Consider the following 114,581-nt stretch of genomic DNA (forward strand, 5'->3'; position numbering starts at 1 on the left):
GATTAATTTGGGTGTCTATCTCTCAGGATATGTCTATTCAAGAGTCTTATTATCTTAGCTTGAGACCCGCAATTCTCCATGAGCTAATACTGGCCTTGAGGCCTGTTACTTTTCAGATTGGCCGGTGAGAATGAGATTATTCCCAACAAAACTCATGTGGTCCTTTATCATGTAATCTTTTGCATCATATAGTCTCTCAAGAGTTAGCATAGCAAGACAACAAATCGCTCGTTTGGTAACCAAATTATAACAAAATTTATCGGGACTATAAAATATCCAAATATAAATTAATATGAATTAAGTTAAAAATACTTAGGGACAGACCTTGTGGGCCAGGGCCCCCCCTATCCCAGGTCCGTCCCTAATTTTGTATTCCCATGATTCATAACCTATTGCCTTTACCATGTGGCAAAGCTGGAGTTGATCTTATAAGGATCAAAATTTAGTCTTTAGTCTTACTCCCTTGAGCTGTTTTTGAAGACTGACTCTAAAAAGCAGACATCCATGGAGACAAAATGCTTCTTATACAGCAATGAGAAAGAGAAACATGGGCAAACTCACACATGTTAAAAATAATCAACATATTTATTTAATCTAACATGCGCAGCGGAAAACGAATAAAACAGGATTCAGGCTTACCTCTAGCCATATTTGCTCAAGCTATTCCACGATCCATCTGAAGAATAAGAAAAGATTATTTGAGGGATCTTCTAACCTATGCCTATTGCTTGATGGCTGTACTGATGGTGTACACATGCACTCTATTTATAGGCTAGGTTAGGGACCCTCAAATGGTAAACACCGAATTGTTTCCTTCCATCAAAGAAACAATATTGTTAATTGATTTTTAAAATCAATTAACCGATTCCATATTTACGGTAATCTAAATTAATAGAAATAATCATAATACCGTATATGTTTATTAAAAAATAATAAACATAGCAAACACCGTAAATGTGATATAAAGGCCACAACAAAAAAATGAATATTACATTCTCCCACTTGGACTTTATAACACATAACCATATGGTATTAGGTTCTTTAGTTTTGGCCAATCCTTTTATGGAATCCTCCAACTCAGTTAAGAAATGTTTCACACGAATCATGGCGGTAAAACCATTATAAAAGTAGGTCGTCCCTTCCATGTATCACAATGTAAAACACTCCTTACATGAGTACCTTATGGATAATCAAGCTTTATGAATGAACTTCCTATAAGTCATTCGGGTCCAACTTTATTTATCCTCATGGATAAAATAATAAATGTGCACAAAATCTTTATTATAATAACTTTATGTCTATAGACCAAAAAGAGACAAACCAATTTAACCAAGCAAAAAAATGAATTAATGAGTCTCATATATTCCGCATGACTTTATTCTTTCTTTACCGGTAAACTTTAAGTCATGGGATCCGGAATCATTAATTCAGTACTTATATGCTCAATAGACCCTTTATGTCTCTTAATGTTATCTCTCGTACTGAGATACTTAATGTCAATTTACTTCTGCTTCTACTCTTTATTCTTATAAAAGAAGATTATAGTAGAATTACCGCAGAGTATCTTTATGGTCTAACTGTAAAATCGACAATATTGAGACTTTCAACAAAATGTCTCAACCATCATGCCTGTGTACTAAATTCATAGCACGCTAAAATTTTAGCTTTCTTGGTAGACGTAGCAACCATAGTCTGCATACTGCATCTTTAAGATATATCTCTCAATAAAAAGATATATACCCTAAATAGACTTTCTACTATCTACACAATCAGCAAAACTCAAATCTGAACAACTAACCACCTTCAAATGGAAAGTGTATCATTAGGTTAAGTTGTACTTCTTGGTTCCTTGCATATACCGCAAGACTTTATTTGCAGCACTTTATTGACCCAATATTCTTATTGTCAGTCATATGGTTATGCATAATGCAGATGCTTAAAGAAAAAAAACTTTTCATCTGCCCTTATTCCAATACCTTTTGGGACATTAATCTGTATTTAATTAGTCCCTCTTAATTGCTACTGAAGGTGCAAATCCTTCATTATAAATTTTTCCTAAACTTTTTCAATGTAGGCCTTCCGAGACAATGTTAATATTCTTTATGTCTCTGTGAATCTCTATGTCAAAAGACATAAGAGGTTTCACCCAAATCCTTCATTTCAAAGTTTTTTGTGAAATGAACTTTATGTAGCAAATCTAAATCACCACTTGCAAAAATAATATCTACATATAGGACTAGAAAGATTACTGTACTCCCACTGACCTTAAGGTATATATACTAATTAACAAGGTTTTTTCAATAAACAATAAAACAATTACCCTGTAAAAAGTATATCACCGATGAGAGATCTATCACAGCCCATAAATAGAATTATTTAATTTGCAAGTATTTTGACTGTTATTTATAAAAACCTTTTGATTGTTTCATTTAAACCTCATCTTTAAGATCCCCATTCAGAAAGGTTGTTTTCGCATCGATTTGATGCAGCTCTAGATCAAAATGGATCAAAATGAGCTACTAATGCTATGATTATCTTGATGAACCATTCTTAGACACTGGAGAGAATGTTTCATGATAATCAATGCCTTCCTTTATGAGTAAAACCATTGGCTACGAGTCTAGCTTGACCTTTTAGCCATGGACTTATCTCTTACTTCATGGCACTGAATCTCAACGTGGAGTTTTCTTCACTCATAGCATGTGAAAACAAATTTGGATCATCTTTATGTCCAATGTCAGCATCAGACTCTGGGAGGTATACAACATAATTACTAAGAATTGTTGATCTCCTTATTCTATAGAATTTTTCTAAATTCTACTTCCTCTGCATTTTGCAATGGTAGAATAGACTTTTGAACCTGTTCTGTATGAGTTGGTTGTTCTAAAAATGATTGTGGCTCAGAATAATCAATCTGATTTTTCCTGAATACAATCATTCATTCATCCTCTATGAGGAGGAGACTTAGCCAACTCTAGTGCTTCCTCAAATTCCAATTTATGTGAATGAGCACTCCCATTAGGTTCTGCATCCTCTAGAAATTTTATAATCAACAACCCTAGGATTATATGAAGGATAATAAAACATTAAAACCCTTTAAAGTTTACTAGATAGCTTATAAAAGATCCGTTGGTTGTCCTTGAATCTAATTTCCTTAGGCGAGGATTATAAATCCTCTCTTTAGCAAGGCAACCCCATATGTGTAAATAATGTAAACTAAGCTTCAATCTATTTCATACTTTAAAAGGTGTCATAAGGACAACCTTAGATGAAATCCTGTTTAACATATACACAACGGTCTTCAAAGCTTTACTCTATAGCAGATTAGTATTATTAATCATTTCCCCTACCTTAATACTCTATGCCTATATTAGATCTTATGATCTTCATATTGTTTCTCTTCTTCTTCCTTATAGATATTGAAAGCATTCAATACCCTAGCTTTAATATTTAGAAGATAGAGATACATAAACTTTATATGGTCATCACTAAAAGAGATAAAAATATCTCTGACCATTTAAGCAATGAGTATGGAAAGGTTAACACCTTTTAATGTACATGATCTCAAGAATTTTTAAAAGGCTCTCTTTGGCACCTCTAATGGTCTTGTTGGTATGCTTTCCCTTATGCAATCCACACAAGTACCAAAGTCAGTAAATTACCGACTTTTATTTTCTGTACAGAGATATATTTCAATCTCCAAAGCCATAACAAGAGCATTTTTAAATTCTCTAAGACTCTACTTTACGTCAACATCAGTATGCAGAAACAAACAAATAATTTTGTTTTAAAAAGTTGGGATGTAGGTCAATTTTAAATAGACTTTCAATAAACCCCAAACCAATATTCCACCCCAAAAAATAAAAAAAATTTCAAGTTTAAAATAAAATTGAAATTTTTAACAAACCAAACTAGAAAATAAATTTCTAAAATATTATGGAATATAAATCATTTTTGAGGTCAAAATTATAACTGAATTTTAAAATTAACCTATAGATCCCAACAAGCTCAAATTATAAACACGTGTTATTCATTTTAAAAAGACTCTGCATTTGTGTTGACAACGTGGATTGTTAAACCATAATCAATTCACAATATATTTGAATGAGTCACTAAAAGAGATTCACGACATACTAGATATATGAGATTATCTTTATTTTAAGTTATTTCTTATACTTCATGCAATCTTTCTTTATATGCCCTTAATTTTCCTTATTTCATGAGAAATAGGTATCTTGATTGCCATAATACTTTATTGGCACCTTATTCTCATGCTTTAAGTATTGGACATGATTGCATTTATTGGTCCTTCCTTTGACATGAGTAATCATGTGAACACTTTATAAATTCTCTCATATCCTTGAACACACATGGTTAGAAGTTTATTTACTAACCATTTATCCTTACGTGTGTTACAAGATAAAATTCTACACTTAGAAGAGAGAATTCAAAAATTGAAATAGACCAATAATGACTTAAAAAATCTCAATCTTTAAGGACTTAGGCTAAGCTATAATATCCTTCATTCCCATAATGAGATTATAAACACTTTAGAAACTGTAAAAGGTTTGTCTTTAAAGCTTTTTCTATTAGAGTTTTGGCCAAGTTTTGTTTGAACATACTAAATGTTCATAAACAACCTTTATAAAATTTTGGCTCTAAAACATTCAGGATTAAATTCCTGATGACTTTAGTGACATAAAATTTCATGAACATCTAACTTAAGTGATTAAATCACTCCCACCGTTCATACTTAATAATCTCACGTGGCGTACTTAATTCCACGGGAGTAGGTGGTTTGTCCACACGGAGCACCAAAATTTTTAACACCCTAAATGAAAAAGCATATTAATATTTTTCAGTCAGAAAAATATTACCATAATGTATTGGAATATGAAACTAGCAAGGTAGAGTAATATGAATAGCTGCAATAACCCAAAAATAAAATAAATACTTTAATGCTATGAATTAACTTTATTTTAAATTAGCCAATGCCAATTTAAATAGTAAATTTCAACCTACCTGTGGGCAAAGGTTGCATCGCGCATGAAATTTACTCTTTATTAATAAGACTAAAGCAAATTTAAATATTAACAAATAAAATTCTCCGTACCTGTGGGCAACCGAAAGAAATTTTACTTTTAATACTAAATTTGTTATCTTATTCTAATTAAGTCATAAAAATAAAAACTTCCCTGTGGGGATAAGTAATTAAATTTATGAATTAATTACAAGACGATGTTAATTTTTCTATATGAAGTTCACGTGTACGATCTTTATGCGATTATTATAAAATCGAGATGTTGTGGCTCTCCCAAAATCATAATAATCATGCTGTAATTCATGAACATCTAATACATCTTTATGAGGTTCATGCGTGTAATCCTGATGTAATTATCATTTAAATTTGGGATGCTGTGACTCCCCAAAATCATAATGATAATTACGTGTGTGTGTAATCTTGATGCAATTGTCATTCAAAATTGGGATGCTGTGGCTCTCCCAAAATTATCATGATAATTGCTACTTCATTAACATCTAACAACTTTATAGATGCCCCCTTAATAGCCCCAGGAATATAACAAACCAATACCTAAATGGGGTAAACAACATTTTTCAAGGTGCAAGCAGATGAGCTCCCAGGAAAGTGAGGGGGGTCACACCGGACACACTTAAATCCCAAGACTTTCCTTGCCAGAACTTTCCCCGACATTGCATTCTTAGATATTACTGTAAACACACCAGTATATATGGTATTGTTAATTATTCTTAGGTCTAGGCATCAAGCAATTTATATTTAAACAATATAAATTCAACAATTAAAAATATATTCCTCAATTCATGTATTAAATAAACAATAATTTTAATACACAGTACTGTAAATAATAAAGGGAATAAAACCTTAATGTGAAAGCATAAAACCAGGCTTAGCTCAATGGTTTGAAGCTTGTCACTTTATGGACATGAAGGTCCCAAGTTCGAACCCCATATGAGCCAAATCTTTTATTTTATTTAAATGCTACTGTAATGGGCTGCTATATTGGGTTGGGTTTCTGGGTCACAAGACTCCAAATGGGCTACTGTATTTGGGCAATTGGGTCAACCCACTTAATCGGGTCAGGCCTCTGGGTCTATGTATAGTGCTGGCCCAAACTAGGTCAGCCCACTTAAATGGCCCAAAACTGCATGGGTTTTAAAAAACCCTACCCGAAAAATATATCAAACCCAAAAACTTTAATGGGTCGAAACCCTACCCAGTCACCAACCAACCCGACCCGTAATGTTCCAGATGGGTTGAAAACCCTAAAAATGGAACCCTAGCCGCCACCCCTTTATGAAAATACCCATATCAAGATTACAACAACTCAAAATTAGGCAGTATATCACAATACACAGAATAATGATAAAACAAAAAGTAGTTATATCAAATTTATGGGTTTTCACAAACAGTACGTGAACAACAAATATTCACAAATTAATCGCTAATACGTTTCTATCATGTCACAAAAGACGAAATATTGCTCAAACAAAGTGAACAATACCAAATAGAATATACTTGATTCAATATTGATAACCAATAAAAAATACTTGATTCAATATTGATAACGCATAGTAAAATTATACGCTAAGCAAAATAGCACAGAGGATGGCTCTGATACCACATGTTAGAAATAATCAACATATTTATTTAATCTAACATGCGCAGCGGAAAACGAATAAAACAGGATTCAGGCTTACCTCTAGCCATATTTGCTCAAGCTATTCCACGATCCATCTGAAGAACAAGAAAAGATTATTTGAGGGATCTTCTAACCTATGCCTATTGCTTGATGGCTGTACTGATGGTGTACATAGGCACTCTATTTATAGGCTAGGTTAGGGACCCTCAAATGGTAAACACCGAATTGTTTCCTTCCATCAAAGAAACAATATTGTTAATTGATTTTTAAAATCAATTAACCGATTCCATATTTACGGTAATCTAAATTAATAGAAATAATCATAATACCGTATATGTTTATTAAAAAATAATAAACATAGCAAACACCGTAAATGTGATATAAAGGCCACAACAAAAAAATGAATATTACAACACATCCATCTGGGTTAAATACTTAAGGAACCTGAAGGCAACCAAGAGAAGTTTGAGCAAGGAGTCCTGAAGGGTGATTGGTGGCTCAATAAGATAGATGGAAATGAAGATAGCAGGCCACAATAAGCTCACAGGACATCAACAACAAACATGACTGCTCCTGCAACTTCAAGAATTTGAGAATGTAAATTTCTAATCTAGAAATGTGAGATTGAAGAATGATCACTAGATACTGTTGTTAATCAGATGTTTATAATTCTGTACTTAGATTATGAGAAATATGACAAACTATTGGAAATGGAAAGAGAATCAAATTCTGTACAAGTACTGACTGCCATAAGAGTTAGAATATGGCACTCCTTCCATTACTGTGAGAGGCATTAAGAAGTTCTAAATCCCCTGGAGGGAGAAGCAAGATACTGTAGTTGAAGTACCACTACTGCAAAGGTCTCCCAAGTTTGTAAACACTTGGAACACTAAATGTGTCTGTCAAGTTTTAGGCATACAGAATAAAGGCACGAAAGATCTTTAGCTGTAGTAACACCAATGATCTCATGAATCACTGCCACTAATTAATGAACAAGACAAATTATATGGTAGGACTCTCACCAGAAAATTTTCAAACTTTTGTCATTCATATGCAATGGTTAACCTGCCCTTCCTAATAAAATACTAGGAGGGCCTCATTGTTTGAAGCAATAGCTGGGAATGCAAATTCCTCAGCAGAAAACCATTGATAAGGAAGCTATCCACCTAACATTAGGAAATGGTTTATCTCAACTGTAGGTGCAAATTGAAGTGTAGACTCAACGAACAGACGCATACAAGGAGTTAAAAATAGTCAGAGACTTTCTCGATACTTAAATTAAGAAAGGTAAATGATGAACTGAGAAAGAGAGGTGAATGTTCCTAGAAATAATGCAATTGGGGTCTAAATCTTATTTATATTTCTTTCCTAGTTTTTATAGAATAAATTAAGAACTGAATTGGAAACAAATCGGGTACTACAATTTTTACTGTGAGCCCCTAAAAACTCAGGAAGGGGGTTTACATGAATGCCACATAACACAGCATAGCATGGATGAAAGAATTAAGCAACAAAATTTGACAGGTTGATTTTATTGTTTGGTGGCTGATGTGATAAGTGTCACATGGATTATTACATTAGTTTATAAAGAAAATTATAATAAAATCTATAAGTACCCTAGCACAAGTCAACTGATTTTTTTTTTTTTTTAAAAAAATAAATAAATAAAAGAGGAAGTGAGGAACCCTGGCCTAATTCTGACTGGATGGGCAGCAAAAGTAAAATAAATTATTAGACAAAGCTGCCAAACAAATTAGGTGAAAGTATAAAGCATGCAGTTCTTAGCATAAAATTAAATAAACAAAATATTTTCAAGTGTTTTATATTAAATGGAGTAGGTTATGAAAGACCTAGAATCTTTGTTAAAATATTATTAGTACGAATAAATCTTTTACTAAATCTCAAACTTATCCTAGGAAGGTTAAACCAATCCTGCTGTCATCCCTATTTAATATGATAATCCAATCATTCTATTATCCAAAAAGGCAAAAAAATCAAAGCTCCAACTAAATCCAAGTGAGCAAAATTAAGAATAAAGTTCTCCAACCAAAGACAAAAAGTTATATATATATATATAAAGAAAAAAAAAAAAAAAGTGATGGATGCTATTTGTTGATACAAGGACCAAGCATCAAGGCCTAGTTTTCAATGCAATAACCTCGCGGGAGAGTTAAAGGTCAGAGTGGCACAACGATGGTGATAGAAAATCACCTCCGAAGTTAGTAGAAGATTTGAGAAATAAGGTAGGAAGAATTTCAATATAGGTAAATCAATAACGAAAGAGTGAGCAAGTTGAAAAAAAAAAAAAAGGTACATACCTAGCTCGTTCGTCTTCCTCACCTTTTATAGGGTTTAATTGTCATGAGTTAGTAAACGAGCCATCTAAAGCAAGTGTCGTCGCCAGGAGATCATCTATTATGGCCACCGGCTTTATTTTCTTTTGTGATTGCCCTTTTTTTGAGAAACGGTCATTAACGGCTATCTTTCTTTTGAGAAATACTAGGTTTTTTAAGACATTTTTAAAAAATTTGATTTCAAATTGATGTATCATTCTCCTGTCACCTTACGCTTTTATTTATTAAAACAATAAATTTGAAACCAAATTTTTGAAAAAAAAAAAAAATGGGATACCTAACATTTCTCCTTTTTCATGGTTTGTTGACACAGTTACTTGCCTTTTTCGTGATTTCATTAATTTCTTTAATTTTTGTTTTTTTAAGTATTAATGTCTTTAATTAATTTGTACCTTATTTGGGGCAGCACTCTCTACCTTCTCTTGGTGGGCTTGAATCATTAAGGGGGTAGGGTATATTCTCATGTGGCTGTCCTTTTGTGAGACTGGGTCCCATTGCCAAGATCGACTGATCGAGCTTCAGGCCCACCGTCCGTTTTGACTGGGCCAGTCATTACATTATTATTCCTATATTCTCCTTGGTTGTCTTCAAACATAATTTTTCTATATTATTTATTTATTTTTATATAGATCTTTCTATATTCGTTCTTATTTGTTAGATTTCTTTCCTATTTTCTTTTCGCACAATACATGAGCAATGCTAAAAGGAAGATTCATGTCTTTTTTTTTTTTCTTTTTTCTTTTTTTTGTATATATATATTCTCAAAATTAACGTACTTTTTAAAAATTAATATTGGATCAGAGTCTTCAATTCAAATTTTATCTCCATAATTCACTTATTACTTCAATTGAAATATTTCACGTAATGAAATAAAAAAATAATACTTTACGACTTATGTACAACTCGTGTACAATTTTATTTTATTTTTTTAAATTAACAATTTGATATGTTTTCCTACATGTGGATCTTACGAATAATTCTACATGTACATTAAGTGTCCATCAAGTGTCTATAAAAAAATGATGTGTCTTTTAAAATCACCATTAGACGTGTGATTGATCAAATGATGATTTTGATCAAATGGTAATTTTAAAAGTCACCTCATTTTTTGAGGGACATTTGATGGACACTTAATGTACTCCTAGAATTACTCGAATCCTAGATAAAAGAAATGATTTTTGCACATCTCTTGTACATCATTTTTCAAAATCAACTGTTTGATTTGTAGGACCGACAATGATCCACATGTAGGTCTCGCAGATCAAATGGTTGATTTAGAAAAGTGATGTACAAAAGGTGTACAAGTGATGTGCATGTAACATATTTTTCCATCAAGTGTCTATAAAAAAATGATGTGTCTTTTAAAATCACCATTAGACGTGTGATTGATCAAATGATGATTTTGATCAAATGGTAATTTTAAAAGTCACCTCATTTTTTGAGGGACATTTGATGGACACTTAATGTACTCCTAGAATTACTCGAATCCTAGATAAAAGAAATGATTTTTGCACATCTCTTGTACATCATTTTTCAAAATCAACTGTTTGATTTGTAGGACCGACAATGATCCACATGTAGGTCCCACAAATCAAATGGTTGATTTAGAAAAGTGATGTACAAAAAGTGTACAAGTGATGTGCATGTAACATATTTTTCCCACATATCAAATTGTTGATTAAAAAAATAATAAAAATTCTTAGAGCTGTACATAAGTTATAAACGTATCATATTTCAATAATACGTTTACAATTTTTATACACCATCTTTTCAAACTAACTGTTAGATCTATTTTTTTTACATGTGAGTCTTGCATATCTAACAGTTTATTTTTTTAAAAAAAAAATAAAAAAAAAATGTTGAAATTGTACAAATATTATAAATGTATCATATCTTTTCACGTAATAAGTCTTATTAATTCACTTTTTATTTCAATATAAATATTTTACATGCCGAGTGGTTTAGGTCTACACATAAACTAGTATTAATGATTTTTTAAATAATTATAAATTTATCATTTTTTATTAACTTAAATTTGTTTTTTTTTTGTTTTTTCCTATTTCTTGGGAAAAAGAAAAAAAGACCTCTTTGTCAGTCGACAGGTGGCAAGTGGAACAGTTGCAACCATACGATCGTAAAGAAGATTTTGAAGTGGACACATAACCTAAGGTCCTAAATGACAGGCTAACAGCAACCTTTTTTACCGCTGAAGCCAAATGGTCTCATCCAATGAAGTCGTCCCTAATTTATTGGCCAAAGGGCCACGTAACCAAAAAAACGTACGAGATACTCTCTCTGGCAGCCCCACGTGTCGTGCAAATACGGGCCGACCAAAGTAAAGTGAATTTGGACTCTGGTGCTCGTACCGAAACCTTTTTTCTCGAGTCTCCCAAACCGCCCCACGTGTCCCAAAAACACATAACTGAACTGCTGGCCACCACTCTGTCCCTCCCCTAAGGCCGCGTTTGCTTCAATCATTTTGATTTCGGTGGGGGGTTATTTTTTGGAAAGGAATAGGAAATAACGTGGAAAACATGTTTGTTCATACGGAAATTATAATATAAAAAAAATGGTCCTTATGTTTGTTTATATTTATATTTTTTTGTCTTTCATTTTCTTTTATCAAGAAAATATATTATCTAATATTCTTGCTCATTAAGGTTAGGTTTATTAACGGTCTATTTGGATTTGTGATTTTAAAAAATAAGATTTAAAATAACAATTTTAAATGAGCGATTTTAAAAAGTAATTTTTAAAGCGCAATTAAGCGTTTGATAAAATTACAATTTTACCTTTAAAATTACAAATTAACCTTTAAAATTTATGCGTTTTCAAAAAAGCATCATCTTACATGGGATTTGAAAAGACAAATTTTCTACGTTTTCAAATCACAATTTTTAAAAATGCTGTTCCCAAACGATTTATGTTATGCGATTTGATTTAAAATTGCACTTACTGTCTATGAAATCGCAATCTCAAACGCACCTTAACTCATATTCACATAGGCGCAATGATACATAAGACAATTTAGAGCAAATTAGGTAAGACTATATAACTAACGATTTTTTGAATCGTTACAAATGTTATTAAGAGTTTGTTTGGCTTTGCAATTTAAAAAAAAATAACAATTTCAAAAAGTACGATTTAAAAACGCTACTCAAAACACAAAAACGATTTTCACATTCATAATACATCAACATACTTTTTTTTAAATAAAAAATAAAAAAACATAATTTAAAACACATTAACAATCACTTTTCACCTTTTTGAATAATGACATTTGGTCCCATTTTAACTTTCAAAAAAAAAAAAAAAAAAAAAACTTCAAACTATTTCATTTTATCTAATTTTTAACTTTTTTTTTTATAAGGTCAAAAAGTGGGGATTGAAAAAGGAAATCAAACATGCCTTACGTTTCCCACACTGCTTAGAATTGAAACACACCCATCGATCCCCTCTCTCTCTCATCTATATATCTCTCTCTCTCTCTCATAGTTAAGGCCAATATTGAAGATCCATTGAAGAAGCAAAGGCAGCCTCTTATCATCACCCCCCAAAGCAAGTCTTCTCGGTACTTTAACTCGTGTCTGACTCACGAGACGCAGAGCCAAAGCACATACAAAACAACTGATCACAAGACTCACAAGAAAGCAGAGGCTCCTGCCTAATCCCACTGAAAAAAAAAAGGGAGAAAAATCACCGAATTATGGAGACTCCAACGAAGAAGAAAAGCGTAGAGCACGGACAGGTTATGGACGGTTCGGATATAATGGAGTTGGTTGGGAACGAGGCGGTGTTTAGCAACTTCGTGGACCATAAGTTCCAGGAGCTCGATAGGGATAGAGATGGTAAGCTCTCTGTGAAGGAACTTCAGCCTGCTGTTGCTGATATCGGTGCTGCTTTGGGTTTGCCTGCTCAGGGCACTTCTCCTGATTCCGATCACATTTATTCTGAGGTTTGTCTCTCATTTCTCTTACTCCGGTCTTTTTCATTCTTTTACTCGAGAGTCATCACTATTCACTAGTAAAAAGATAAAATAAGCTAAACACTGTTTTTTACTTGCATTTTGTCGCGATTACATGACAGTTATATAGCAGTTTAAGCAGAGTAATCTTCATGATTTTGCTTTTGCTTTTGCTTCTTCTGCTAAAAGGTTTAGTCTTTTAACACCATTGTTGTTAGGTGGAGATGCTAAATTAATTAGAACTCAAAAGTAAACAAGAAGGATTAATTTAATTATGCCTCTGGCCCTCTAGACTCTAGTTTTGGCAAAGGCTTTGCACTCTTTTGTGCACGTACACTCATAGAGAAGCTGCAAATAAAAGTTTCCATTATTAATTTGAGCAAATTGAGAAAGGAAGCATGGGGTCTCTTGTTCTTTTCTTTTTATCTTTTGTGCTTTGAAATAAAAAAAAATAGGTAGTGGGTTGGTTGTGGCCCTTAAGAAAACAATCATGAGGTAGGGTTCCTCACCCCTTATAATAATAGAGTTGGGTATTGTTTGCGATAATGATTGAAATTATATTTTTATTTTATAACTATTTTACAATGATGTTATGAAAATACTTACCAATCAATATTAGATTAATCTTTATTAAAAAATAAATAAAAATAAAGATTAGTTGGAATTGGCACGTTAATTACTATTATACATAGTTTTAAACATTAGTCATTGTTAAATATTATTTAATCCTTGAAATAGAAGGTGAACAGCTAAAAAAGTTTGACCATGTTAATTAGATATCACTTATTCTAAAATTATAAAAAAAAAAAAAAAACAAAAAATAGTTCATTAATAATCAATCAACCGAAGCCATTTCATTTCATTTTTCTAAAATTTTATTTTGTTTTATCTAATTGTCTATATGTTCTCATGTCAAAATAATTTAGCAACATATTCATCATGTGGTGTTATATAAATGTTAATTATGTGGCAACATATACACCACATTCTCACTAAATAAAACAAAATAAAAATTTAAACATAAAATGATTCTTAAAAAGTTTGAGAATCCTATTCCTGAAAAATAAACATATTTATCACTCGTGTTTATCTACAAGCTGGCGGTGATATTTGTCAGCTTTTTTGTGATAAAGTTGATGCCTTTTGTTTTTAGTCTTTTGAAAATTATTTTTGTTAGAGATAATTAATAAAAAAAGTAAAGTTCTTGTTGTCTCGGGAAAGAAAGGGATGAGAACTCCAAACCACCTTGCGCAGAAGATAAGGTTTCACGAATTAATGCTTTTGACTTTTAGAGCTCTTGATTAGGTTTTGATAGTATTCTATTTAAGTTCAACCACGCACTCCATTATCCTCAATAAATTAAAGAGTTATTATTATTATTATTATTCCGTTTGTGTTCATCCTTCCATCTCCGTCTTTGAGTTTGTGTTTTAGGGATTACGGATTAGGGATCGTCTATAATTATTTGTTCAAATTTAAGAAAATTTAGGTAAGAGATTGTGAGAGATCACTTCTGAAACTCACTTGATCAAATAAAAATTGGGTTGTTTAACCATTTATTCAGTCAGGTAGATTCATAAATAGTCTCTCAGAATCACCTGCCTGAAATATCTCAAATTCGGACAAATAATTATAGACTATCACACACTCTTATATCTCTAGCCGCCGGCACCGCCAAAAAAGAAAAAAGAAAAAGAGAGAGAAATGTTTTGTACCAAACACATCTTTAAAAAAGAATACGTTTTATTGGTGAACTAAGTTTCAAGAGGGTGATGAATGAACTTGCCTTCTTGGGGCAATCCACATATATATATATATGCTGGGAAAACAATTTTCAACGTTTCCATATATAGATAGCTCGAGAAACATCCAGCCTATGATTCAATTTTGTCGGTCTAATGTGGGACTTTGCTTTTCAGTTGGGCTTCTCTTTTCCATCTTCCTTTTGTTCTTTTTCTATCGTTTTCTGTGAGGAATCTTGTGCCGCATGCTGTTGAAAATTACACCTTTTCTTAGACTATACTATTACATTAATATGTAAATAATGTTTATTAATCATTTTTAAAGGGTGTTTGTTGTTTTTTTTATTATTTAAAAAATTATTTTGATGTGGCATAAAAACAAAAATAGGTTTGCGTTTTAGAATATTTGTTAATGTTTTGAGTAATACCATATACTAAACCCGGCCCCATCATCCCGCCTAATTTTATTGGACTGATGTGACAGTGCCCATCAGTCTTTAGATCAACTATTATTAAAAAAAAAGAAGTAAATAAATAAAATAAAATCTAAGTGCTTCAAACACTAACAGTTCAAACCTAGTGAAGCTCATGATTAAGTATTCAAAATAGAGGTGGCCTTGTTATTTTTGCATCTGCTGTGAACAACCTTGTATATGTTATTCAGGTCTTGAATGAATTCACACATGGCAAACAAGAAACAGTGAACAAGACTGAGTTCAAAGAGGTTCTTTCGGACATTCTGTTAGGCATGGCTGCTGGGTTGAAGCGAGATCCTGTTGTGATTCTCCGGATTGATGGAGAAGACCTGCTTGAATTTATCACGGGACCAACTTTTGAAGCAGATATTTTGTCCACATTTTCGCAGATAGACTCAAATGATGGATCATCCCTCCGTGACTATATAATTAAGGCTTTGGAAAAACTTAGCGTGGATCAAGGGATGCCCCCTTCTTCGGATTCTTGGGTAATTGATTCTTTCGCAATCGGTCTGACGTGACATACCGTTAATTAATTATCCATTTTCTAGGTTCTTTTTTTCTTGTGCAGGTTATGGAGAACATTGTGCAGCCAGTATTGCAATCCTGTCCTATCCATGATTCGGACAAGCCGGTCTCTCAAGAAACATTCTTGTTGGAGTTCAAGAAAGTAGCTGAGTGTGTAGCTCAACATCTCAAAGAGCAGCCTGTGATTGTTGCCCACACTGAAAACACCTTTGATGGAAGTGGCGTTAAGAGATTATTATCCAACAAGTTTGAATTAGACAAGGTTTGTTTATACCATGTATAAACAATTTTCCAATATTGTTTTGACATAAAATTCCTAATGGGAACTGCATAATTCAATCTATTGTGTAATGCAGATATTCAATACAGCTCTAGAGAGTGTGCCAAAGGATCGTACAGGAAAATTGTCCAAGGATTATCTGCGAGTGGCGCTGGATTCTGTTGCCCCATCGGCTGGTCTACCTCCAGTTGGTGCTGTTGAAGAGGTATATATATGCTGCTATCTCACAGCTAGCTTACACTTATCTTCAGTTCCCAAATGACCATTGAATTTCAAACTGCTTAAACTTTTGAAATAAGCAGTGATTTAACATAATATGAGAACAGATGTCGTGAGTTTGTAATGATGTATTTAGTGTTAAAATATACAGATAGACAAGATTGTACGGGATGTGTTTAAGATGATGGACGCAGATGCCGTGAAGATGGTTAAAGAAGACGAGTTCAAGAAAGTATTGTCTGGAATCCTGGGGAGTATCATGTTGCAACTAGAGAGCAACCCCATTTCAGTTTCTACAAATTCAGTCGTGCACCAGCCCGCTGCCTCTTCTTCTACACTTTTGCAGCCATCCTCCGAGTAATACAGCACGGCTGTCTATATATATATATATATATATATATATATATATGAAGGCTCAAAAGAAGAACAATAGAATTTTGTTAGGATAATGATTACTAGCATAATTAAGTTTGTGTATTGTGCCGTTTAATGGAGTATATATAAAAGATACCCCTTTTACCGTTAGGTTGTGTAATGATTATTACTAGCTACCAAGAATTAGTTGTCAGTAGAGATATCCATCCCTACTTTCATTATGCTAATCGATTGGTTTATCTCAGCTTTATATATAACATATAGATAATTCATGTTATTTTATTTATTTTTTTGTTAAAATATTAATTAAAATTTTAAAATAAATGATAATTTAGAGAAGATGGCTGTTCATTTATTGTACGGAGATGAACAAAAGATGGAAACCAAACATTTGTGGCAAGCTCAACTAACCATTTTTTTTTTTTTGGTTCATTTTTATTTTAGTAATGCTACATATTACATCTTCATCTCTCGTTTGATCGGAGGTGGGTTCGGCCACCCCAGACCAACCAGTCAGAGGGTGGCCGACCTTGGGGGAGGTTCGACCAACCCAGATCGGCCAGTCTAGGCTAGTCGAACCCACCCCATGGCCCCTTGGGGGTAGGGGTGGGCGCGGGCCGAATTTACATATTTTCTACAACTCGCCCCGCAATGAACGGGTTTAAAAATCGGGATCCACAACCCGCATAGTGAATGATCAATCTGCTGGGCCTCAGGTAGCACGGATCGAGGGTGGGTTCTGCGAGTTCGAATATTCTGTTTTTTGTTTAAAAAAAAAAAAAGAAGCTTTCTAGGCCCAAAACCAGGTGGGCTGTGGGCATATTTGAATCAATTCTATTTTATCACCCTAAAGGCCTAAGCCATTCCACAGAAATGGTATGTGGTCCACTGGTCTATCCTCATCAAAGAGCGAAGATGAGGCAAGCAAAAATCATCTTCATCCCAACTCCAGAATTGGTCACCTGGTGTTGGCTAGGGGTGTGTACGGGGCGTGGTGGGGCGGATTTCCGCTATTTTTGCCCCTGCCCCGCAACCATGTGGGTGTAGAAAATCTCACCCGTAACCGCAAATTCGCTCATTGTATCCGCAGGGTTGTGGGGGGGCGCAAGGTGGTTTCTGTGGGTGTGGGTTTTGCAGGTTTTGCAAATTCAGAGTATATCTACATATCATAGTAGATCTGATGGGGTGGGCTTGAAGAGAAATGAAGAAAAAAGTGAGGGGTGGCTTAACTTCCATGGGCGTCCGCTTTCTCAACGTTGTCACCATCAAGTTGCGCGAGGAAGACGCCTTCCCCAGTTCCTAAAAACGAGTACCATACTAGAGAGTAGAGGATAACTCAAATACTTGAAGAGAAGAGTCTGGTGAGGGGAAAAAGAGGGGAAAAAACTAGAAAGAAAGAAGAGGGGGGAGAAGAGAGGGGAAGAACTGAAGAAGAGAAAAGAGTGCGGCAGAAAGAAGAAAGGGGAAGAATTGAAAAGTGAAGAAAAGAGAGCGGCGCAGAGAGAGGGGTGTTAGGGTTTTTTTTTTTGTTCTTAATTTAGGGGTGCGGGGCGGGGTGGGTATCCGGGATTTTTTAAAACCTCAACCCGCCCCACCCCGCATAGATTTCTCAAATTAAGACCCTAACCCGCCAAAAAAAAAAAAACTGAAAACCTGGTCCTCTGCGGGGCGGGGCGAGTGCTGCGGGTTTTGCACACCCCTAATGTTGGCCCTTGAATTCGCAAAGCGCGTAATTGATCGTGATGATCGACTTTTTATCACAATCCTTTCCATGAAGTTCCCTTTTACTCCTCTTGCAGATGCATACACCAGATCACTCACTGCCTCACAAGCTCGAATCCAACTCATAGAACTCCCCCAAGTAGATCCACCTCCAGCAAAGTTATTGAACTCGGTTAAAGGCTATATGATAAGTCTTGAATTATTCGATTCAAGACCCCTTAATTTACATTTGTTAGACCTAGTTCGTATTGTATATATAACGTTTTGTTGTAGTTTTTGTGTTTTATCTTATTTTCAGGTCTTAGTTGAAATCTAATTCAAAACTCTTGAATTAGACCTGGAAATACATCAAGGGCATTTTGGTCACTTCCAGAGCTCGAGGTAGATCCTGAGAAGATGAAGAATCGTCCAAGGCATTTCGATCGATCGATTATTTGTACAGCAATAATTCGATCGATCTACTCTTCGATCGATCGACATATTTTCGATCGATCGAATTCGCCGACTTCCAGAAAATCAGATATTTTCAGATCTTTGCATTCTTTATGCAATTCAAATCATAAGTTGGATTTTGTGGACAGAAATGGACGCCGACCAGCTCTGTTTGTGTGGCTAGGATTAGCTCTTGATGTTCTTTTGTAAATCCAATTCTCTATATATATGAGATTAGGGTTTTAGGTTAGAGGATGCATCTTTTGGGGTTTGTTTGGATTTTCTCAGGTGTATCACTTTAATTCTTCATGTTTTAGTTTACTTTGATGCACGTTTTATAGGCTTAATTCCATAGAACAATTTCCTTTCCTTAATTTCAAGTTCTAGCTTAGCTTGTTCTTCATTTCCTTCCTCTTTTGTAATCCGAATTTCTTTAAGTTTAATATAGTTGATTTCAATTCATTTCTCCTTTGTTCCTTTACTGTTTTCATTCATTTCCATGCTTAGATTAGTTTAAATTCATGTCTAGCTAATTTAGTCTTAGGGTTTGATCCAAATCCAATCCAAAAACCATGAAGTGTTCTTGAGGTTTTTAGGGTTCTCTTTAGATGTTTGATGATTGCTAAGGGCTAGAGGATATCAAAACCCATGCTAAAAGGTTTTGGTATCAAGATTCCAATCAAACTTATTCATGAAAAAGAGTTTAACTTGTCTATGAGTTTTTCTTGAAGTCTTGAGTAAAATCAACATTCTTGGAAACAAGAATGATGTCTTTTTCAATGGTGCTAGTTGACATGATGTATGATTTCTCATTAGAGTCACCTTATAGGGTATGCTAGGGAACACCAATCATTTCACCCCTTTGGTAGTCTAATTGTCTTTCAATTGTAGTTTAACTTTATGTGGAATGATTTGGTGTGAAACTAGATATTTTGTCATTGTGGCCTAGTAGGGTTTTCATGTATTGTGTATACTCATTAGGATGTGTTATAAAGTAGTAAGCTAGGGAACATTAGTCACTCCACACCTTAGGTAGAGTAAATGTCTTTTCAATTATAGTTTAGTCTTTATGTGGAGTTGATTAATGTAAACCTAGGTGCTTTATGATTCCGTCGTAACTAGAGTGTTTTCACGTCGAGGTCGTCGCAATGGTTGACGCCCATTACGCGCTCATATCAAGCATGTTAAGAAGATCCATATAGACTTTAAGCATTGTATAGGTTGAGGATTGGATATGATCAACACCCTAAGTTTTCTTTTAAGTCAATTTAATTTCCCGCTTTCATTTCCTTCACTTTATCGTTGTAGCTTCAATTCTACAACTTTTGTTTTTACTTTTGTTGGTAAATTAAGTTAGATACGCTCTTTTCATATCCTATTACGCAAAACAACCAATAATTTCTCTGTGGTTCGATCACCCTTACTATAGTACAATCGATACGTACTATTGCGAGTGGTAAACTTATAAATTTAAAATCCACGTGTAGCCGGTTGATCCCGAGCTATCACCACTATATATCTGTTTTCATAGAAAGCAACATACCCAATGTCAAACGTTGTCTCACAAAGATTGTATCCTCCAACTTAAACTCAGGCTCAGCCCGAGTTGCTGTGTTGGTTCTTGATTTTTTCTGCTTGTCCATGACAGATGTTGGCAGGGAATTGGGTCTCCTTGATAGGATCAAAGGGAAATAGGGAATCTAACAAGAGAAATTAGAAAATAGACCAGAAAATAAGAGAAAATAGAGAAGCTAATGACCACTTCGAGGGGATCAGGCCTCCAATATTTGCTTTAAGCAAAGGTAATATTTTCCTTAATGATTTAGCCATATGGCATCTACATCTTATTATAGGCAAAAAAAATAAGCTAAATAGGAAAATAGGAAATCTGAAAATAAATCATAATAAAGAGAAACGTAATTCGCAAGAAATAGTCTTTAAAAGGAAATTAACGTAGTGACCAAGGGATAGATTTGGAGAAGGTTCTCGAGAATCCTATCATTCCCTCACCCTTGAAGGCAACCTTGCCCTCAAGGTTGGGTACCAATGAAAAGGCCTTGCAGGTCTTCTTCAAAATGCATTCCATGCTGTGGCTACTAGCAGTAGTGACGTTGTTAACTTGTTTTCCCTGAATTATCACTATTTTCCCGTTCAAGGTAAACTTCTTGCTTAGCTTGGAAAAATTCCACAGTACATCACCAAGAGTTCTCAACCATTCAATGCCTAGGACCACCTTGCAAACCCCAAGCGGTAATAAGTACAAATCCGCTCGCAGCTCCAGATCTTGAACTGCCAACTTAACATTTAAGCACTTACTTTTGCACGTCAAGGTACCCCCAATCCACCAGTGTGACTTCAAATGGCTCGCAATCCTCCATTGGCATGGAGAATTTTTGTGCAATACTGTCATCAAGGAAATTATTAGTGCTACCGGTGTCAATCAATATTGTAACTTCTTGGCGCTTAAGGAAACCATTAACTTGCATGGTTTGTGGGTTTGAGTAGCCAGCCAAGGCATGTACAGTGTAAGTCACCTTGTCATCGTCTCCACCAATAGGCTCATCGTCTTCTTGTGCAGCCTTGCTACTGTCCATTTCTTGCGCCATTTTTTTCACCCTCAGCTCGATCATCAATAGTTTTCCTTGTTTGCACATGTGCCCTATATGCCACTTCTCATCACAATGCCAGCAAAGCCCTCTGGCTGTTTTTTCTTTAAGTTCTTCTTGGGTCAAACAGAGAGTCTTCTGGGTTGGTGTTGAAGAAGAGCCATCCTCATTAGTGGCTGGTCTATTGAAAGTCCGAGTTGTTCGGTGTGTTTCGTCACTAAGCTTTTCTTCTTGTACCCTAGCAAATGAAAATGCAGCTACTATGGTCCATGGTCGGTAAGTCTTAACTTCTCTCCTGATATCTGGTCTAAGACCCTCCACGAAGGTACCGATCAGTTGTCTCTCAGACCAATCGCGAGAACGGTTGGCTAAGCACTCGAATCGGCTCTGGTATTCACTGACTGAAGAGGTTTGTCGGATCTTAGCTAGTTCACCATTGACATCCTCAAATGCGGAAGGGCCGAATCGCACAAGAAGTCCTTCAACAAATGTTGCCCAAGTGGGCAGCCCATGACTCGCCTCGAACCAATCATACCATTGAACAGCTTCGCCCTCAAGATGGATGGATGCAATGTCAACCCTTGAAGCTTCAGGCGTTCCATGGAAACGAAAAAATCGCTCCGCTCTCGACACTAGACCGGAAGGATCGTCTTCATCCCATTTAGGAAAGTCCAACTTCTGCGCGGAAGGCTATGGTTTTGATTGTGATGATGTGCTGCAGGTGGGGTTCGAGGTGGGGATGGTCCTGCACTGCACTCCTCTTGAATGATTTGGGTGATAAGTTCCTTCAACTGCTTTAAAAACCCCGAGTCGAATTGTGTCTCCCCTGAAGTCTGTTCCTTGCCTGGCTAAGTGCTACCAATGGCCATTGAATAAGCTGTTAAATCAGAAATTCCTAACACTCGCTTTTGGTTGCGTGTATAGGGCAGATAACTCTCTCTTTTTTTTTTTCTTTTTTTTTTTTGCCCTTACAAGGAATAAGCTAACTTAGGGATAACAAAAAACCTGAACAGGAATTAATATAGACTAATAGCCAAACAGTGTAATAACACAAGCCTTAAAACCAGAATAAGAATATCCTTGTAATGGAATTAGAACACACCTAGACTGGCTTAGTCCGTAGCCCAAACACACCCTTTCTTCTTCAATATGAATGTCCAACCTGTATTTTCACGATTATAATTTATACCCAACAGCAGCCATGGGTTCTCAAGCACGGACAACACCAACCAGCAGCCACAGTTGCTCCAAAAACGATTTTGCAACCAACGGAACGCCCAGAAACAACCTGGCTCTGATACCATATGATAGGATTCAAGGGATTCTAACAAGAGAAATTAGAAAATAGACAAGAAAATAAGAGAAAATAGAGAAGATAATGACCACTTCGAGGGGATCAGGCCTCCAATATTGATCACTTCAAGGGGATCAAGCCTCTAATATTTGCTTTAAGTAAAGTAATATTTTCCTTGATGATATAGCCATACAGCATCTACATTTATTATAGGCAAAAAAAATAAGCTAATTATGGAAATAGAAAATAAATCATAATAAAGAAAAACGTAATTCGCAAGAAATAGTTCCTAAAAGGAAATTAACGTAGTGAACAAGGGGAAGATTCGGAGAAGGTTCTCGAGAATCCTATCACTCCCTTCTTATTTATTCTTAACCTCTAATGCAGGATTTCTTGGTCTCATGCTCTACCTTGATCTTCGGATGGATGGGGATGCGCCGACTCTGGTTTAAGGGTTTCATGAGAAAATTTTGTTGTGAGCCTTAGGGTTTTTTTTTTTTGGGAAAATCTGAATCTTTGATGGTATGTGAGTATAAAGGGAATGCAGGGCGGGACTGCGGGTGGGAAAAAAGTTAATACCGCAACCCGCCCCAAAAATCAAGGATTACCATATGCAGGGTTCGTGATTTTCAACCGCATGCCTTATATCGGTTCTTGACGGGGCGGGGCGGACCGGGTCGATTTCACGGGTACGGGCGGGTTTTGCCCACCCTTACTTGGGGGTGGTTCGGCCACCCCCAAAAGGCTAAATGATTTTTGTTTTTTTTTTTTTTTTTTTTTAGGGTTGGCCTTTGGGGGTAGCCGAACCCACCCTCCAATGCACTTCGGGGTGGTTTGGCTACCGCCTGGTTGGCCATAAATGGGTGGCTCGAGTCACCCCTTAGCCAAAATGGGGGGTGGACGGCCACCCCCAATATTTTCTTCCAAAATATATATTTTTTTTTCATTTTTTTTAATGTAATTTTTAATAATTTCTTCGTCCTATGTGGCAGTAAAAATATGGGTTTCATTTGTGATACACTGCCACATAAGATTCAGGACAAGTGTCAGCATTTTATGGGGGTGACCTGGATGACCGTTAACAAAATGGACAGAGGACAGACGGAAGTATGAACTGGGTTTTTTTTTATTAAAGACAAGTACCACTCGTGACACTATTTGAAACCAAGACGACTTTTTTCATTTCAGGCGTAGCTACTAGTGCATGTGAGGTATTTAACCAAAAAATAAAAAATAAAGAAAATTAAATGGCTGATGTAGCACAAGTAGGATGAGAGCGTAATATGTAACATTACTCTTTTAATTTTTTTTTTTTTTTTTTTTAACAATCATTGATTTAAAGGTTAGTTCGAACTGTCATGTCAGCATTGTGGGATAAAATTGTAATTTTTAATATTAATCGGTGATTTAACATGGCCATAAAATAGAGGTCGTGGAGATAAAAGTATGGTTGTTAGCATGGGCAAAAAAAAAACATAAAAATAAATAAATTGGGTGGGCAAAACTAAAGAATTAAAAAAAAAAAAAAAAAAAAAAAAAAAAAAAACTAGGGGTAATTTTTTTTTTTTTTTTTTTTGGGGGGGAAAAACCTTGAGCCTTGCTGCCCGGGAGGGGGGGGGGTGCTCAAGGTGGTTCCGCCCTTGGTCGTTAGCGTTAGTTGGTGATTTAACATGGTCTTAAAGTAGATGTCCTAAATTCGAATCATATCTTTGAAATTTACTTCCCTCCCATTTTAATTAAATTTATCATGTTTCAATTTCATATAGATAATCTCATATGTTTTTTTTTTTTTTTTTTTTTCGTTAGAATGTTAATTAAATTTTTAGATAAATGATAATTTAGAGAAGAGAGCTATCCATTTCTTGTACGGAGATGGACAAAATATGGAAACTAATGTAGCATTGCCCATCGGCCCTTAAAACAACCCATTGTTAATAAAAAATAATAATATCAAAGTCTAATGGGCAATGTTACATCAACCAAATGGGATAAGAGTGTAGTATGTAATATTACTCTTTTATTTTTTATTTTTTTTTAAAAAACACTGATTTAAAGGTTAGTTAAGACTGTCACGTAAGTATTATGGAATAAAAATATGGTTTCTAACATTAGTCAGTAATTTAACATGGTCTTAAAATAGTGTCTCTAAAATTAACCTTTCATTTTAATTATATTGCAACACCAGCATTGTTGATAGCTGTGAGATAAAAAAATTTAGTTTTTAGAATCAATCCGTGATTTAACATGGTCTTAAAGTAGAGATTCTGAATTCGAATCTTGTCTTTAAAATTTACATCTCTTTCATTTTAATTAAATATGTTTAGTAATTTAATGGTTTAACACTTTCAATTTCATAAAAGGTGCAAGAGAATTAAAATATAAAGTAATACATGTGCTTTCTTTCTTTTCTTTTTTTCTTTTTTTAATGCAAATATAGGAAAAGGGTTACAAGGGATCAACGACCAACAAACAGAGCCCATACGGAAAAGGCAGCAAAGACACAAACTCAAACAGTAAACAAAAGGCAATGGTTTCATCTATAATTCAAAAAGAACCATAAACAAGCCGGGACTTTCCTGCCTTCAAGAGCCACACACGGTGGTTTGAAATGGCGAAAAGACTCAATGAAGAGCCCTAACCAGTAAAGGCAACATCTACCGAGAAATGGTTGTTTCTGGAGAAACACTGTAAAAAACCAGAGACAATCCGTTGAGGAAGAAAGAAACCTGGTTACAAAAGTTTTCACTAACAGATCAGACTTCGAATGAGTTGGGAGACAGTGATCCAAACCACAAAATAAAAATAGCAAAACACCAACAAAAGTGGGGACAAACACCAAAAATACAACAAAAAAATAACAAAACACCAAAAACAGTGACAACAGCAATGAGTGAGATACACGCACAAACAAGTGAGATCCACGCGCTGACGCATGATGGCTAGTTCACATATTCTTAAGCTCGAGTCTTGAGCCAAGAGAAAACCGAATTCCATTGAACTACAAGTTCAACACTTTAAACGAAAACCACGTGATACTTTTTTGTTGAAGATATATAATTGGGTATTCTTCATCTACCCATAACCAATTAACCATTATCCCCCCTTGGGTAAGGTAGCAGAGAAACCATGATAAAGAATGCAAGCAAAAAAGGGTCCCAGCCAGAACACCCAATGCCCATGCCACAGCTGGCCTTGCTGCAGCAGCGCCGGGCCCAAACACCTTGCAGGGTTTATGCCGGCACCAGCGTAGCCAGGCTTTCCGGTCACCACAATCGACACATAAACTGCTATTGCAATGGACGCTGCTATGACAACACAAGTCATGGGGATTCCAAGTTCTTTTCTCCTTTTACTGTCGAAGGCCACTGTCATACCTGTTAAAATATAAAATAAAGGATTAAATTTATTTCTTTTTATTAAGCTTAACAAGTGAAACGTCTTGAGTTCGAACATTGATCACGTCATTCACATTATATTTTAATTAAATATTTTACGTATTGAGCCTCACCAATTACGAAGAGTTTGAACCCGCACGTGAGAATGAAGTGTTAGAATATAAATGAAATGAAAAATTAACGTTACTTACCCTTATTCTTTAATCAATTTTGCAATCATACTCTCGATCTCTAAAAAGTTGCAATCTCGTATAGTTATTTTTCAAAAGTTTGCAATGATGCTAAAATTCCAAAAATGCTTCTGTTTTTTTTTAAAAAAAAAAAAAAAAAAAAAATTGACATTTGAAACCCGGCTGACCCATGGGCCACGGCCAAGTTGGGTCAAGTTTTTTTTTTAAAAAAATATATATATTAGTTATTTAATTAAGGGAATCTTGTAATTTTATAAATATTACAAAGGTACATATGATTGACATTTATTTTATTTACCGTTTGAATTAATCCTAAATCATATTAGGAAGGGAGTGATAGTGCAAACTTTTTAAAAATTAATTAGACCTAACATTGTAACTTTTTAAAAATTAATATTAGGATTGCAAAAATAATAAAAAAAATTGAAAATATGAGTTAATTTTTTTTGGGTTAAATACCTTATTAGTACATGAGTTTTGTCAACTTTATTTTTTGGTACCTGAGTTTCAATTTGCATCACAGATGATATTTCAGTTTTTTTTAAAAAAGTCCAAATTGGTACCTCAGTCAAGTTTTTCGTCCAAAAACTAACGGCTTGCCACGTCATTGCTACTTAGCACCACTAGGAACACAACACTTGTTCCTTGCGACATGTCAGCACCCATATAATTGTCAAATCACTCAAATACTTGCACATCACATACTCACGTCATTTACAAATTTTGGGAGAAAATGGCAATGATGTGAGTGCTGACATATCGCAAGGGACATGTGTCATGTTCCTAATGGTGTTAAGTGACAGTGGCGTAGCAAGCCGTTAGTTTTTGAACGGAAAATTTGACTGAAGTACCAATTCGATCTTTTTACAAAATTGAGGTACCATCTGTAATGCAAATTGAAACTCAGATACTAAATAATAAAATTGTCAAAACTCGAGCACCAATAAAATATTTAACTTTTTTTTTTAATAAATTAAATAATTAAATTCGTACCGATCAAGAGCACCAAAAAGGTGCACACAAACTCCAACACCAGCGCGGTACCCTGACTTATCCCGTCCCCGTTTTCGTTGATGGCGCAGCCGCCTAAGGAATACTTGGCTACTGCGTCGTGGCTCATCACGCTCTTTATCAAGATAAAGCCGATTATGGAGCCGACGCATTGGCCCAAGATGTAGACGGAAGCCCGGACAGGAGTTATGACGCCTTTGAGCGCGGCAATGAATGATATTAATGGGTTCACATGGCAGCCGGAAAGAGGTAATATTGCCAAGAGGAAGAAGAAAGCAATGATGAAGACCACAAAAGGGACGAGCAGCTGGGGATCGTGATCGTGGGATTCGAAGCATGAGATGATGGCAATTATGAGTGTGAACATGAAGAAGGTGGTTGTCACTGTCTCTGTTACTGCTGCCCTCCATAACTGAAACAATAAATATTGTACATAAAATGATGACAAAAAACTTCATTTAGGTCTCGTTTGGTTCGCGTAATAACCATATAGAATGAAATGATTATTCTATAAAAATAATAGTCATTATTTTGTTTAGTAGTGGTCTTTTCATTGAAATAACTATTCCCTTACGAAGAGGAATAGCTATTCATTTCCTATTCATCTATACAATTAGAAAAATAGCTATTCTTAAAAAAATAAACTACATTTTTTAGAAAGAAAAAAAAAAAACACTAATTATTTTCTATTTTCTCTCAATTTTTTTTTCCCCTTTGATCTTTCATTACTTTTGCAATTATATCTATAAACTTTAATAAGTTTCAATTTATTGTATCCATATTTTAAATTTTTTTTTAAAATACTTATGTCTGAATATTTGAAAACTATATATATATATATATATATATATATATATATATATATATATATATAAAACAGGGGTATTTTAAGAAATTTGATAAGATTTAATGGAAAATCTTAACGGGGGGGTGAAATTGAAATATATATATATATATGTACTAAATTGACACTTTTTAAAGTTTGAGAGTATGATTACAAGAGTGATAAAAGATTCGGAGTGTTAATTGAAACTTTATGTATAATGAAAGGAGACTTAAGGACTGTATGGTAAACAGGTGCACATATATTGATAGATAAATCAAGCTTATAAGGTACCTCAGAGGAGTTAATTTCATGGGCACCAATGTAGGCAAGAAAAGTTGTCCTTGGGGTGTTTTTTCCTCCTACTTTCTCATGTGATGTTGAGAAATCTGAATGATCACCTTCATGGCCATTACGGGATACAACAATATCCATGGCTTCAATATTAGTCCTACACGTACAAGGAAAAGGTAAGAAAATTTTCATTTGGAAAAAAAAGAAGTGCATAAAACATAAATTTAAATCTCATGTAATAAGGTTGTCATATTGAATGGAGTAGTCTACAATGGTACCTTAATTATGTGAAAATGTACAATAATAATAAAGAAGTGGGTTGAAGCTTCGACAATGCTCAAAAAAAAAAAAAAGAAAAAAAAAAAAAACAAAGGAGATAAAAAGAAAGGATTTGGCTTTGGTGCTATAAAAAAACTATAACATGTGTACAGTAGTTTCACTCAATGGTCTTAGATTTAATTCCAAATTTTCATGAGAAAAAGAGAAAAAGTAAAATTAAATCTAGATTATTGAGTGAAACTACAACATGTTCATATTCAGCTCATCCTTCAGAACCATATCACATCGCAGATATGATGAAATGGGATGAATTGAGACGGTATTCTATAAATAAGTAATTTTCTTGAATATATTAACTATTTCTTTATTTTCCGATCGATCGCCCGGAAGGAACAAAAGAAACATTTTATTCTTTCTTCAACAATTTATAATCTCTAGTAGACCTTTCAGTAGGATTCAAACCCAGATGAAATAGCTCGACGCCAGGATGATAAAAATAAAAAGCTTAATGTACACCTCTCATTTTTATTACTTTCAATATGAAAAAGAAAAAGAAAATAAAAAATGAAAAGGTGGTCATGCATTGAGATTCATGTGCAATACGAAGTAATGTTTAAGAAAAGTAAAACTGAATCTAGATTATTGAGTGAAAACTACAGCACACATACCCTAATTTTTTTAGGGCACAACCAAATCCAAAAAGAAAATGGAAACCTAAAAGAAAGTGAGTTGGAGCTAGCTTCAACTATGCAAAAACACACACACACGTACACAATAATCACCATATATAGTGAAAAAAACATAAAAACAAAATGGAAACCTAAAAGGAGCTTACAGTGTATAGGAAGCAATATGGATCTTCAGGAGCTTGGTTGCATGCAGTAAGTGGCATATACGATCTAAGCTACGTATATACATGCATTTATATATAGTCTTCGATCAGGCTTCAATTCTAATTAGTTTCTTCTAATCTAGCTAGCTAGTAGAGAAGGATCTTTCTTTCTTGGAGAGGAATCTAGCTATCTCATTGAAACTTTTTGAATTTTGTTTCATCTCCTATATATTAATTGGACGTGTCTCCTTCGGCAATACAGAGTGCTTAGCATATAAATTCTTTTTTTTTTTTTTTTTTTATCCTTTTCACCCTTTCGAGCTTTTGTTCTATTTAACCCCTTCATATTTCAATTATTTAATTACTTTCACTCCTATTAATTAGCAAAAAAATCAAAGTACATGAAATTTTTTCCAAAAGCCACCAAACTTTGTCAAAAGTCACCGTAACCTTGTCAAAAGATCATAATATATATATATATATGCATGTATGTATCGTTATTATTTCAATAGGTCGGATCCATGTCTACAAGTTTTAATTAATTAGCGGAGAAAATACAATTTACTCTTCCAAAGTTTGGTCACTAGCTTTTTCACTTTTGTCTTCGATGTTTAAAAAGTTGCAATGTGCTACAACAGAACATTTAAAATTCTCTATGTGACCAATTCGTTAGTGATTTCCATCTTTTTTTTTAAATTTCCTGTAACGGCCATGTAATAATTAACCTACATAATAAAATAAAATAGAGATCAAGAAAGCTAGTAGTGGAGAAATAATAGAGATAAATAATGCAGGAAATTGAGAGGATTTGACCATAGAAACCTACATCCCCACCTTGTATCAAGCCCAAGGGACAATATTTTTACTTAATAATTTAATACCAAACACAATGTATACATAAATAAATTTCTATATATATATATATATATATATATATATTTGCAGTAATACAAGTGATTTTGACTTGATAAATTGAGAGGACGATTACAGCACATTAACTTTTATTTACTTTTTATATCATATTAATTATTTTTTATTACTATTCAAATAAAAAACTGTACTCCAAAATAAAACTTTTTTACTTTCCCATAAAAATTTCAAACTTTTTTTTAATTTATATCACATTAATATTTCTCACTACTATTCAAATAAAAATTTCACTACAAAACCAGTTACCAAACCGTTGGGAATAAATCCCACTCAAAATCTGGAACAGAACCATACTCCAAGTCAAATTGGGGCTAAGAGTCATAATTCGGATCTAATTAGGACTCATTGAAGAATCTTGTTAACAGTCCTACTCCAAGTTGGTTCGGGATATAGGACTACACATCCAAATCAAATTCCTAACAACTTATAGGTCAAGTTGGACAATTTCTTTAATTATCTTTCATTGAATTTACATATTTTAAAATTACTGCATAATTTCTTCATTGTCGTTGTTAGCCTTGTAAAATAAGGCTTCTTTTTTTTCTTTTTCTTTTTCACTTTTTTTTCCTGACAAAGGCAGGCTAGGCAGCTTTGTACTTTTGACAAGTATTGAAAGTAATTTTAATTTTACAGCATCTTTTATACTCAGGTCTAGATCAGGTCGGCAAGTATTACTTTTGACAATTGACAATTGACAATTTGACATGTTTTAATTTTGGCATTTTTTTTTTCCCTTTTACCTTTTCATAAATAAAAAAATTGGTAATTTGATTTACTCACTTCAAGAGTTCAAGGACCTGCCTGGTTTTGTATAGCTTAGAGACCTGGTGCATTTAAATATAGGACCAGATTGGATGTCTCGATGGCTTCAAAGGTGGTGCAACTACTTCTAAAGGTTCGGTTAGGATGACTTACAAAAATCAATTTTTATTCACAACAAAAAAAATATTAATATAAAATAATTTTACAAATTGATTGGAGAAATAAACATCTTTCTTAACTTCTTTGTAATATCCTTGGTTTTTTCAATATACTTAGTCAGAATTGGGCAGTTTTAAAACCATAATCTTAATTTGAACTGAAATTCTAAAGCAAAATATTTGATTCAGCCGGCCTATTTTGAATTGGATAATCACCCATGGTTCACATTTGCAGAGGCTCAAAACAAGACATGCATTCCAGGAAGGCAGCCTTCAATGAATGTCAAGAGGCCCAAACGTCCAACTGGGCAAAACGCAAAATTCAGACAAAAGGAGCCTCAAACACCAAGTCTATATGAGAAAATAAATTAACCTTAAATTGAAGAGCTGAAGAAGATGAATTCCACAGTATTATTATGTGCCCATTATTTAAACAAAAACGAAGTTTTTATATATTTATTCATTTTTTTTTTTACTCGAGAAGAAACGAGTTACAATTAGAGGTCAATCCCACCTCAATTTTGTCAATTCCGGTGGTGCACGAGCCTCTAACATCATTATTCTACAAATCGCGCGAAGATTGGGATCCCCTATAATTGATGAAGCCTGATTGGCAGGGGACGTTTTACTGTCCCCTGCCCGTCTCTTTTTGATAAAAAAATGTTTTTTTCAATTAAAACAGCCGGTTGGGAAACGGTAAAACTGTCCCCCAACAAGCATTTCCCATAATTGACTACTCCCCACGAAGAGGAGAGCATGTGGACTCCCCCTCTCTGTGAGAGCCGTCCGAATTATTACGTACAATTAGAACAACCAATTGCAAGACCTAGATTCTTGTTCAATCCAGTAGACCTAAAGTTTTCAATGAAGATAAGTTGGACTGCATGCCATATGTCATGCCAAACGGTCCTTAGGCAAGTTGGTAGAGTAAACCTTATAAACAATGCAAGCTAAAAAGGGGCCAACCCAGAAAACCCAATGGCCATGCCACAATATCCCTCCTTCCCACAACGCTGGGCCCAAGCACCTTGCAGGGTTCAAGCCTACACCAGCATAACCAGCATATATGCCCAGTAACCGTTATCGACACAAACACTGCCAGTGCCATGGCCCCTGCCACCACCGCACACACCATGGCTAAGCCAAGTTCCTTGCACCTTTTCTTGTCAAATGCCACGGTCACACCAACAAAGAGCACCACAAACGTGCAAAAAAATTCCAAAACCAACGCAGTCTGTCGGCTTATTGCAGATGTTGCTCCATTGCTGTCAATTGTGCATCCGCCTAAGTAATACTTGTGCGCTGTTTGGTGGTCCATCACGTGTTTTGTTATAAAAAAAACCCATTATTGAGCCAAGACACTGCGCCAAGACATAGATGGAATCACGAGCAAGAGTTATGACACCCTCGAGGCAAGCTATGCATGATAAGATCGGGCTCATGTGGCCACCGGATAAAGGAACTGTCATCATGAGGAATAAGAAGACTATAATGAAGACAACAAGCGGGACAAGAAGCTTGGGATCGACCTCTTGCGAGTCCAAGCATGCAATGATGGAAGAGGTGAGAGTGAACACGAGGAAGGCAGTTGCTACTAACTCTGTGAGTGCTGCCCTCCACATCTGAAAGAAAATATTGCATGTCAAGCAATTTAGTATTGGCATAACATAATTTACAGATTAGTATCGATCCCGTAACGAAAAAGTGACAGTTCCAACTAACCATTGGATTAGTCATTTGTTAAAAAAATTAAAAATTAAGGGTTCGTTAGGATTGTTACATCAGCATTATTTTGTTAAATTATAACTTAATTAAAAAACTTCACCCCATGTGTGGTTCAAACTACCCCTTAACAAGTGGAGTCCAACACGTATAATATTTTTGAACACAAAAACAAAAGAAGCTAATTACCTCTGGGGAGAGATATTAATGGGCACCTATGGAAACAAGAAATCTTGTTCCGATTGGTGCTTCTTCACATTTCTCAATTGATCTTGGAAATTCGTGATCATCCGCTTGTACGGGGATAGCCAAATCAAAAACAGATGATTTTGGAAATTCCTGATCGGCTTGTCTGGGTATAGCCATATCCATGAATGACCTTGGTTAGCTATAGATGGAGGAAGAGTGATCGAAGAGATGAGATATATATAGAGCTATCAATTCAAAAATCTTCCATCGAAACTTATAGAAGAGAATGGGAGAATACTGCCAACGACAAACTTGGCTGCTTCCACCCATGTTTTTGGAAGTGGCCATGATGTTTGTGGCGTTACCTAGAAGACAGTGTGAATGCTTGCATGCATATTCAATTCATTCTACATAAACAAGGATATATACATGTCTCTAGCTCTTAGAATACTTTCATAGTATATATATATGATCAAACAAATTAATCACCTGGCACTCACCGAAAGTGAGGCCAATCTCTACACTGCTGCACCTTGATACCGTAAACAATACAACAATGTTAAAAGGGATAATTATTAATTAAATTGATCTTTGAGGTTTATGCTAATTGCTTGTATCAAATCGATCTTTAGGATATAAAAATTATACCTTAATGCTTCTTGCGGTATAACCTCTTGTATCAAATTGAACCATTAATTTGTTCACTTTGTTGATTTTTTAGGGAAACTTTGTCACATGGGTGTATGTCTATTTCATCGTCATTATCCTCCCGTCATATAGGATAATCGTTGAATTATTTGTTCCCCGTGGCCACCCCTCTCATAGGAGATAGAACCACTATTACAATCCTCTCTTAATTTGGGAAAATAAAATTCTATTGGGGTAGTAATTATTTTATAAACCGTTCTTTTTATTTCCTTGTTAGTCATTGTTTCCAAGTTAAGTAGTATAAGTAACTTTTAATCATATTAGGTACGTAGGTAATATTAAATATGTATTTTTATAAGGGTATTTTCATAAGAGCCGCTTGATTGATGACTCAGCGCTAATTTTCTTTAGGGACATTGTAATAGCTCATCTATTTAAAGGTTGTTATGTTACGAATAAAAGAAGAAAAGAATTAATCTAAATCAACCTTGTGTTGTCAGGTCCAATTATCTCGCTACGGACTTAGGTTTGTAACAACCACCCCGTTGTTAGGACTAGGGTTGGCCGCAAGCCATGCATCCCCTCTCTGGTGTCTTTACTGTAGAGGGGTGGCCCCTCTTTCGGTGTTTCTCTCGAGCCTCATCCCTCCGCAAGAGGGAGACATTAAATGGGGGCCACCCTCTTTGGAGAGATGGTCGCAAGCCATCCCTTCAATGTTCAACTCATTGAGTAGCGTACATAACGAGTAAAGTTCAACATCAATGACAGTTGCATACATTAAAACATTCAAGCAAGTCAGCCCACAAATGCCTTGATCGCATGGGTGGCTCGAGCTTTAGGCGACTTAGGCGGTTGCTTAAGGCCCCCAATTGAATAAGGCTCATAATTAATAATTATACAATAAAATTATTTTTTTAAAAAAAATAATAATAAGACACAAAAAAACATTTTAATTAAAGCTCTAATATGGTAAAAAGTTAATAAAATATTATTTAATTAAGGCCCGCACTTAATAATTGTACAATAGAGATTATTTCCGAAACAAATTTTAAGACTCTAATATGGTAAAAATTTAATAAGTGGTTTCTAACTAAGGCCATCGATCATGATAAAAGTAATTATAAATTGAAAGTCTCATTATTCACATACAAGAAAAAAAAAAAAAAAAAAAAAAAAAAAAAAAAAAAAAATCCATAAATTCTTGAAAAGTTCAACTTATTTACTCTATTTAAAAGCTCCATCTTTACATTCATGAAATTAGTTCAACGCGCATAATTTTTTCTCCAACGTTTATTTCAATTGAATGTTTAGAAAAATATGAAAAGTCTTCAAAGTACATAAATTCTCATTGTTTGCATTGTGCATAATAATTAGAACTAAACCTTCGGTGAGTCTTCAATGTCCAACATTTTTTTCCGCATCATGTTCCCTCTCCAGCACCTAGAGAGGGAGAGGGTTGTGCCACCCCAACATAGGAGATGATTATGAACCACCCCTTGTTAGGACTAAGGAGTGGCCGCAAGCCATATATGCAGCCCCTCTCCATTGTCTCTACCTAAGAGGGGTGGCCTCCCTTCCGATGTCTTCCTCAGGTTTCTCCCGACTCCTTTGCGATAGAGACGTTGGGCTTGTTTGGTAAGGGAGAGAAAATTCTTCCTCCCCCTCTTCACTTCTGCAAAAAACAATCAACTTCAAAACTATCTATGTAGTGTACTGTTTTGGGATTTTAGGGATTTGATAGAAATTTAGCAAGGAAAAGGAAGAAGAGGATGAAGAGCAGTACTGAATTTCATTAAAAGAAAGATAGTGAGCATTTGAGAGGCTCTATCTACTGAGTACAAACGTTAATGGCTGAATTCATTTTTCTACCTCACCCTACCTCATCTCAGCTATTAATAGAAGTTCCATTCTGTTTGATACCCTAACAGAATGGCCAGCTCGATATTCCTCCCAACGATGGAATAATATCCTAACAACTTCTCCTACAACGCAACTTTTAAAAGGATAAAATGCAAAATTTAAAGATAAGGATAAAACGACAAGCAACAAGTATTAAACGCAGGACTTCTGAAGCCTTTCTACCATGTCAACCCTAGAAAAGAGCCCAAGTAGCCGTACTACTCTCCTTCCCCAACTTAGCAATCCCTAATCCAAGTTCCTTCCAATTGCGCACATAACAAACCTCCCTCCTTAGAGCACCTTGCCTACAAGGTGCAGATATTGGGCCTGAAGTTTCCAAGCCTTCTCCCACGTATCCTCTTCAGCAACAGCCCCTTTCCAACGGACAAAAAGCTCGGTAAGAGGGCATCCCCGATTCGAAATCACTCGTTTATCCAAAATGGATTCTGGTTCGGGGTGGATCTCACCATTAACATCAACCGGTGGAAGGGTGGGAAGCGGAATTGTATGCTACCTGAGCTTCTTCTTCAAGCATGACACATGGAACACGGGATGGATTCGAGCTGCTGCTGGCAAATCCAGCTTGTAGGCAACGGAACCAATCTTCTGCAAGACCTAGAAGGGACCAAAAAACTGTGGGGAGAGCTTCAAATTCTTCCGAGAAGCAACCGATTTGTGGTGGTAAGGCTGGAGACGAAGGTACACCCAATCCCCTTCCTGAAACACCCGTTCAGTTATGTTCTTGTCAGCCTGTAATTTCATTCGATTTTGAGCTTTGTGGAGATGTTCTTTTAAGAGGTTAATGATGACATTGCGGTTTTGTAGTTAGGTGTTAACTGCTAAATTGGCAGAAGTACCAGGAACATAGAAGAGTAAGGAAGGTGGGAGATACCCATACACGGCTTCAAAGGGTGTGAGGCTAGTGGAAGAATGGTGGTTGGTGTTATACCACCATTCAGCCATTGGCAGCCAAGTGCTCCAGTTCTTAGGTTTAGAAGCTGTGTAACACCTCAAGTAGGTCTCCACGCATTTGTTCAAAGCCCTGATTTGCCCATCGGATTGAAGGTGGTAGGCGGAGCTGAAGGCAAGAGAAATGCCTTGGAGCTTGAAAAGCTCCTGCCAAAAGGAACTGGTAAACACTGGGTCACGATCCGAAACAATAGTAGTTGGCATGCCATGAAGTTTTAAGATATTAGCTAGGAAAACCTGAGCAACTTTAGAGGTTGTAAATGGATGAGCAAGGGCAATGAAGTGCCCATATTTGGTAAATCGATCCACAACCACCAATATGACCAAAGACCCATGAGACAAAAGCAAACCCTCGATAAAATCCATCGAGATATCGGACCATACGCAACTAGGAATAGGGAGGGGCTGCAAGAGGCCCCTTTAGAGTCTGTAAATGGATGAGCAAGGGCAATGAAGTGCCCATATTTGGTAAATCGATCCACAACCACCAATATGACTGAAGACCCATGAGACAAAAGCAAACCCTCGATAAAATCCATCTAGATATTGGACCATACGCGACTAGGAATAGGGAGGGGCTGCAAGAGGCCCAGTGGGTGAATGGTCTCAGGTTTGCTAACCTGACAAACCTCACATTCTTGCACAAAGCTGCGGATGTCCTGCCGCATGCCACGCCGGTAAAAATCGACCTTAGCACAGTGGACCGTCTTGTGGAAACCAGAATGTCCAGCGGTAGGGTTAGAATGAACAAATGCCAACAACTGAAGCTGAAATGGGGACTTCCACACTACCCACAAACGACCTTTTTTTAACAACAGACCCTGCTGCAAGGAAAATCCATGAGAATTAGGAATGCCTTGCTGGAGACCGAGCAAAATGGACTGTGTCTCGGGGTCCTGTGCATAATAAGCCTAGAGATCAGCTACCCAGGTAGGGGTGGGAAAGGAAATGAGGGACAAGGAGAGAGCCACAATGGCAGGACCAGCTTCAAATTTTTTGGATAAAGCGTCAGCTACGCGATTCTCTTAGCCCTTCTTATATTCAATGATGAAATCATATCCAAGGAGCTTCGAAATCCAACGCTGCTGAGAAATAGTAGCAACCTTTTGCTCCAAAAGGAATTTAAGAGACTGCTGGTCAGTTTTAACTGTGAATGGTTGGCCAAGGAGACATGGCCTCCATTTTTGGACTGCGGAAACTAGAGACAACAGCTCTTTCTAATATGTTGAAAGCAACAAGGCACGACCCTTCAAAGCTTGGCTAAAGAAAGCGATGGGGCGCCCTTCCTACATCAAGACGGCCCCAAGCCCATTACCACACGCATCACACTCAATAGTGAACCGCTTAGCGAAATCGGGAAGCCACAAAACTAGTGGATTAGTCACGGCCTCCTTGAGGCACAGGAAGGCCTTGGTGGCAGAAGTGGTCCAGCAAAAAGCATTTTTACGTAACAGGGCAGTGAGAGGGGCTGCAATGGAACCGTTGTCTTTGATAAATTTCCGGTGAGACCCAAAAATCCCCTGAGGGCTTTAATGTTATTAGGAAGAGGCCACTGGGTCATAGAGTCTATTTTAGCAGGATCTGCCCGCACCCCTTGACTAGAGATGAGATGGCCGAGATAATCAATTTCAGAGACGCCAAAGCGGCATTTGGACTCCTTTGCATAAAGCTGATTAGAGCGGAGAATATCCAAAACCTGCCGTAAATGGTCCACATGCTCAGAAAGACTGCTGCTATAGACCAGGATGTCGTCGAAGAAGACCAGGACAAATCGACGAAGAAAAGGCTTAAAGAGGTCATTCATAAGCCCCTGAAAGGTGGAAGGGGAGTTCGTTAACCCAAAGGGCATTACGAGAAACTCGTAGTGACCCTCATGCGTCCGAAAAGCGGTCTTCAGCACATCCTCAGGACGAACCCTGATCTAATGATAGCCGGTGCGCAAGTCCAGCTTAGAAAAAATCCGAGCTCCAAATAATTCGTCAAGTAGTTCATCAATTCCAGGAATGGGATACTTGTCCTTCACAGTAGCCTGATTGAGTGCACAATAATCAACACTTAACCGCCAACTGTCGTCCTCCTTCCGGACAAGCAAAATCGGAGACGAGAAGGGGCTAAGGCTGGGTTGGATAACCCCCTCTATTTCTATCTTCTGGAAATATGGGAACAGTAAGGACGGATAGTCACAGGCGTAGAATCAGTAAGGAGGATCTGATGATCACGGGATCATGGCGGAGGAAGTCCCTGAGGTGCAGTAAAAATTGACCCAAAATCAGCCAAGAGAGCTTGAAGTGGCTGCGGAAGAGAGGCCCGAGTGGGAGCCTATAAGGTGAGAGAAAAAGAAGAGGGCCTTTCGGACCAGATATGCAGCAAAAACCCTCTGTTACAGGAAGGAGAAGACCAAAGAAAATGAGCACCATCCTCTAAAGTAAACCCAGAGGGAGCTAAACCCTTCAAGATGACGTGCTGGCTACCCTGACCAAACTCGATGGTCATTAAGGTAAAGTCCCAAAGGACGGGATCTAAGGGACTTCCTCCGCAACCAGGCCACACCCAAAACCATGTCACAACCGGCCAAGGGAATAAGATAGAAATTGGTGATAAATGAATGGCCCCGGAGCTTGAGGGAAACCGAATGACAGAGACCCTCACTCGCAACAGTAGCACCGTTAGCCACACAGACCTTCAAGGTGACCCCCACATCAATAGGTAAGTGGGCCCGACGTAAGACAGCTGGATCCAAGAAATTATGGGTGCTTCCGAAATCCAATAGAATGACAACCCGTTGATTCTGGAGGGTGCCCACTAACCGCATAGTATTCGGACTAACAGAGCCAACAATAGCATGAAAAGAGATTTCAAGATCCAAGGCCTCAGTGACAATGGGGTCCACCGTAGGTTCACCCCCATCCAGTGAATCTTCATAAAAAACCTCCTCCAACGTCTCCTCAGAAAAAGAGTCACACCCATGCATGAGGAACAGTTTCGGGGACTTACACTTATGGGCAGGATTCCACTTCTCGTCGCAATTATAGCACAATCCCTTGTCACGCCGCTCCTTCATTTGAGCAAGGGATAACTTTTGGATCGGAACTGCTGAAGTACTCCGTGAGGCAGCCACCGAAGATGCAGAAGTTGACGAAGAACTACCAGAAGAACTCCATGGCAACTGCTTGTTGGATGAGTAGGAAGAGTACTGACGAACCGAACGGCGTGTACTCGTCAGGTATTCCTCTTGGAGCTTGGCGAGCCCAAAGGCGGCCACCAACATACGAGGACTCAGCATGCGAAGAGGAAGGCGAACCTCATCCTTTAAACCGCTGAGAAAGCAACTCAGACGATTACGGTCAGAAAGACCGCGAAAGCGGTTGGACAGGGCCTTAAACTGGGTTGTATACTCTGCCACCATCGACGTCTGATGCAATTGCATGAGTGACTCCATTGGGTCATCATAATCGAGACCGAAACGTGTAAGCAAGGCTTGGAAGAAAGCTTCCCATGTAGGAAACTGGCTGGCCTCGTCAGCGGCTTGGAACCAGACCAACGCCTCGCCCTCCATGTGAAAGGACGCCATCCGAAGACGTTGATGCTGTGGAGTTTGGTAGTAGTCGAAAAATTGGTTGACCTTATAGGACCAACCGAATGGGTTATCACTGTCAAAACGAGGAAAATCCAAGCGTAAGGTTCTGGTCTGTATACGACGGTCATCACGAAGGAACTCCAGATCGTCCTCATCACGAGGAAAACACCTAGCATCCCGATCCTCCGGCCTCTCCAACTCATGCTGACGCCGATCATCCCAACCCACCACGAGGGGCGGCAAAACTGGAGGAGCTTGGTTAGCTAGTAGCGTACGAAGCATGTCAGTAACCTCCCCAAGCTGAAGCTGGACATTATCGTTAGTCAGATGCTGTTGGGTAATAGCATCTTGACATTCCTTGATGGAATCCGAGAGTTGATGCATACGAGTCCCTTCAGCCATAGGACCCAACAAGAGAAGAGAGAGAGAAAAAAAAATTGGGACAGAGAAAAGCAGCAAGAAGGGAAGAACCGAACGGCTCTGATACCAAATGTAGTGTACTGTTTTGGAATTTTAGGGATTTGATAGAAATTTAGCAAGGAAAAGGAAGAAGATGATGAAGAGAAGTACTGAAATTCATTAAAAAAAAAAGATAGTAAGCATTCGAGAGGCTTTATCTCCTGAGTACAAACGTTAATGGCTGAATTCATTTTTCTACCTCACCCTACCTCATCTCACTATTAATAGAAGTTCCATTCTGTTTGATACCCTAACAGAATGGCCAGCTCGATATTCCTCCCAACGATGGAATAATATCCTAACAACTTCCCCTACGGTGCAACTTTTAAAAGGATAAAATGCAGAATTTAAAGATAAGGATAAAACGACAAGTAACAAGTATTAAATGCGGGACTTCTAGAAGCCTTTCTACCACGTTAGCCCTAGAAAAGAGCCCAAGTAGCCGTACTACTCTCCTTCCCCAACTTAGCAATCCCTAATCCAGGTTCCTTCCAATTGCGCACATAACTATCTAACTTTATGTTACATTAAGAATTTTTTATTACTATTTAAATTAAAAAAATTCACTACAATACAAATTTTTTTCACTTTTCCATAAAAAAATATTTTTACTTTATATCATATTTATCACTTCTTAATACTATCCTCAACTCACACTCCCTTACCAAACAAGGCTATTGAGTGGGAGCCACCCACTGGGAGATGGCTGCGAGCTAGCCATCACCTCAACTTTCCTCCTCTTTTTTATTTATTTCCTTTTTTTTTCCCATTTTTTTTCTTTATGTTTCTCTTTTTTTTTTCTTTTTTCTTTTTCTTTTTGAAACTATGTAAAATTACAAGATTGTCCATCTTTGCATATAGTACTCCAGCTCATGTGAGAAGTACATGTAATGGATACAAGTCAATATTATAAGTTGGTTTATAGAAAATTTCTTACTAGTTTGTAGGAAATTTCTGTCTTTTTTTACCATGTAAAGAACTATATGCTAGTTAATAACCTATTTGCTCTTTTGACATTTTTGTTCTTTTTATATTCAATAAAACAGCTTGTTTCAGTGGCCTTTGAAAACTACGTAGAGCTCCTAATAAAAAGTCAGAGAACATTGACCCTGACATGCAAGCAAGCAAGGTGATCATGGTCAATAGTCGTTGGGTGCAAGAAGTGCTTAAAAAAATGAGGTTCATGTCTCTTCTTCACCAGATGTCACAATGGGGCTTCCTTCTTTGTGGAATATTTTGAACCAATTTGATTTGCAAGTATAAACCCTAGAAATCAATTTAATTAGTAATTTTTCCTAATTAATATTAAACTCGATCTCCTAGTATTTTCTATGCAAGTCAAAACTTATATGGGGTAATTGATTTTTCATTAGAAAACGTAAACACATCACAATCACAATTCACAGGCTGATGCTGAGTTATTACATCATGGCATGGCAACAGAGTTACCATTTTTCACTTCTTGTGAACAGGGTCTGAAGCAAAGGGAGCCTTCAAAATGTTCAGGAAATCATGTTTATACCCATGGGCATGGAAATGCTGACGTGGAATTATCTTAGTGTAGAGATAAAATGCCACAGAAGCAATTGTCGGCCCGGCCCAAAAAACCCAATGCCCATTCCATAGGTGGCCCCCTCTAACAATTGCCGGGCCCAAGCACCTTGCCGGGTTCATTCCGACCCCAGCATAGCCCTTGGCTCCTGTCACAGTCGTTGACACAAACACAAGGAGGCCCACTACTATTCCAATGATGGAGAAAATGATGAGTCGGCCCAGAGCTCTTGCTTGACGATGATCGAAAGCTATCCATATTGAAGCAAAAAGAAGCACAAATGTACATATGATCTCCAGCCAGAGGGCTTGGCTTGTCCCAAGTCCGATGGAAATCGGCCCTTTTGGTCCCGGTGCAATGACGGTGAGAGTGCAGCCTCCAAGGGAAAATATATCTTCAATGGTACTGTTTACCACGGCTTTGAGTGCTAGTGCACCCACCACAGCACCAGCACATTGTGCGAAAATATATATGACGGCCCGCGAAAGGGAAATGAGGCCGACAAGCGCAGCCGCTAAGGTGATGGCAGGGTTCATGTGGCCGCCGGAAACCGGATTGACGGCAAGGAGGAGAATTGCGGTTGTGATAGCGATAAGTAGTGACATTATAAGTTTTGGTGATTCAGTTTTGGTTTCAAAAGAGGATATGACTATGGTGTCAAGGGCAAAAACAAATATTGCCGTACCAATTAGCTCTGCCAAAGATGCTCGCCACACCTGTGATTCATCATTAAATTGGTAAGATTATCCCTTTTGTGACTGAAAAAATGGCAATTTATAAATTCAATTTCAAACCACATGGATTTATTTGTTAGAAGGTCAAACTACATGGATCAATTTAACAATTTTTCTCTTAAAATAATGTAAAATGCCTAGCTTAACCCTAATTATATTATTATACGACTTTTATAAACATTTTATTTGATCCAAAAGTCTAAATCTAGCTTTGTTCCTTATTCTTTGTGCATATTTGATTTTGATTTTTTTTTGCCCTTTAAAACTGACTTTCAGTCAAACATATATCATGAGGATGGGATTGTCTATTTATGTTATATATATTGACAAAATTTTCAAACATTGACTAATGTTAAAGAACATAAGGGAGATCTATGTAATTAATATAGGGGTATGTTACCACTCTTTTATCATGAGTTATTAATAATAAAAAAAGATCTTCAATCAATAAATCTAAGGGCCTATTCTAATTATTGTGACAATTCTCCTTCCCCCTCCTCCGGAATAAGATCCTCTCAATTTAATTCATGATTTAGATTTTGTTTTTTTATTACATCTAACAGTGTAGATTGACAACGTTAAAATATTTAACTAACGTGACAAGATATACACTATTATATTTGTGAAATCTAATCGAAATCATGAAACGGTTCGTGGCCTTTCCACGAAAAAATAAATAAATAAACAAATAAATGTGTTCTTTTAAGTGCAATCATACTAACATCCAAGGAGAAGAACTCCTCCAAGCCCAACATCTCAGTGAGTTTACTAGGATTGGGCTTCCCTTCCTCAAATCTACGTTGATCTGGCCTGCATGCAGTTAGATAATATCAGCCTGAGTTAATTAATTTAGAAAATCAGAAGGAATTCATGAAGAAAATGTGGGTACTTGCATTGGCGTTAAGGGGACAGGTTGAACTCTACTTCCAACGTAGAAGCTTTCTTCATCCTCCGCTGCTATAGCCACATTCTCAGCCATCTCCGATCAGCTGCCGCCAACTACTTCTAGCTTTAGCTCTATCTCTTGCTTTCACTTTGTATTCATCTATATATATAATAATAATAATAATAATAATAAGCTTTGAAATGAAGGAGTTGGTGCATGGTATTAACTCCTATCACAATTGTCAACTTTATTTATTTCTAACTACTTTTCTTGAACTACATTATCGGCTACTGCTTCCTACAAAGACCAATTCCCATGCTTTTCAAAGCTCAAAAGATTTTGATGAAATAATAATATTATATATCACACAAATATTTCTTAAATCTTTTATAAAGTTATAAGGTTTAATAGTCATTAGATTTCTTTTAGTAATGTTACAAACTATATTTTTATTCCACAATTATCTTATAACGTTGACGTGACAGTCCCGATTAACTTTTAAATCAATCATTAATAGTTATAAAAAAAAAATGATGATCCATTCAATTCTTGGATTTTTTATGTGTACTGTCACATCATTAGCCAGTGAGATAGGGTATAGTATATAACATTACTTATAAAAAAAAAAAAAAAAAAAAAAAAAAAAAAAAAAAAAAGAAAAGAAAAAAAAAAGTTATAAATGCTAGTTGAAAGTGTCATGTTAGTATTGTAGGATAATTGTAAGATTAAAATGTTATTTTTAACATTACTCATCTTTTTTTTTTTTAACAAAAGCTTATCCAAGAGCTATTAAATCTCATCACGTCAGCTTTATAGGATATTTGTGTGATACGTAGCATTACTCTTTATAAAAACCAAAAACCGTTTAACCCTTTTTACTTTTATGTCATCTTTGTTATTAAGCGAAACCCGTCCTAAATTCAAATGTTCTATAGTGAAAAAAGGGGTAAACCAAGAGTCCATTTAGATTTGCTGTTTCAAAAACTTGCGATTTTAAAATTAGTAATTTAAAAATGCGATTTTTAAACATGTAGTTAAGCATTTGATAAAATCGAGATTCAGTCTTTAAAATCGTGCGTTTTTAAAAACGTGCCCCCTTGTTTATTCAAAATCATACTTTTAACCTGAAAAATCGTAAGGCGAATCACATGGCACTAAAATAACGGTTGGTATAATGTTACAGTACACTCTGAATAAACTGCTTACCCAAAAGGGCAGTATTTAATGTCAAGTGTGAATACAGGTATGGTGGTGCCACTTGATCAAACTACACAATCTAGATGAAGGGCTTAATTGTCCCCATAGGTTGGGGAGTATAATAAATAGGTGGGTAGTCCATCAATGTCAAGCAACTAACTTATACAATATCTTCTCATCATAAATAATAATAATAATAAAAAAACCCCTAGCTTAATTATCTGATACACACAGTATGGAGGGGGGGGGTCTATCAAAGAGGGGGTAGCCACTGGACCACAAGGGTAGCATTTAAATAGGGAATAGGGCATGTTGCAATCACCATGACCCAGTTATTATAGATGGTTTAAATAGGGCATGTTGCGAAAGCTGCACCATCATGTACTAGATTTTTTTTTTAATATATTTTTTGGAGAGAGAAAGAGAGTGTGTCAAAAGCTCTAGAATTAGGTAAGATCACACAATCTCTTGTGGATCTAAAGTTGTCTCCAAGCTGATTTTTGGATACAGATTTCCTGTAGGTAAGGTTACAAGGACTCTCTCACGTTTATTGTAATTCGGGCAAAAATTATTAAGAATTCGAATCAGAATTTTGGATTGAGTGGTATCGATCTTAATGTGTTATATTATGGTTTTACTAAAAGAGTACTCTTTAACATGTCAAATTCCTTAACAAGTACCATTAAAACCGATAATCGTGTGCGGTATGATAGATTGGCACAGACACACAGTTTATAATGCAGAAACAAACAAGAGTATCTGAAATTGGGACAAAGGTACATGGCACAAGCAAATTTATGTAACACAGTGATCCTGGAGACGGCTCATAAGATTTATGAAAAGCTTCCGGTTGAGTGTGAGTGTAATAATGTGACGATGGACAAACATGCGAGGAAGATATCAATATTTATTCATCAAAAGAAAAATAAATAAATTCGTTTGCCAAGAATTACATGTTACGGTTGCAAACTTGGAGTTGGGTACTGCCGGATTAAGCTCTTTGTTCCTGAGACATCAAATGGAAACATATATAGGTCTGAGTAGTCCTTAGATTGTATATCTCTTTTGTTAAAAATGGGATAAATGACCACCCTTCCTTCAATTGATGGGAGTTGTTGGGCGGCTACCCCCTCCTACAATAGAGGGGATGGTCACGCAACCATCTCTACCCACAACAAAGGGGTGGCAGTACAATCACTCCTCCTAGAATAGATGGCGTGGTTGCCCCCTCCAAAAATTAGATAATAATAGTCACACGAACTCTTCCTACAATAGAGAGGATGGTTGTGCAAGCATTCTGCATCTGCCACCAAGCATGTTAACTTTCTTTTGTATATCGTGTCATAATTTTTTTATTTTTTTTAAAGTAATTCTAGAATGGTGCGTTTTAATTTAACATGGGGTAAATTTGTCACGAAAAAATGCATCAATGTCATGTACAGCATTTTTCGTCAATACTAACAACCAAAATTCAACCCAAGAGGTAAGTCGGAATATTTTTAGTTCGTATATAGTTTGTAGGTTTGAGTTACAATGACACGTAGTTTAGAGGTCAAAATACAAATGAGATGTAAATAAAGTACATGTTAGATCCAAAATGATCCAACATCCGCACGTTGAACTAGGCCTTCTTCTTGAACCTATAAAAGAGGAAGAAGGGTTGTCAGCAGGCCACCGGTCCTCTGACCGTAGACACTCCAACGCCCAAGTTAATGTTTTTGAGCTAAAAGGAAAGGGTGAAAGAGCTTCTTCTGATAGAAGGAGCCCCTCTTGAGATTGTAGAGAAAATGTAATTAGGTTCAAATTAGTTACATGGGGAATGAGAGGGGGAGGGAACCTTAAAGGTCCTTTTGGGCACCTCTTTGGCCTTTGCAACAGCAGTCTTCTGTTTGGGCTTGGATTAGGCCATCAGGCCTCTTTTGGGCCTTAGTAACAATAGATTTTGCATTTGACTAGGTCCGGGGGAATTCCTGACCCAACAGTATTATTTATGGATGATAAGTTCCAGAAAAACATGCCTTGGAATGCCTGACATACAGATAACAGCAGCTACAGTTTCACGTTTCTTTTGAGCTTAACGTACATTTTATCTTATTTATCTATTTGGTTTGAGGAAAAATGTACGTGCCGCCCTTTTATATCATATGCTGTGCTTACTAAAGGAGATGTCGAATAAAACGACAACGACCATCCAAATATGTTCTGTTTCTAAGCATGCAGGGGCCATCGTAGAATCTTCTTACCGTGGCCTTCCATATGGTCATCATGTATAGAGAATTATTTTCTTACTGGGTGTCCATAAAACTAGTCATTTGGATTTGTCTGTTCATATCCAGTTGATAGTCCCAATGATTCTTGTTTGGTCCGAGGGTGGCAAAGATGGATTAGCTGCCATTCTGTTTCTCTAGAATAATTCTTCTTGTTAATAAAGTCAAATGAAGACCTTCCTCGTCTCAATCTACTATAAGAACTTCTGTCCATCTCTGCCAGCTTATCTCCAGAGGATATGGCACCACTTCCTTCCCGTGTATTGACTTTTGCAGTACTGCCGTCAATCATATTAGTTGCTCTATGCAGTTTAGCAGGCACCATAACTTTTCCTCTGTTTCTTCTGTGACTTCAGTTTCTTGGAGAGAATTTGTTCTTGCTAAATCGAATGGTGTTTTCTCTGCTTTGCAGATTGCTATGATCCATTGGATCCAAATGGAAACATTACCGTTACTTTCGACATTCACCAATACACAAGTGATGGCTATGTGGTTAGTACTCTGTTTCTGCTAAAACTCTCTAATTAGTTCTACTGTCTTTAACCCTCACCAGTACTATATATGCATGTTTCAGACTATAGAGTATAGAAGATTGAAACAAGAACAAATAGGATATTCTCGGCTCTGTGTTCCATACCCTGAGATTTTCTTTTAAATATACACCCATAATTTTATATTTCCTGACTTGGAAAGAAAAATAAATGAAATCAAGAAGCTTATTCCACACCTTTAGTGTACGACTCCTTACTGTATTAATAAACTAAAGAAAAGAAAATATGGAACTGAACTTTATATGTATGTGGTGATTTAACTGTATACAAGCCATGCCTATTTATAGTTGAATCAAACTATACAAGGAAATAAATTAGCATCTGATTCGGTCTATGAATGGCAAGTGATCACAGCAGAATCATATTCTAATATCAGGCTATGTGAATAGTTTCTAATTAGATTTACGATTTAAAAACGTGCGAATTGGTTAAGTGTTTGGTAAAATTACAATTTGATCTTTAAAATCCTAGTTTTAACTTTAAAAACGTAAATTTTTCTACGTTTTCAAATCGTAATATTTTAAAAATACACTATCAAACGATACATTTTTTGTGATTCGGTTTAAAATTACACTTTTTGTCTACAAAATCGCAATGCCAAACGCACTCCAGAGAAATTATTGGGATTGAAATTATTTTAAGGATGTCTACATGCTATGTTCATGCGTTAGAATCTAATAGTATGATAGTTGTTTGCAGGCAAGAATTACTATCCAAAATTATTATCAGTATCGCCATGTGGACAAACCAGGGTGGACTCTAGGGTGGACATGGGCCAAAGATGAAGTGATATGGTCAATGAGTGGTGCCTTTGCCACCCAGCAAGGAAATTGCTCAGCCTTCAAAACACAAGCACACTCCTGCGTGAAAGACCCTGTCATACTTGATCTCATGCCAGATGCCTTACCAGAAAACAGGTCAGAAGACTGCTGCCGTGGTGGTCTTCTTTCTGCCTGGGCTATCAACCCTTCCAAGTCATTCTCTTCCTTTGAAATTACAGTTGGAAACTTGGGGGCGAATTCTTCTTGGTCCGCGCCTCAAAATCTTACTTTAATGGCACCAGGTCCTGGTTACACTTGTGGCCAAGTTTTGGACACTGATCCCACAGTTTCTTCAGATATCGATGGTAGAAGACATGTTCAGGTTTACAGTGAGTAGTTTATGCCAAATGTAACACTATTTAACTGCAAACAAGAACATGAACACAACCATCACTTAGATGTCACTGTTATAATATAGATTAAATAACTAAAATCAACTATTTCGTATCAGCTTAAGCTTTTAAGATAAGTGGTGATTTAACGGCCACAATTTAACCTGGTTTTCTGATCTTACTAATCTGACATGAGGCTTATGGTATTATGTTAATCTTAGACTATCTAATGAAAGATCATAGTAATGATCACATAGGTTAAAAATAACATTAATTAAGCATAATGAAATTTTCAAATCAGGTTGGTTTATATTACAGAGTTGAAACATAATGATTTTCAGAGAAAACTTGAAAGGTTGGTCACTATATGCATGTTGCTTTTGAAGTGAAATGATCAAATTCTTGGTCTATCCGAAATTTTGAACTTCCTGAGTTTTAATAGAGCCTCATGTTGTTTTATGCACAGAAAAATTGAATCTTACATTACTAGAACAAGCAATATAATTCTTTTTGGTGAATCGGAAGTCTTGTCCTCGTTAGAATTCATTAGTTTTCAGGATGATTGAATAGGAATTGCTTTCATTATGGACCAAATTGTATTATATCACTTAATCTTTTGCAGGAACGTGGAGCTCAACATGCACTTACTCGAGCTTTTTGGCTAACAAAACACCAATGTGCTGTGCATCACTGTCGGCATTTTACAGTCCCACCATCACATCATGCCCCAAGTGTAGCTGTGGATGCAGAGAGGCAGACAAAACATCAGGTCCATGCATAAGGTGCGTTTTTATTTGTTGGGGCGCAACGGTGTCGCTCTGTTCACGTGGATAGTTCTTAGAACATGCCTTGCGGGGTGTGATTTCGAATGCCATAAAAGACTTTGGCTTCCTTCACTATACATTAATTAATTTTCAGATGAGATGGTCAAAGTCCGATCCAACATTATTGTTAAATGTTGTGCAAGTTTACATGCCACTTATCTCTCCCTACATTGCTCTCTCTGCAGTACCAGTGACAATTACCTCTCATCGGAAATTACTAATAATCCTGACCTAGTCCAATGCACTGATCACATGTGCCCGGCTGGAGTTCATTGGCATATTAAGAACATTTACATGAATCAGTGGAGGGTAAAACTGACAATCTCTAACTACAACTATCAAAGAAACTTCTTGGACTGGAATGTCCTGGTTCAGCATCCTGGTTTCAGCCAACCTGCAACAGTATACAGCTTCAACAGTACAATGCTTCCCACTGATGGGTTTGGAGGTACTTGCTGCATAGCTATTTTTGGTGCTTTAACGTAATATCAGTGCAAAGATCATGAATTCAAACCATGTCTTTGTAATTTCCCTCTCATTTCCATTAAATATTTCATGTCCCATTTCAATTAACATTTCCTGTCAATTTAAGCTTATGGGGGAAAGCGGTGACTTAACAGTCTTTCATCCTATCATGAGAAGTTTTCTGGATTCAGTTGGAACCCCTGCAATTTGTCAATATAGTGTGACAAAGGTTGTACCTAATTGTATCATAGGTTGAAATTTTTTGGAGCTGTCTGCACTAAATCATGATGTTGAGTTGCAATATTTTGTCCCAAGCCAGGGAAATGGAGAGTTTCACAAGGTCATAAGCCTAGAATGACCCCAACAAATTTCTAGCAAGAAGATGGCTTCAGACTTAAACTTTAGATATGCTTGCTTTATACTATTCTTTTCATTACAAGTATAGATATGGTGTATGTCTAGCTAAGTCACGGGAAACTCTTGCAGATGAGGTTGCTCTCTTGTGGGGGATAGAGTACTACAACACTGAACTGTTGAATGCTGATGGGGATCAACTGGGTTCAGTGACCACAGAGATACTTCTGAACAAGGATGCAGACTCATTTACATTAAGGAACGGATGGGCTTTCCCTCGAAGAATATATTTCAATGGTGAGAATTGTAAAATGGCTGTCCCAGACACTTTCCCAATGCTACCAAATGGTAGCTCCAGTTTAAGATCGACTTACTGCCAAATCCTTTTAGTATTTTTGGCTCTCATAACACTGTTGTTACTTGGTTTTGATCAGTAAACTACCCACACTATTCACTTGCCCTCTTGATTTTTACTACCAAATTGTTGATGATATGTACTTCCATGTTATGCAAAAGCTGTGAATAATTTTAGAGTGAATAGATGGAGACAGATCATGCTATTTGTTGGCCTGTCCCTTGGATACTTCAACTTGGATGGATATTACAATTTAAAACTGTAGTGGATGCTGATCCAATGGTATACCGCTTGGAACCTAGCATATGCTATGGCACCTTTCCGTGAGTTGGGTCCCTCATTCTTGTCGGAGGGAAAAGAAAGAAAAAATATATGGGTCTGCTGCATGCTAAAATAATTAATGAGAGGCATACAAAATTGGAATTACTTAGGGGTGCAAATACGGATATGGATGCGGTTACTTGCAATATACGCATATGCATTCGCATTATATAATTACTATCCGCATTCGCGCGGTTTTGTAGTTATTAAATGCATATATTATCCGCTATCCGCAAATGAGATATTGGGCGTTTTGGATAACTATTTAAATTTATTTGTAAGATTAAATAATGCAGTTATTACTATATGCAAACTTAAATAAATTAATCTTTAACTTGTTACACAATTCGCGATTATCAATTATAAAGGGTCATTCTCTCTTAAAGTAATTGAGATTTTGATTACAAAAAATAAATAAATAAATGCAATGATATATGACTTTGAGATGATTGTGAAAAAAACCTAACATAATTTAAATGTCTTAAACTTACAAAATCCAAAATGACGTCGTTTTAGTGAATTTAATTAAATATATATAAAATATATATTATATATAAAGGGAATCGGCATCTGTATATACGTATATTGATTTTTACTAACCGCATCCGTATCTACATGTGTAGATAACAATTAGGGGCATATGCATGTGGTTACTATCCGCCTACATTTTCACCCCTATATATATATACACACACAAGAAGATCCAAACAGTCTGAAACAATCTAATCACCATCCTTAAGCTAGTAATAGTGTGGGGTTATTTTCACCTACCACTCCGGCTTTAGGACAATGGTCTCATATATTCCTTGTTCGTGAGTACCAACTCATGGTATAGAACCCATCTCGTCGGGCGGAGCTGTGCTAGCCCTGAGCTGGAGTACTGTATGTGAACAGTTTGTGGATGTTTGACAGTCCGATAGGATCCGGTCTTTGGCAACCTTGCAGAATGTGGGAAAACCCCAAATGTTATAGCTTTTTTTAGGAATTAATGTAAAATCGGTTTGTTGACCTAAATTAGAAATTACTTTTTGTTGTATAAAAAATAATTTAGAAGTCCTTAGGTTAGACCAAAATAACAATTTAGTCCAAATTCTATCAAAACATTTGACGAATTTTATTAATGTGCCAAGTCAATACCAATAGAATGATAACACGTGTAACTCTTAATAAAAAAAATTATAATTTGTTAAAAATTATAAACTTAAAAATTTATCTATTGCTTGCACTCCTCTTTATTTTATTTTAATTCAATCACACAAACTATCATTACTAAGACAAAACTTGAATATCTAGAAAAAAATAAAAAAATAAAAATCCTTCATATTGACATGTTTCTTCATAAGAGAAGGCGATTCCTTCACTAGCCTATCAGCTACTTCATTTGTCTCTCTCTTGACATACATCACCCTCTAACTCTACAGACTATTCATTATAAGTCTGGCATCCTCGATCAAATAGTCATATCTACACTAGTTATTGCTTTTTTAGGCCATGCCTACACAACCGGGAGGACATTCCCTTTTTTTTTTTTTTCTTTTTTTTTTTTCAATAATGAGATAAGGGTTACAGGAAAAAAAATATAAACGAAACGGGGTGACTCCCCAACAACAAAACCCAAATGAAAAAGGCAATACAAATATGAGAAGAAATAGTAGGCAATGGATTCAAAAATGATTCAGGCCTTTCTACGGGCTGCACAAGACAATAAATAAAGGCAAAATGGCTCGGTTAAAAACTTCAAGCGGTAAAGGCAATTTCTTAGCAAATACAGCATCTCTTAGCGCCAATGTGGCTTCAGCAACAATCGGATCTATTGTAATGTCTTGGAGCACATTGCTTATTAACACTTCTATCTCATGTTAGGAAAATTATAAGTAGCCAACATAGAGTGAGTTGTTTATAAAAATAGTTATAAGTATGAAGTCTCACATTACTTATTTACGATGTAAAACTGGACTTTATAATGAATTTTAGAAAAATTCCAAATTAATCAGTCTTTTTTAAGTGATCACGCAGATATGACTAATACGTCTCTTATATTTACACAACCTAGAGAGCATTTCCTTTTAGTTTCACCTTTTTACAGTCTAACATCGCGAAAACCTTTCCCCTCGTAATCTTAGTTTACGATTCTCTCAAATTATTTATTTCAATTTAAAAGAATTCGAACAAATAATTGGAGAAAACTCTAACCTTTAATCTCCCGCGGCCCATTTTCTAACTCAATCCAGACCTTTCATTTTGAATGAAGGGCTGAAGATTGGAAACTGAAGAGACCTCGATCCTCTAAATATCTAGATCATAGTCAAAGTCTTCAACCAATCCCTTATCATCCTTTTTCACCCAGATAACCTCAAATTTTAATGTGTGCTCAAACTTCAAAGAGGATATCATGTCTCTGCTTCCTAGGCCCATTGTCCCCATGAAACATTTTGAAACCTGCGGCACGCGCACATGGTATATTTTGCTCCAGAATATGTTTGGACCCCACTTTTCGTGAGTTGGGTCGCTTCTTGTCGGAGGTAGGTTTATCCTAGGAAATTTATTTTAGAATAATACTATAAACTTCATTTTAATTACAAAATTATTTCATAATATTAATGACAAAAATTGATATATGATATTATGAAAAAAAAAAAAAAAAAAAAAAAAAAGAGAAAAGAAATTCACTGATACTTTGGTCCTACGCAGAAACAATCGAGCGGGTAATACGGAGTCGAAGGTTTTGAGCCTGATCTCTGGGCATTGCATCGCTTTCAACCTGTCAGCTCTTTATTGGCCGCAGCGCAAACAAAACTAACGAACTAGTAAAAAATTCTCCAATTTTCTCTCCTTACGTTTTCAAGAAAATTGGACCAAGCACGTATTCCGGAGAGATACAGGAACGGCGGTCATGGCTCCTGACGGCGACAAATCGGACGACGCCGTCGTTCAAAACCGGCCCATTTCCACCATCGTCATCATCATCGGTACTCAATATTCTCTCTTTTCATAAATAGGCGTATATGTGTGTGTGTGTGTGTGTGTGTATGAATTATTTGGGATTTGGTTGTTTCTGGGTGTGTTTTTAATGTTGATTTTGGAGCACCAGCTATGCAGACGGAGGCGCTTCCTTTGGTGAACAAGTTCCAGCTTACAGAGGACCTCGACTCAGTGTGAGTTTGTCGCTTCTCTCTGTTTTTTATTTTTATTTTTATTTTATGTAAGTAATTTTTTACCCCAAGGGTAGGGGGAAGGGGGAAGGGGATGAGTTTGTCGTTTCTCTCTGTGTTTTGAATGTTTGTATATTTATTTGGTTTGGATTTCAGGGCAGACTCACTGATTAGTGTTTAAGATCACAAATTCGAGATTTTTTCGTTGCCTTAATCCACAAAGCTATTGAATGCGTTTCCAATAATGGGTTATTGTAGAAGAAAGAAAGGAAGAACAAGAAAAGAAATAGACATTTTATTTTTTGGTTTATTTCTAACGTAATGGACTTTCTTTTTACTAGCTCAATTCAATCCATTGATTGTGGATTTGGGATGTAGTTAGCATTTGCTGAAAGCAATTTCTGTGTCTATCAAGGTGGATCAAAGTAAGATTGACATGCTTAGTGGGTTTCAGTAGTTGGTGTTGATAATATCTTAACTTTTAGCTTTGTTTTAATTTGTGTAAATGGTGTGTTTTGTGGACAATCGGTCGTTATTATTGGGTACTTTGTCCAGTAGAGCTTTAAATTCTTCTGGTGTCCAACATGAGTGCGATATATCTTGATTATTGGGGTTTATGTTTGATTGTCAATGTGTAATGGTGCAGGTTTCCAAAAGGGGTTCCTTGGATCCGGTATCATGGTGTTTACAAGGATCTTAACATCAATTTGATCTGGCCAGGAAAAGATTTAGCTCTAGGTAAGTACATGATTCTTCTGTGTGTCTCTCTCTACAGGTGTTTATGTGTCTGTTTTTTACATTATGTTTTCTTAACTTTTTTTTGAAAAGAAATGATCATCTGTTATGGCTATTTTGTAAATATGGCTTCAATGATTTTTCACCTCCTCTTGCCAATGAGCTTTAGCTCAAATGGTGCTTCCTCCCTTTATTGCAAGGTGGAGGGTGAGGTTATGGATTCAAGTCCTATCGGGCGTGTGTAACTTACCACTAAAAAAGAAAATGATTTTTCATCACCTCTTACAAATTATTCTACCAAGACATAGGGAAAAGGCCTAACTTAATGACTGGACACTAAATCCTTATGGAACTACTGTCTCTTACCTTGTTACCCTTAATACACTGACATTTGTAACCAATGTATAATAAAAATAAAATTCAGATTTAAGCTGTTGTGTAGGACTATTTGTTTTTACTTGGCACAAGCTATACAATATTTACTCTTCAAAAATATTGCTATGCTTTGGGTAGATTAGTTTAGTTTAGATTCATGTGGGTGGGGTAGCCCTTGTTAAGAGAGCCACCTACTTTCAGTCTGGTCCATTTACTCACAAATATTCAAAACTTAAGCTCCTCTGATGCAACTGTATCTCTTCTGGTAACTGATGCAACTGAATCCCAGTTGAATTAGCCCACCTAATTGACCCAATTCAGCTTGCCTAGGAAGTGTGCTTAGTTCAAGTCTCTCTTACATGGGCACCTTTATGGTGTGAAGTGCCCATTGTTGACTTGTGACATTAACATGGATCCGGAGTTTTGGTCCACCAAACTAACTTATGGAAGCGGCTGTATTCATTCATTTTTCTGGTACTGATCCTTAAAACCATAAACCTCTTCTTGTCAGGGGTTGATAGTGTAGGCACAGTGTCGGCATCTCTTGTTACCTATGCATCGATCCAAGCATTAAAGCCAGACCTAATAATAAATGCGGGCACTGCCGGTGCCTTTAAGGTATGCTTTTTGTGCCAAGATTATTTTGATTGCTTTTTTTCTTTCTTTCTTTCTTTCTTTCTTTCTTGTTTCTAGGTCTGAAATCATCTTCGGGTAATATACTTTTATTTACTTGTTTTTTTGCTTTAAGTGATTGTCTTGCTACACGGAAAGTTCACTTTTGTGTTCATTGTTTAAAGGTTGGTTGTTACACTTCCTACTATTGAAGAGGGGCGTTCTCCATGGGAAAATGCACTAAATGTTATAAGCCTTCTTTATTTCATTTCACAAATCATGATATCACAAATGGACTGTTGTGGAAATGGGACACACAACACACATGTTTGTGTATGAAGCATGAAATATTTGTGTTTCTGTTTGAATTTATAAATAATTCTTGGATTCTCAGGCTAAAGGTGCAGGCGTTGGTGATGTGTTTCTTGCATCTGATTGTGCTTTCCATGACAGAAGAATACCTATACCTGTAAGTTTACCTTAATTTATCATATTTGTTCTTCTCGTGTTTAGTAGGGAAACAAACAGTGGCTTACATGTTTATCAATCCATATGCTATAGTACTATTACTTGATGATCTTATTCTAGTCATTTGCTTGGCACGTAACTGGTCAGTTTATTCCATTGATTTGCTTGACATGTAATCTAATTAAGCACTTTTTTTCTTTCTGTGAATACTTACTTTTGCACTTAAGTTTAATTTGCCTTAAATGTATTCTGCAGGTTTTTGATCTGTATGGCGTTGGTTTACGCCAGGCCTTCTCAACTCCCAATCTTGTTAAGGAGCTTAACCTAAAGGTGATTACCATCTAGTGAAATGCTTAGACTTGTTATTGAACATCTCAAACCCTTCATTACTTGCTTGACGGCTAGTTGGTTACAGTCATCCTGAATTACACATATGTTTTCATTATAAAAAGTTAAACTATGATCCGGGACAAGTGAAAAGAAGTAACTAAAAATAAAAATAAACAGTCATGCCTATGGGGAGGGGTTTGGTTTATCCTATGGAATAAGCCAAGGGGACCAAGCTATTGATTATATATGCACACACACGCCCACGCGCATGAAATGGGTTGTTTAAACCTGACATAATTATTCGTGAAAATAAGGTAAGAGATTCAATAGATTGTGTTGTTAGATTATTGTTACTTGAAAAGTATATGAATACTGCTTGTGGCATTGGCCAACAGGTAGACTTGTCTTGAAGTTGATTTTGTTATTCCTAACATGTTAGCACTTAGCACTAATCTAAAGATCCAAATTATGCATCTGTTTAACTATTAGTCATATATATGTGTAATGTCTTCAAGAAAAATTGATCAATTATTCCTAGAACTGATGCCAATACACTGTTTTCTGAATACGTGGCTCCAAGACTATTGCCTACCTTTCAGATGGTTGCTCTTTCAACCTCTGTTTATGGACTTGCCTTGCTCTGTTTATTATGTCTCTTGGGTTACTTGGACTTGTTGCACTCTTAATATTAGTCTTGGAGTTCAGTGGAAGCAATATGTGGAGAAAGTTCATACTTTATCCCCCTAAAGAGTGTCTTCTTTGAAAACAAACGCACTGTGTAAGGAGAAGTTGTCTTGACAACTCATTTTTTTATATGTTCTTCCAGAATTACCCTTTAGTACTAATGCTTTAACCTTTTAAAGAAAAATAACCATTTGAAGTGAGGAATAAAGAGGAGGACAAATTATTTTTAGAGGTTTAACAATTTGAGAAAAAAAAAAAAGAGAAGGTTTTTCTACAAATAAAACTTATAACTAAGACCATTGTGGAACATGAGTAATTGTTTTATGTGGTGTTTGGAAGCTATGGATCTGTAATTTTTGGCAGTAAAGAGATTTTGGAAGGGGGATACATGATTTTCTTTTTCCAAACATTATAATATCTTTATGTTCACGAGCTTAAAGTTACTAATGTAACATCCCATAAATAAGTCCCACATTGAGTGGGTAGGTTGTGAAAGTGTTGCATGAATGTTAAGTTCCACATTGGTTCTTTACTAGATAAGACTGGGATTTATAAGTGGTTTCAAAAGCTTCAATTATAACATTGACTAATCCTTTTGAAGTAAACCGCAGGTGTGGTTAGCGCTTTCCTTAGGTCATGACAACTGATGTGCATGTTCTCTCTCATGTTTACAAATAAGCTTAAAAAGGGAGAAAAAAAAAATGTACCTAATGTCTTAGTGCATAAAGTCATTTATGATTTCCTTTTTTTTTTTTTTTGGGGGGGGGGGGGGGGGGGGTGTGATGTGGAATACTTCAGCCTTTAATTTTATTTAGGTTTTTTAATTCGGTGTATTAATTTATGTTTTATTTTATGATTTATTTATTTTGGTAATTCAATAAATGGGCGTTGCTTTAGGCTATGTTAGGCAAGAAAATAAAACTATGTTAGGTAAGTAATAAATGGGCGTTGCCCTAGGGTTTTTAGTCGAGGTCTATTCAAACATGTTTTGTAGTCCAATGAAAGGCACTTTTGAGATGGAATAAAACTGTTGACAAATTGGGCGTTGCCCCCCCCCCCCCCCCCCCCCCTTTTTTCTTCTCTCTCTCTCTTCCTTCTTTCTAAGGCTTTCTTTCTCTCTTTGTAGGCTTTTTCTGGATTCTTCTCTCTCTAGTTTCTCTTCCGAACTTCTTCCCCTCTTTCTTTGGCTTCATTCTCTTCTCTCTCCCAGCTTCTCCCCCTCTTTCTCAAAGCTTTCTAAACTGTTGGCAAATTAGGCGTTGCCCCCCCCCCCCCCCCCCCCTTTTTCTTCTCTCTCTCTCTTCCTTCTTTCTAAGGCTTTCTTTTCTCTCTTTCTAGGCTTTTTCTGGCTTCTTCTCTCTCTGGTTTCTCTTCCGAACTTCTTCCCCTCTTTCTTTGGCTTCATTCTCTTCTCTCTCCCGGCTTCTCCCCCTCTTTCTCAAAGCTTTCTTCTCAAAGTGCTTTCGTCCTACATCGCCGGGAGGGGGGGGGGGGGGGCAAGACATTTGTGTATATTGCTTAGTTGGTAATCTTTAACTTGAAAACAATGAATTTCTCCTGCGTAGAATGTTTATATTAGGTTTGAGCTGGAACCGTTATGCCTTTAGAAATGCACTACCAAGGTGCACATTCACCTTAACATCTACAACCAATGAGGTCATTGATTTTGTTGCATGGATGCTCCACAACCAAGTGTGTCTGCGTGTTTGTGTGCGTCTATATGTGTGTGTATTCATGTGCATATGCTTGCATATATAGTTTATGCTAGAGATTCTCATTATAATCTAAAATGATGGTTTGTTTTTCATATTGTTTTATCTTGATAAGACATAAGATCTTTACCGTCTACAAACCCCTTTCTGCATGTTTCAGGTTGGGAAGTTGTCTACCGGTGATTCTCTAGATATGTCCTCACAAGATGAAGCATCAATTACTGCGAATGAAGCTACAATTAAAGACATGGAGGTAACCTTTTAGAATTGTCATTCTGAATGATCTTGTTGGTAAATTAGGTGAGATATCCTTACTCACCCATGCAGAGTTTGATGTTCATTAACTTTTCCTCGATAGAATAGATACTTTGGCCTTATTGCATGATGATATGACTGATGTTATAAAAGGCACTAATTAGATGCATGATAATCTCTGGACTGTGATATTCAAGAAACTTGAATTTCCGTGTTAGGCGTAGGATCAATGGTTCCAGGTTCTTGTATCCTACACTATTCTCTTTTGTGGTTTTGGAGGCAATAGGTCAGGGAATTACTTGTTGCGTTGCCCCCTCCTTTCATGCTTGGAATACAAAACATCCAAATCCTTGTGCCCTGCTATAATTGCCAAGTAGCATATGCCCAACACATGGATGTCAAGCAAGTTTTCAAACACCATTAGGGGATAGACCCTAGAATTGAAGTCCTTCCAAACCTTAAGGAATTGCATAGACTAAAATAACAGTTCACGTAAATTCAATCCCCATTAGCTTGTGTGTCTCTGTGTATGTGTCTGTCTGCCTCTTAGACGGCATTATTTTGTTATCCTTGTGGGCATTGCCACTGAACATATGCCCATCAGATTTCTTACTTCGTTGTATTAGTTGCTATCTCTGTGGAGCACATGTTTGGTCGAGGAGTGGCTTAGGAGGGAAACTACTTAAATTGTCAAAGAAAATGATTTCATGCTCCCGTTTGTGTACTTTTGGGCTCTTTAGACTTAAGAATTTCCTTTGGAATAACTATCATCTTCAATGACTGTTGGCAGTGATTGTGTTTATTTTGCTGCCTAACATGATTTAAATAGAACTACACATGGAAAAGAAAAAGGGAACCTTTTGATTCTTAATCCTTGCATGTGCTTACAAAACCATCAAGTCCTTTTTCATTAGGCTTTAGGTAATTTTTCTGATGCATGAGGGGTGATTTTTAAGGTCATTAAGAGTGTGCGAGCTAGACATGCTTGTTGGCAGCATGGATGATACAAGACAAATTGCATGGAACTTTTTCTTTTTCTTAATTTTTATGGGACCTGTCATTATGACAATCAGAGTACTAAGGTGTTTTTGCTTTGATTTTTGGGTTTTCAGGGAGCCGCTGTTGCCTATGTAGCCGATCTTCTGAAAGTTCCTGCGATATTTGTAAAAGCTGTGACTGATATAGTGGATGGTGAGAAACCAACTGCAGAGGAATTCTTGCAGAATTTGGCAGCTGTGACTGCTGCACTTGATCAGGCAGTCACTCAAGTAATTGATTTTATCAATGGAAAATGCCTCTCAGAACTTTGATACCAGCTATCCTCAGTTCTTGATCTCTCTGGAGCTATATGTAACACTACATCGAAGACGCCAGTTCATAACATACCAGATTTGATCAGAAATGTGTGATTTTAAATGCAAAAAAGCAATAGGTCATAGTGTTAGTAGGCATATGTTTGAGATTTTTAATTACCTGATGACAATTTGATGAGTTTCAATTGTTTGTACATTCACGTATTCCAACTGAATTGCATTGCTTGTGTATTCTATAAAGCAGTGTTTACACCTAATCCTTGTCTAATTGGTGCTTTTCCTGTGCATTTGTAGTTAAGAGACTGTTCATGCAATAAGGAAATGATTTTGGGAAAATGAAGTTTAATTTTATATCACAAATAACAATGGTTTTAGCCACGAGTCTGTTATGGGCCCATGATGTGAGCATAGGGTTTGGTATTGTGCACAAATTCGCAGGTCACTTCCTTCAATCCTAGGGACCCATGGTCTGAGACTATATATATATATATATATATATATATTTGAGGTTTGAGCCTGAAGTTAGAAAAGAGATTTATGGAATTTTCTTCTTGGGCTAAACAGATTTTGGATTCAAAATTCTTCAGTTATACCTATTCTCGTAGGGCTCACTTGTCACTTGTGTATGTCAGTTTGAGGTAGGTTTAACAATTTTTTGATATGACTTATGAACTCGATACAAAATTAGAGGATTAGAATTGAAGGGTTGGACGGTTTAATTAAATGAGTCGGATTAAGATTAACTTATATAATCTTATATTAATGTCTCGACACGATTCAAACTTGACAAGTGATATTTAAGGCTTGTAATTTTTAACATGACTCGTGAACTCGACACAAACTCAACATGAAATTAGTATGTTAGGGTTGAGGGGTCTGACCTATTTAATTAAATGGGTCGAATTATGATTGTCCTATATAGTTTTATACTCAAATCTCGACATGATTCAAACCCGACACGCGATCACCAATTATCACCCGTAGTTTGAGGTAAACAGGCTGCTAATGGTGCTGAAGTTGTGCATGCCAAGCCCTACACCAAACCTCTACCAACACCTCTAAACATGACCTACATGAATGCCTTGCCCCTCAACTAATCGATTACTCAAATGTATAAGTAGTGGCATACTTCATGTCTTGCCCTTTTCTGAAATTGTGATTAACAGTTATCATCATATATAAAAATGGTTCTGTGGTATGTTAACGAATTGGTCTTCTTTGAATTTGTTTAGATGCTTTAATCATGCAGTTCAACTGTATATATTTGGGTAGTCCGGTGCTTGCTTCACTGCAAGGTAAAGGGTTTCTCTTACAACCATTTCTGCTACCATATTTATCAACATCTCCTTTGGAGGAGCCAAGGAAGACATGGAAATTGAGGGTGTTATTGCACAAGAAGGTTCCACAAAGGTGGCCAGCCCCGGCAAAGCTACAATCTTGGCTCTTGGCAAGGCCTTCCCCCACCAGCTTGTTATGCAGGATTATCTCGTTGATGGGTATTTCAGAGACACCAACTGTGATGATCCAGTCCTCAAACAGAAGCTTACTCGACTCTGTAACACCAATAACTTTACTCTTTTTATTTGTTGTCATTGTGTAGTATAAATGTGTAGTAAAAGACAAGTCCATTTGGATTTGTGGTTTCAAAACTTGTGATTTAAAAAGTCGCGATTTCAAAATGTGCGATTTGAAAACACTACTTTTGATAACGCAGTTATGCATTTGATAAAATCTCTAATTTGGCCTTTAAAAAATCATGGGTTTTTTTATAAACCACCTCTTACCTCTGATTTGAAAACGTAGAAAAATTTGTGTTTTAAAACCACAACTTTTTAAAAACACAAGCTCAAACGATACATTTTTTTTTTCACGATTTTGTTTTAAATCACAAAGTCAAACAGACTCTTAATATATATGATCTTCGTTATAAAAAGCATACCCAATTGAATGATCATGGCCAGCCTAATCACAAAACCTTATACTACTTCATAAATAATGCCATGCATATGCATAATATAGCATACCACCGAGTGTCAAAAATGTGTATAGCTTTCCTCTGGGGAAAAAATTATTGAAGATCCTCCTGCGCAAAAATAAGCGATGAAAATTGTCTCCAATGAAATATAACTGGAATTCTCTCCCAATCTTGCAATTTCCACTGTTTATTTTTGCACAAAAAATCTCGTGATTTTTTCACTAGAGGCAAGCCAAACTCGTCAAAAATAGCTCATCAGCTATCCTAATTGTCATTATATTTCTTTATGGCAATTTACAGGCAAGACAACGACAGTTAAAACAAGGTATGTAGTCATGTCAGAAGAGATCCTGAAGAAGTACCCGGAGCTTGCTGTTGAAGGCTCACCCACTGTAAAGCAAAGGCTAGATATATGTAATAACGCTGTGACACGGATGGCTATTGAAGCTTCACAAGCTTGCATCAAGAATTGGGGCAGGCTTGTTTCAGATATAACCCACTTAGTCTATGTCTCATCAAGTGAAGCTCGGCTACCTGGTGGCGACCTTTTTCTAGCAAAAGGGCTTGGACTCAATCCCGAGACTCAAAGGGTCTTGCTCTACTTCATGGGCTGCTCCGGAGGTGTTTCCGGCCTACGCGTTGCAAAAGACATTGCTGAGAACAATCCTGGGAGCCGAATTTTGCTTGCAACTTCTGAAACTACTATTATTGGGTACTGTTAAATCACCATTTATTTCAAAAATTTGATAGAAAATAATTAATTTAATTGCTTAATTAATATTCTAACAGGTACAAACCGCCAAGTGTAGAGAGACCATATGATCTAGTTGGTGTTGCACTATTTGGGGATGGTGCTGGGGCCATGATAATTGGCTCAGACCCGATTTTAGGCAAAGAACAGCCTCTCTTTGAGCTGCATACAGCAATCCAGAACTTCCTGCCCAACACCGAGAAGACTATCGACGGAAGGTTGACGGAGGAGGGGATTGGCTTCACGCTAGCAAGGGAACTTCCCCAGATAATTGAAGATAACATTGAAGGATTCTGTAAGAAGTTAATTGTTGGATTTCCTGACAAGGACTACAATAAGATGTTTTGGGCAGTCCATCCAGGTGGGCCGGCAATCTTGAATCGGATCGAAAAGCGACTCGAGTTGTCACCGGAGAAGCTAAATGCAAGTAGAAGAGCTCTTATGGATTATGGTAATGCTAGCAGTAACACCATTGTGTATGTGCTGGAGTACATGATAGAAGAGAGCCTGGTGATTAAGAAGGAAAACAAAGGAGACAGTGAATGGGGCATGATTCTAGCTTTTGGACCTGGGATCACCTTTGAGGGAATTCTAGCAAGGAACCTCACTGTCTAACAATACAAAATTTATTGGTTTGTTTTATCCGGCTGATTAAGGTCTGTTAATGTAGTTTCTTACTAAAATCTAAAACTAGAAGCTCCTATTGGAATAATACCCTAAAAAGAAATGAAATTAATCCTCAAGTTTGGCTTTCATAAGAAATTTCTTTGAGATTTGCAAGGAGTTGTAGCTCAAACAACAATTCCCTTAGAAAGCTTGATGCAGTGGATTTGGTCAGGGGGATTCAAAAATCGTATGATCTAAGGGTGTAATACTATTTATAGTAGTGGTTCTTATATATCGTATTAACATTCAAAAGATGGTCAAAAGAAAAAATTTCTATTTGACAGGACTTCTTCCTATACTTCAGAATTTCATTGGCCCCAAAAATGATACATTAGAAAAATCTTTTGGCTCTTCCAAACCCACCCCCCCTATTACCAATAAGCACTTTTGTAAAGGGCAAAGATTGAAGTTGTAGGGATGAGAGTAGACAACAAGAGATACTATGTCACCCAGTGGAGGAAAAAGTGACAAAAGAAAGAGAGATTGATGCCAAATGGGTTGATGTTGTAAAAGTTTATGCCATTTAGAGTCTTGGAGGAGACAATTCGTGTTCTCGTATCAAATTCGTATCGCGTCGAAACTTAAATATAAAACTATATAAGTCAATCCTAACTCGACCCATTTAATTAAAAGATAACACCAACTCTAACTCGCTAATTTTCTGTTGAATTCGTGTCGAATTCGCGAATCGTATCCAAAATTGTCAGCTTAGCCTTGACAAAGCACAGTAACACCAGGTTCAGCATCAGCAACTAAGCATTCATTATATAGCTTGAACACATAATTGGAAGTGGGAACTGCCACTCTGACAAACTCCATATGAGCAAGATATTAAAATTGACACAGAAACATAAATCAACAATGAAAATCATGTTTAGTATATAAATATCAAAGCTTTCTGCATCCCCCATCTTTACAAACAACCCACTTGACTAAATAGTCATGACAGAGGGAGAGCAAAAAGCAGAACTAAATTTTGGATAATCAGCCAGATTGTCTGGTTAAGTTAAATTTTTGGATGGCACTGCACTCACTGAACATGGACCAAGAGGAGGATCCCCTGTCACACCACTCCAGAGGGAAGACGGAGGACAAGCTGGCCACCAAAAACACTGCAAAACAGAGATAAAAGTTTACGAGATTAATAATTTGGGAGAATAATCTTTTAACGTAAAGCATCGCATGCGATCATTTGGGGGAGAAATGAATAAAGAGAAGTAAACAAACCAACCTTTTGACATAATAGTAACAGAAATCTGCTAAGATGAAAGTCTGGACAATTTCTGAGATAAGAACCATAGAAGGCCATAATCCATAACCCAGGGCAACCAGCAAGTGTCCACGACTATCTAAAACCTGTTGAAAGCAATAGAAACAAAGCATGGCAGATTATAAATCCAATTACAGCCGGCACAATTTGACACCTTTATTAAATCCTCTCCAACAAATAAAGTTTTTCTTTGTAGACATTGATTAATAAGAGAATGGCCAATGTTAACCATATAGCCTTGTAATAGTGCTATAGCTTGGTGCTCTAATACAGGAATTCTTGGAAGAATAACGGTATTTTGTTGGCCCACTATATCATAATAAATAGTTCACCAAATGTCTATGTATGTGTTTGTGTGTGTGTGTGTGTGTTTGTGTCTCATTGAAAATCACCAAAGAATACTTCTAACAAACCCCCCCATCACATTGCAATACATTCAACTTTGCAAGATCAAACCTGGAGAACCCAATGGGCACAGCTCAAGAACCTCGCCACGCCTAGAGCAAATACATAGTGAGCAGTGAATGGTTCAACAATCTGAAAGAACAAAAATAAGATATTACATTATAGAGGAAAGCTTAAAGCTATAATATCTGTTCCTATGAAAAAATCTCATAAAAACTTGTACCTTTGTATTCTGCATTACCCGCAACTGGGGTAGTACTGAAACAGCTTCCAGATATACACAGAATGCCCATAAGATCCTGTTCACTACATGGTGAGAAGTTGATGGGTGAATAAACAAAGCTAACGCAGCACAGGGTACCGCCTGCATCCAAATTAAAAAAACAAGGATATTACTTTTAGAAGAAGAAAAACAAAAAAACATACGTAGTGTTCCAGAAACGTGCATCAAGTTAGGCATGAAGGAAGGTAAATTTTCAACTGACCCAACTTGCTTCTCTCGAGTCCCAAGGAAGCAATATTTTAATTTATTTCAATTGAAGACAAATTGCTTATTGAAGTACAAAAAGGATGAAAAAAGAAGAGCTTTCAGAGTTGTGCCATCAGCACATAGCACTGAATAAATAAAGCAAACTGCATAAAACAGATATAATCATGCTCCGTTGTACAACTCTTGAACATCAACAAAAAGCACAACCAAAAAACAGGGTGAATTCTACACGAAGAGAATTTAACAGCAGGATGTAAATGAACCAACACCACTTGGTTCCATTTCAAGCAATGACCTTGTAAAAACTAGAAAAAAATAGTCTATGAGAAGGATTTTGGGCCTTCCCCAGGCCTTTTCTCAAATCCCTGGTTGGGCAGCATCAATTAGCATAGAACACAAATCCAGCATAACATGGAAAACAAAACAGAAGGGCCACTTCTCACTGAATTTTTTTTCATCATATCTATTATATCGAAACTTCTTGGGACTCAAATGGCAGTCCAGAATTTAAAATGTGAATTCAAAAAAGCTGCAGTAGTGCATGGTAAATCACACATGCTATTAACAAAATTGATATTGCCAGCCAAAAAAAGAAATAAAAAGGACGGAGTTCTTGACAGCTCAGAAAGCTCAAGAGAAACCCAAAAAGTACTTTTCCCCCTTCTTTCAGTGCCTCCAGTACAAGCACTACCAAGGACTATATGAGGCATAATAATAAAAATATTTATTCAAGCATAAGCAGAATATTTAAAGAATTCAAGGAGGATGGAATGAATTCCAGAAAAAATATCATCAGTGTATCAGGAACGGACAAGGACATTTTGTCAATTTTGCTATTCCTGGATCCAGGGGGAATACATTTGTTGGAATAATTTCATAGAAATATTACCACATCCCCAAGGTTTAGGCCCCAGTGTATCAGGAAATCAAGCAAATTTCCCCTATAAGCATGCTTCTGGAAAATGTCTTACGATCTTATTACAAAATCATTCAACTTTCACAAGCAGATGAAATAAGTATACACTCACAAGTACATTATCAAATTTTCACTGTCATATTCTTGCTTTATGTACATACCGAGACTGTTACAAATTTTAACCATATCTAAGGAAATATCAAAAAACAGTAGAGCTCATGGGAGTCAAACTCAACCCATAAAAATCTAGGATCAGTGCTTCACAGATACAACTTAAAAATAAAATAGCGTAAATGATGGAAAACTCACCACATAATATATCGCAAAATTGTCTTTGTCCTCCATGTAACTAGACTTTAATTTAAAACGGATCATATAAATAACCCACAGGGTTGTCACAAATGTAGCTAAATCAAGTAGGGTGTGTATATCATATTCCATAACAAAACTGCAGTACAGCCTAACAGCTAAAAAAATAGCTGTTAATTCCTGGGATTTGAGCGATAGTCCTGCAAACCATTGAAAGGACTATCAGAAATAGTGGATATCATAAGGCACTGAAAACAGACATATAACAGATTTGCGGCATCAGTTAAACTTTCTGATACTCAATTCCTATAAAGTATTATACTTTGGTACATTAAAGTCATGTAGAAGTGATAAATCTTCATTCATACCATATAATCCAAGTAGAAGTACTAAAACAACCAGAAAAGTAATAAAGACAAAACTCTCAATATTAAGCTCCATTAGTAACTATAGTCTTCATCTTCATGGATTTGAAACACAAGTATTAATTAATATTTCAGACATAATAAGGTTCCACCAGTGTCACAGGGAAGACGGATCGTACACGTTGTATTGTATTCACAAACTAAAAGATAAACTGCTAATATCAGATTATATATGCATATCCAAAAAGAGTATTCATCATACCATTTTTAACACACAGCCAAAAGGTAATTATAACTAAAAGAAATGAGTTGACCTCAAGGCTTCTCAAAAAAGTATGGAAGGAAGCACTCGAAAGGACAACCACTACAATATAGGACTTCGGACTTCTCTTCTGGTGGGATTATATTTGAATTCAACCCAAGGGCACCTTAGCACTCTCCTCAGTGCTCAGCAAAATACAAAAAGGATTTAAGAAAAAAGAAAAGATTCTTGGAAGCAAAATGATTGCTTTAGGCCCTTCTGGATAGTGAGATTTGTTTCCTAGGGCCCCAAAAAATAAAAACTTTAAAATTTGAAATTAGTCATTTTCTTTTCCTATATTTTCCAAGAGTAATGCTAGAAGTAGGGCTTTTGTCTCCCTTTTATCCCCCCAAAGGTGAAGTGTTTTTAAAATCACCATTGGATCAAAATTAAATAGTGATGATCCTAAATCTAATGATAATTTTAAAAGCCACATCACCTTTGGGGGATAAAAGGGGGACAAAAGTCCTACTTCTAGCATTACTCATTTTCCAATTAACATTTATAAGTCCCATACCTTTTAAGTTTCAGAACCCCACGTGTATAACACAGATAATTAGATATGTCATGCAAGATATATGCATACAGCATGAAGTACCCTTTTTATGGAAATGATAGGGCAAAGTCTTAGCAATACAATCAAAACCTTCAAGTGTCTCAGCACTTGATTTAATTTTAGGCCGCATGCCTCTTTATGAAAATTGAAATAGTTGTAAACTCATATGTTCAAGAAATTGGGATGAAACTCTGGGGCAAGTTATTGCCTTAAGTCAAGCATAAACAAATAGGACCCACAACTGTAAACTCCAGTAATTCATGAAGCACTTTGCAACATACGTTATCAAAAAATAAACCAAATTGAGCAAAGATAGAAATAATTCGTATAAGAATATGTCTAACTCCCCACCCGACAAAACCATGAGCCTAACTTTGGCTTCGGGTAAAGAAGGGGGAGGGGGGGATTTCCTTATGAGACTCCAGTCTACCAACCATATTGTAACATCCCAATTCCATATTAGAAAGGTGAGTTGCTCACATAGAGAGTGAGTGATTTATAAAGAGACATTCATGGGTGCTAAGTCCCACATTGCTTACTTACTAGGTAAAATTGGGCTTTATAAGTGTAACACCCCTATCCCATATTGGAAATATGAGGAGTAGCCCACTTTTTATAAACCATGAGTGCTAAGTCCCATATTGCTTAGTTACTAGGTAAAACTGTGGTTTATAAGAAATTCTAGGAAAGCTCCAAATTGACTCATCCTTTTGGGATGATAAAGCAAATGTGGCTAGCATTTTTCCCTTGGTCATTACAATAAGTGATTCTAGAAAAGCTCCAACTTGACTAGTCTTTTTAGGGTGATAACGCAAATGTGGCTAGCGATTTTCCTTGGGTCATTACAAATGGTATCAAAGCCACCTAGTAATATCATGTGGTACTGTCAGCACCACATGACGTGGTCCTGACGAGAACGTCAAGAGTTTAAGGAAGGAGTTTGTAACACCCCGATACCATATTGGGAATATAAGTAGCCCACATAGAGTGGTCGGTTTATAAAGACACTCATGTGTACTAAGTCATACATTGCTTACTTACTAAATGAAACTAGGCTTTAGAAGTAATTCTAAAAAAGCTCCAAATTAACTAGTCATTTTAGGATGATAGAGCAGATGTGGCTAGAAATTTTCCTTGATTCATTACACATATAAACCCCAAGTCACCAAAACAAATAATAGATACATTAAGATCACAGTAAAATTTGTTTTTCTTTCGTCTCATGTTCAAGAATATTTCTTTTACAAAAGAAAGATAAAGATTAGTTACATAATCAGATCTGTTTATTGCCAAACTTTGTACCAATTGCAGTTCCATAGCATGGTGAGACCATCTAAAATGAAAATTACTGTTTATAAAAAAATACTTTTCCTTCAAGTCCACTTAATATGGAAAGGGTCATCAGATCTTTTTATTCAGCTATAGCTATAACATTAGAGCCAAATATAACAGAAACGGAAAAAAAATTAGAAGCATGAAAATACTAATTTGTTAGCCATCCGATAGGTGGGCAATAAAAGCACAAAAGCGACCAAAGATATATATATATATATATATGGCCCATTAACTTTGGTAGCAGTCACAATTCTATTCCCCATCCATCAGATGGGTAAATGGATAGCCCATCAAAGCATAGTAAGTATTTGATATTCAACTCTACTGACTATATGTTCAGCATTTCATCCACATCAAAATTCTTTTATGCTTTGTAACACAGGTAGGCTTTAGCTAGCACATAGTTTGAAATAAATTGAACCATTACTTTGACTTGTAAAATGCTATAAAGCTTTTTACTTTTGCTTTTTCCATCGGTATGCCAACTATTATTGAACACAACGAAAAAAAGGTTCAACTTTCTTCTTATGAAAAACTACTCACCACATCTACTTTGAAGCACCGAATAGAATATTATGTAAAGCAAATGACAACGTTCTCAAATGTCTTGTTAGTGCACAAACAAGCCATGTTTTCAGAATGAATATCAGGCCGCTGGAGTTTGGGCCAATGGGAATACTAAAGCTCGAGCTTGACTCAAGCTCAACTAGAACTTCAAAACATAAACTTGAGCTTAGCTTGGTTGACATTCCATAGATCTCCAGAGCGGGCCATCAAGCTCGTCTTCCGTGATAAATTGAGTTGAAAAGAATCCAACTTTGCTCAACTCAGCCATCAACGTAATTAACAAGAAAAATAGGAAAGAAATTCCCTTTTTCATCTAAAACTTCTGATCAATTGAAACCGGAAACATACAATCAAAACCACAGTCCAATAACTAAACAAATAAGAAATAAATTTGGGGCTCTCAACTTAATCGGCGAAGTTATGAAAGAACAAAAACAAAAACATTAAACCCAATTCACATAACAGAAATAAGCAATCGCAAGAATCGAAAAAACCAACCTATCAAGCTTGTAAAATTGCCTATAAATCATACCTGAAAATAACTAATTCAAGGAAAGAAAAAAAAAAACAAACTTGCAATATCAAATACCCACTTCTACCCAAAATTAAAAACCCAAATTTCCCACAAATTCTTACCAATCAAACAAACCAAAACAAACAAAATTTCCCAAACCTCCATAAAAAATTAAAAAAAAAAAGTTCGAAACTTTACCAGCGCAAGTCCTCTCCTTCATGAGCTTGTAGATGAGCACGGATATTCCAATTGAGTGAACAGCCTCGGCGGCGACGAACAGGTTGTCGTGGTCGTGGACGATGAATCGGAGCAGAACCAGCGCCGCCATGCCCGAGACAACGGCCAGGAAGGCCTTCACCTTCGGCGGTTGTTTCCGCACCCATGTCGAGACCGCGTGGATCGACTTTCTCTGTGCCCTCATGAGCGTTTCGCCTAGATGTGTCTATGTCGTTTGTTCTTGGGGTTGTTTTGATTTTCCGGGAAAGTGCGGGCGAGAAAGTGAGGGAAAGTTGTTAAAGAAGTGGGTTTGGACTGTGGAGGACAGGCAGGAGAGCTGACCTTGGTAGTACTATTTGCCGATTCGATTAGTGGAAGGAATGTGGTTGGCCTGTGTGACGTGTTTTGGTAGTCTTTTATTATCTGATTAGATTAGGATCCTCTAATTATAGATCAATTTTGAGAAAAATTCTCAAATTATATAAATTCAGGTCATTTTTTACATCGAATAACACAAAAATACTACATATTAAATATAGGACATAAATTTTCTACAAACTGGTTTATAAAAAATTTCATACAATCCATATATAAGGGTGACATGTATCCGTTAAACATGTAAGAAGCACATTCTTTATTAAACCAAAAGACAATTTTTTATTCAAAACTTTTATACAACATAAAGTATAAAAATTTGACAAAAATAACATTTTTTATGACGTTCAATACTTGAAACGACCTAAATTCACATAATTTGAGAATCTTCAATTTTAAATAAATTGTAAAAGATCCTAATCCCTTTTTACCGTATTGCACTTGCCAAAATATAGAATATTGATTAATATCAAATTAATTATTAGGATTTCTTTTTCTTAACAAGAACTGATTCCAGAGTCGATTAGAACAACAACATTGTAAAATAATTATAGAATAAAAAAATAATTTTGAGCATTACTCTAAAATATTTACTTTTTTTTTTTTCTTCTCTCTTCAAAAAAAAAAACAAAACTATTTTCCTATTATGTTATAAAATTTTAAATTACTTGATACTATGTATACAATTAACTACAACAAAATAATTATTCTCTATCTCATTTAAAAAGAGAAGATGGAATTTATGACTTATCTAATATGTTTCTGTATTTGAAAAAGTAAATCTATTTGTACTTTTTATCTTTATTAAAACTATCCTTTGTAAGTAAAGATTCAATCATATATATGAGTCGTCAGGAAGCAATATACACATGTTCAAACATATCCAATTCAACATACTTTTTTTTTTCTTTTTTTTTTTCTCGTGATTTTAAAGAAAATTTAGAAAAGTAAACACAAGATCATCTATTTTTATTTTTTCCCCTCTTTAATTCTATTTTTTATTGGATTACAAATTTAATTTTTTAAGAAAAAGGCTGTGAATAAATTAAGTATAATTTCATAAGAACTTCCCACAGCATAACTTTCATATATCATGATATGTGTAAATATCGAGTAATTTTAAACGTTATATTCATATCCTTTGTCTAGAATTACTTGTAAATGTCATTACAATAGATATTTAGATGATTATATTATATATTCAACTAAATGCCAATAAAAAAAAACACGCCCTAAAAATCACCATTTGCAGTATGATGAGAAATTCTTTTGTCCCCAGTCAAGGGCCATCAGCAAAATGTTCACATCTCATCAAGCGTGTAGATAAAGGCAAATGCCCCCAAGCACTGCAATTTTTTATATAAAATATATATATTTTTGAATCATTTTCCTTTTCTTGTTCCTAATCAAGATCAATTTGGTGGCAATTACTCCCCGGATAATATTTTCCTCCATCTAGAAGAATGATCAAAAGTATGCTTTACTATGAAGGGGATGTGCAGGTAGGTTGGTTAATGGAAAATTTTAGGGTCCGTTTGGTTTTTCGGTTTCAAAACAAGTTTGTTTAAATACGTACTTTTAGCCTGCAAAATCTCAATGCCAAACGAACTCTTAATAGCATGCCATTTTTTGGTGGAGACTAGGCAACTAATGGCATGCCATTATTTAATGAAGCAAAGAAAATATAATATGCACATGAAACCGGTAAAGGTGAGTCACTTAACGGGCCTATGTCATGGAAAAAGGCCAAAAGGTCCAAAACATAAAGATGAATGCATAAGTCAACAAACAGTGGTTTAAACACAGGAAAAAGGTTAATCATTCTAGGACCAGTGCATGAATTCTTTGTGTAAAAGCGGATTTACTTGAAGAATCCAATCAAAGAAGCTTTATTTCTGATTTAGGATCTCTAAAGGGCATCTTGACTTTATTTTGAGAAAAAAAAAAAATTGTCAGAAGATTTCCATGCGCTTATTTTTCTAACCATTTAGTTGCAAATTGCAACTACATAATGTCCACAAGAGAGAGAGAGAGAGAGAGAGAGAGAGAGAGAGAGAGAGGGATGGAGAAGAAAGAACAAATGTATCATGTCAGTTTAGATAAGCAAAAGAAAGAACACATACTACATACTACAAATGTCTTATTAGAGGGAACCTGGGAGTTAAAAGGAAAAGGTGGAAAGCTTCAATTAGCCCTGTCCTTCCATCGTTATAGAACAGGCCATAGGTGGGTAAGTAGAAAAAGAAGATAAATAGCATCAGAAAGCCCATGAATTTGATCTTCTGAGTAGGGGCTTCATCTGTTTGTCTTCCTCGAGTGATATCATGCCCAGATGAGATGGATCTTCAAGCATCATCTTCGCAACCAAGTAACCAGCAATCGACCAAGTTTGGAATTTACGGGCCTGCTTCCCAATGTATCGACCAAGCTTTCCGTCATAATATTCAGGCCAGTAGTCTTTTAGCAACCTGGTTTCAGCAAGTTCAATGGCACGTCTTGCAATCTGAGGGCGTCCGGTCTTGATACATGCGGCAGTGAGGAGCCATAAAAGCACTGTACACATTTGACAACCAAAAGTATCATCTAGAGGAAAAACTCTCAGCAGGAAAATTCAATAAAACTAAAAAAAGGGGTAAAAATATATCACTTAGAGTTTCCAATCTGATCATTTCAAAGAGCTAGATACTGTTCCTGGCTTATCATGTTGAAAATCATGAGAATGTATGTATGTGGAATATTCAGGTTGTATAAGCATAAATGAAATAATAGAGCAATTCCCAATCCATTGCAAGAACTAAAAGAACGGATCTATGAGATATACTACTAAGTTTTTTCTCCTGAAGTTCACAAGGAATGGACATTTCATGAACTACAAGCACTGGTAGACTTAAGACTGTTGGGCTTAGAAAACTGCAAATTCTGGTCAGATGAGTTGAAAATTTTATTTCTTTTTTTTTTTTTTCCAGATATTTTGTGAGGGCAGAATCATGAACAACTTTCAAAGTATTCAGACAGAGCTTTACTCGCATCATTTCAATAATTTGCAGTTTGCAGTTTGAGTCATGTCATGAATTTGTGCAGAGGTAAATTACAATGCAAAAGCATACCTGGCCAAGATCCACCATTGTGGTAACTCCATCTTGTATTTTTTGGGTCACATCCTGTTACAATCCGCCATTCATGGCTTTCTATTGCTGGATAACAAACTTTTAGTGGCATTTCTCCAACCAATTCCTCCCATCGTGATTCTATAAGATCCATAATTGCGATGGACTGTTCAGGGGTTGCCAAGGATGATAGAATTGCAATGCAATTGCCCATGCAAAACCAACGGAAATCCATTCTGGCGGGACTGACATTCCCAATGAAGTAACCACCACGAGTTGGCATAAAATCAAAAATCCATTCTGGAAGAGAATCAGGTATTACATTAAACTTGTTGACCGCCGTGTGCGAGTATTCTTCTGTTTTATATCGATATATGTCATTAAGCTGCTTCAAGTCTAGCCAATAATAACTTCTCATGTGAAAGCTTAAGGCATGAAGGCGTTTAACTATTCGTTCTACAACCTCCTTCCCTTCATCATCTTGCTTAAGTAAAAGCAAAGCGCATCTTAAAGCCATAAAGAAAAGTGCTTGAATTTCAATAGGATATCCATAAACACCCTGGAAACATGCATAATCAATAACAAAGTGAAATAAAGGAAGCTGACTGATTGGTTAAGGATAAAACAGTTATTAGCACTACATGTCATTCTAAAGAGAAAGAGGAACAATACATTATACATACTAATGAACATCAAGAAAACCTGAAACAAAAGTTTATTTATGGTGTCAATTGCTAGAAACTCCACAATACAGTTGGTCCATTATCTGTTTTCTTGACCAAAAAGACTAATTTTGTTGTTTATAGGGCATATTAATTTCTCAAAATCGTAGAACACTCAAATTCGTGCTCAACCCAACAAAGTCATAAGCCCCACAGTATGGTCGTTGGCTATATTAATTCATTTTCACCATTTATAGAGGGAAAAAAAAAAATCTAAAACAGTCATCACAGGTTGGCATGTACACGGTAAGCTAGTTATCTGGCTGCTCATGCCTTAACTTGGCCCACATGTGTGCACTATCATGCTCAATCAGTAAGATAACTGCCAATGCTCATTGAATTATGCACAAGAAGGCATTTTGTAGAGATGAAAAAGTTGGGTTTGAAGCAAATTTTGTAAGATTCAAAGTTCCTGTTCCTTTAGTAATGAAACTGAGCATCAAGATTGATAAAGGGTGCTCGGCAATTCACTAAAAGCACTACAGGTGAGAGATAAGCACTACTGAATTAACGGAAAAGTGTATGAAAGATACTGCAGTTTTCTTTGCCCTTTCAAACATTGTACACTTTGAAGCTTAGGATCATAATCTTTTTTCCAGTAACAAATTCAAATATTTGATGGATTTCCATGACAGAAGCAAGAAAGGTCATACAAGTTTGGCATGCTTCAGTTCTGGTCTTTTGCTGATTGTTAAAGAGCATAAACATAAACTTTGAGAACTCACCATTCTGCGATCAATCATACAGCATCCATCAGCACAGAGAAGAGTCGGGAAAGTGTCAAATCCCTCAGAAAGACATAAACTCAGAATTAAGCGCATACCCTTCTGGCATTCAGGCAATTCAGCCAAGGAAGCGTCTCCTGTAGATTTTGTGTATGCCCTAAGCAATATAATCCACCAGAATCCAGAATCAACTGGAGCAACTCTTCCAATTGCACTCTCACCAAAATCTGCCATTAAAGTTTCACTGTTCCTGACAGGATCATGTAGTACTTTGAAACTAGCAGGCATTACTCCTTCTCCTAGCTGGAATCTATCAATCTTTTTCTCCCATGACTGAAGACGAAGAGTCTTTAAAAGAAAATTTTTCACTATTTCAGGTTCCCCATTCATCAGAAAAGCCAATGCACTTGGGACAAAGTCTCTCACAAACACCTAGACAGATTAAGAAAGTTACGACCAATGTTACCATTCTTCAGACATTAAAACCCTTTGTAGCTAGCCACGAATTCATAACAGTATGCACTGAAGAGAAGCATAAATGAAAGAAGGATTGCACATGATAAAATTAACTAAAGGAACACACATTAGACACAAATACCAACAGGCAGCACGTAGTTAACAGATTTCCAAATTTCATTAATCCAAAGGCATTTACAGTTCGATAAGACCATTAATAGGTCAGAATCCTCTATATATTGGAATCCACACCCACTCCCAAAAAAGAAAGAAAAGTAAAGGGGAAAACACCTGCAAATGATGAATTACGATATTGCAAGCCCTTTAACTTGTCCAAGCTCCAAGGGAAATGACATTCATAGAGACATTACAATTAAATGAAAACATAATAATATTGGAACATGGATTAAGTAGATAAATAAACTGGATATAATACAATGGCTTACAATAGTTGGCATGTGAAGAAGTATCAACTATCAAGACCCTATGTGATGCATCATGAAGCATCAAATTTTTATTGAAACAGCATCCATAAGTATCCATATATGTGGGGTTTTGAGTGTAGGTATACTCTGGCCTCCCTGATGATAATATAACCAAAAGATTAAACAAAAAGTAGATAGGTAAGTAAAAAAGATGACTTAAACTAGTGAATCTTTAGTTTCTCTCCTACAATCACAAGTAGCACTGCTTCATAGCTTGTGTTTAAGGCTAAGAACATTGAGTTAGCAACAATTAGCACCACTTTTTATATTGACTTATGTAAAAGGGCTAAAGGGATAAAGATTATTCACCTGATCATAGTTAAGCTCTTCTTCAGAATTATCCAATGCAGCAATTGTCCCAACTGGCTGGCCACGGAAATGCACCAACGACCGTCTCAAAGCTTCCCAAGCTTCAGCAACCATTGGATGTGGCTCACAGGCAATATGCGACCTTGGGGTATTAAACCCTGACCTTCTACCTGGCGAAAACGAATATTCCATATGGTCAATCATTCGGGAAGAGTACTCAGCAGTTCTGGATGGGGGCTGCGGGGACAACGCAATAGATAATTCATGGAGCGACCTTTCATCACATGATCTCTGTCTCTCCATATTCAGAGGCCTTGACCTGTTTAATAACCTTGAGAAATCACATTCTTCGATTGCACTAAAAGCGCATGAGGTATCAATAGATCTTATATCTCCATTCTGAGACGGCTCCGCATTAGGCACAGACATTTTCAAAGATCTCAAAAATGTAAATAAATGGAGGCACTATGGTGAGTTTAGCGTTTAACACCCTGCAGTTTAAAAATTAGCAGAAAGTTAATTACAAAAAAGTGCATTCAACTCTGTTATGAACATAAATGGCAATTGAGACATGGTAGAACCAGCCCTTTTGAACTGATTATACAACAGGAACAGCTCAAAGGCCACCAATTTCTAGTTTCAATTGCAAAATATATATTAAAAAAACAAAACAAAAACAAGGATCCATTTATATCAGTACTCTAATAGTGTCCAGGAAATGCGTACGAATCTCTAAATTGAACCTGTTATTACAATCACATGTCTTAGTTTAGATAGGTTTCCCACTTTCTGAAATCCAAACAAATATGAGTACAAGATTCAAAAATTTGATTGTCTTGTCATCTGGATAGTTTTCTCAGCAACCGGACAAAGGGTAAAGCCACACATCTTATTATACATTCAGCAAGCAAACGAACGAACGGTTAAAACAGCAAGAACTTGCCCCATGACATCTTTAAACAACTTCAAAATCAACAATCAAAACAGAAGAATAAAAATGATCCTTAAGATCGAAACAAGCACGAATTTCTGCCAATCCAAACAAAAACAACTGGGAAAAAAAAATGCGTGCAAGCATAGCATGTTCATTCATAAATCTTCCACAAACCACATAAAGATCAGAGCAACCCACCTCAGAATTAGTCACGCAGATGAGATTAGAACGCCTCCAGGAATCAAACGGTGAAAGAAACAACCTCACCCCCGTCCTATACTACGTGGGCCCAGTACTCAAACAAAACAAATCCCATGAAATATAATATCGGTGGAGGGCGACCGGCAGGTGGGGCAATCATGCGACTCATGCCTAGTGCCTGACCATCGCCAATGGTCACCGCGAGTGTCGACTTCAGCGAAGAGAATGCGACTCTTGGTGTTGGTGACGATCGATGTGTGTCCGGCCTTGGCTTTGCGTAGGTGTTGTACGGAGGAGTTGATGTATAGGTGCGAGTGCCACGCGTGGAGTTTGGATTGACTGTGACGGGGTGAGATTGGCGTGACTGGGGGATGTGGTGGAGGTAGATAGATACACTGGACAGTGACGTTTGCTAGCATGATTGCTTCATGCAGTGTGTGTGAGCTGTGACACGCAGTTGCTGTTCGCTTTGGGAACTGGGCCTCTCGTCGTGTGACAGCAATTATTGCAGGTGTTTCTGCAGAGGATGCCGTCTGTTTCTGCACGTGTACGGTCATTTTAGTGCACGAGGTGTTGCGTACACCGCTAAACGACTTGCAGCTTGAGATACGCTAGTCAATTATTTTTTTTCGCCTCTTGAATTCGTGTGAATTTTACACAAAATTAGACAGTTAAGTATTTAGTTGTTTGATATATTTAATTAAATAAATCAAGTTATAATTAATTTATATAGTCTTATATTCATGTTTCAACTCAAACTCAACACTCGACATTTAAAGTTGATAATTTTTTACTCGAACCCAATACAAAATTAAAAAAGTAGGGTTGATGGAGTTTATACGTTTAATTAAACGGGTCAAATTATAGTTGATCTATATAATTTTATACTCCTGCCTCAACACGCGAACACGAATTATCACATCTAGCTTGAGACAATGTCACACATCAACTTAAAAAAGCACTTCAAAATTAAAAATATACGGGTATATTTGTTAATGTGTTTTCGACGTATTTTTGTTTTTAATTTGAAAATGTGTTAAAAATTAATTTTTTTTGTGTGTGTTTTAGAAGTGAAAAGACCGAGAATAATTTTAACATGGTAGTCTATGGGACAAATGACTCGGTTTAGTAAAATAAATTAGTAGATTTTTTTTTCGAATCAATTTAGAAGAAAACTTTACCCTAATCCAAATCTGATAATCTTATTTATGTTAAATATCATGTTATATCAATATGCACATGTGTAAGATAACCAGCGTCGTTTTCACCAAGTCCATTGTCGTCAATCTTACCCTTTCTCCCTTTTCTCTCCGTCTAATTTTTTATTGAAAAGAGTCACAACAGAAAGCTTTGGCAATCACTAGTTCGTTAATAATAGTTTATGGAGAGTAGGTGACGGCAAGACTTGTTAAGAATTTGATGACCATTTCAAGATCCAAGACTAGACTATTATATTGATTTCCAAAAGGTACGTAAGATAAATAATATATATAATTCATTACCGACTTTTTTTTTTCCAAAAAATTGTAGAAATTATGATCAAATTTTGGATTGGATAGAGTTGTAATGGGGTTAGCTTAAGACTATTTTGGATTGGATGGATAATTCCCAATGGGGTAGCCTTGGGAATGACTTATATATACTTGATGTTATAATTAGATTGTTTGAATGATTCCACGTAAAAATTCGAACTCCTCCACTGGCAAAGCTCTGTTCTTTCTTCTCTGAAGACATTTTCTCTGCTCTTGCTGGCTACTGATCGAGGAGGAGGTAGTGAAAACCAAATATCAAATTTTTGCTTCCATTTATTAATATTGTACAAAAACTAGTAATTAATATAAATGCTTTGGTTGTTTTGGTGGACCAAAACAACCAAAGCATGAAGCAGACCACCAAAACAAACCAAAGCACGAAGCAGACCACTTTAGGAGATAAAGCCACAACTAGGGAGATAATATATATATATATATATATATATATTTGGAAAAGAGCCCATGAATGCATGCTTATACAGTAAATGCTAATAAAATTATGCGCCGCTGAACAGAGGCATGCACGCCGTTGACATTAATTAAATTGGAGATCGACTTCAGACTTGGATGGTGAAAGATGGACTTGCTTTAAAAGGTATTTTACATTACTATAACATGCAACTTTCTATTAATATCCTGTTACAATATATTCGGAAGAGTAATGATCCATTACTACCTAAATATACAATTTTTCACCATCTTATCTATGTGGCAAGGTGGTCCCCCACCTTAATTTATTTTTAAAAAATAAAAAAATTCAAAAAGTAGTGGGGGACCACCTTGCCGCATAGGCAAGGTGGTGAAAAGTTGTATATTTTGGTGGTATTGAATCATTATTCTATTCGGAATATATCATTACAAAATTTTCGTTTATTAGTGTCACGTCCATGTTAATAATCGGACGCTAATGAAGAAGCCCTCTCTGCTCTTGCGGTTGCTGAGGAGGCCAGAGGTAGTGGAACCTCCTCATGTCTTCTTTCCCTTTTTCCCTTCCCCCTCCCTTTCTCGCTTCCTTTGAGGCTCTACTAGTCTCATTGGAGGTCTTATCCATCGCCCAGGCGATTTATCTTGGTCCAACCTCTCCTCTAGCTTCTCCTCTATTGTGGATTGCCCGTTTGCGGCCTCCACACACCGTCCTCAACCTCGGATCCACCATCTCCTTGAAGTTCTTAGATTTAATTTTTTTCAAAATCAGATCAGTCCACTTCAGGCAGCTCCGCCACCACATGCGCTAATCCACCGTGATCTAGGCTTTGTCCGCTCCGCTCTGCCGCCAACTGCTCCCCCATCCAGCCACCACGCATTGGAGCGTGTACAACACATGTCGACGTGTGGCCAACTCAGAGCCGCGCGTGGTGGCTTCCTCCGCCCTCCACAGTTCCCGCCGGATTCCCTTGGAGGTTCTGACAACTGTCATTGACTCGTGGTCTTCACGTGCTGACAAGCCGCCGCTGCTCCACTAGCCAGTGTGTTGTTCCTTTATGATGATAGTACGAATCAATTGTACTATAGTAAGGGTGATCGAACCACAGAGATTATTGGTTGTTTTGCGTAATAGGATATCTAAAGGAACGTATCTAACTTAACTTAAGAGTAAAAATAAAAGTAAAGGTTGTAGAATTGAAGCTACAACAATAAGGTGAAGAAATGAAAGCGGAAAATGAAAACAAACTTAAAAGAAACTTAGGGTTTTGATTTTATCCACTCCTCAACCAATGAGATGCTTAAAGTCTATATAGATCTTCCTAATATGCATGATATAAGCGCGTAATGGGCATCAACCATTACGACGACCTCGACATGAAAACATCTTCGTTAAGACGTAGTTATAAAGCACATAATTTTACATTAATCAACTTCACGTAAAGATTAGTCTATAATTGAAAAACGTTTACACTACGAAATGTGTGGAGTGATTAATGATCCATATCTTACTACTCTATAAAACATCCTAATAAGCATACACAATACATGAAAACCATAATTAGGCCACAATGATAAGGTATCTAGTTTTGCACCGGTCTATTCCATGTAAAGATTAAACTACAATGGAAAAACATTTTACACTTCTAAAGGTATGAAATGACCGGTGTTCCCTAGCATAACCTATAAGGTAACTCTAATAGGTAAACACACATCATGTCAAATAGAACCATTGCAAAAGACATCGTTCTTGTTTCCAAGAACATTGGTTTTACTCCAGAAATCTAAGAAAACTCATAGACAAGTTTAACTATTTTTCATGAATAATTAGATTGGAATCTTGAAAACAAAACCTTTTAGCATGGGTTTTGAGATCCTCTAGCCTTTAACAATCATCAAACATATCTAGAAAATCCTAAGATTTCAAGAATACTACATGATTTTTGGAGAGGATTTTGATCAAACCCTAAGATAGAATTTAGCTAGACATGAATTAAGCTAATCTAAGCATGAAATTAAAGGAAAACAGTAAAGAAATAAGAAAGAAATGAAGAAGAACAACTATATTTAACTTCTACAATTCGGATTACAATAAAATAAAGAAAAAGAAAAGCAAACTAAGCTAGAAAATTGAAGAACAATGAAGAAAATACAAAGGGAACAAGCTCTCTGGATTTAGGTCTAGAGAGTTTCATTAAAGAAACTTAAAAGCAAGAAAATTAAGTTGATACACCTGAGCAAATCCGAAATTCCCAAAAGATGCATGTCTAAACCTAAATCCCTAATCTCATATATATATAGAATTGGATTTACAAAAGATCATCAAGAATTAATTATAGCCAAGTATTCAGAGCTGGTCGGCGTCCGTTTCAGTCCACAAAATCCAACTTATGATTTGAATTGCATAAAGAATTCAAAAGATCTTGAAATATCTGATCTTCTGGAAGACGGAAAATTCGATCGATCGATTATAAAGTCGATCGATCGCATTTCGATCGATCACATTTCGCTCGATCGCAGTCGGGCTTGTCCTGGTTCAATCGATCGCATTTCGTAGGATCGATTTTTCTTCGACTGATGAACTTCGATCGATCTAAATTTCGATCAATCTCATTTAAAGTCGATCGATCTAATTGCCTTGGCCAATTCTTCAACTCGCAGGAACAATCTCAAACTCTGGAAATGACTAAAATACATTTGATGTATTTCCAAGTCTAATTCAAGTGTTTTGAATTATATTTCAATTAAGACCTAAAAATAAGACAAAACTCAAAAACTACAACAACACGTTATATATACAACAAGAACTAGGTCTAACAAATGCAAATTAAGGGGTCTTGAATCGAATAATTCAAGACTTATCACTTAGCTTTGGCTTTAGTTTGTAGTTCTTTTTCAAGTATCTCTTAAAAAAAAAAAAATGTAATTACATTTTCTCCCCATGAACTACCAAAAAATGCGCGATGCCCTCATGAACTACCAACTCAACCAAAATAGAGCATTCAACTACCAAAGACAACTATTTTCTCCTCTTCCGTTAGTTAACGGGTTACGTGACCGTCACGTGCCGTTTTACATGGGGGCATGTTGAAAAATAGTGGTAGTTCATGGGGGCATGTTGGAAAATGGTTGTAGTTCATGGGGGAAAAATATGAAGAAAATGAAAATAAAACAGCATTTTTTTTTTTTATCAATTGAGGGCATTTTTGTCTTTTAATCAAAATTAAAGTCCAAAATCGGCATATTCCGTCCATGTTAACGAGTCTGATTGACGGAATGGGGCAAAATGTGTAAAGTTGGTAGTTGGATGCTCTATTTTGGCCGAGTTGGTAGTTCATAGGGGCATCGCGCATTTTTTGGTAGTTCATGGAGGGAAAAGGTAATTACCAAAAAAAAAAAATGATTCCATGTCACATGTTGTTTGTTTTAAATGGAATGAAAATGATTATTTTATGATTTAAATTAAACTTTCTATATTTAATGGTGTATATGTTACCACATTAATGAAAATTGTAGCACCGTGTACACTATTAGTCTATTAGATGCAACAAAATATAATATGCTTAGAAGAGGTAGCCGAACTACCCCTTAGCCATTTGGGGGTACTTCAGCCACCCCAATTTGGCCAAAGGAGTTGCTAGACCATCCATTCTTTCAAAAAAAAAAAAAATAGTTTAAATTTTAAATTTTTCTATATTTTCTATATTAATATTTATAATTTTTTTTTTGTTATGAGTAACATGTATCATAATTTAATTGGTACTTACATGACATTTTACGGTTTATAATAAAAAATTATGTAAAAGTTGGGTGTATGAACCTATCTATTATTTTTGCATACCACATGAGCTTTCATAACATTTTTATACTACATAGATCTAATTGCAAATCAAGGTAACCGCATATCTGATTTTGCATTTTTCTCTCTATTTTATATATTTTTCTTTAAATTTGTAGACATGAATAAAATTCTTAAAAAGTTTTTTTTTTTTTTTAAAAAAAAAAAAACAAAAACAATTTATGAAGACAAAACAAGAAACAAGGCCACTCTGGCAATACTACCCAGGAAAAATCACTTCCCATAAAATGAACTAAAACCTTTCTAGGAACTAGGCTTGTACAAGCAGTTACAGTTAAGAGTTATTGGCTATAACCGCTAACCCAATACGAGGGTACGGGAATTTCAAACGGGCTAATTGTGTTAAAACCTTCGCCTGAAAGCCTTAAAATTTTCAAAATTTCTGAATGAGATTTGACACTCACACGATAGATTACGCAACACTCAACCATCTCAAGTTGTCAAACAAGTTGCATCGTCAGACACGCATGTCATCCCGACTTCCACAAGGCCATGCTAATTGATGTATTTTTTTTTCCAAGCAAAGCATTCAATTCATTTTTTTTACATTAATTTATTTATTTTTACACATAATTAATTTACATTAAATTTATTTGCTTTTCATTAAATTGGTTAGCTTGTTTTTGCATGATTTCGTTTGTTTTTTTTTTGCCTTTTACATTAAATGTTGCACGACTTTCACTTGTTTATTTGCCTTTGCATTAAATGTGAAGACAAAACACTCCTCACACGATCACACCAGGCGACAGGCACCAACTACTCACTTGGTCTACTTGATAGGCTGCTGCCATTGCCAGCTTGCATGAATCATGATTGCATCCATAGACTCATAGTCTAGTTAATAGAATGATGCGTTTTAAACTTTTTGATAAAGAAGAAAAAAAAAAAAAAAGTTAGCGTCCTCTTCTACCTTCATCAACTTCTGAACATCCAAACTACTTACTTTTGCAGTCTTCTTACAGAGTGAGTAAACATGAATGAGAAATGTGAGGTAAAAAAAAAACTCACAACAAAGGGTGGGCCGTGGGCAAGCTTGCCCCCCTTGCTGTGGCCTGTGGGGGGGCATTCCAAGGGTCTAGAAAAAAATTATACTACCTACAATAAATTTTTTTAAGAAGTGAGGGGGGGCATTTGCCCCCCTCGACCCCCCCTCCCTCCGCCCTTGACTTGGGCCAATGCCTACCAATAATACCTCAAGAAACCATGGCCAACTATCTTTAGTCTCTGCCTCTACCACCGCTATATAAATTGGATACATGTTATTATTGACATCCCTTCCAATAGCTGCCATTAAGTGTCCCTTGTAAACCCCCTTCAAAAAGCAAGCATCAAGGCCTATCACAAGCCTATACCCATCTATGAATCCATTTATCAGGCTGCAAATGATATGTACATCTTTTGGAATCTATAAGGCACTTCGGGCATATGTCTCTCAACCATCAAAAGTACACAACTCTCAACATTTGTGCTTCTAATTGTTGCATAATAGTCTCGTAAACGGTAGTATTGCTCACTCAACTTTCCATAAATGGCATATTGTGCCTTCTTCCTAGACCTATACAAGGAACTATGGTGCATATCAACATTCCACTTCTTCTTCACCTTTTTCTTCAGGACATCTATAAATATGTTCGGCTGATCCCTAAAACTGTCCATGCTCCACTCGGCTATCCAGTTCGAAGTGATCATGTGATCCTTGTATTTCATGGCACATGTATGTCTAGGCCTAATTGAAATTAACATGAATGCCTACTCATCTTTCAACTGCCTTCCATAAACTCTGTAATTACAATTCTTGTCTGCACACACTACCATAAATTTCATCTTTGAATTCTCTTGGTAAGTCAAGTCCTTCACTTTCAATACACTGGCCTGCTTAACAACTTTTCTAAATTGATATACATTCTCAAAAGTGTTACCGAGCTCCAAAATTAGATTTCTCATATCTTCTTTACTAAATGGCATCCTCTTGGTGACATAGGGCCGTTCTGAATACTCAGCCTCAGCCACAGCCTCTTCATCACTACCACGATGTGATATCAGCACTTCACTTCGTGAAATTTCTGAATCATCTCCATCCTTACCCTCTTCATCTTCACCAACTACTGCTTTTACACCAACCTCTTGATCTACACCATCTTCTGGTTTTACTCCATCTCCTTGATCTACTCCTACTTCTTCTTCTACACCAATATCATCATTGTCTAATCCTACTTCTGCATCTCTATACTGTGTATGATCATCACCATCTAATTCAAAGGCATCGGAGTCATCACTTAGAACCTGATCCCATAATGAGTCACTTCTATATACAGTCTATCTCTCGTATTCTTCTTCCTCTTCATTATCAATATTATCATCTTCTCATTCTTCTACATCTACATCTACTACACCAAAGGCAACCAAATATAACTCTACAAGTCCATGCTCATCATGAAGCTCCACCATTTCAATGACATCATGGTTAGAAAATAAAAGTCGTAGCCCTTCATCTAGACTCATGATAGGTATATTGTAGTAAATTAGGTCACTAAGACCATACCCATAAGTCTTAACTAATCTCTCTACTTCAATAAATGACAGTTCGTCTATGTCATATGGGTCAGGGTAATGTGATATATCCCACCGACATAGGTGACCCTATGTTCCCTATTAAACCAATCACCATGGTGCACCTTAAACATTAGCATTTATGGATACATTATGTGTCTTACAAATTGACAAAATAATGACAATTCTAGTGAGCAGACAAAAACAAACAGAGTAAAGGCATTGGGTCCGCAAACAGAGTAAAGACAATAGCTTTATTGCAAGTCAGCAAACAGGTCTAAAATATTCAATAAGGACATTGAGTCCACTTTATTACATTTACAGCATGCATAAAGACATTAGACAAAAACAATTACAAAAGACACTGACAATGGCAAGCTCATCAGGACCTACTAATCACAACAAATAGTGTTAAAAAAATAATCAAACTTTTATGCAACCCTAAATAACAAACCCGAAACTAGATAATAGCGACAAAATAGGACCACAAACTAAACAAAATGGGGCCACAAACCACACAAAATGGGACAACAAACCATATATAATATACCCCATTTCGGCAACATCAATAAAACCCAAATATTGTTGAATACGAAACACACGGTCCCGTAACAATCTAAATCCTTAACAATGGGAAAAGTATGAGAAAACCCAAATAATGTCCAGCATTTCGATAAAAACCAAGAATTCGTAAAAAAATTAACAAAATAAAGGCATACAACACATATTATGGTTAAATAACTAAACTTTTACACTGGAAAGAGCAAAATAGTTCATTGCCTTTAGTGAAAATCAGCTTTTGAGTCTTGATTCTTGTGTATATTGCCGAAACAAACGATGAGGAAACAACACAGTTAGGGTTCTTCGCGCAACCAAACTGGGTGGACAACTCGGGTTTACGGAGACTTAGAAAACAATTTGGGAGAAAATAATTTTCAAATGGGAAACTGCCAAATGTATGTGGAAACCTATTGTTGAAAATGAGGGGCAAAACGGGTAGAAGTAGCTAAGTGAAGCACGTGTTAGGCACGTGAGTTGGGCTCCGTTAGGAGTTAACATCGAATCCTGGCAGAATGCCCTTAAGTGAGTATTTTTTATAGATGAATACCTCGATTCGAGAGCTTTGCTAGTTTGGTACCATTCCGTAAAAAACGTCGCTAGTTCGATACCCTTTTGTGAAGTTAACCCTATTTTATATGTTTTTCTTTTAACTTTTCAAAAGTAGCTCCGTTTGTTCCGACGTAAAATGTTTTTCGTCGTAAAATATTTTCAATGAAATCATTTTTTTGAAAAAATACTAACGGCGTAAAACGGAATTTGGCGACGTCTGGCCACCTTGTCGAATTCTAGCCAAACTGGGCGGAATCTGACTAGTACGGCTAGAATCCGGCCAGCTTGGCCATATTTCTGCCAATTTCGTTGGAATCTGGCATAGTTTGGCCAGAATCCGACAGACATTTTCAGATTTCGGTCGCACTAGTCAGATTCCAGCCACTTTGGCTGGAATCTTGTCCCCTAGAATCTAGCGATTCTGGTCCGTCGGAATCCGGCCAGTGCAGCTGGATTTCGGGAATCGGATACCAAAATTTGAGGATCTTCGGCAGTAAAGTCGGGCTACCAACAAACTTCAATGCCCGGCGGTGGTGAATTTTTCACAAACGTGTGTGTAAGAATGAATTCAGAAAACGATTTAGGGTTTTCAAAACCGTAAATTGTTTTCCAAAAATTAGAGAGGCTTTTACAGTCAACAAACTGAAAATGATTTCAGTTGATCATTATTTTTGTCCCATCAAACATTGAAAAATGAAAAAAAAAAAAGAAACTTTTTTCAGAAAATATTTTATGCCGAGAGAAACGGAGCGTAGGAAAAAAAAAAAAAAAAAAGATAAAGAAAAAAGGAAAACAAAATACATAAACAATTCCCGCAGACAGGCCTTGTAACTAGTAAATACGACCGGGAAAAATCACTTCCCAAAAACGCACTAAAACCCTGCTAGGAAACCTAAAACCCTTCGGAACTAGAGCACATCTTCGGAACAATAAACGTTGTTGTTTTACTTGAACGTTTGCTTAAGCTGCGACGCACCTTTCTCCGATCGTCGTTTTCATCTCTCTCACGACCAGAAGATCGGAGTAGAGCTGACGCAAGCGTTCATACGGATGAAAGGCATGTTCTCTGAAGATGGGATCATCAAAGACTTCCGACCAGTCCCTGATTTCTGCAAGCTTCGCAATTAGAATTATAGATTGAGGGAGAGAAAGACCTTGGCCCTTGTTGTCTCTTTCTTTCTTTACCTCTCTGTCTCTGATCTGCACCGCTCTCTCGCACTCTGAAGAGGTTTCCCGAACCATCTCTTTGGTGCTACATATTCGACTCTATAATCACATAAATCTCACTTCGAAGGACGAAATCTTCAACAATGGCTGATTCGGATGCAAATTCTAAGAAGAGACAAACGAAGAGTAACAGAAAGAGAAAGCTAAGGAGCCCCGAAGAAACCGAAAGACCTCCCAAAACGCACCGTTCAGAGAATTGGAGAGAACAAACCGAGGTTGGGCATGTTCAAGAGTTGGAACGAAGAGAGCTGAATCAGGAGCTCCTCGGAGAAGGTTCTCCATGGAGGAACCTGCAGTTGATTTTATCGTTACAGAACAAAGAACTCGATATTCAGAAGTTAGTCTCTTTCTTTATCTCTGTGTTTGTTTTCATTCGTGGCATTCTGTTTGGTTTCCGAGAAAGTTCGGTGAGAGGAATGAAATTTGAAATTCAGTATCGCATTTTTGTTTATTTTGCTCCTTTTTTTAGCAAAGCTCTATCACTCTCCAAGATTATATCTGTTGTCATTTGTTTGGTTGCTGAGGAGTTGATTCTTTAGGAGTTCCTCATTTTATCCAATCAGTTATGTTATTGATCATTTTTTTTTTAATAATTGAATCTCAATTTTGTGATGATTTTGTTTTTGAATAAGAAAAGAAGTCCAGCAGCCCAATAGAGCATTGGCGTAGTTGTAATAAACGAGGGACGCATAATTCAGAATTGCGAGGATTATCATTTATTGCTCTGTATTTATCTGCTAGTTTTTGTATCATGCATTCTTTCTGTTGCCATATGTTTAACTGCTGAAAAGACCAAGGAAAAGACAAGAAACTGGAGTTTTGAGTTTTATATTTTAGTTTGTTTGACTTAAACTGACATCTATTCATTCAAACAAGTTGTGTGAGGCAAGGATATAGTGCCTTTTCGGGTTTAAAGTGGATCTGAAGCAAAAGCCATATCCGAGATACGAGGATTCTATTTGTCTTCGTTTCCCTTATACATTCGCTAACCATCAAAATGAGCAGTTGTTTTTTCTTTAACTAATGATGGAATTTCAATGCAGGAAAGTGGAATTAGCTTCCAGTTTTGTGAAAACAAGGGTCTCAGAAGAAGCCAATGGTGCTGATCAAGATTATCAACCAGTGAAATTATCGCGGTTGATAGTTTTCCTTAATGATTGGATCCAGTCTTTGATGATTTCTTCAGAAAAGAAAATGAGGGGTGACAGGCAGAAACCTCAGGCTGAGGTTGTTGAGGCATGTTTAGATTTTAGATGCTGGGAGATTTTCTTATTTTGCTTGGAGGAGTCGTTGAAATTGCAAGTTTCTTTGAAGTTCTCACGGAACCTTTTACGGTCTATTTCTTCTATCGCAAAAAATGCAGTATCTCTTGTTAACAACACATTTGTGTGTTCACAAGAATCCTTTTTTATTGGCGAAGATTTTAAACTGTACAGTACTGTGATTGATTGTATTTGTTTGGTCTTCGCATCCCATGGTGGCTTGTCGAATGAAAATTTAGACTTGTGGATTTCAACTGTTGATGCAGTTCTTGATCTTGTCCACAAAGTTTATGCCAAGAACCTTGATAGCAGCAATATGGGTGCTTTTACCCTGCAGTTTTCGTGCTTGGTACTTGAGCCATTTGCCACATTTTTGAGGGTCCACCCAACTCGGAAAACAGGATTTCATGATTTTATAGATAAACTTCTTGAGCCACTGATGCATTTGTTGGGTGTCTTGCATCTTCAAACTGGTGGAAGTAATTCTCATTGGACAGAAAACTTACTGAAACTAGTTCGAGAAGTTTTGTCTAATGGTTTGTTTCATCCAGTCCATATTGATGGATTTCTGAGCTTACAGAGTGCAGAAAAGTATGCCACATCTTTTGATTGGAAATCAAAAAACACAAAAACTGTTATTAAGAGTTATCATAGACACTTATTTGATAAACTGGAAAGAGTTCTGACTCAGAAGAAAGTATTGGCAATGGGTAGCATTGGAGAACTATTCTGCTTGCTTGTTGATCGAGTAAAAACACTAAAAAGGACTTCTGTGCTTTCTCTGGGTAACAAGATGATGGGGAAAACAGGAGCTTCAAGGCACTTGGAGGATAACCCATTGGATCGAACGTCTAAGATGTCTTTTGAAAGTAGTAGTGTACTTATACACAAGAGCTATTGCTCAAGTAGTTTTAATGAAGACACACGAAAAGGACTTTTCGATTTTTTTGTACAGATAATGGAGCCTCTTTTGTTTAAGATTAATTCCAATGTTCAAGTTAAATTGGAAGTGGAACCTGACTTGTTGGAGGTTCATGACACTCTCAAATCTATTAATAGTTTGCTTGCTAGCTTTATGCATGAAAAGGTCTATGTAAGAACGGAGGACACCTCTGAAGGAGCTTGCCTTAATTTCTTGAAGAAGGTTTATGATATAGTTATATCATTTTCCACCAATTTACTCTGGTTGAGAAAATATGATTTAGATAACAATACACACATTGACTCATTAGCTTTATCAGCCAACGAGGTACTTGTTGCTGTAGGTTATCTTCTAGAAATTGAGTATGAGATTATAGGGAATGACTTGGTAAGCTTGTGGCTTATGATGTTTTCTTACTCGGCCATTGGCCTGTCTTTGGTGGGTATGGTGGATCAAAGTTCATTATCTTCCAGGATAGAAGCCCTTGGATGCCAGCTGGTTAATCTCTATAGTCAGCTACGCCAGGTTAGAAGAACTCTTTGATCACTATCCAATTATATAATGTTGGTCTTTTTTCTTTTTAATTTCTATATTGGAAATGTCTGACATCACACATGGTTTACGTCATTAGAATCTCTGTGCATGTATTTTTTTTTTTGGGGTGTGGTGTGTGAGAGTTGAGGAGTGTCATGGGGCCAGAATATTTTTTGTGAAATGGTTTTTCGTCCCCTGCAACTATTCTATCTTGTTCTGTTTCCCATTCTTCTTTCTGTACCTCAAAATTTGGTTCAACTCATATTTCTTTTGGATTGAGAGGTTTCATGCCTTGTTCTTATACATTTGAACTAATGTAGGTGAATAATGCTATCTTTGACCTGTGCAAAGCAGTAAGGCTTGTAATATCAGGCGATGATGACCGTGTGATAAATTATACTGGATTTAAAGCTCCTTTACCTTCTGAAGCATATGCAAGATCAGTGGGAATGCTATTATCCTCCCAAGAGTTTAAATGTGCTGCACATAATGCCATTAGAACTATACCAGAAGGGCAAGCAAGTGGATGCGTTAGGCAGTTAACAGCAGATATATCAGAATCTCTGGAATGGCTGAAAGTTAATTGTTCAGTGGCTGAGGGAAAAGAAGTTGGCCAACTGAATGTAAATAGTGTGCAAGGTTTTGATCTGCAAGCAGAACTTTTAGGAAGAGGATTGTCTGAATTGTATGCACTAGTACTGAATTCAGTGACTGTCACAATAGGTAACAGTAACCTTGTTGGAGTTTCTATCAAGGACCTGATGACACTACTACATCCTTGCATGAATTGCCTAGTTGGAATAGAGCCGAATACTGTCAACAAGTTCCTTTTTTCTGTCACAGGAAGAAATCTTAACATTGGGGTGGCTGGGAATAAAGGTGATGTGCTGAAATTTAGGTTTTCCACTTATTGGGTCTTCATGTTCTTCTTTCGGTTGTACATGTGCTGCCGAAGCTTATATAGGCAAGCAATCAGCCTTATGCCTCCAGATGTATCAAGAAAGATGTCAGTAGTGATGGGGGATTCATTCACTGCATACTCTGGAAAGGACTGGATTGAGAGGACTGAATGGGATGATAAGGGCTATTTTTCTTGGATTCTCCAACCTTCAGCTTCTCTTCTTGCTGTTATACAATCAGTTTCAAATATTTATCTTCAGGGTAGCACTGAAGATTGCTGTCCCTTGATTTATGTATTGCATTCTATGGCTCTTCAGAGGCTTGTTGATTTGAATAGGCAGATAAAGTCCCTTGAGTATTTGCTGCAGAATAATGATAATCTGTTGCACAATAACTTGGTTGTTGGTGCTGCCTTGTCACCATATCGCAAGAAAAGTAGAAAGTGGGAAAGACACATCTCACTTTTGAGGCAAGAGGCAGCAGGTCTTACTGATTTCATGATGGGACATCTATGGTTATTGGCTAACGATCAACAATCGATCTCTTCTGATGATGCCACTTGTATGGATATTTCTGTCCAAGCTCTGCATGAAACTGAAGAATGGGATTTCGGTATCTGTACTGTGAACAAGAAGTCATTGCCCACTGCTATTTGGTGGATTGTTTGCCAAAATATTGATATTTGGTGCACTCATGCTGCTAAAAAGAAGTTGAAGTTGTTTCTCTCACTTTTAATTCGTACTTCCCTCCCCTCTTTAAGAAGCAGCTTTGTGAAAGTTAGAAAGCAGCACAACAATGAACTTAGCCAGCTGAAGAAAGTAACAATAAATCAAATCTCATCAGAACTTCTAAGCGACTCAATTTTTTATGAACAAAAAGTAAGACCCTTAAGTAATACCCCAGCTTATTTGTGCACAGATATTCACTCACACATGCTCTATTATAGTGTTTATTTTATGTATTATTTTCTTCAAAATGTCCCTTTCTGTATGATGTCCTCATACTTCTACGAGTTTATTGGAAATTTTTGCTTCATATGTGTTCATTCTATCTCTTGTATTAGTTTGTTCGCAGGTACTTTGCATCGAGATTCTGCCATGTATTGGAGAAATCAGTATCACTGTTATCTAGAGATTTTTCGTCTGGCAATGTTGATTTGAATTCGTTGCCTCATTGGCCAGAGGTTCTTGATGCGCTTGACAAGTCATCAGTAAATATTGCCAGCAATAAACGTGTTTCATATGATTGTCTGTCAGATTCAAAACCGATCGCCCATTCATCAGATAAATTGCCATCCGAAATTTGCAAGGAACAAAGAGCTCTACCTTCCATTAGCACGAAATTTACAGCTTGTCAGAGTTTGCTTAATCTCTTGTGTTGGATGCCGAAAGGGTATCTAAATTCAAGATCATTGTTACTTTATGCGACTCATATACTTAACCTTGAGAGGTACGCTTTCTTCTCTGCATGATTTTTTTATGTTATGGTGTGGTGCATGTTTATGTAATGGTCTCCCATCTAAATGGTGATTGTTGCCTCCAGAGTATAGGCAAGTAGATCACAACTTCTTCACTTCTCTTGAGGAAAAGCCTTTGTGGTACATGCCAAACTGTCCGAATCTATTGAAAAATAGGTGATAAAATTAGAAAATAACCGTTACTGAAAAAAAGAAGAAAAATGTAAGACACATGTTATCCAGATTATGAATCTAATACTGATAACTGTCTACTTGTGCACTTTTCTGTAATTCATGGCTATTTATGATGATCTGTTATCTTCTTGCATATTTTCAATCTTTTTTCATAAGCGTTCAGTAGCATTTATCTTGTGATATCATATGCTTTTTTTCGCTCTCTGCTGAGGATAGTATTCAGTTCAGAATTTTCATTAATATGAGCATGCCTACACCTTTCAGGCTTGTAGTTGGTGGCTTGTTGGAATGTCAGGGTCTTTTGTACTCATATAGTTATCACGAGCTTTTCAGATTGTTTGTTTCTTGCCGGAAGGCCTTGAAATATATAATTATGGCAGCCTGTGACAAGAAGACAGAAGCTAGTCAATCCTCATTTACTCCCATATTCCCTGAGGATTCATTTTTTGCTTTATGGCTTTGCAAGTCAGTATCTCTGGTGGTTGAGCTTCAACAGGCAGTATCAGAAGATAATGCTAGTCAAGTTAAAGATTTGACATTTTCATTGATGGATCACACATCATATGTCTTCTTGACATTAAGCAAATATCAATTTAGTCATTCTGTTCACTTCCTTTTAGATGCAGAGAAGCGTCGTAAAGAGCAACCCTTTTCTGGCAATGCCGATCAACAGAGTAACTTAATTGAATCTGATCCATGTTTGGATTCCACCAACTGTATTGAGGCCTGGAAAAGTGCATCCCTTGTCGCCAAGATTTTGAAGGAACAGGCACAAAGCTATTTTATCTCTCCAAAGGATGCCCTTTGTTCTGAAAAAGTGGGTCTTGGTGTCAATGTTGTAAAGTTGAATAGATTTTCTTCTGTAGTTTCTTGCTTTAGTGGATTTTTATGGGGTCTAGCATCTGCAGTTAATGATACAAATGCAAGATATATTGATAATAAAGCAAAATTATTAGGGTGGGAATCTGAACTTGTCTCGGAACTCAACCTTTGCATAAACGTGTTTGAAAAGTTCATTAATCTTTTCTTACACACGTTTCTCATTGATGATCAACAAGCCAGAAGTTTCTATAATGCTCAAAGTCTTAAAATGTTGGACTGTGGCCCAGATTTGGTGGATGCGGAGGAATTTTCACTGGAAGCTTCTCGTGCCCAGGCTGAAATTTCATGTGGTAGACAGCAGGAAAATTTGGCTGCTGCAATGGCCTGCTCAATGTCATTTGACATTGATGATGACTCTGGAAATGCTAGTTGTAAAAGGTCACAGTTGAAAGATGCAAACTTTGCTGCCAGTCTTCTGACCGAGGTCGATTCATTTGACTTTCAATGTATAAACAAGCCTATGTTGCAAAGCTTGCTAAAAGGTGATTATCCTGAAGTGGCATTTTCACTCAGGCGGCTATTAATTGGTTCTTCAGCCATATTGAAGCTAAAATTGCACATCAATAGGATTTCCTCACTCTCAAGCTTGGTTCCCTTTTTTGTTGGCATCTCACAAATCTTGTTATTGGGTTTTGTGGATATGGTTGAAATACCACAACCATTTTCTTTTGTTTGGTTGGATGGTGTTCTGAAGTATCTGGAAGAGTTAGGAAATCATTTTCCTTCAACTAATCCTACCTTATCAAGAAATGTATATGCGAAGCTGATAGAGTTACACTTGAGGGCTATTGGAAAATGCATAACTTTGCAAGGAAAAAGAGCTACTCTAGCATCTCATGAGACAGAGTCGAGTACTAAGACACTCCAGGGTCATATAGGATTATCCGAAGCATCTAATTCTCATGGGCCATATTGCTTGGATGAATTTAAAGTTAGATTAAGGATGTCATTTAAAATGTTCATAAAGAAACCAACAGAATTGCATCTCTTATCTGCCATCCAGGCTATAGAGAGAGCACTAGTTGGAGTCCGTGACGGGTGCACAATGATCTATGACATAACTACCGGAAATGCGGAAGGTAGAAAGGTTTCCTCAGTCGTTGCAGCTGGCGTTGATTGCTTCGATCTGGTTCTTGAGTATGTTTCAGGTAACATTGCACATCCAATGAAGGGATATTTTGATAATTACGTAGATTAACCATTAAAGTGAAATCTTTAACATATCTGTAGTGGGTGCACGTTGTGTTTTTGGCATCTAATATGTGTTTCAGTTATTTGCATTTTGATAGCTATTAGATGAGAATGTCCTTCCATTGGTAATGTTTTCACCAGAAGGATTTAAATCTTTCAAATGCCATGCGGGAAAAAAAAATGAAGATAATCTCATTTGTTAAGTTATATTTAAAATGTAGGACAGAGATAATTGAGTAATTCCTTACATATTCCTTCAATAGTAAAACTGCTTTTTTATGGAAAAGAAAATCGAAAAAAAAATGTTGTTTTCCAGGAGGCATTTTGAGATGGGATTTTACTTGGAGTTGTAATTTGGGAACTCTCTATGTTAATTGTCTTTGTTTGGATTAACACTTTCTATCTTTGGACGGTGGCTTTTTTGTCCCCACGGTCGCTTAATTATGACGATTTCTTTGTTAATTTTTCTATTTCTAGTTAATGTGTTTCCTTTTGTATGCTTCGGTGTACTTAGGGCGCCTTACACTTTTAATAAGACTAGATTATTACTTTTTTTTTTTTTATAAGTAAAATATATTGAAAAGGCGCAAAGGGGCGCAACCCAAAGTACACAGGATATATACAAGGAACCTCTAATGTAAAGAACATAGAGAACATCTATCTAAGAAATCAAAATAGGAACATTCATGCATTAACTTAATTCTAACTCTCCACATAAACAACATTTGAATCATCTTTCTTTTCAGATTCGACAAACCAGTCTCACAATCTTCAAAACAGCGTGCATTCCGTTCCCTCCAAACGCACCACATCAAACACAACGGAGCCATGCGCCAAATCTGTATCGAAGTCCGATTACCCTTCTGGCCCCTCCAACTCCCCAACATGTCTTTCACCGACCCCGGCATTACCCACTCCACCCCAAACAATTGCAGAAGCGCCCTCCACAATTCTGTAGCCACCATACAATGTAGAAACAAATGATCAATGGATTCTCCAGCGGTCTTACACATAGAGCACCAATCCATCACGATAATGTTTCTCTTTCGAAGGTTATCTAAAGTTAAAGATTTCCCTAAAGTTGCCCGTCCAAACAAAGAAAGCCACTCTCGAGGGAACATTAGCTTTCCAAATACTTTTCCACGGAAATGAAGACTGAGTAGGACTAGACAATAACTTATAGTAGGACTTTACCTCAAAAGATTTCTTTCGCGCTGGCACCCAACACAACTTATCCTCTCCCTCGCTGCTAACTTTGAGGGTGTACAACATCCCAAAAAACCTACTAACCGCTTCGACCTCCCAATCATGAACTGAACGAGAAAACATAATATTCCATAAGATGGTGCCATTTTGTCTCTGCATAATTTACTTATATATATATATATAAAGAAAAAAGTTATTTCAAAAAATCCATGGAATTTCGAATTAAAATCCCAAGTTATAAATTTCCTAGAGAAAGATGTCATTGTACAAATTTTACCAATATTACCATCCTCATGCCATCGACCATCACTATCCACACTGCCACTACCACTGTCGTTGCAAGCACCACCATCACCAATGCCACCACTGGTGCTACCAATATCACCACCACTGCTAGCACCATCATCATTGCCACCATTGCCATTGCCATCACGGCCACCATTGCCATTGCCATCACGACCACCATTACCATCCACCATCGTTGCCGGCAGGCCCGGCACACCCACCATTGCTGCCAACACTGGTACTTTCACTCATTGCCGCCACTGCCACTCACTGATTTCTAAATTTACACTAGAGGTTGAAATGAATGGGATTAAATTTCCCATCCCCCCTTTTTTTTTGATAAGTAAGAGAATTTTTATTAAAAAGCGTAAGGCGCTCCGAAGTACACAGAGAGTATACAAAGGAACAACCCAGCCACCCCACAAAACAGAACCCAAAAGGCCCATAAGGATCTAAACCCCCCAACAACACCCAAAACCCAAATACAGTAGAAGTCCCCAAAAAAACACCCAAACCTGCCCACATACCAACCCAAACAACCCCTCCAAAACCCACAGTAGAAACCCAAATCCCAAATACATCAAAAGCCCCCAAAAACACCCAAACCCACTATAAACACCCAAAACCCGAACCGAAGAGCCGAAAAAGAACAAACCCAACATACAAAGGAATAGAAATATAGAAAAAAAAATAAAAAATAACTGCAGTGTCACCGGCGCGTGGAGCACACCGCCCTTTAAATCTCACCTTTTTGAGAATTGTAAGAATTTTTCGAATTCTTCGTCCAAGCACAACCTCCTAGATATATCAGAATTTCATCTTGGTATTGCAAAAGGTGGTCTTTAAGAAATGGGGAAATGTTAGTGGTACCAGATATTTTTTGGAATTTCTTCATAACTCATTTTGCTTATTCATGTTGTCCTGGAATTCATACTTCTGCTATACTAAATTATGAACTATATGGAAACGAGAAATAAATGTCAGATGAGGAGATGCATGAATTGATTAACCCTGCATAAATAATGCTATTGCACTTGTCACTTGAGGTTTCTCTACCAATTTGATGTTCTTACTTTTGACTTACTTTTCAGGACGCAAACGTTTGAATGTGGTAAAAAGACACATTCAGGGCTTAATTGCGGGCTTGTTCAACATAATTCTGCACTTGCAGAGTCCTTTAATTTTCTACATGAGATCTATCCATAATAAAGATGATACTAATCCAGATCCAGGATCAGTCATTCTTATGTGCGTTGAAGTACTCATAAGAGTTTCTGGAAAACATGCTATTTTCCAAATGGATGTCTGGCATGTAGGACAGTCTTTACGTATTCCTGCTGCACTTTTTCAAGATTTTTGTCGGCTTAAACTTTCTGAAGCTCCCATTTCATCTCATTCTTCCTTAAACTTGGATAATCAAGTCTCTGATCCACTGGCAAGCATGGATATCTGTGTTATAGATCGGTTCTTCTCAATTGACCTATTTGCTGCATGTTGTAGATTATTGCATACGGTTCTTAAGCATCACAAAAGGTACTCTCTCTCTCTCCCTCCCTCCCTCCCTCCCTCCCTCCCTCCCTCTCTCTCTCTCTCTCTCTCTCTCTCTCTCTCTCTCTGTGGTTACACTGGTTTCATATGTTTACAATTAAATGGCCAGGAAAATAGAGATGAAAACAGAAAAATATAAAAAAGAAGGGCAGTAAACCTGTGAAGAGTCATTCTGAGTTCATGCAGAAAAATATAAAAAAGAAGGGCAGTAAACCTGTGAAGAGTCATTCTGAGTTCATGTTACCATCTTTATACATTAATGTGGAATGTCATCGTACAATTTTTACTGTGGCAAACAGTATTAGCTGGTATTGATATATTGATGCTGTAGTTACTTTGACCTTCTATGCTTGTTAATACAACAGAAAGAGATGCGTCAATGTTTATATTTTTTTTAAATACATGGATATGCTTTTCACATTGAAATAGTCTCACTTGAATGCAGTTTAATTCAAGGGCTAGATTTGAAGTTATCAGTTTCTTTGTGGTTTAGTGAAGCCACATCTATAGCTGATTAAAATTGATATGATTATCTCTTTTTCTTGATCATGCTTTATGCACTTAAGTATGTGGGTTTTACGTTTATATTTCTCACTAAATTTTCGAGCTAGCTATCTTGCTTATTTTCGTTGATGCTGCCCCCCCACTTTCTGGTGGATGGAATTGGGCATTATACGTGTTTATACTGATTGTTTTCATTTCTTCTAGTGAATGTGAGCGGTGTATTTCTCTACTTGAAGCCTCTGTTTCTGTTCTCCTTCATTGTTTGGAGATGGTCGATACTGATTCAGTTTTCAGAAAAGGATATTTTTCATGGGAATTAGAAGAGGGAGTAAAATGTGCTTGTTTTCTCCGAAGGATATACGAGGAGGTATGTGATGTTTGTATGAATATTCATTATCATTGACATGCATTATCACAATGAATCCTTACTCCATTGCCTTAATTTGGTTTTGTTCGTACATGTCAAACACTGCCTCTTATTTGGGTGAAGTTTTGAGACATGGTAGCTGAGTTGGCTCATTTAGACATGCCATTTATTTTGGGATAAGATCATCTAGTTTGAGCTTGTGGACCCAATATCCTTGTCAAGGGATTTCTTTGGTGAATGGGGTCATTGAAGGCTTTAATCGGAGCTTATAATTGGTTTAAAGAGTGTTTGGTGCTTGGGAACTCCTCACCAGCTCGGCTTGCATGTTCAGGAAACCTTAAACGTTCAGAAAAGTTGTTCCCCAACTAAAAGTTGGATGTGTTGGGTTTGGCCTAAGCAACTGAGCGCCACTGGCGATAGAAACTTGTTTATACAAAGCCTACTTTGCTGTTTTAACCGTCGTGCACTTCATCTGTGCCATTACTGACATTAAGTGGTCATTCAAGCTTTAACATTTATATGACACATGCCAAGGGTGTTTGGATTGGTTGGCATCTATTCCTCCCACAAACAACAACTTACCCTAATTGATTCTCATCCCACCTGATCTACTTTTCATTTTTATGGTGCAGATAAGACAGCAAAAAGATGTTCTTGGTCACCATTGTTCTCAGTTTTTGTCCAATTACATATCGGTTTATTCGGGACATGGCCCCTTTAAAACTGGTATCAAAAGGTAATTTTTAGAATCTTAACTTAAATCTGATTATTCTTATTATGGAGTGTGAGAATTTCCATGTTTAGCTCTTGTTTTCTGTTCTTCTCCTTCTTACTTTAGATTGTCTTCGCATTTTAATTTGCCTCTGAACATTTGTTCATTTCAAAAGACGTCACATCTTTCCTTACTGACCAAAATGACCCCCCAGAGGGTTTTACTTTGGTCTTGTCCCATAATTTAGAGTTAAATAATGGGAGGACAATATTGGAGAAATGAGCTTAAATAAGCAAGTGTGACGGCATGAGTTAGTCTCCTTAAAATGTTGGCTTTTTCCAAGAGGACAGGCTTAGTGGGATAGGAGCCCTTTAGCTCTCATAATGTAGTGTAGCTGAATGTGTTACGTGAACGGTTTCTCAAACATGAAACAAGATAATTTGATAGGTTCTGTAGTTCTGAGGGAACCTAGACCTTAAATTCTGAGGGAATCTAGACCTTTTAAATTTTGAAGGAACTTAGACCTTTTAGATTTTAAGGGAACCTAGATCTTTTTAAACACAAAGTTTGTGATTAATTTTACTTACTTTTTATTAATCACTCATGCATATAAATAAGAGAATTACAAAGACAGAGAATAGGAGATGAACTCCTACCTCTACCCTAAGATAAACTCATAATACAAATAAACTACTTGGAGATAACTCCAACTCTAACTTGAAGAAACCTAAAATAATTTCTGCACCATAGTGCTACAAATAATTAAAAGACTCTGACTTAGATAGATAACTATAACTATCTTTATTTAATTAAACTACGATTACTCAAAGATAAACTAATGCAAGTTATGTCAACGTCTTCTACATATTGTAGAATTTTACTTTCATAACAGAATCGTTGTATTATAAATCTGCAGGGAAATAGATGAAGCTCTAAGACCAGGTATATATGCTTTAATTGATGCCTGCTCAGCAGATGATCTTCAATATCTTCATACTGTATTTGGAGGTAACCAATCTTGACTTGATATTTATTTAAAAGGAGTTTCAGAAGGAAATGCTTCATTTTCACCCAATTTCTCATTATTTCTGTAGAGGGTCCTTGCAGAAACACCCTAGCAACCCTGCGACATGATTACAAACTGAATTTCCAGTATCAAGGTAAAGTCTGATCCAATTCTTTTTTCCTCTGGCTGGATATATTTGCTCAAATATCAAAAAGCTGGAGATAACGCAGCTGCAGGTTGTTGTATTATTAAATTAGGGGGTTTTTTTCATTCCTTCCGGGTAGGGGATGCCTTAGAATTAGATGCCTAAATGGTAATTAGGTTGAAGTGTACATATGAACTGAATTACCCAACACCACCATTTCTTGATTCCGTAGTAACCTTTCAAGTGTAAAATGGCTTCAACAGTGTTGTAAAGTGCAATTTTGCTTTAAAAAATCCCTAGTTTTTAATTGGTATTTCATTATGATGTTTGAGTATCCTGTTAACCAGATGAACGGTACAAGTATTTAATCTCATTGGTGGCTGTATCTCCAAATAAATAGAGGAAAATGTTTGGGTTACTATTACTTTTACTATAATCCTGTACAAATTGATGTGGTAGTTCACATGACACTACCACGTTAGCCACAATTAAATTTAATTGTTTAGTGGCTGACGTGGTAAGTCCTACATGAACTTACAAATTGACGTGGCATAACACGCGGCATTGTCACATCAATTATAATCAACTTTAATTGTTTAGTGGTTGACGTGGTAAGTGTCATGTAGACTGTCACGTCAGTTTGTAAGGAACTTATAGTAAAAATTATAGTACTTAGCAATGTCTCATTTTGTGAGATGGTCCTTGACTGGCATTTCAATTGGAGGATCCTTGTTAAGCATTCATGACTCGATGATTAATGGTGCGTTTGAGAGTGCAGTTTCGAAGGCTAAAAGTACGATTTTAAACCAAATCACAAAAAATATATCGTTTGGAAGTGTTTTTTTTTTTTAAAAAAAAAAAAAAATTGCGGTTTAAAAATGTATAAAAAATTGCGTTTTCAACTTTTCAAATCGAGGCAAATGGGTTTGTTAAAAAACGTACCATTTTAAAAGGTAAATGTCCTCTCATAATTGGTGAATTGGTAAGTCCAATTCATGTTGGATAATGGGATCCTCTAACAAACCTATTGAAATTCAGCCTTTATAAATGGAATCTTACCATTATAATATAACAACAGGAATGATATTTATACAAAACTTAGGTTAATGCGTTTATTTAACCTTATAATAACCATTACAAGCTGTAGAATAATGTCGGCAACAGGGATTAGTAGCAGTGGCCTATTTGGCTGTACCAATTATGAAATATAAAGAGGACAACCCTAGCTGCCTAAAGTTGGGTGATTTTCTTCACAAATGGACGGCCTAGTTTTAAAGTTTGCCTTTTGTTTGAAAGATAATTGAGAGAGAGGATGAGGATGGAAGGAAAGATTAGGAAGAATAGACATAAAGGCTACAATCCACTCCTACAAAGACATCATCGTGCGGCTCGTGCCAAAAGGTAATGTTGATGTTGCAACCACCCCATTGTTCATACTCAAAAAAAAAGTGGGCAAAAAAAAGCTTTTTGAATGGGACGATTCAAAAAATATTATTTATGAAAAGTATGACACGATACGGAGTCATTAAAAAAAAATATTCAAAAAAGCTTTTTCTTTTACTTTTGAAGAGTCTTTTGCTCAAAACTTTTTTACGACATAAAGCGTAAGAACTTGATAAAAATATACTCTATTTTCATTGATAACATGTCATATTTTTAATAAGTAGCATTTTTCACGCCATCCGATTCCAAAAGCAGCCTAAATTCGATCACATGATATGAGAATCTAGGAATCCTTATCCCAGAAAGAGACATATATGGCTGAGATTAGACTAAGTATATGAAATGCTTATTAGTCCCACCTTATGCTATTAATTTACCTGGCCTTTATATCTATCAAAGAAAATATTTTGCAACTCTCTAAAACATAGCAGAAAGGGCCCTTGATGGCCTGCTGTAGAGGCTGCAGACCCAGACCCCCCACCCCCACCTATGATGTTCTTCCTCTTCTGCTAATCTTGGCTGTGATCTTACTCCTTCTTGGCTTGCCAAGGCTGTTTTTCAGCGTGCCAGTCGTGTTTGAAGCACCCAAAATACAGATAAATTGGGCACTCATAGCCACGCCATTGGTGTTGCTAGCCATCGTGCATTGGCTGTCATCAATGACATATTCGTCTGTGTATTGTTGGCCGGTGCCACCGTGCAAGCGGTGTTACCACCATTCGTGCAAAGGATGCTTGCCGCGGGGCGTGGCTTGCTGATTGTTTTGTTGCTTTTCATGGCACAATATATGTCTTCTTCAGAGCTGGTTTGTTGCATTTAATCAGCTGTGACTACATCTTTTACATGCATTTCTTTGTTTCTTTGCTCGTTTCTTCTGGTGTCAAAGAGTGTTGAGAAAGTCGTTTGTACTTGATACAATTTGGCCAATTATATATATATAAATAATATGATAATGTGAATAGTAGACAAGGCTGCTGCATGTATAAATTATAATGCTTTCAGTTTTGTTTCTTCTTGTTTGATAGATTCAGTGTTTCTGTAGGAAAGAATCAATTCTATTATAGTATGAGATGATAAACACCCACTCTCCGTTTAGAGTAAGAAAAAATCTCAATTTTATAAAATTTTCTGTCTACAGAATGAGTTAGTTTTAAGTTACCAATTGCTTTAATAGCAAGGTTTAAATACATTTTTTTTATTTTTTTATTTTTTTAACGATCTAGATTTAATTTCACCCGCTCGCTCTTTCTCATGAAAGAACTAAGAATTAAATTTGAAAAACCACAGGAAATTTCTTAATTAAATCCTAATTTTGGTTGTAATAGGTGTAGATAATTCTGAGTTGAACTCTAAACTAGCTTCCATTAATGAGGGAAGGGAAATACCATTTATTTTTTCCTATTCAAACGAGGAAATGATTACAAGGGATTGTCTTTCCTATTCTCAATTGGCTCCCATTCTCTCTTCCATTCGAATTAAGAATGAGAGATCAATTGAGAATGCTTCCAAACACAAGGTGAAAAGCGGCTCATTTAATTAAAGAATGTTCACGAAAATTGGCACACTTACAAACTTTAAAAGCTTTCCAAATTCCAATCATGAAAAGCAAGCAACAAAAGTCAAATATCAGCAATAACATTAGCAAAATTCCAACCCAAAAACAAACTGGAATTCTTAATAGCTAAGATAATGTTAATTGCATCTCCCTCAAGTAAGAGTTTACCAACCCCAATTAGTAGCCAATAGGGCGGCTTGGGCTTCACCAACAGCAGCATCTACTGTGGAAATCCTTTTGGTGAGGGCACAAATGATATCACCAGCAAAGTCACTGATCACCACGGCTGCAACATCAAAATCAGCTCTCACTGCCACATCAAAATGTGCTTTGAAACTACCAAGCGGAGGAGGGGTCCAAAGAGAAATTTTTTTGAGTCTTTCCAAGCTAGAGTGTGAGCTCTTAAGGTCCTTGAAATGCTCTGGATAGACTGTGATCTGAGGCTGAACATCATTATGAACTAAATGGTTTCTTGATCCAACATGAAGCTGAAAATTATGAGAATAAATACTAGGAATAGCAAGCATCTGGCACGGATTGAGAATGACTACTATCCACTCAGATATGGGTTGATTACTTGAGGCTTAAAAGTGTTGATGGGCCATGGGAGCTTCTCCATAAGATTCTGGCAAAAGAGCAATCAAGAAAGATATGAGAGATGGTTTATTGGTTTCTTGGGGACCCTTTGCAGAGGGGACACTGCCAACATTTAAGCCTCAATATGAGTTTTAGACCAGGCCAACGTTGATGATCTTCGTTACGGGCTTACAGCTTTGAGAAACTAGAGTAGAGATGAGAAAACATTAGCCAAGACTTCAAAAATAGGACAGTTTTCTTCAAATTGGGTTGTACAATTTTTTTTTAAAAAAAATTAATATATTAAATTGGTATTTGTCTATAAAATAAGTAATTCTCACATACAATTTTAATAGACAGTTAAATTTATTTAATTTTTACATGCATTTTTAAGAAAATCACATTATCTAAGAATATATGTTAATTTAATACACTGAATTGAAAAAAAAAAAAAAAAATTCATATTTAATTAAGAGAAAATCTATGATAAATCCTTAGGTAAAAGCGCGATTTGAAATCACTCTATCACTTTTTAAAAATCAATTTTTGCTGCTTAAATTTTTCGCGGATTTGAAATCAGTCATTCCGTGAGTTTTTCGTCTATTTTTGCAACTAGGGGTGTGCAAAACCCGCAATCTCCGCCCCACCCCGCAGCACCCGCCCCACCCTGCCCCGTAGAGGACCGGGTTTTCGAATTTTTTTGCGGGTTAGGATTTTAATTTGAGAAATTTATGCAGGGCGGGGCGGGTTGCGGGTTTAGCCTTTTAAAAAACGCAGGTCCCCGCACCGCAAAAAGGGGAAGAAAAAAAAAAAAAAAACTAGCTCTATGGTTCAATTTCATTGTGTGAGAAATACAATTTTTATAGTTCAATTTCATGGGATGTTAAAGTGTACACATTTTTATTGTATTGTTATTTGAAATAATATTTTCATTACTTTTGGAAAAGACAAGAAAATTGATTACATGGAATAGTGAAATATTATAACTTTTTATTCTTTACATTTATTCAATTATGCTTTGTTGATTGGAGAAAATAGAAATCATGTTTCTTAGAATTTTATCTTATAATTAATAGGGCTTTTAGTTTAAAAGGCTAATTCCATGAAAAATGTTCTTGAATGGAAATATGAATTTAATTTTTTATTTAAAAAACCAGTATGAATTTTTATTTTTTACAAAATAAAATCAAAATTACGTAAATGCCACTTAAAATACCCGCCCCGCCCCGCAATACCCGCAATCCCCGCCCCGCACAAACCCACCCCGCAGTGATCCGCCCCGCACGGTTAGTATTTATCAAGTGCGGTTTGCAGGTTGAAAATTTACAACCCGCAAAGGTGCGGGGCGGGGCCAAAAAAGGCGGAAACCCGCACCGCCCCGCCCCATGCACACCCCTATTTGCAACTTCCATTAATGTCACGTCAGCCTTTTTGACACATCATCTTAAAATATTATTATTTTTATTAAAAAAAAAAATGAAAAATGGGAGTTTAGGAGGTGACCTGCAAGCAGGGGTAGGCACGGGTCGGATCGGGGCGGTTTTTCGCCCTTTTTGGACCTGCCCCGCACCCTTACGGGTTGGGAAAATTGGACCTACAAACCGCTAAAAATAAGTAAAATTCGTGATAGCGCATGTATTGCTAAACGGGCAATTCCAGTAGCCTTTCATATGATAGAGGAGAGAGCCTACTAGTTGTAATATGAGAGGCCACTTGATGGGCAAATCTGATCGACAATTGTCCAGATGGAGCAGGAACCCAATTCCATCTGTATGGGAAGGACAAACGAGAGACATTAATTTTTTGAATCTGCTGGACAAAAAATTATTCCAGTCCCTGGTATGGGGATCAATCAGGTCAGCCACATGATAATAAGCAGGAAGATCCACTAAATTAGGGCTTGAAAGAGGGGATGGAAGGAATCCAAGGAGAACTCCAAATATAAACACCATGACCAGCCCCAGTAGCTACGCAGGCCTCTTTTTCCACAACTTCCCTAGTTTTCAATGGGCCTTTCCACAACCAAGAAGTAGGGGTGGCAGAAGTGTTAAGAAAGTTAGAACCATTCTTGAGGTTGAGGTATTTACCCTAGAGTACATGCATCAACCCAAAGAGATGGCGGATTAGAGATTAACTTCCAACCCAATCTAGCAAGCAAAGCTTGATTCATAAAGACCATTTTTTTTTTTCTTTCTTTTCTTTTTTTTCTTTACTTGAGGTTCAAGTGTCAGGAGTTTCCCAAGGTATTTGTATAAAATCCTTGATTATTGGAAATTGCTTCACTTGGATTTGCTTGATTCGATATTAAGGGAAACTAAGAGTTACTGTTAGAACAAATGGTTCATATTCTCTTGGGCATAGAGATTAATATGAGAGTAATATTTTGGAGTTTTTTTTTTTTTATATCTGTCCGTACAAGTAGGGTTTTGTTATAAATAATTAAATATGTTATGATATAACCCTAAATTATTATTGAATATAACCGCACTTTTGTGGACGTAAGCACATTGCCGAACCACGTAAATCTGTGTATTGATTTTCTCTTTCTCTCTCTTTTCGTTCCATATTATTCATCACTGTTGTGCACGGTAACAACACTTGCAACTTTAAAAAACTAGCTAGAGTAGAGATGAAAAAAACATTAGCCAAGACTTAAAAATAGGACAATTTTCTTAAAATTGGGTTGTACAATTTTTTTAAAAATTTAATATATTAAATTGATATTTATCTTTAGAGTATGTAATTCTCACGTACATTTTAATAATAGACCGTTAAATTCATTTATTTTTCACATGCATTTTTAAGAAAATTACATTGTCTAAAGAATATATGTCAATTTAATAAACTGAATTTTAAAAAAAAAAAAAATCGAGATTTAATTTAAAGGGAAACTTTGTGAAAAAATAAATAAATAAACTGAAAAGACACGTGTCAAAAAAGCAAATTCAGCATAAAGAAACCGACCATGTGTAGATCTGGAAACATTTATATGGTAGATGTTGATTTGTGCGCACCGTCAACAATCTTGTGTCGAAGTGGTTGAGCAATTATACATACCACGTCTCTAAATTTGATCATCTTCATCTGCAATCCACGTGGCTTTGTCATGTTCCTCGATCGGATTTTTGGTTAGGATGTGGGATGGTCCTCAATAGGTTACCAATGAGAAAGAGGGTCACTAAATTTAGTGCTAAAACTCTTACAATAAGTTCCTTACAAAATAAGGTAACATTTTACGGCGTACTTACCTATCGATCATTAAAATGTGGAATTCATGCGACAGGTGGCAATTCATATAACATTTATTATGTTTAGAAACTGACGTTTAATTCATGTGACATTTATTAAGTCAGTTACTAAAATGAATGTGAACTGTCACCTAACAATTTATGTGGTACTTATTTTCATAAAGAGTAATGTTAGACATGCACCACACTTTTATTTTATTATTACACTTTGTTGATGTAGTACTGTTAATCAGACTTAATTATTATTATTTTTTAAAAAAAAAAATTAAATTTTGATTGACAGTATCACATTAGTACAGTGAGATAGAATTTAATAATTATTATATTAAAAAAAACATATCATTTGCTATTTATAAATATAATAAATATATTTTTATATTTATTAATGTAAGCCAAAAAATGCCGAAAACATTTTTCAAAAACTAATAAAATCAAACACTAATAAAATCAAATTGGACCACTTTGTTAATTGATGGATATAGATCACTGTGACCTCCTTATCACTTGACCTACTCCCTTTGGCAATTTTAATATTACAATACTATATTTTTAAGTTTCTAGTTTAATGTTTTTGTTACTCTAGAGGCCGGCCTAGGGAGGGTCCATTATTGGCAACTATTAAAGGACAAAATTTTCTTTTAAATTGGGTTAAATAAAATTCTTTTAACTATTCTGAAACATGTATATAATTTTATGCATAAAGAATTTTTCCCACCCCACAAACAGTTATGAACGGTTGAAAAAGCAACCAATTTGAAAATCCACGGCGGGGAATCACCAAGTATATCATACACAGTAAGTGGTGAAGTAGCATATCAGGCACCCCCGCGTTTTACTATAAAAACCTATTGAATTTGTCAAAGCTTTGAAGCTTCTCACAACAAAGAAGGCCGGCCATCAATGGCCTACAGAAGAAGCACAACCTCCTCCATCTTGGAGGTCTTCAGCCTGAATCCTCTTCCATACCCAGTTCTGCTAATTCTAGCTGTGATCTCAATCTTCCTCGGCATGTCATGGTACTTCTCTTACGAGGAAGCTGTGGAAAGTGCCGAAGAACAAATGGGTTTGGTCCTCTTGGTCACACCTGTAGTGTTAGTGGTCATCGTCCGGTGGCTGTCATCAATGGAAAATCCAGGCAGCCTGTTTTCCACGTCGCCGTGGGATCAGCGCCGTCGAACCCACCATCTCCCCTCGGAAGGGAGCTCCCCGTGGGCTGTGGCAGCTTTGATTGTGCTGTTGCTTGTTATGGTGCAATTCCGGTCTATCTTCATTGATAGCTGGTCAGTTTAGATATGATTATCATTATTTTTTTTTTTTAAGACATAGGCTTTGAGTTTTGTTAGGGGAAATACAGGTTAATCATGACAATTATGCATTATTGTACATAGTAAAGGATGATGCCTTGTAATTGGCTTGGTTTTCTGTTTGATATAGATAATATATATATATGGGTCATATTTAAGAAGTTTCTTCTTCTTTTTTTCATTATAGTTAAAAAAAAGAACGATTTGATTAATTTATTTGAGAATCTTAGTATTGTTAGATTAATTAAGCATGAATTATCTAGTTTTCTATATAGCAAACTTCTGACAACCTAAGATATGGATTTTATTTTTGTTTTTAATTTTGTTTATTCTTTAACAAGTGAATTGTAGTTTGAGAAAATGGGATTTGTGTTTGTTAATTATAGGTTAATTAACAAGTGAGCCTGCTCTAATACCCTATTAAAGAATCAGAGATAATTAAGACTTACTACTTTAAAGCAAGATTTTGCATCAGTTTAGAAATCACATCCTTGCCAAGCATATTTGCACTATGTTTGTTTTGTTTGATCCGAATTTTCAGCAATTTGTGAACAACAAAGTTGCAAGAAATCTGTATTAACTTCTAGGGATATGCCTCATGTCACTTCATTTACGAAAATACACCTAATTAAACTAAGACTTATATTTGTGTTAGCCTAATTGGTTGAGTACAAGTTTTTGTTCTCTTCAAAGTCAAGCAATAAAGGTCTATCAAAGATTCATGACTCTGATTTCTTTGTCTTCTAGTGTGTTACGTGTGTATATCATTATTAAGTGACCAATCTGATCTTTGAATAGAATTTACTCATAAGAAACAGAGTAAACAGAGCAACGTTTTCCAATAATGTAATTGCAATTTTTTTGTTCTACTGCTCTGTTCTTTTACGGCTTAATTTGTATGGTTCCCAAACACAACTTATCACTAATTTTTATTTACATGTTCAAATAATCCATGTATTTTTTTTATTTTTTTTTTTGGAAGCTATTTTTGACACTTGGGTTGTAAAAATGGGATATGATAGGTTGGAAGGACATTGCAAAATTAAATAATAGTGGAATGAATAATACTAGAGACCATATTTTTATACTGCTACGATCCAACTGTGTTGATGTGATAGTGTTAAACTGCTACCCATCACTAACCGCTAACCATGTAATCGTATAGGTGGGGCGGTTGGCTTTTTTCAACTAATTGCATAAGGCGGTGTGGTTAGCGGTGATAGGACGTCGTTTTGGTATAGGATTTCATATTAAAACACATTCAAAACAATCATAAAACCATCTATAACATATCCTTAAAAGAGGCATAAAACACTCAAATAGGTTCAAAAATGCCCATACATGACAAACAGTCATGGCAGTGAGGTTTGTGTGTAAATAACCGCTAACTAGCGGTGAAAACGATTAATAATCCCCCGCCCTAGATGATGCGGTTAGCGATTAGAAACAATAATTGTTAACCGTCACTGCCTGTACAACCCTAAAGCGTAAGAGATATGTTATTTGCACAACTCTTACACAACAATTGCACAACAATACTTACGTGTCTAATATTTAAAAAAATTAAAAAAGAAAAATTGAAAAATGTTTAACATATTAACATCGATATGTAATTATTATATAAAATTATTGTGCAATTATTGTATCTCAAAATGTAAATTGATATCGTCACATTGATAAAAGAATAATAATAGTTAGAAAGAGTAAAATATGTTGGAAGCAAGTGAAACAATTAAAGCCGGATATTCCGGTGTTAAATATCTGAAATGTCCATTCCTTTGTCCCAGTGTGTGACGTATCATTGGATAAGTTTGTGTGAATAGTGAATACCCATCGCAATTCAAATATTCGATCATGTAAACCTACCACCCGACCCGCCTCGTGGTCCAAGACACCTCAGGAGTGCTGGTAGTGGTGGAGTGGCAAGTGTTAAAACTTTTGGGCCTTTGGCCCTTTAAGTTTTGAGGCTTAAACCGATAAAGGTTATAAGTTCAAGTGAGATTATATATATTAATTATTTTAATACTAATATTATTATTATATATATAATCAAATAATGGAAATTTGTACACTTTAAAACTTTCAATCTTCTTCTAAGCCTCTAATTCAAATTGATCTCGGAGAAAAAGTTATGCACCTTGGAGACTATTATGAATGTCCAAAATGAGATTTTAAAAAAAATGTGAACGTTTGAAGAATTTACGGACCTTAAGATTTTCCATCAATGTAAATAAAGAATTTTCATCTGGGTTAGAGTAATCTTGATTTATATTTCAACAGGGATGGCACACAAGCATGCTATTGTCCTCGTTAATGATCATGACAGGAATTTGATTATCTAAATTGTAATGAGACAATTATCGAATAGCCGAACTAGCCTTGGACCTCTTCCTATAAAACAGAGAACAGAGAACAGAAAACGGGTCACCGGAGCCCATCGATCACTTCAATGCTTAAATCAGTTTTCAGCTTCAGAGAGAACTTGTCGTTACCTAACAGAGAGGGTGCCCCTTATATACTGAGGCTTAAATGCTGAGGCCCTATGTTAAGGGAGCCACGTACATGGATTGCTAGGCTAGGGATTGAAGGATTTAGAGATGTTTTGGGAATCCTGTCCAGACTGTCTATTATATTGACCATGTACCAGTGCAAAGACCATGGCCATGGGCCATGGCCCATGGGCATGACTGAGAGGGACAATGCAAACACTCACGAACCAAACCAGTGTCTTGATGTAAAAGCATAGCCATGCTAATTACAAGGAAGAAAAACTTAAAGCCCAACAGAGTAAATTACCTATAATTTTTTTTCATTACATAGATGTCAGAATGCAAAAGTTATGATATTATAGTTTGTGTTTTTAAATTATTTTGAGATATATATATTACGGTAGATTAAGTTTTTTTTAAAAAAAATAAAACAAAAAAATATTGTAATTTAGTCCATTAAACTTCTATCTATGTTAGAGAGCATGTAATTCACCCATTATCTCTCTCGACCTATTACCTAAAACCTATTCCCAATCCCCAATAAGTCATTGGTAGAGCAATACTTATAAAGATATATTCAAATTTAATTATTTAGTAGTTGATATAATAGGTGTTATGTCAATTTGTAAAAAGTTTATAATAAAACTGTAGTATTCTTAACAACCCTCTCGGGGTGGAGCTACTCTTTAGCTTGGAGGGCAGACCACAAGCCAAAGGGTTTTCCCAAAAAAAAAAATTAAAAATTAAAAATTTTACCCCTTATTTTTTTTTTCATAGTTTTGGCCCCCAAAAGGTTTTTTTTCTCAATTTGACCCCCCCCCCCCCCCACAAAGTTTAAAACCTGGCTCCGCCCTTGGTCCCTCTCTTAATCATAGCGGTCCAGAACTAGAAAGACATCATGCATATATGTAATTACCAGGACCCATCCGAAGTTAATTCAAAATCCTAATTATATATATATATATATAGTTGATTCACTCTACAAAGCTCGATCTCCACTTATATATATAGCAAGAGAAATGAAAGACCATCGTTACAACTAATTAAGCACTAATTAACCTAGCTAGGTAGGTTAAAAACCAAAACAATTCCATT

At 36.3% G+C, this 114,581-nt stretch overlaps 10 protein-coding genes and 1 pseudogene across 10 annotated transcripts; 6 read left to right on the plus strand and 5 right to left on the minus strand.

Annotated features, from left to right (window-relative positions):
• Nucleotides 1-12,456: 12,456 nt before the first annotated feature.
• On the plus strand, nucleotides 12,457-16,768 carry LOC133881908 (uncharacterized). The gene is made up of 5 exons (XM_062320977.1): nucleotides 12,457-12,989; nucleotides 15,405-15,704; nucleotides 15,788-16,006; nucleotides 16,101-16,229; nucleotides 16,395-16,768. Exons 1-5 carry the CDS (start codon nucleotides 12,741-12,743, stop codon nucleotides 16,602-16,604), a joined length of 1,107 nt encoding a protein of 368 aa, XP_062176961.1. The 5' UTR covers nucleotides 12,457-12,740; the 3' UTR covers nucleotides 16,605-16,768.
• Nucleotides 16,769-25,181: 8,413 nt separating this feature from the next.
• Nucleotides 25,182-29,716, minus strand: LOC133882256 (uncharacterized). Its single transcript, XM_062321385.1, has 4 exons — nucleotides 29,501-29,716; nucleotides 28,387-28,543; nucleotides 27,252-27,681; nucleotides 25,182-26,046 (listed from the first exon to the last, which is right to left on the minus strand). The coding sequence occupies exons 1-4, from the start codon at nucleotides 29,581-29,583 to the stop codon at nucleotides 25,766-25,768; spliced, it is 951 nt and encodes a 316-aa protein (XP_062177369.1). The 5' UTR covers nucleotides 29,584-29,716; the 3' UTR covers nucleotides 25,182-25,765.
• A 2,515-nt stretch (nucleotides 29,717-32,231) lies between these two features.
• Nucleotides 32,232-32,969, minus strand: LOC133881480 (aquaporin PIP2-7-like; annotated as a pseudogene).
• Nucleotides 32,970-42,155: 9,186 nt separating this feature from the next.
• LOC133882541 (probable aquaporin TIP3-1) lies at nucleotides 42,156-44,122 on the minus strand. The gene is made up of 3 exons (XM_062321738.1): nucleotides 43,990-44,122; nucleotides 43,819-43,906; nucleotides 42,156-43,078 (listed from the first exon to the last, which is right to left on the minus strand). Exons 1-3 carry the CDS (start codon nucleotides 44,073-44,075, stop codon nucleotides 42,266-42,268), a joined length of 987 nt encoding a protein of 328 aa, XP_062177722.1. The 5' UTR covers nucleotides 44,076-44,122; the 3' UTR covers nucleotides 42,156-42,265.
• Nucleotides 44,123-47,685: 3,563 nt separating this feature from the next.
• On the plus strand, nucleotides 47,686-51,230 carry LOC133882081 (COBRA-like protein 1). Its single transcript, XM_062321182.1, has 6 exons — nucleotides 47,686-47,764; nucleotides 47,859-47,938; nucleotides 48,697-49,147; nucleotides 49,773-49,932; nucleotides 50,160-50,422; nucleotides 50,926-51,230. Exons 1-6 carry the CDS (start codon nucleotides 47,686-47,688, stop codon nucleotides 51,228-51,230), a joined length of 1,338 nt encoding a protein of 445 aa, XP_062177166.1.
• Nucleotides 51,231-54,142: 2,912 nt separating this feature from the next.
• LOC133882354 (5'-methylthioadenosine nucleosidase-like) lies at nucleotides 54,143-61,362 on the plus strand. Its single transcript, XM_062321503.1, has 8 exons — nucleotides 54,143-54,438; nucleotides 54,561-54,624; nucleotides 55,268-55,359; nucleotides 56,243-56,349; nucleotides 56,738-56,812; nucleotides 57,067-57,141; nucleotides 59,698-59,790; nucleotides 60,905-61,362. The coding sequence occupies exons 1-8, from the start codon at nucleotides 54,363-54,365 to the stop codon at nucleotides 61,100-61,102; spliced, it is 780 nt and encodes a 259-aa protein (XP_062177487.1). The 5' UTR covers nucleotides 54,143-54,362; the 3' UTR covers nucleotides 61,103-61,362.
• A 2,038-nt stretch (nucleotides 61,363-63,400) lies between these two features.
• On the plus strand, nucleotides 63,401-64,544 carry LOC133882353 (type III polyketide synthase B). Its single transcript, XM_062321502.1, has 2 exons — nucleotides 63,401-63,792; nucleotides 63,870-64,544. Exons 1-2 carry the CDS (start codon nucleotides 63,416-63,418, stop codon nucleotides 64,444-64,446), a joined length of 954 nt encoding a protein of 317 aa, XP_062177486.1. The 5' UTR covers nucleotides 63,401-63,415; the 3' UTR covers nucleotides 64,447-64,544.
• A 773-nt stretch (nucleotides 64,545-65,317) lies between these two features.
• Nucleotides 65,318-72,131, minus strand: LOC133882251 (uncharacterized). The gene is made up of 6 exons (XM_062321376.1): nucleotides 71,724-72,131; nucleotides 67,888-68,087; nucleotides 66,396-66,536; nucleotides 66,224-66,304; nucleotides 65,729-65,853; nucleotides 65,318-65,609 (listed from the first exon to the last, which is right to left on the minus strand). Exons 1-6 carry the CDS (start codon nucleotides 71,944-71,946, stop codon nucleotides 65,561-65,563), a joined length of 819 nt encoding a protein of 272 aa, XP_062177360.1. The 5' UTR covers nucleotides 71,947-72,131; the 3' UTR covers nucleotides 65,318-65,560.
• Nucleotides 72,132-74,179: 2,048 nt separating this feature from the next.
• LOC133881730 (probable alkaline/neutral invertase B) lies at nucleotides 74,180-79,452 on the minus strand. Its single transcript, XM_062320743.1, has 5 exons — nucleotides 79,053-79,452; nucleotides 77,921-78,411; nucleotides 76,671-77,102; nucleotides 75,224-75,782; nucleotides 74,180-74,669 (listed from the first exon to the last, which is right to left on the minus strand). Exons 2-5 carry the CDS (start codon nucleotides 78,347-78,349, stop codon nucleotides 74,374-74,376), a joined length of 1,716 nt encoding a protein of 571 aa, XP_062176727.1. The 5' UTR covers nucleotides 78,350-78,411; nucleotides 79,053-79,452; the 3' UTR covers nucleotides 74,180-74,373.
• A 9,925-nt stretch (nucleotides 79,453-89,377) lies between these two features.
• On the plus strand, nucleotides 89,378-103,244 carry LOC133881659 (uncharacterized). Its single transcript, XM_062320640.1, has 10 exons — nucleotides 89,378-90,093; nucleotides 90,800-92,465; nucleotides 92,795-94,252; nucleotides 94,438-94,823; nucleotides 95,290-97,055; nucleotides 99,681-100,122; nucleotides 100,846-101,008; nucleotides 101,641-101,744; nucleotides 102,637-102,728; nucleotides 102,815-103,244. Exons 1-10 carry the CDS (start codon nucleotides 89,840-89,842, stop codon nucleotides 102,889-102,891), a joined length of 6,408 nt encoding a protein of 2,135 aa, XP_062176624.1. The 5' UTR covers nucleotides 89,378-89,839; the 3' UTR covers nucleotides 102,892-103,244.
• Nucleotides 103,245-110,550: 7,306 nt separating this feature from the next.
• LOC133882243 (uncharacterized) lies at nucleotides 110,551-111,158 on the plus strand. Its single transcript, XM_062321369.1, has one exon. It carries the CDS (start codon nucleotides 110,594-110,596, stop codon nucleotides 110,981-110,983), a length of 390 nt encoding a protein of 129 aa, XP_062177353.1. The 5' UTR covers nucleotides 110,551-110,593; the 3' UTR covers nucleotides 110,984-111,158.
• Nucleotides 111,159-114,581: the final 3,423 nt, after the last annotated feature.

The sequence above is a fragment of the Alnus glutinosa genome, chromosome 11 (assembly GCF_958979055.1).
Source record: "Alnus glutinosa chromosome 11, dhAlnGlut1.1, whole genome shotgun sequence".
NCBI classification, from domain to species: Eukaryota; Viridiplantae; Streptophyta; class Magnoliopsida; order Fagales; family Betulaceae; genus Alnus; species Alnus glutinosa.

What these genes read in the sequence shown, in the direction of transcription:
- LOC133881908 (XM_062320977.1), top strand. Translation starts at nt 12,741, where the DNA reads ATGGAGACTCCAACGAAGAAGAAAAGCGTAGAGCACGGACAGGTTATG. An exon ending in CCGATCACATTTATTCTGAG is followed by an intron (nt 12,990 to 15,404) that starts GTTTGTCTCTCA and finishes TATGTTATTCAG; the next exon opens with GTCTTGAATGAATTCACACA. An exon ending in CCCCTTCTTCGGATTCTTGG is followed by an intron (nt 15,705 to 15,787) that starts GTAATTGATTCT and finishes TTTCTTGTGCAG; the next exon opens with GTTATGGAGAACATTGTGCA.
- LOC133882256 (XM_062321385.1), bottom strand. Translation starts at nt 29,583, where the DNA reads ATGTATATACGTAGCTTAGATCGTATATGCCACTTACTGCATGCAACC. An exon ending in CATATTGCTTCCTATACACT is followed by an intron (nt 28,544 to 29,500) that starts GTAAGCTCCTTT and finishes TTGTACGTGTAG; the next exon opens with GACTAATATTGAAGCCATGG. An exon ending in CTTTTTGGTGCTCTTGATCG is followed by an intron (nt 26,047 to 27,251) that starts GTACGAATTTAA and finishes ATATTTTAACAG; the next exon opens with GTATGACAGTGGCCTTCGAC.
- LOC133882541 (XM_062321738.1), bottom strand. Translation starts at nt 44,075, where the DNA reads ATGGCTGAGAATGTGGCTATAGCAGCGGAGGATGAAGAAAGCTTCTAC. An exon ending in CCTGTCCCCTTAACGCCAAT is followed by an intron (nt 43,907 to 43,989) that starts GCAAGTACCCAC and finishes AACTGCATGCAG; the next exon opens with GCCAGATCAACGTAGATTTG. An exon ending in AGGAGTTCTTCTCCTTGGAT is followed by an intron (nt 43,079 to 43,818) that starts GTTAGTATGATT and finishes GATGAATCACAG; the next exon opens with GTGTGGCGAGCATCTTTGGC.
- LOC133882081 (XM_062321182.1), top strand. Translation starts at nt 47,686, where the DNA reads ATGGCACCACTTCCTTCCCGTGTATTGACTTTTGCAGTACTGCCGTCA. An exon ending in TGCTCTATGCAGTTTAGCAG is followed by an intron (nt 47,765 to 47,858) that starts GCACCATAACTT and finishes TCTGCTTTGCAG; the next exon opens with ATTGCTATGATCCATTGGAT. An exon ending in ACACAAGTGATGGCTATGTG is followed by an intron (nt 47,939 to 48,696) that starts GTTAGTACTCTG and finishes AGTTGTTTGCAG; the next exon opens with GCAAGAATTACTATCCAAAA.
- LOC133882354 (XM_062321503.1), top strand. Translation starts at nt 54,363, where the DNA reads ATGGCTCCTGACGGCGACAAATCGGACGACGCCGTCGTTCAAAACCGG. An exon ending in GCACTGCCGGTGCCTTTAAG is followed by an intron (nt 56,350 to 56,737) that starts GTATGCTTTTTG and finishes TTGGATTCTCAG; the next exon opens with GCTAAAGGTGCAGGCGTTGG. An exon ending in ACAGAAGAATACCTATACCT is followed by an intron (nt 56,813 to 57,066) that starts GTAAGTTTACCT and finishes TGTATTCTGCAG; the next exon opens with GTTTTTGATCTGTATGGCGT.
- LOC133882353 (XM_062321502.1), top strand. Translation starts at nt 63,416, where the DNA reads ATGTCAGAAGAGATCCTGAAGAAGTACCCGGAGCTTGCTGTTGAAGGC. An exon ending in TCTGAAACTACTATTATTGG is followed by an intron (nt 63,793 to 63,869) that starts GTACTGTTAAAT and finishes ATATTCTAACAG; the next exon opens with GTACAAACCGCCAAGTGTAG.
- LOC133882251 (XM_062321376.1), bottom strand. Translation starts at nt 71,946, where the DNA reads ATGAGGGCACAGAGAAAGTCGATCCACGCGGTCTCGACATGGGTGCGG. An exon ending in GAAGGAGAGGACTTGCGCTG is followed by an intron (nt 68,088 to 71,723) that starts GTAAAGTTTCGA and finishes AATGGTTTGCAG; the next exon opens with GACTATCGCTCAAATCCCAG. An exon ending in TGTTACTATTATGTCAAAAG is followed by an intron (nt 65,610 to 65,728) that starts GTTGGTTTGTTT and finishes TCTGTTTTGCAG; the next exon opens with TGTTTTTGGTGGCCAGCTTG.
- LOC133881730 (XM_062320743.1), bottom strand. Translation starts at nt 78,349, where the DNA reads ATGTCTGTGCCTAATGCGGAGCCGTCTCAGAATGGAGATATAAGATCT. An exon ending in AAGAGCTTAACTATGATCAG is followed by an intron (nt 77,103 to 77,920) that starts GTGAATAATCTT and finishes TAATCTGTCTAG; the next exon opens with GTGTTTGTGAGAGACTTTGT. An exon ending in GTATGATTGATCGCAGAATG is followed by an intron (nt 75,783 to 76,670) that starts GTGAGTTCTCAA and finishes GCATGTTTCCAG; the next exon opens with GGTGTTTATGGATATCCTAT.
- LOC133881659 (XM_062320640.1), top strand. Translation starts at nt 89,840, where the DNA reads ATGGCTGATTCGGATGCAAATTCTAAGAAGAGACAAACGAAGAGTAAC. An exon ending in CAATTTTTTATGAACAAAAA is followed by an intron (nt 94,253 to 94,437) that starts GTAAGACCCTTA and finishes CTCTTGTATTAG; the next exon opens with TTTGTTCGCAGGTACTTTGC. An exon ending in TTTAAAACTGGTATCAAAAG is followed by an intron (nt 101,745 to 102,636) that starts GTAATTTTTAGA and finishes ATAAATCTGCAG; the next exon opens with GGAAATAGATGAAGCTCTAA.
- LOC133882243 (XM_062321369.1), top strand. Translation starts at nt 110,594, where the DNA reads ATGGCCTACAGAAGAAGCACAACCTCCTCCATCTTGGAGGTCTTCAGC.